We start from the raw sequence: 144,179 nt of genomic DNA, 5'->3' as shown, positions 1-144,179 counted from the left end.
AATCATGCAAATGAAAACATCATACAGCATTCCAACCGGACTCTTAACACACCAAGAGTCTAACATTCCCTTCGGCACAAGGAAACCACAAAATTAAATTAAAACTTCCTGTTTCTGCTGGTACTCTTTGACAGGTGATGACAGAACAAGCCAAAGGAATACTTATTCCCTGATTAATTACCTTATTACTCAAATACAGTGGGGGAACGACTCTGTTAAGTAGTCCCCCGATGGCTTCAACTTTTTAGTTATTAAATAAGCCGGGACTGAGCTCCCTCATTCAGCTCTGTCCCATCTCTGGAAGGGAAGTCAGTCTTTGGTCAAGATTGAGAAATGTTTCTCCATACTTAAGTAGGGGTGGGAAGGAAGATATTATATTACAGATTTGTTACAAAGGCAATCTCACAGGATCAAATTTGATGCTTGAAATAAATAGCTTCAGGTTGTTGAGGAACGACCCCAAGTCTTTGGCGATGTGAGGCAGTAACTCTACCACCACGCAACTGTGTCGCCCTGCTGTGTGGAAACAGATGTTCATACATTGGCAAAGCAGAGGGAGGGTGAACACTTGTCAGAGCAGATTGGGTCTGATCTTTGGTGTAACCCAGCCTCTGCAGTTCCTTCCGACATAATTCCACCTGAATAACTGCGTTCTGGGAATGAGTGGCTCAGCAGCTCGGAACTCCTTTCTATCTTTTTATTTTATTTGTTCCTGGCAAAATGCAATGTTTGACGCCATCCAGCATCGCACTGCATTTGCAGGATATTTGCCAATGCACTGAGCCTATCTACACCTAGATTATAGACACTAAATGCAGGAGTAACTCAGCTGGAGAGGCAGCGTCTCTGGATAGAAGGAATGGGTGACGTTTCGGGTCGAGACCCTTCTTCAAACTTATCTACAGCTCCTTGTCCTCTTCATAACTTACTCCCTTCTCTACCTCTGTGTCATCATCAACTTTAACTCCTGTATGTTTGGTATCACTAATCAATGCAGCTATATCGTTACTGCTTTTATTATTGCCATGTGTATTGAGATACAATGAACAAATTTGTTGGTTTGCTCATCAACCACCGATACACACAGCTTTGGGATGTGGGAGGAAATCAGAGCACCTGGAGGAAACCCACACATTCCCAGTGACCACATACAAATTCTACACAGACAGCAATGGAAGTCTGGATTAGATTTTGTTCTCACAGAGAGTGGTGAGTCTGTGGAATTCTCTGCCTCAGAGGGCGGTGGAGGCAGGTTCTCTGGATGCTTTCAAGAGAGAGCTACATAGGGCTCTTATAGATAGCGGAGTCAGGGGATATGGGGAGAAGGCAGGAACGGGGTACTGATTGGGGATGATCAGCCATGATCATATTGAATGGCGGTGCTGGCTCGACGGGCCGAATGGCTCCTGCACCTATTGTCTATCTAGTGGCTCCATAAACTGTGCCACCCCCTCAAGAGCATTCGTGCAATGGAGAAAATTACTGAAGGAGTAGAGAGGGGGACGGGACGATGGCAAAAAGAGGTCAGAGCAGGGCAAAGTGTTAGGGGTTCCGCATTAGGCAAGTGACAAAGGCTGGAGGTTAAAAGGAGACAAAAGGGCTTGAAATGTAAAGCTCGAGGGGTGTAGGTGGCAGGGCTGCCAACATTGGGTGAGAGTTGAGAGTGAGAAATTGAGAGGGAGCGTAGCAACCGAGGGGGGGAGGGGGTGTTCCCCCTCGCACAGTAGGCTCCGGAGACAGCACTAACCCAGTCCGCTCCTGGCTCCGGGCCGGGGTTAAAACTCCATGGGGGTGTGGACAGAGCAGGCGACGGACATAGAGCTGCCGGAGGTGAGGGTGGGAGGTGTGTGCCGTGCCTCAGGGGGGAAGGGGGAGAGGGATTGGTGCTGGGACCACCACCGTGTCTCACCTATCACACCATTTGCATGGGAGAAGCGAAACTACTTATTTTTCACCCAAAATCATCCGGCTGGTCTGTAGTTTGACAGCCCTGCTTTAAACCAATGCCCTCTAGTTCTTGAATCACATATCCTGGGAAAAAGACTATGCGTTCACCTGATATTCCCCTCGTGGTTTTTACTCACCTCTAAAACAATTTTTGCTTTATTTTGAACTTTCAGCACCCGCAGATTTTTGAGCGTGAGAAATTTTGTGATCAGCATGAGAGCATGAGAATTTTGTGAAATGCGTGAGTCTCACGCTCAAGGCGTGAGAGTTGGCAGCCCTGAGGTGGGAAGGGATGGGATAGGGAAAGAAGTGGGGACATAAAACGGATATTGAGGGGGGGGGGGGGGGCTGCATGAGAGAAGGGAGGAGGGTGACTGGGGAGGTGATAGGAACAAGTAGCTGGAGTAACTCAGCGGGACAGGCAACATCTCTGGAGAGAAGGAATGGGTGAAGTTTCGGGTCAAGACCCTTCGTCAGACAGGATAGGAACAGCAGATAGTTTAGTTCCAGTACAATTGTAACAAGGTGGGGAAGGAAGGGAGGGGCAGATTAAATAGAAAGAGGAGAGGGGGGGGGGGGGTATCACTTGAAATTAGAAAACTCAATATTCATACCGTTGGGTTGCAAGCTACCAAGAAGGACATGTGTAAGAAAGAACTGCAGATGCTGGTTTAAATCGAAAGTGCTGGAGTAACTCAGCGGGTGAGGCAGCATCTCTGGAGAGAAGGAATGGGCGACGTTTCGGGTCGAGACCCTTCTTCAGAGGAACATGAGGTCTGGTCTTGCCCAGTGTTTGACGCACTGACGGTGCACGTCAACATTTCTTCTTTAACTGCGCACAGGCTTGTCTGAAAAGCTGCATTTATTTCCACAGTCACGAGAAATAGTTGTGATGGAAGATTTTTTTTTTTAAGTGGCTGTGGGAAACAGCGTTTTTATAGAAGACTTGGGCGCAGAACCGACTGTACTTACATTGATATCTGCGTAGTTCTTTGACCTTAAATTCAATGAAGGGGTTGACTTGACCCCTCGTGTAGGGGGTTTTTGTTTAATCTTTTCTTAAAGTTTCGTAAGTAACACAACGTAACACATGTCCCGTGTGTGTGTGTGTGCTGCCCGAAGCCACCGCTCCATCCCCATCTTGCTCGCTGGTCCTCAAGGTAATTGACTCGGTAAACTCAGATCATTAGTTTGCACAACTCGTGATTCTTGTCATCTGAGCACCAACGCGCTCCAATTAAAGATCGGTGCTCACGAGCTCTCAGCCTCTCTCAGTGGCTGGAGACACAGGGCTCATTCCCCCACCCAGCCCATATTAGCTGCCTGCTAGTTGCAGCGTAGACCTGTGCAATCTGGGCTTGGCCAGTGCCTGCGGCCAGGACACACCAAAGATCTCTAGGACCTTTGGGACACACCACCTGCAGAGAGTTGGAGGAGAGTTTTTTCAGTGCGGGTTCAACGATGGGTGCAGGCAGCATCTTGGAGCACAAGAGAAGGAGAAGAAAAGTGGTCTTCCCAGCGGCGGGACTCTGCCTACTCCTATATGCAACGACCCACCTCGTTCACAAAGTCGCCTCGACCACCAGGCTGGGCAGCGCTCTGCGGACCCGCAGAGCAGCAGTAACCGGTCAGTTCCACAGCTGGGCAGCTGATAGTTTAGCCCCCAGTACAATTGTAACAAAGTTCTGGCGACGCCCAATGTTTGTATTGATAATTATGCGACTCAATTGCAATGTTATGCGCTTTCCTCCCCAATTTTACGCAGATAACTCGACAAACTGTGTGAAGTCTGCTTCGTCTGAGTTCCCCGGAGGACTGTTTACGCTGGATGAGAGGCGAGAAGGAGGAGTGATCATCCACTTTCTGGTCATTCTCTACATGCTGTTGGCCATAGACATGGTCTGTGAAGAATACTTCCTCCCCTCCCTGGAGGTGATCAGTGAACGTAAGTGTGAAGATAGACACAAACATGCTGGAGTAACTCAGCAGGACAGGCAGCGTCTCTGGAGAGAAGGAATGGGTGAAGTTTCGGGTCGACACCCTTCTTCAGACTGATGTCAGCGGAGAGGGAGATACAGAGATAAGGAAGTGTAAGGTGTGAAAATATGACCAAGGGAATAGAGATAAAGGAAAATATAGAATGGGTCATTGTTAGCTGTAATAGATAATAACAAAACAAACAGATAAAACATAGTCGGAGACAGTAAGACAGGTCGGAGAACTGGGAAGGGGGTGGGATGGAGAGAGAGGGAAAGCAAAGGGTTACTTGAAGTTAGAGAAATCGATGTTCATACCGCTAGGGTGTAAGCTGCCCAAGTGAAATATGAGGTGTTGTTCCTCCAATTTGTGCTGGGTCTCACTCTGACAATGGAGGAGGCCCAGGTCAGAGTGGGAATGGGAGGGGGAGTTAATGTGTTTAGCAACCGGGAGATCAGGTAGATGTGAATATTACCTGTAGCCCTGCATCACATGAGTACAGAAGTTGGGAGGTCCTGTTGCAGTTGTATAGGACGTAGTGAGACCGTATTTAGAGTATGGTGTTCAGTTCTGGGCACCATGTTATAGGAAATATGTCAAGTTGGTAATGGCAACCGAGAAGATTTGAGGATGTAAATCATTTTGCCATTTACGAGGATTACAATAAATGGGCAATCAATTAAAGATAAACTGCGGACGCTGGGAATCCAATATAACCCACAGATAATACTCAGCAAGATAGGCAGCATCTGTGGGGAGAGATTTCAATAGACAATAGGTGCAGGCGTAGGCCATTCGGCCCTTTGAGCCTGCACCGCCATTTAATGTGATCATGGCTGATCATCCACAATCAGTACCCCGTTCCTGCCTTCTCTCCATATCCCTTGACTCCAATATCCCTAAGACCTCTATCTCTCTCTCTTGAAACCATGTTATTAATGAGATTTAGGAGAATTGAAAGGAACTGCAAATGCTGGGGGGCTTTTCCAAAGATAGACACAAAATGCTGGAGTAATTCAGTGGGTCAGACAGCATCTCCAGAGAAAATGGACAAGTGATGTTTTGGGTATGGGCCCAAACTGATTGTAGGGATGATGGTGCTAGGTCCAAGTTAAGACCAAGACACATCAGGACAGGGAATAGATGACCTTGGGGAAAGAGGTTTCCTGATGGACCAGTTGTTGGCTAGTGACAATGTGATCCCAAAAAGGGATCCCAAACTGTGGAGCTGGTCAACTGATGTTCGGTGGGAGAGGGAAGGGAGGGGGAAAGGGAATGTTTGTGGAAGTTACCTAAAACAGATGCTTTGACCCACTGAGACCATGCAGACCGTCGATCAACCGTACACACTATTCCCATTTGCATTCACTCCCTACACTTTAGGGGCAATTTATAGAGGCCAATTAACCTACAAATCCACGCATCTTTGGGAAGTGGGTGGAAACGCACGTGGTCTCAGGAAGAACGTGCATAGTTCACGTAGACTGAACCCAAAGTCAGGATGGAACTCGGGTCTCCGGTGTTGAGGCAGCAGCTTTACCTGCTGCGCCACTGTGCCGCCCAAAATTGGCTTCCAGTGCCAAGTCAACACACCAACTCCTGGCAGGAGAGGATAGACTTGCCTGGACTAGATTTTCAAATATCAGTGGCTGGTTAAAACCAGTGCAGAAACAAAATGTCTACTAATTTCAATGAAAGGAATAGCTACAGGGAGAAAAAAATAAATCAATAAAAGACCATATTTTTTTCATTAATTGAGTTTAGTTCAATGTTTTTAATAACTTAAATGTCCCTTTTAAGTGGTTTTAATATTTGCAACTTAATTCGTTTTTTTTGTAAAGCTTTTGAATTAAGAAACATTCAGATGTCCATGACAGCCAGCTTTGCCGGCTCTCAGTTCTGTCAGCTGATTTATGGAAGGGTCTTGTTCTGACCCTGCTACAAGATGCATTACATCACCCAAGACTATGCCACCTCAACTGCATTGGCCATCTACGATAAGAATGGCATTTAACAGCAAATCTATATTTATCTTGCGGGCGCCACAGTGGTGCACCAGTGGAGTTGCTGACTTACAGCGCCAGAGACCTTGTTCGATCCTGACTATGGGTGCTGTCTGTACAGAGATTGTACGTTCTCCCCGTGACCTGCATGACAGCTATCTACTCTGTGTGCCTGGTTAAAGCAACTGGGATCAGTGGAGTAAGTCTCCCTATTGAATTTGGGCTGTTGCAGCTTAAAGTTCAGAGTTTTCCCATTGAATAGTGTGTAATTGTTGTTGTTTTTCAAAAATTATAAGCCTCTCATTGAATGGTTTCAATGAGTTTGGTTGCTTTTAAATAACTTTCAATGGTTTCTTTTAAGTAACTTTCAATAATTTAAGATTTTCACATCACTGTGTAATTGAATGCTCAACAATCTAATATTTATGACAGTGCATTCAGATCCCTTTTTCCACATTTTGTTACGTTACAGCCTAATTCTAAAATGGAATAAATTCATTTTTTTTTCTATCATCAATCTACACACAATACCACATAATAAAAAAGCAAACACAGATGTTTAGAAATTTTTGCAAAATAATTAAAATGAAATAACTGAAACATCACATTTACATAAGTATTCAGACCCTTTACTCAGTACTTGTTGAGGCACCTTTGGCAGTGATTACAGCCTCGAGTCTTCTTGGGTATGATGCTACCAGCTTGGCACACCTGTATTTGGGTAATTTCTCCCATTCTTCTCTGCAGATCCCCTCAAGCTCTGTCAGGTTGGATGGGGAGCGTCGATGCACAGCTATTTTCAGGGCCCTCCAGAGATGTTCGATTGGGTTCAAGTCTGGGCTCTGGCTGGGCAACTCAAGGACATTCACTGACTTGTCATGAAGCCTCTCCTGCATTGGCTTGGCTAAGTGCTTAGGGTTGTTGTCTTGTTGGAAGGTGAACCTCTGCCCCAGTCTGAGGTCCGGAACGCTCTGGAGCAGATTTTCATCAAGGGTCTCTCAATACTTTGCTTTGTTTATCTTTCCCTCGATCCTGGCTAGTCTCCCAGTTCCTGCCGCTGAAAAACATCCTCACAGCATGATGCCGCCACCACCATGCTTCACCGTGGGTATGGTATTGGCCAGGTGATGAGCGGTGCCTGGTTTCCTCCAGACCTGACGCTTGGCATTCAGGCCAAAGAGTTCAATCTTAATTTCATCAGACCAGAGAATCTTGTTTCTCATGGTCTGAGAGTCCTTTAGGTAAACTCCAAGTGGGCTGTCATGTGCATTTTACTGAGGAGTGGCTTCCGTCTGGCTACTCTACCATAAAGGCCCAATTGGTGGAGTGCTGCAGATATAGTTGTCCTTCTGGAAAGTTCTCCCCATCTCCACAGAGGAACTCTGGAGCTCTGTCAGGGTGAGCATCTGGGTTTGGCCAACTCCCTGACCAAGGTCCTTCTTCCCCGATTGCTCAGTTTGGCCGGGTGGTCAAATGAAGTGTCCTGCCGGTGGTTCCAAAGTTCTTCCATTTAAGAATGACGGAAGCCACTGTGCTCTTCGGGACCTGCAATGCTGCAGAAATTATTTTATACCCTTCCCCGGATCTGTGTCTCGACACAATCCTGTCTCGGAGGTCTATGGACAATTCCTTTGTTCATGGCTTGGTTTTTGCTCTGACATGCACTGTCAACTGTAGGACCTTATATAGGCAGCCGTGTGTCTTTCTAAATCGTGTACAATCAATTGAATTTACCACTGGTGGACTCTAATCAAGTTGTAGAAACATCTCGAGGATAATCAATGGAAACTGGATTAAGCTCCATTGCAAGGGGTCTGAATACTTATGTTAATGTGATATTCCAGTTATTTCTTTTTAATTACTTTGCTAACTTTTTTAAACACCTATTTTCACTTCATTCTGGGGTATTGTGTGTAGATTGATGATAAAAAATATATAATTTAATCCATTAAAAAATAAGGCTAACATAATAAGATGTGGAAAAAGTGACGGGGTCTGAATACTTTCTGAATGCACTGTATATCCTGCATATTTCTGTTTGTGGCTTCAGGGGATGGAATGCTTTATATCTTGTGAAGAAATAATTCAATGTAGTTTTTGTTCTTTGTTTTCTCAATGTTGAACTATGCGTAGCATTTTCATTTGGCTGGAATTTTCTTCTTTAGAGTATTTGTACTTGGTGTTTGAGCTCCTGAAGCAATCGTATTCCAATAAAGAAATATTTAACCGGATTTCTGATATAATTCATGTGCAGTTGTTGCAGATTCTCGAAGCTGAATTGAATTGGAAATGGCACTTCAGCTTTGATAGGAAGGGTGCATCATTTTTATTCTTGTGCAAGTGAAGCCCTTGGGGGTGACCACTTCATGAGATGCTTTAGACTTTGGAGATACAGCATGGAAACATGCCCTTCGGCCCACCGAGTCCGTGCCGACCAACGATCACCCCGTTCAACTATCCTCCAAACCCGGGACAATTTACCATTTACAGAATTAACCAACAAACCTGCACGTCTTTGGAGTGTGGGAGGAAACCAGAGCACCCAGAGGAAACCCATGCGGTCACGGAGAGAACGTGCAAAATCCATACAGACAGCCCTCCTAGTCAGGATCGAACCCGGATCTCTGGCGCTGTGAGGCAGCAACTCTACCACTGCGCCACCGTGCTGCCCTCTGATTTATTTTGTGGTGCATCAAAAACCCCCTCTGCACTGCAAAGCCAAGTTCATTAAGGGCAGAGGGTCTGCTGTGCATTATACTCATTTATTGTATCCAGTGTAACATCAATGCAGAATACGTTGAATTCTGATCATAAAATGGTATTTGTAATTGTAGGCCTTGGCCTCTCTCAGGATGTTGCCGGGGCAACGTTTATGGCAGCAGGAAGCTCTGCACCTGAATTAGTCACATCTTTTCTGGGTAAGTAAGACTAATTATCAACCACATTTTTTAATATTTGAGTTCCTGTTCGAAAGAACTAAAAATAAAGTCGTTCCAAATGTATTCATTTGCCACTTCCGTCAGTCGGGTTTTGACTTCAGTGTTAACAATAGACAATAGGTGCAGGAGTAGGCCATTCGGCCCATCGAGCCAGCACTCAATGTGATCATGGGTGATCATCCCCAATCAGTACGCCATTCCTGCCTTCTCCCCATATCACCCGACTCCGCTATCTTTAAGAGCCCTATCAAGCTCTCTCTTGAAAGTATCCAAAGAACCGGCCTCCACCGCCCTCTGAGGGAGAGAATTCCACAGACTCACAACTCTGTGGAAAAAGTGTTTTCTCATCTCCGTTCTAAATGGCTTACCCCTTATTCTTAAACTGTGACCCCTGGTTCTGGACTCCCCCAACATCGGGAACATGTTTCCTGCCTCTGTCCAAACCCTTAACGATCTTATGTTTCAATAAGATACCCTCTCATCCTTCTAAACTCCAGAGTGTATAAGCCCAGCCGCTCCATTCACTCAGCATATGACATTCCCGCCATCCTTGTAAACCTACTCTGCACTCCCTCAGTAGCAAGAATGTCCTTCCTCAAATTAGGGGACCAAAACTGCACACAATATTCCAGGTGTGGTCTCACTAGGGCCCTGTACAACTGCAGAAGGACCTCTTTGCTCCGATACAAGACGACTCGTGTTATAAAGGCCAACATGCCATTCGCTTTCTTCACTGCCTGCTGTACCTGCATGCTTACTTTCATGGACTGATGAACAGATCCCGTTGTACTTCCCCTTTTCCCAACTTGACACCATTTAGATAGTAATCTGCCTTCCTGTTTTTTATACCAAAGTGGATAACCTCACATTTATCCACATTAAACTTCATTTGCCATGCATCTGCCCACTCCCCTACCTGTCCAAGTCACCCTGCATTCTCATAGCATCCTCCTCACAGTTCACACTGCCACCCAGCTTTGTGTCATCTGCAAATTTGCTAATGTTACTTTGAATCCCTTCATCCAAATATTTGATGTATATTGTAAATAGCTGCGTTCCCAGCACCGAGCCATGCTGTACCCTAGTCACTGCCTGCCATTCTGAAAGGGACCCATTAATCCCTACTCTTTGTTTCCTGCCTGCCAACCAGTTTTTTATCCATGTGCCCTAACTTTGCCCACGAATCTCCTATGTGGGACCTTATCAAATGCTTTCTGAAAGTTCCGGTACACTACATGGCTCTCCCTTGTCCATTTTCCTAGTTACATTCCAGAAGATTAGTCAAGCATGATTTCCCCTTCATAAATCCATGCTGACACGGACCGATCCTGTTACTGCTATCCAAATGTGCGGCTATCTCATCTTTTATAATTGACTCCAGCATCTTCCCCACCACCGATGTCAGGCTATAACTCCGTTTTCTCACTCCCGCCTTTCTTAAAAAGTGAGATAACATTAGCTACCCTCCAATCCACAGGAACTGATCCTGAATTTATAGAACATTGGAAAATTATCACCAATGCATCCAAGATTTCTAGATGCACTTCCTTAAGTACCCTGGGATGCAGACCATCAGGCCCTGGGGATTTATCAGCCTTCTGTCCCATCAGTCTACCCAACACCATTTCCCGCCTAATGTGGATTTCCTTCAGTTCCTCCGTCACCCCAGATCCTCTGGCCACTACTATATCAGGAAGATTGTTTGTGTCCTCCTTAGTGAAGACGGATCCAAAGTACCTGTTCAACTCATCTGCCATTTCCTTGTTCCCCATAATAAATTCACCTTTTTCGGTCTTCAGGGGTCCAACTTTGGCCTCATCTTTTCTCCCCGTATTGTCTTTTTAGTTATCTTCTTTTGCTCTTTAAACATTACCCAATCCTCCTGCTTCCCGCTCATCTTTGCTACGTTGTTCTTCTTTTATTTTTATACTGTCCCTGACGTCCCTTGTCAGCCACGGTCGCCTCTTACTCCCCTTGGAATCTTTCTTCCTCGTTGGAATGAACTGATCCTGCATCTTCTGTATTATTCCTAGAAATACCTGCCATTGTTGTTCCACTGTCATCCCTGCTAGTGTATCTTTTCAGTCAACTTTGGCCAGCTCCTGCCTCATGGTTCCATTGTCCCCTTTATTCAACTGTAACACTGACACCTCCGATCCACCCTTCTCCTGCTCCAATTGTATATTAAACCTGACCATATTATGGTCACTACCTCCTAATGGCTCCTTAACCTCAAGTTCCTTTTATCAAATCCGGTTCATTACATAACACTAAATCCAGAATTGCCTTCTCCCTGGTAGGCTCCAATACAAGCTGCTCTAAGAATCCATCACAAAGGCATTTCACAAACCCCCTTTCTTTGGGTCCAGTACCAACCAGATTTTTCCAGTCTACCTGCATGTTGAAATCTCCCATAACAACTGCAGCATTACCTTTACTAATTGCCAATTTTAACTCCTGATTCCACTTGCACCCTATATCCAGGCTACTGTTTGGGGGCCTGTAGATAATTCCCATTAGTCTTTTTACCCTTACAATTCCTTAGTTCTACCCATACTGACTCCACATCGCCTGTTTCAATGTCAATCCTTGCAAGGGTCTGAATTTCATTCCTCACCAACAGAGCTACCCCACCCCCGCTGCCCACCTGTCTGTCTTTTTGATAGGAGGTATACCCTTGGATATTCAGTTCCCAGCCCTGGCCCTCTTGCAGCCATGTCTCTGTAATTCTCGCCAATTTCTAACTGAGCCTCAATCTTGTCCACTTTATTTCTTATACTTCGCGCATTCATATACAACACTTTGACCTCCGTATTCATGTCCCCCTCACACCGCTTGCAATTGGCCCTGACCGTACTCTTTTATCCCTTCTCGAACTTTCCTTCCCATTAATTCGAGAATTTTTTGTAATTCTTTCAGTACTCACTTCCCTTTCAACTCCATCTTTGTACTCCCAAGTTGTCAATCCCTCCCCCCCACTATTTAGTTTAAACCCACACATGTAGCCATAGCAAACCTGCCAGAACATCGGTCCCCCTCCAGTTAAGGTGTAACCCGTCCCTTTTGTACAGGTCACCCCTACCCCAGAAGAGATCCCAGTGGTCTATAAATCTAAATCCGTGCTCCCTGCACCAGCCCCTCAGCCACACATTCAGATCCCCTTTCTCCCTGTTCCTGTCCTCACTAGCAAGAGGTTCTGGAAGCAATCCAGAGATTACCACCCTAGAAGTCTTGCTTTTCAGTCTTCTCCTTAACTCACGTTGGAGAACCTCCTTCCTCTTCTTCCCGATGTCGTTTGTGACATCTTGCTCATGACATCCTGCACCCTGGCACCAGGGAGGCACATCCTCGTGTCTCGTCTGCTGCCACAGAATCACCTGTCTGCTCCTCCACAATGGAGTCACCCACCACTGTGGCTCTGCCCGATGCCGGTCGAGTCCCATCTCTAGGATTGGAGCCACCGACGTGTCGCCGCTCGCACTGGAAGCATCGTCTCCCCGACAGTTCCCAAGACGGACGTACCTGTTTTCATGAGGCACAGCCACCTGGGTCTCCTGCACTCCCCGTTTACCACCCTTTCTCTCAGTCACACACCTTTATTCTTCCCGTATCCTTGGTGTGACAACCTCACTGTAGGTCCTGTCCAGGAAACTCTAATTTTCCCGGATGGCCGAGGTCATCCAGCTGCTTCTCCAGTGCCTTCAGGAGCTGAACCTGGACGCACTTGCCACAGTTGTAGCAGCCAGAGGCTCCACCCGTGTCCCTGGGCTCCGACATACTGCAAGCATCACACTGTTTCATCTCACCCATCATGTGTTCATCGCGTCCCGTCTTCTCCAGCTTTTTGCGTAGCCTCTTCGCCGAAGGCTCTCGAGCCAAAGACTCGCACTTTACTCACAAGGCTGCTCCCTCACTGCCACTCCCCTAGAGCAGCCTTGCTTATATTGACTGATAAATTGCCTCATTTGCCAATTTACAAACCAAATTCCTCAGTTTTAAACTGTTTTTCCCTTGTGACTGACTCGCCTTTCCCGACGGTTTCAGCCAATAAGCCAATTGTTGGGGCAGAGACATGCAGATTGGGATTGTTGCGTAGTTGTAATTCGATGGGGAGGAATGAGGTGGGTGATGTTCAGCATTCAAGCAGACTGACCATTTGACCTTCTCCTGGGCATGCCCAATGAAGGCAGTTGGCAGGAGAACATGGATTGGGTTGCAGTGCAAAGTTCCAAAAGGAATGCTGGGTGGATGGTGATGTCATTTTCCAGAGCTACCATAGGAATTGCATTAGAGGAAGACAGAATGATGCCGAAATGGGTGCACTTGTGATTCACTCAATCAGAAAACCAATGTTCAACTGTATAAAGCTAAATAGAAACAGTATTGCAACATTGAGTTTCCAGCAAAATAGGTGTTAAAACCTGGGGCTCCTTCTGTAAAGGTGTCAACAATTGTTGTGGGACAAAATAAGTAAATGTCTCAAATTCATGCCACTTTTTAATGAATTACTATTTATGAACATTGTTTACAACAACCTTGAACCCTTGCATTTGGGTTGTGTGGAATTTACTTTGGGTTTTAGTTAAACTCTGCATATTAAGAGGATACCAAGTTGGACAATGTTACTGTCTGATCTCATTCTTTGTTCATAGGTGTCTTTGTGACCAAGGGAGATATTGGAATTAGTACTATAGTTGGATCTGCGGTCTTCAATTTGCTTGGTATCTGTGCTGCCTGTGGACTGTTAACCACTATGGTATGTAAGTAGACAATGTCACTGATAATGAAGAGGTGAATTTCTACTATTATCTTGTCAATAGACAATAGGTGCAGGAGTAGGCCATTTGGCCCTTCGAGCCAGCATCGCCATTCAATGTGATCATAGCTGATCATCCCCAATCAGGTCAACATATGACGATCCCTGTGTCAGTATTATCAATAATTACTTGTCTAGTGATATTAATGTAGCAAATGTGCCACGAAATTATAAGGATAATTTTCAAACAATTTGACAACATGAGGTGAGTTAAAGATCTGACATTTGGTCAGAGTTTTTGGGTTTTAAAGTTTGTACCAAAAGCAGATTGAGGTAACAAGGTTTGAGGGCACTGAGGTAGTCACTGGCATCTTGAGACTCAGTTAGGCTGTGGAGGCTAAGTCAATGGATATTTTTAAGGCAGAGATAGATTTTTGATTAGTACGGGTGTCAGGGGGAGAAGGCAGGAGAATGGGGTTAGGAGGGAGCGATAGACCAGCCATGATTGAATGGTGGAGTAGACTTGATAGGTCCAATGACCTAATTCTGCTCCTATCACTTATAACATGACCTTAAAAATAAATAAACTTGGGGATGATCGGCAGGAATCATTTATTTGCTAAAGCTGGGGATTAAATAGGAGGAGTGAGGTCATAAGGGATTAGAAATCAAAGGTAAAAATTTTAAAGTAGAATTGCCGATTTGACCAGAAGCCATTGTAGGTGAGTGAGTTTAGAGATACAGCATGGAAAGTGGCCCTTCGGCCCACCGAGTGCATGCCCATCAACAATCACCTGTACACTAGTTCAATCCTATACACCAGGGCCAATTTACAGAGACCGCTTAACCTACAAACCTGCACGTCTTTGAGATGTGAGAGGAAACCGGAGCACCCGGAGAAAACCCAGGCCAAATATCATTTTTCAAGTGTAATTTGCTATTCAGCTTCTGCATGTATTGAATAAACCCAGACCTGGAAAGGATGTGGTGGTTATTTATAATAATAGATTTGCTAAGTCTTGACAGCACTGGGCCTCTACTTGCTGGAGTTTAGGATAAGGGGATGGGGGGGGATGGGAAAACCTAATTGAAACTAAAAGAATAATGAAGGGCATAGAGTGGATGTGGAAAGGATGTTTCTACTGGTGGAGGAGTCTTGAACCAGAGGTCAAAGTCTCTAAATTAAAGGGTGCTCTTTTTAGTCAGAGTGAAACTCTGTGGAAACCCATTGCCGTGGAAACCCATTGCCACAGAAGGCTGTGGAGGCCAAGTCAGTGGATATTTAAAGTAGAGATAGACAAATTCTTGATTAGAACGGGTGTCAAGGGTGATGGGGAGGAGGCAGGGATCAGCCACGATTGAATGACAGAGTAGACTCGATGGGCTGAATGTTCTATTTCTACTCTTATAATTTGTGAACTTGTTAACTGTTACCCAGTCTCAAGGAAGAAGTCCTTCATCAGTGTGGACCTGACGTCTTAAGGATCAATAACCTTGTAACTTTGTAAACTTTTCCAGGTTTGTCGGTTGACTTGCTGGCCATTGCTCAGAGATTGTACAGCCTATGCCATCAGTGTTGCAGCATTAATTGCCATTATCTTTGATAACAAGATTTACTGGTAAGACTCTTAAATTATTAAAACATGAAATGTAATATTTCCACTTAAATCATTCAGCATGTAGTTGTAATTCTCAGCTGTATGTACAAACAGCACACAAAAATCACTAGTGTGTGTGTTTACTCAATCGACCAACTTGACCTCAGCTGCCTATATACCAGAATCCCTCTGGTGAAGCGCGCACTCGTCAGTTAGGGGTGGCACGGTAGTGTAGCGGTAGAGTTGCTGCCTCACCGCACCAGTGACCCGTGTTCTATCCTGATTCTCTCCATACGGAGTTCGTACATTCTCCTTTTGACCTTGTGGGTTTCCTCCAGGTCTTTCGGTTTCCTCCCACGTTGCAAAGACGTGCAGGTTTGTAGGTTAATTGGCTTTAAACTGTCACTAGTTTGTAGGTTAGAACTAGTGTATGGGTGAGCCTTGGTCGCCGTGGAGTCAGTGGGACGATGGGCCTGTTTCCACGCTGTATGGTTTCAAAAAAGTTCCACTTCTATTCGGCCCATTTCAGGAATTTGCTTCTCCTTTCATGCTTCTGGAAGGTTTTAATTTTGAGTACTAATACAAATGGGATCGCGTACTTTCAAGCTTCTGTATCTTCTGCCAGACCTCGCGTGTTTCACAGAGGAAGAGGACTTAACTTTCTGGTGCCTTTCCCCACAGTGGAAATTTTTGATTCTGCTGTGGGGGGACGTTTGTGTTGAAATCTATAATGTGTTGGGTCCATTTTTTTTATTTTTTAAACCTTTTTCTATGGTTTGTATGGAAACTTATTATTTATCTTATGTAAAGCACTTTGGTGTCAATGCGAGTTGACTTAAAACGTGCTATATAAATAAAACTTACTTACATTGTTGGCCAATGTAATGAAAATCGAACAACCATTGTACAAGCCAAATTAACTTCCTCATTGACTATTGCACTGTTAAATGCTCAAGTTGGTTGATGTGCCAATTTGAAGGTTGTTCATTCTGCTATTTTTTTTTTTTAAAGGTACGAGTCGGCTTCTCTATTGTTGATCTACATAGCGTATATCGTGGTTTTATACTTTGACAGTAACCTGAACGAGTACATAACAAAGAAGTTTAGCCCGTGCTGTACTTGTCTGACACAAGCAATGGAAGAAGGCAATGAACACGATGCATTAATAGACTGGCAGGGGGGAAACGGACCATTGATATATCGCCGTTCCCGATCGGACAGTGGAATCTTTCATGATGACTCCGACTATTCCCAACATTCCCTCAGTTTACACGGACTGTCGGAGATTACTGAAGGTAAAGTTGAAGTGAGCCAATTGAATGTATTGGTACTCAAACATGTCAATATTTTTACTTGGACACAAAATATTCATATAGAGATATGTGTTGGTCAATCCAACCTGTAGTGCATGATGTCAGTTTAAAACTGTCCACAAAGGAATACATCGCATTAAATATGGGTTCATATCTATTCACAATTCATGTTTAATCCCCTAGCTCCCCATCTACCCAATGATTTACCCACATATTTGCAATTTAACTACTTTTGATACCGATGCCCAAAGAGCATCAGCACCATGATTTCCAAATACAGGTGAATTATATTGAGCCCCCTGAGCCGGTTCTGCTATTTCATTCCCTTTCCGAAGAAACATCATCCGACCATAGCAATTTAGCTCAATTTCCCGACACATTTGTTGAAAGTGAGCCACCCGGGAACAATGATTTTGAAAATGTAGGAAAGTGAATTATTTCACTCCTGTTCTTAAGGAGATATTTGGGATTGAAAATTTTACTATTCCTTACACAGTCATTCAGCCTGGAAACAGGCCCCTCTGCTCAACTCGTCCATGCTAACCAAGATGCCCTTTGTCCCATTTGCCCACACATGTTGCTGAATATAATTTGCCTGTATTTGGAAATCATTTATCAATGGAAAGTCCGCACCAAAAACTGTCGCTCATGTTCTCAACAAGTACTGACGAGCCTAAATATCGGTAACATTTTGTGGTTTAGGTTTTACCGCCTTTATACACATTTGTTTTAAACTTTAAAAAATCAAGGCCTGAAATGATACAGGAGGTTAGGGAATCGACAGCAACAACGGGTTGATAATCCAGTGATATTACCATCTGATTGTATTTTTGTTGATGCAATTGAATTATTTAATTAAATTCTGCAATTAGAAATAGAAAATGCTGAAAACACTCGTGAGGTTGGGGATATGCTGTTGGGAAGGGATTAGGTCCGAGACCCTTCATTGATGTTGTCTAATCTAAGTTTGCCAGCATTTTGTTTTTATTTCAATTACTCACAACTGTAGTTATGTTTTATTTAGATAACCAAGTTTGTTTTTGTCCGCACAGATCCAGCAAGCGTGTTTGCAATGCCTGAATCGGATGTGAAGCGAGTTGTGTGGGTACTCTCTCTTCCCATCACCACACTACTCTTCATAACCACCCCGGACTGTCGGAGGCCCCAGTGGAGAAAATGGTTCCTGCTAACCTTCTTCATGTGTGCTGCATGGATATCTGGATTCACATATGTATTGGTTTGGATGGTAACCATTGTGGGTAAGAATCTGGTAACTATGCTCTGGAATTGTTTTTGTAAATGAAGTGGTAGGCCACAAAGGTTCACTTTCACTGTTTTCCATACAAAAGGCACCCAAGGCTAGACCCTACCCCCCCCCCCCCCTCACTAATCCGTTTTACTAAAACCAATTATTCTGATCTGTCTGAACTGATTCAAACTAAACAATCAGAAGGGTCCCGACCTGAAACGTCACCTATCCATTCTCCAAAGATGCTGCTTGACCCGCTGAGTTACTGCAGCACTTGTGTCTATCTTCAGTTTTACTAAAACCCACTGATATTATCAGTTGATGCAAAGTGCTAGGGTAACTCAGCAAGTTATGTCCTTTTGTGTATTAACTAGTATCTGCAGTTCTTTGTTTCTAATATTATCAGTTGTAGGTTCACCAAATGGGTCCCTGACTTTGCAATACGCAACATTGATTAATTTAGATTTTACAAAGTATTATTCATAAGGTAGTGAGTGGACCAAGAGGAGGCGTGCTCTCGTCTTCATCAATTTATCCACACTAACATTGGCAGAAGTATACTCTGCAGCACTTGTGGAGGTAAACTGCCTTCAGTGAAGATACCCTCTATCATCTTGTGTGCCACCACAGATGTGCTGAGAAATGGGCATTCACAAGGTGGTATGGTGATAGATGGTGATATCAATAGCAGCAAAAATGTACACCACCACAATTTGTGGCCCACTACTTCCCACAATCTACCATAACATGGCTTTTTGGTAATCAAGCCTGTTTCTATAAGGCAGGGGTTGGCAACCTTGTTCTGCATGGGGGCCAGGATCCATGTCTGAGCCGATGGTGGGCCACATCTATCGCCATAGAGCGACACTTAGTGTTTTTCGCATTAGTTTTCATGTTTTTCAATTAGTTTTCTGCAGTTCCCAGGTCCCTCGCGTCCCGGGGATTGGCTACAGTTCCCAGGTCGCAGGCTAGATTTTGGGTTACGGGCCAGATCCGACCCGTGGGCCATAGGTTGACGACTCCTGAAATAAGGAGTGTACAGTGACGAGCTGGGAGAACTTGCAGACAGAGCTAAAGCTGCCAGGACAAGGGGTCACAGCTTAAGGATAAGGGGGAAATCCTTTAAAACCGAGATGAGAAAAACTTTTTTCACACAGAGAGTGGTGAATCTCTGGAACTCTCTGCCACAGAGGGTAGTTGAGGCAAGTTCATTGGCTATATTTAAGAGGGAGTTAGATGTGGCCCTTGTGGCTAAAGGGATCAGAGGGTATGGAGAGAAGGCAGGTACGGGATACTGAGTTGGATGATCAGCCATGATATTGAATGGCGGTGCAGGCTCGAAGGGCCGAATGGCCTACTCCTGCACCTAATTTCTATGTTTCTATGCCACACAGGACTACATGCATGCTTTGTAGCTTGAAAACACATGCAGTGGTGAGAATTAAATGAAAATGTGAGCATGGAAGTGAGTTGCTGCAAACCTACTATATCTGTACAGACTATGAACAAGCTGAAGGCAGGCAACTACTGGAAAACCACACTCTCCTTGATGGTCAGGTCTGGCATGAGTATGTTGTGGACAAGACAGTGCAGCATTCCTGCCTCTGTTCCAATTTAACTTTTAGACAGACTAAAAATAACAAAAAGGATGAAAGGACAGACAGCCCCTTTGCATCAGCATAGGAGCACCTGAAGGCTATGTGCTCAGTCACCTGCTCCTCTCACTCTACACCCATGACTGTAGCAAGACAGTTCCAACTCCATCTTTATATTTGATGACGATACCACTGTTGTGGGGCAAATTAGATAATGATGAGTCTGAGTACAGAAGGGAGATTATCAACTGATTGAATGGTGTCAGAATAGCAACCTTACTCTCAACATCAGTAAAACAAAGGATCTGATTGTTGACTTTAGTAAAGTAAGGCTGAGGATCCACAAACCTGTCTTAATTGATGGGTTAGAGATGGAGAGACTCAACAACTTTGAGTTCCTGGGCGTTCATAGAAACATAGATACATAGAAAATAGGTGCAGGAGTAGGCCATTCGGCCCTTCGAGCCTGCATCGCCATTCAATATGATCATGGCTGATCATCCAACTCAGTATCCCGTACCTGCCTTCTCTCCATACCCTCTGATCCCCTTAGCCACAAGGGCCACATCTAACTCCCTCTTAAATATAGCCAATGAACTGGCCTTGACTACCCTCTGTGGCAGGGAGTTCCAGAGATTCACCACTCTCTGTGTGAAAAAAGTTCTTCTCATCTCGGTTTTAAAGGATTTCCCCCTTATCCTTAAGCTGTGACCCCTTGTCCTGGACTTCCCCAACATCGGGAGCAATCTTCCTGCATCTAGCCTGTCCAACCCCTTAAGAATTTTGTAAGTTTCTATAAGATCCCCTCTCAATCTCCTAAATTCTAGAGAGTATAAACCAAGTCTATCCAGTCTTTCTTCATAAGACAGTCCTGACATCCCAGGAATCAGTCTGGTGAACCTTCTCTGCACTCCCTCTATGGCAATAATGTCCTTCCTCAGATTTGGAGACCAAAACTGTACGCAACACTCCAGGTGTGGTCTCACCAAGACCCTGTACAACTGCAGTAGAACCTCCCTGCTCCTATACTCAAATCCTTTTGCTATGAAAGCTAACATACCATTCGCTTTCTTCACTGCCTGCTGCACCTGCATGCCCACTTTCAATGACTGGTGTACCATGACACCCAGGTCTCGCTGCATCTCCACTTTTCCTAGTCGGCCACCATTTAGATAATCTCCAGAGTGTAAGCAATATTGCAAATGTCATCATGGAACAAAAGTCCTGTAAACCTGCAACATGACCTCCTGACGCTCAACCACAATGCCCTTCACCACTGTACCATACCATATGCTTCCTTCACCACTGTACCTACTCATGTTGCCACTCAGGGAGCTATGGACTTGGACCCTATGATCTCTCTGTACGTCAATGCTGTTTAGAGTCTTGCAATTAACTGTGTACTTCCCCTTTACATTCTACCTATTTGACTGCATAAATTGTAAAGATGTCTTGCAGTCTCTAAAATAGCACTTTGTTACAATGTAGCAGAACCTTATGCAATCATACTATTAACAGAATGCTGTGACAGTGCAGTTCACTCTCAGACAATCTAACATTGTTTAATTCATTCAGGAGAAACTCTGGACATTCCTGAGACAGTGATGGGTCTGACATTGCTGGCAGCAGGCACCAGTATTCCAGACGCAGTGGCCAGTGTGCTTGTTACCAGAGAAGGTATGGATGTATTTTGAATGGAAAATGTGACTTCTTTTTTTTTTTACACCAACCTTATACATTTGACAGGTCCCTAGTTCTCACAACTCTCAAGCTTGCCATGTTCACTGAAATGTGTAACATTTTAAAAGTGAATAGTCTATTGGAGTATCGGTAACATCCAATAGTCAGGAAAAAACCACAGTTCCATAATGCCAGATTAATGGAGTTTTACTGTGCCGTAAAAACTAGTCACCAATGTGTAAGCAGTATTGCACTCACTGATGTCCTTCAATGAAGCACATTTAGTTGTTTTTTTTTGTTGCTTCATTCATTTTGTGACTTCAACCCCACAGCTACACAACTGATTTTTTTTACTGTCCTCTAGATGGCTTAAAAAGTCACCAACTTTAAGGTTTATGGTTGAGCAATAAATGACATCCCGCCTGTCAATTCAATACCCAGGAATGAATTAAAACAGTGCGAAAGCTTGGATGTGATGTTTGAGGTCTAATCAGTGTTGCCTGCATCATCGTCATGGACTAATGTTCTTTGTTAGTCCATGTGGCTACAGGTAACATTGCAAACCATTGTTCACTGCCTTCAGTTATCCAGTCTTTGCTGCAGATGATATGCATAAGATAGCTCAGTTACTAGCTCATTGCCACTTTCATTTCACTGCACATCTCGTATGTGTATGTGACAAATAAACTTGACTTGACTTGACTTATTCTCAAATCTCGTTTGATATAATCTACACATTGTGCAAAACATTATAATCTACACATTGTGCTAAACATTAAGACATTTTCAAAAAAAAGAGCAATTACTATAAAAATTGGTTTCCCGGGCATGGGTAAGGTGGGAACCCAGTTTACAGTCACCAAATTTAATAGTTTAACTTGCTTCAGCAAATAGGTGAAAGTACTTTAGCAGTATTCTTTCCCACCAAATACTAGTTTGCTGAATAGCCATGCATGTACAAACAATGAACTCATTAACACAGTGCAGAATTGTTCCATATATACAAAAAGTACAAATAACACAATCAGAATTCCTGAAAGCATTTTTTTAGATCTTGAATGTTTCTTGTTAAAGTATAATAGCGTAAAAATTTAAATATTCATGTGATGTCACCTTTACAACACAAAGGAAAGAAGCAATGAGAAGAGTGGAGGAAAATTAAATACAATCACAAGTCCACCTTGCAGATTTCCTCTTGGCCAGTTGGATTTATTTTTTAAAATACATACATTTGGGAATAATAAATTAAAGGTCAGCAAGTTTATCTATTTTGTTGCTTGTGTTGCTATTTTAAGAGATTCAGCAAGCTGCTGCCTACTTAATGCAACTAGGTGAAGTCTGGAATATTAAACACTGTTCTGCGGTACTTCATAGAATACTTCAATACAATACAAGCGTCTTAACTTGAAGTGTCATCTTTAAGGGCCTGTTGCACGATGCGAGTTTACCCAAGAGCTCTCCAGAGTTAAAAAAAAAAATCAACTTCGTGGTACTTCATCGCAAGTTTTTTTTAAAAAACACTGTTGAAAATAACTTCACGAGTCTCACGAACTTACCGCGTTTCCCAAGTACCTGCTGTTAGCGTTAGCGCTACGACGACGTCCACGAGCTCCGATGTACCCGCTACGTACTTACCACGAGTTTGATTTTTTTTTAAACTCTGGAGAGCTCTTGGATAAACTCGCATCGTGGGACTGGGTTAGATAGATTCTTAATTCTTACCTGAATTCTACATCAATTCCTCCCACATCCCTGATATTTAAGAGGGGAAGGGGAGGGAGTAACTCCTGGAAATCTGCAAGTTCTACAAGGATCTGGTCTTCCATTGCAAGAATGTTCACATGTCACAGAGTCATCCCAATGTTCTGTCGGCCAACTAAGAAACAATCAATGCTTAAACTTCAGAAAAATATAGTTAAGTCACTGAAAGGATGTCTGCAGTTTCGTTTTGTCAAAAGACCTTTCATATGTTCAAAATTATGGTCTTAAAATCTATCACGTAAGCACTGAAAAAATACCCGTTTCCATTCTATCCAGCATGACTTCTGATTCTCTAGTCCTTTAAAATTAATTCTTATTCAAATCTAATACCCAACTTCTTCCCTCATTCAAACCCTTCAACCCTCTCTTCCTCAAAATTCAAGTACGTTGTGCATTTCTTGCACATGCTCGTTTTCCTTTGCTGTCTCTGTCCCCCATATCCTCAACACTTTGATTAAAAACATATTAAAAGACTTACTAAACTTCTTTCTGCGAAATTACACATGTTTTGAAGTTGCAAGCGTGACACTGAGACTGGGCATGTATTACTGCAATCATTATAATGAAAACAATTTCTTCCTGCTTATCCTCAGGTAAAGGAAATATGGCTATGTCGAACATTGTGGGCTCCAATGTATTCGATCTGCTCTGTTTAGGTGCACCGTGGTTTATTAAGACAGTATTTGTTGACTTATCACCCGTAGAAGTGAACAGCAGCGGCATGACGTACACAACAGCCTCTCTCCTCCTCTCCATCATCTTCATTTTCGCAGCTATTCATATTAATGGATGGAAACTGGATAAGAAACTTGGAGTAACATGCCTGATAGCCTATTTAGTTTTTCTCGTTATTTCAGTTCTAAATGGACTCGGAATATTCGGCCACGTTCTTGCAAGGACATGCACTTAGCCGAGCTACAAATCCAGGTACAATTGTGAATGCTGTCACCCAAAACTGAAGCTTCCCAGACCTTTCCCATACACCATTAATCCTGATGGTTTTATCTGGACAAGAAATTGAGAAGAAAGTCCTGATGCAGGGTCTTGACTCAACCGTGACATACTGTTCACCTCTGCAGAAGCTGTCTGTCCCATTGAATTCCTCCAGCAGTTTGCCTTTTTTCCCCCTTTCAAGTAATTGGGTGTTGGTTTCCTGGGCCAAGACTGCTTACTGTTCCAGGATCAGGAAGAACAGATGAGAGAGAAACTTTTCTAATGTACAAGTCTCAAGAATTATATTCCGTGTTCCCTCAGCAATACAATAGGTGCTTTATTGTCACATGTGCAAAACAGTGACATTTTCTGTCACCAGATTTGGCACCATTTCCAAAATCTGGTCCACGCGCAAGCGCCTGGATTGTTCAGAGTACCGAAGTTCCTCTTCTCACCTGGCCACGCTCATGTCCTGGGGGTGTCTCCCACAGCCGATCGCGAGGGTGCAAGAGATATGACCCCGGTTCACTTTGCAACCAGCCTTGATCCTCGTGACCGTCATCGGCGGCCGCCTCCTCTTCGGTACTCCAGTCTTCGGGGAGGAGCTCCAAGGATTCCCCTCCACATGCCGTGGCCCACTGGGTCTTCCAGGGAGAGTTCCTGGCCCGCGGCAGTGGAGCCCGGTCCCCACGGTGGGCTCCACCGCGGTATGGCCACGGCTTGCCGGGATCCTCCTACCATTGCAAAATGGTAACAAAATGACACTGAAGCGTTAGGAAATTGCAGACCTAAGCCTTGGTTAAAGGAGGGTTTTGATTAGCTGAGGAGAAAAAGATTGAGGGAAGGCAAGTTTCGAGGCCTCGGGTAAAAGACATTTGCCAATGCCGGTTATTTTAAAATGAGATCAAAAATTCGCAAGAAATACATCAGCATTAGGCAGATAGGACAGTATCAAGGGAGGAGGATGGAGTCGGTTGAAAACAAAAGTTCCTAACACCGTGAAGACCTGAATTATTATTTGGCCTAAGTATCCATTTCAATAGAAACCAGGATTTAGTGATGGGAGTCGCGCAGCACAGAAAAAGGCTCATTAGCCCAACTTGTTCATGCTGACCAAAATGCCCCATCTAACTTAATCCCATTTGCCTGCATTTGGCCCATATCCCTCTACCATGTGCCTGTATTTATACCTGATGTTATTGAAACTGCCTCAACTACCTCCTCTAGCATCGCATTACATATACCTACCATCCTCTGTGCGAAAATGTTGCCCCTCAGGTTCCTATTAAATATTTCCCCAATCACCTTAAACCTATGTCCTCTGGTTCTTGATTCCAATACCCTGGGGAAAAGACTGCATTCAGCCTATCTATTCCGCTCACGATTTCCTATACCTTTCACTGATCACCTCACAGCCTCCTGCACCCAAAGAATAAAGTCCTAGCCTGCCCGATCTCTCCCAATAGCTCAGCACCATTAATCTTGGCAACGCTCTCATCTCTGTACTCTTGCCAGCTTATGTCCATCAAGAGATCTTTCTACAATCATCTGGGGGTGGTGGACTCCCCAGATCTCTGGCCGTATGTCAGATTAGATGTAAGCAAAGCTACAGGAAATATTGAGCACCAATAATCTGTGGGTTATTAGTCAATGTCTTTAATGCTGTATTTATTAAACTACAGGAAAAAAAAAAAATCTTTCTAAAAGTCAGGCATTCAATTTTTTTAACTCGACAGTTTGGATAGTTATCAAAACCACAGTATGGCTTTGCCAGCACTCGTGTTTTTCGGGGAGCTCAGGACCCATCCACTGAACTCTAGAATGCTTCACTCTACCAAAATAGGCCCTGCATGTCAGAATAAGGGAAGCTCATGACAGCAGTAGTTGCAGGTGATTGGTGTCCATCTCAAAATCAGATCCAATAGCTTTGCAAATAAGTAGGGATTCTGCAGAAGGACTTGAACAAGTTAGAAGAGTGGGCTAAGTTGTTGCAGATGGAATACAGTGGAGCAAAGTGCAGAATCATAAATTTTAGGCAGTATAAAGGCATAGACTATAAACGGGGAGGATTCAGAAATCGGAGGTGCAAAGGGACATGGGAGTGCTACCTCAATCAACAGAACTTTAATTTTAACTCTCACCAGGCTTATTGTGCATTCATTTACATTGGCTCTTTGCCCACAAAACCTCATTAAATCCTCATCCAGTTTTGGGAATCTTAATCCATTTCTCTCGGATTGCTTGTGCAAACTTACTTCAGCGCCTTTCCAGAAATCACTTTTGGCTGCACATTGCTTAACCCCCCCCCCCAAAACTCCCCCATCTCCAATGGCAAACTTACATTGAGCCAAGCGTTGACCTGATCTTAACATATGACGATGAACCAGCTTGTTGCACTTCATTCCTATGTAGCGCCTGGGAATTTTTTTTTGTTAAATGCGCTTGTTTCCACAGTTCACAGGCTATCTTTGGCCAAATGGACATTAAAAACACAAAACTATTTCAGCAACAAGTGTTTTGGTCGGAATTTGCTAACATGATATATAAATGTATTACAAAACTGCCTAGTCACCTGCAAGCTTAAAATTGCTGTATCAGTGCCGGCAAGAGCTTATTGTGCAGATAGTCAACCAATTTCATTTTCTGCTTTCTCAAAAGCTTTCGGTCAACAACGGTGAATTATGCCTCAAGCCACAAAGATAATTTAGATGGGAACTCTGTACATGAAGTTTACTTTTTTTGTGGGCAGAGCAAAATATTGAACTACTAATTTGAATTCATATCAGCTTAATATGTATGCGTTACCTCGTCCTTCTGAGTGTATGAATGCAAAATGTTTGTTATAATCAATTTAAATTGAAAGATCGTTGAGTCATTTAATTGAAACATTCTATCATATTAAAAACAAAGTAAAAGCCATTAGTACACAAGGAGTCGGTCAGGTTATTTATTCTACATTTATCCCCAAGCCTACAGCTTGAACACCCTTGGTTACGTAACATGTTTGAAACTCTATTAAAAAAAATTTTTAAAGCACTTACCCACTGTGTTCGTATTCTTCAAATACAAGCACCATTCACAGAATGAGCAGAAAATTATCCCTCAGCTTTATTGTTGGGATAATTGGTTTAATGCATTTGGCACAAGAGTTAAGAAGAATCAAAAGCGAAATTAGACCACATGCTGTGCACAAGTGATCCTGAATTCAAAATGTTAATAGAATGTTAATGTAAAAAAAAGTTAATAGGCAAGTTTATCAAGGTAAGGAAGCTTACTTTTAATTATTAATTGAAACTGTACCAATGTTTTATCCTTCATGGAACTAAGCTTGGCACTGTACTTGAGAACTAAGGCAATAGATTCAAATTGACCAATTTTTCCTGGAAGTAAACAAGCAACAGGACAAAATTAGTTTATCGATTACCAGTTCTACTTTAATTCCTAAATTACTCACTGAAGGGTTCCAAATAGTTTTGTGCGCTTAAGCAGTAAACTCTTATACCACCATTATTATATACATTTTTATTAAAAATGCACTAATCCCACCTAATTCAATCAAATGCAATTTCCCAATGTACTCATCCAGTCAATACAGGTTTAAGCACGCAACATTGACCATTGATGTGCATTGTAAATTTGCGAGATTAAGCAAAAAAATCCTTGGAATTAAATTTTCAGTGGATTTAAGTACAAAATGACTACATTCTCGTTGCGTAATACTTAAGACGTCAAAAGGTTTTGGTCAAAACCAAAGCAACTATCAACAAGGGTTTTGACACTGAAACAATGTAAACATTCAAAGTGTGTAGAAAGGAACTGCATATGCTGGTATATACTGAAGATAGACAAAGTGCTGGAGTAACTCAGCTGGTCAGGCAGCATCTCTGGAGAAAAAGAATGGGTGGCGTTTCGGGCCAAGACACTTCTTCTTACCCCTTCTGTATGAAGGCAGATCCCGACACGAAACATATCTCCTTTTTATACAGAAATGCTGCCTGACCCGCTGAGTTACTCGAGCACTTTGTGTCCATCTTCTAAAATATTAAAAGTATCTGGTATTCAGTTTGTGGAGCACCGGATTATAATCTCTGGATTTTAGGGGGAACTAATAAATATAGAGTACAGACCATTGGCACAAACAAATCCAGTTACATTTTGCAAAGATCTGAATTGAGACCTGGTGCTTCCCTACAAAGAGCCTTACATTTTGAGGGAAATGTATATAAGCCTTGCACGCAGTTCTTCAAGTGGAGATTTTCATAACAATTCTCGATTCTTTTCATTATTTTAAAAATCCAAGTAAATTTAGACAACATTTTATTGAAAAATGTATCCATTCAAACAGGTGACCAAATGTGTCAACTAAATTACTCTCTCTCTCTATATATATATATATAAAAACAGTCCGATGACAGAAATTACATCAACATACAACAGTCAATATCCAATTTGAGCTGGCAAACTTTAAAATGACATCATAGTTCACATAACATAACAGCGGTTGGAAATTACTTCAGTACAAAAAAAAACAAACAATAAAGTTAATGTCAAGTTGTATCTTCCTATACATGGCATAGTCTTCATTCACGCATTGGGATCCATGCGTACATCTATCACTCTCCCATTAATCTTTGCGCCGTTCATCAGTATGCAGGCTTTTTTTGCAACTTCTGGGGAATCAAACCGCACAATCCCACACCCCTTGGACTTGCCATTTTCCATTTTTATTTCTGCAAAAACTACTTGACCTAAACAAACAAAGAAAATTACTTTTCCATACACCCAGGTGGAACATTAGGGTAAAATAACAGGACTCGATAAACACTCACCGAATTTATCGAACCTTTCCTTTAGCTTCTGCCATGTTAAATTATAAGAAAGCTGAAAAATAACACGGTCTTGTAGTTATTATTTGAACAAAATTTAAAATGTTTTTAAAAGTTTTAGTAATAGCCAAATAGTTACCTACATTTCTTACAAAGATCTGAGAGCTTTGAAAACCACTTGAACGGTCATTTAATCCACTTCCCATTGATCCCGTGTTCACACTTCCAAATCCATGATTCATATTCATTTCAGTCCCTGCTCCCATTCCAGGTCCCATTCGATCAAGATTGGACCCCATGCAATCCATACCCATCGCCATGCCTCCAGCCATGCTATTCATAGCCGCCATTACACCTATGATTAAGAAAATATGTTAAGTAGCACATTTCAAACTTACAAAGATGGGATATCAAGTTCTTACTCGCGACCTTGGTGCAGGGATAAAATTCTTGCTGCAAATTACAAGTCTATGGGTGCAACCCACACTTCAAGCTCAAGTATGATCTTGTGTAGGAAGGAACTGCTATGCTGGTTTAAACTATAGACACAACAAGCTGGAGTAACTCAGCAGGACAGGCAGCATCTCTGGAGAGAAGGAATCGATGACATTTCATGTCGAGACCCTTCAGACTGCAAGGCAGGGGAAAGGGAAAAGAGATATATAGACGATGATGTAAATAGATAAAGAACAATGAATGAAAGAAATGCAAAAAAGTAATGATGATAAAGGAAACAGCGGTATGTTGGGTGAAAACGAGAAGTTGGTGCAATGGGTGGGGGAGGGATGGAGAGAGAAGGAATACTTGAAGTTAATTGAAGTTAGAGAAATCAATATTCATACCACTGAAGCTGCCCAAGTGAAAAATGAGATGCTGTTCCTCCAATTTGCCTGGCCTCACTGATAATGAAGGAGACCAAGGCCAGAAAGGTCAGTGCGGGAATGGGAAGGAGAATTAAAGTGCTCAGCATGGGTCATGGGCCGAGCTTTTTCATTTCATTTTGTGACCCAAATCATGTATCTACCTGTATTTATAACATTGTGTAAAAATATTATAGAAATTATACCTGATACTCGTCAAGACCAAAAATTGCACATCTTTTTTAAATATGAGAAAAACCTCAAATTTCCCGAGTAGTAATTGTCCAATCAAAGCACGTTTGACATTGAGTCGGACGCCAATTGACCAATCACGGGCTTTGTTTCATGCTAGTTAGGCAGCGACCACACTGCGTTCATGGCTGTCTCCTAATAACATCACAACAATATCAAGGTTTCAAAGGAATAAAGGTAATGCTAACCACTTGCTGATAATTGTGTTTTACAACTGATTTATCTTTGTAAAGTTATGATGTTGTGAACTGTGAAATAAAAATGATAAATCAAAACGTAGAGCTAGAGTTAGGATTAGGGCTAAGGCTAGGCATTTTCCTCTCAGTGGAAGAGGGTTGTGGTTAGGACAGGGGTCGACAACCTACGGCCCAGGGGCCAGATCCTGCCCGTAACCCGAAAACATCCAGCCCGCAGGCGTATTTTTTTTTCTGAGGACTTTCGTGATGGAACCAGCGCTATGAGGATGCTGAGGTGGCCCTGGGCCGAGCTGAGCAGCATGGGGAAGAAACATAGAAAATAGATGCAGGAGGAGGCCATTCGACCCTTCGAGCCAGCACCGCCATTCATCGTGATCATGGCTGATCATCCCCTATCAATAACCCGTACCTGCCTTCTCCCCATATCCCTTGACTCCACAAGCCCCTAGAGCTCTATCTAACTTTCTCTTAAATCCATCCAGTGACTTGACCTCCCCTGCCCTCTGTGGCAGGGAATTCCATAAATTCACAACTCTCTGGGTGAAAAAGTTTTTTCACACCTCAGTCTTAAATGACCCCGCCTTTATTCTAAACTTGTGGCCCCTGGTTCTGGACTCGCCCCACATTGGGAACATTTTTTCTGCATCTAGCTTGTCCAGTCCTTTTATAAGTTTCTATAAGATCCCCCTCATCCTTCTAAACTCCAGTGAATAGGGGGTCTTCACTTCACTCTTCACTCTCCACTGTGAGTCAGTCGGGCTGTCGGCCGGCTGGTGGGTGCTGTGAGGGGGTCAGTCGGGCCGTCGGCCAGCCGGTGTTGCAGCGAGCGTGCGGACTGATGGAGCCTGCACTACGAGGGTGTTGAAGGCGGCCCGGGCGGTGTGCAGGGCAGTGCTGCTCCCCACCATGTTGACATTAGGTATAATCGTGGCATCGGGTGGGCTGCTGCTGATGATCCAGAAGGGCATACTGGTCGAGGTGAGCGCATTGAGCAGCCACACGTACGGAGCCTGCGGCCGGGCTCCAGCTCCAGCCGTGGGCAGCTCTGGAAGGGGGACAAATTAGGGTTAGGCATTTGCCTCTGAGTGGAAGATGCCTTAGCCTTCCCCCAGCCTGGCACTACCTCAGTCCCACTATGGCCGTGACCCCCACTCTGCACACTGGCAATCAGTGGGGTTCAGTAAACTGGGGAACGCACAGGATCTGCCCTCATCCATTAATTAGGTGGGTTCAGGAGCCGGTGAAAGCCGTGACCTCTGTGGCAGCCCCGTCTTCAATGTTCCCATATACAGCTATATATTATTGAGCACAAGAGGGTGTGTTACGTTTTCTAATTAGCTTAATTAATTAGTGCGCAACTTTTTGCACTGACGAGTTACGAATTCCTTATCAATGAAGTTTTATCGAAATCTGTGCCAAATTTCAAGTAGATATCAGACATGGGTCACGAAAGTTAAAATCGAGAGCCCTTTTGGCACCTCGGCCCACGGCCTAGCAACCAGGAGATCAGGTAAGTTCAGGCGGACTGAATGAAGGTGTTCAGCGAAACGATCGCCCAGTCTACATTTGGTCTCGCTGATATATAATAGCTCACATCTTGAACAATGGATGAAGTTGGAAGAGGTGCAAGTGAACCTCCGCATAACCTGAAAGGATCGTTGGGATCCCCGGACAGAGTTGAGGGAGGAGGTATAGGGACAGGTGTTGCATCTCCTGCGGTTGTAAGGGAAGGTACCTGGGGAGGGGCTGGTTTTGGTGGGAAGGGATGAGTTAACCAGGGAGTTAAGGAGGGAACGGTCTCTGCGGAAAACTGAAAGGGGTGGAGATGGGAAGATGTGACTAGTGGTGGGATCTTGTTGGTGGTGGCGAAAATGTCGGAGGATTATGAGTTGCATGCGACGGCTGATGGGTGAAAGGTAATTACCAGCGGGTCTCTGTCTCGACTCGGGGGAGCAAGGCGGAGCGCCGAGGAGACATGAGTGAGGGCCTCATCTATGGAGAGGGGATGATCATGTCTGATGCTTCAAAGCAGTATATAGTGCTGCCTTTCAGAAAAAAATGGTGAACTCAGCTTCTGGCTAGTAGTGAGATGAGAAAGCTTTTGAAATACTGTCAGAGGGAGTTCAACTGACCAACATTACAAGAAAAAAGCCTTGTTGCCACTTGACCAGGGTTCATCTAAAAAGTGACAACCAGAGAAAATCCTCTAGCATGCTACAGTAACAATAGAAGTCTATTTGCCCCAACAGTGCTCTGGCATTTCTAATGCTGCAGTGTGTCACTTCTGCACCATTGTCAGTGGCAACATTATATTTACCCACATTGCTTTAACAGAACTGAAATAAGCTGCAAAAAAGTTAGACTTATCAGCCCAGCATGAAAATACATTACAGCTTACATTCACATTCAGGATTACTCACCACAAGATATGCAAGATATTTCAAACATTAATAACATATTTTATAGTAGAAAGGCCACTGTGCAGTGAATTCTAGCTACATCCCAATATTTTTGTCTCCATCCACATAAAAGCACACCACTGCACCCCTCCCCATGAAAACAAATCTCCATAGAAAACGCAGCTAACACTTCTTGGATATGTATCCTGGATTTAAGACTCGAGCACCAAGGTTTTTAAACATCTGTACTGGTAAGTAGTTAAACCTACTTAATGCAGAAGCCATTGGGTCCATACAAGCATTCCCCATTCCGCCGCCCATAGGTCCTCCGAAATTTCCACCCATTCCACCTCCTAAACAAAAGGAAAATAAAAATATTTGAACAGCCATTTTGAACAGCAAAATGTTACATAGTTCAAAATTCACGAACAGATTCATAATCAGGCTTGATTATTACCTCCAATCAAAAAAAGTGATTGTTATTACAATGTTAAACATTAAATCTTAAAGTTAGATTTAAAACAATAAGAACATATTTTATAGTACAAAGGCCACTGTGCAGTGAACTCTAGCAACATCGTGATATTTTTGTCTCCATCCACATAAACATAGAAACATAGAAAATAGGTGCAGGAGTAGGCCATTCGGCCCTTCGAGCCTGCACCGCCATTCAATATGATCATGGCTGATCATCCAACTCAGTATCCCGTACCTGCCTTCTCTCCATACCCTCTGATCCCCTTAGCCACAAGGGCCACATCTAACTCCCTCTTAAATATAGCCAATGAACTGGCCTCGACTACCCTCTGTGGCAGAGTTCCAGAGATTCACCACTCTCTGTGTGAAAAAAGTTCTTCTCATCTCGGTTTTAAAGGGTTTCCCCCCTTATCCTTAAGCTGTGACCCCTTGTCCTGGACTTCCCCAACATCGGGAGCAATCTTCCTGCATCTAGCCTGTCCAACCCCTTAAGAATTTTATAATTTTCTATAAGATCCCCTCTCAATCTCCTAAATTCTAGAGAGTATAAACCAAGTCTATCCAGTCTTTCTTCATAAGACAGTCCTGACATCCCAGGAATCAGTCTGGTGAACCTTCTCTGCACTCCCTCTAGGGCAATAATGTCCTTCCTCAGATTTGGAGACCAAAACTGTACGCAATACTCCAGGTGTGGTCTCACCAAGACCCTGTACAACTGCAGTAGAACCTCCCTGCTCCTATACTCAAATCCCTTTGCTATGAAAGCTAACATACCATTCGCTTTCTTCACTGCCTGCTGCACCTGCATGCCTACTTTCAATGACTGGTGTACCATGACACCCAGATCTCGCTGCATCTCCCCTTTTCCTAGTCGGCCACCATAAAAGCACACCACTGCACCCCTCCCCATGAAAACAAATCTCCATAGGAAACACAGCTAACACCTCTTGGATACGTATTCTGGATTTAAGATTCAAGCCACAAAGTTTTTAAACATCTGTACCGGTAAGTAGTTAAACCTACTTAATGCAGAAGCCATTGGGTCCATACAAGCGTTCCCCATTCCGCCACCCATGGGTCCTCCGAAATTTCCACCCATTCCACCTCCTAAACAAAAGGAAAATAAAAATAATTGACAATATACAACAATTTTGAACAGCAAAATGTTACATAGTTCAAAATTCACTTGAACAGATTTATAATCAGGCTTGATTTATATGACCAAGCAGTAAGGCAAATATTCCACTCAAAAAAAAGTGATCGTTATTACAATGTTAAATATTAAATCTAAAAACAAGGCAGCACTATGGCGCAGTTGGTAGAGTTGCTGCCTTACAGTGCCAGAGACCCGGGCTTGATCCTGATTACAGGTGCTGTCTGTACAGAGCTTGTACGTACTCCCCGTGATTGTACGGGTTTTCTACGGTTTCCCCCCCACATTCCAAAGGCGTGCAGGTTTGCATGTAAATTGTTTTCTGTAAATTGTCCCTAGTCTATAGGATAGAACTAGGTACAGGTGCTGGTCAGTGCGGACTCAGAGGGCTGAAGGGCACGTTTCCACGCTGAGTTTCTAAAACCTAAACTAAAAATAACCAAAGAAAAAGAGTATCTATATATTATTGAAACTCTCTTCTTCTCAAAGAGTGGGCAGTGGAGGCAGGTTCTCTGGATGCTTTCAAGAGAGAGCTAGATAGGGCTCTTAAAAATAGCGGAGTCAGGGGTTATGGGAGAAGGCAGGAACGGGGTACTGATTGTGGATGACCAGCCATGATCACATTGAAAGGCAGTGCTGGCTCGAAGGGCCAAATGGCCTGCTCCTGCACCTATTGGCTATTGTTTGTTATTATGTTCGACTGTCTGCGAGTGTGATCCAGAAATTATGCCAAAACGGTACAGGATAGCGCTATAATTTTTGGACAACCGTATTCGCCATTGTCCTGTGGTGTGTTTTCAACAGGTTTCGTTCTGATTGACGATATCTTTAACATTATTCACATTTTAAACTTTACAAACCCCACTTTGAGAACATTCACTTGCATCTGCACTGAGTTAGCAGCTTATGGCGTCACAATGGGATCCCGAAACTCATTTACATAAAAGATTGTCTTTTTTTTAAAAGTGGTTACAATGTTAACAAAGACAATGCAATGAGAGATTGTTATTGTTGTAAGGAGAGGGAGTGCGGAGGGGAAGAGGAGAGGGAGAGGGAGAGGATTGTTGTTTAATGTTATTTAAACATTGTGTTTAGTGGGGGAGTGGGATAGGGGGAGGTGAGGAGTGGGGGAGAAGGGAGACAGAGGGAAAGGGTTATGGAAGGAGGGAGGGAGGGGAGGAGAGGGGGGGGGGGGATGAAAAGGAGGGGGAGGAAGTGCAGCAGGATGAGGGGAAATAAGCCGCGCCTGCGCAGTTGGGGGCTATGGGTGAGTGGTGGAATATTGCGTTGAGGGAATGGGTTGCATTGAGGGAAATGATGAGTGGTGGAATATTGTGTTGGGGGAACGGGTCCCACTTGGTCCAGTTTCAGCTAAGTCTTTAAGCAAAATAATATCCTCTAAATATATTGTAACTGAATGTTGCCAAATTGTGCTAAACAGCTCCTCGATAGGAAACCTCCATCAACCATTTAATTTACATCAGCAGATGGTATGGGCAAAACATTCCACTCCAAAGGTGACCAGTGTCATGAATGTAGTGCACAACTTCTACAATCAGTGCGCACAGAGGAAAGCGAGAGGGAAATATAATCTGATTTTCAGTATTTAAGAGGCTTGAAAACAAATACATTTAAAACAATCAGCTCAATCATTTTTATTTTAAGACGGAATAATTCTGCATGGATGATTGTCAATGCTAGCAAATGGAAACATTACGATGAATGTTCAGCTTAGGCATAACTATGTTTATTTTGCACCAAATTCATCCAAATCATGCTGTGAAAACAGGAATAGTACAGGTCATTTTGAAATGGCTGTGTTGTGTATTATGATAATTGGTTCCTATCATAATGAGTATTAAACCAAAATGTCAGCATCTAGATGAGTTGCATGCGACGGCTGATTGGGTGAAAGGTAATTACTAGGGGGTCTCTGTCTCGACTCGGAGGAGCACCGAGGAGACGTGAGTGATGGCCTCATCTAAATTGGGAGAGGGACCTTGACTGATCCTTCAAAGCAGTATAGAGTGCTGCTTTCAGAAAGAAATGGTGAACTCAGCTTCTGCCTAGTAGCAAGATGAGAAAGCTTTTGAAATATTGTAAGATTTCATCTTACATGGTTCATCTTAAAGTGGCAACCAGAGAAAATCCTCTAGCATGCTACAGTAACAATAGAAGTCTATTTGCTCCAACTGTGCTCTGGTATTTCCAATGCTGCAGTGTGTCACTTCTGCACCATTGTCAGTGGCAACATTATATTTACCCACACTGCTTTAACAGAACTGAAATAAACTGCGAAAAAGTTAGACTTATCAGCCCAGCATGAAAACACATTACAGCTTACATTCATATTCAGGATTACTCACCACATAGAGGTAAGATTTCTATGCAAGATATTTCAAACATTAAGAACATATTTTATAGTAGAAAGGCCACTTTGCAGTGAACTCTAGCAACATCGTAATATTTTTGGCTCCATCCACATAAAAGCACACCACTGCACCCCTCCCCATGAAAACAAACCTCCATAGGAAACGCGGCTAACACTTCTTGGATATTTATCCTGGATTTAAGATTCGAGCCCCAAAGCTTTTAAACATCTGAACTGGTAAGTAGTTAAACCTACTTAATGCAGAAGCCATTATGTCCATACAAGTGTTCCCCATTCCGCCGCCCATGGGTCCTCCGAAATTTCCACCCATTCCACCTCCTAAACAAAAGGAAAAGAAAAATAATTGACAATATACAACCATTTTGAACAGCAAAATGTTATATAGTTCAAAATTGACGAACAGATTTATACTCAGGCTTGATTTATGACTAAGCAGCAAGGCAAATATTCAATTACCTCCACTCAAAAAAAAGTGATCGTTATTACAATGCTAAATATTAAATCTTAAATCTAAAAACTGTAGGGCAGCATAATGGCACAGAGTTGGTAGAGTTGCTGCCTTACAGCGCCAGAGACCCGGGTGCTGTCTGTACAGTTTGTACGTACTCCCCGTGATTGCATGGGTTTTCTACGGTTTCCACCCACATTCCAGCAAATGGAAACATTACGATGACTGTTCAGTTTAGGCATAACTATGTTTATTTTGCACCAAAATCATCCAAATTCTGCTATGAGAAAGGAATAGTATACAGGTCATTTTGAAATGGCTGTGTTGTGTATTATGATAATTGGTTCATATCATAATGAGTATTAAACCAAAATGTCAGCATCTAGATGAGTTGCATGCGACGGCTAATTGGGTGAAAGGTAATTACTAGGGGGTCTCTGTCTCGACTCGGGGGAGCAAGGCGGAGCACCGAGGAGACGTGAGTGATGGCCTCATCTAAATTGGGAGAGGGGAAGACCTTGACTGATCCTTCAAAGCAGTATAAAGTTCTGCTTTCAGAAAGAAATGGTGAACTCAGCTTCTGCCTAGTAGCAAGATGAGAAAGCTTTTGAAATATTGTAAGATTTCATCTTACAGGGTTCATCTTAAAGTGGCAACCAGAGAAAATCCTCTAGCATGCTACAGTAACAATAGAAGTCTATTTGCTCCAACTGTGCTCTGGTATTTCCAATGCTGCAGTGTGTCACTTCTGCACCATTGTCAGTGGCAACATTATATTTACCCACACTGCTTTAACAGAACTGAAATAAACTGCGAAAAAGTTAGACTTATCAGCCCAGCATGAAAACACAGTACAGCTTACATTCATATTCAGGATTACTCACCACATAGAGGTAAGATTTCTATGCAAGATATTTCAAACATTAAGAACATATTTTATAGTAGAAAGGCCACTTTGCAGTGAACTCTAGCAACATCGTAATATTTTTGGCTCCATCCACATAAAAGCACACCACTGCACCCCTCCCCATGAAAACAAATATCCATAGGAAACGCAGCTAACACTTCTTGGATATGTATCCTGGATTTAAGATTCGAGCCCCAAAGCTTTTAAACATCTGAACTGGTAAGTAGTTAAACCTACTTAATGCAGAAGCCATTATGTCCATACAAGTGTTCCCCATTCCGCCGCCCATGGGTCCTCCGAAATTTCCACCCATTCCACCTCCTAAACAAAAGGAAAAGAAAAATAATTGACAATATACAACCATTTTGAAAAGCAAAATGTTACATAGTTCAAAATTGACGAATAGATTTATACTCAGGCTTGATTTATGACTAAGCAGCAAGGCAAATATTCAATTACCTCCACTCAAAAAAAAGTGATCGTTATTACAATGCTAAATATTAAATCGTAAATCTAAAAACTGTAGGGCAGCATAATGGCAGAGTTGGTAGAGTTGCTGCCTTACAGCGCCAGAGACCCGGGTGCTGTCTGTACAGTTTGTACATACTCCCCGTGATTGCATGGGTTTTCTACGGTTTCCACCCACATTCCAGCAAATGGAAACATTACGATGACTGTTCAGTTTAGGCATAACTATGTTTATTTTGCACCAAAATCATCCAAATTCTGCTATGAGAAAGGAATAGTATACAGGTCATTTTGAAATGGCTGTGTTGTGTATTATGATAATTGGTTCCTATCATAATGAGTATTAAACCAAAATGTCAGCATCTAGATTACTTGCATGATCAAGTGCCCCATATAAAAGTATCTAATCACAATTCATTGCCAGTTTTGAATTTTATTGTTTGGAATTTGGCCTTTTACTAGAAATTAATCAAATGAGAAAGCTTGTAAAATTGAGGAATAGGAACGAGTAAAATTATTGATTTATAAGATTTATGTCCATAGAATAAGGAAAACCCACAATTATGCTCAAAATATATACTGTTAATGTTTAGTGTAGCATCTTTATAGTTTTTTCTCGTGTTGCTGCACAGGCCACTCAACAGAAGCATTATATGCAAATAAACCAATTTTAAAAGGAACTGCACATGCTGAAATCTTGAGCAAAACACAAAGTGCCGAAGGAGCTCAGCAGGTCAGGCATCTGTGAAGGGAACGGTCAGACGACATTTCAGTGCGTAGAAGAGTCCAGCCCGAAAACTTGTTTGTCCATTCCCTCTGCAGATGCTGTGACTCGCTGAGTTCCTCCAATGTTGTGTAAAAATATGAAATGAGGTCAGAATACAAGAAAATACGAGTCCCTCATAGAGTGATACGGTGTGGAAATGGGCTCTCATGTTCCAGCTACACTAGTCCCATCTGTCCATCAGGTGTAGCCTCAACTGCACAATTGATACAGACTCCAAATGTGGCCTCAACTGCACACTGATCCATTCATGCACACTGCTCCAGATGTGGCATCACCAAACTGTACCCCGTACTATACTTACTCATTTCTAAACTCCACCCCATGTAAGTCTTTGTACCATCTGCCTTCTATCCACACTGCACCTGCCGGATAACTTGTTGCCACTTGTGCATAAGAATGGCTTAAAAAGGCTGGAAAGTTTCAAAATTTTTGAACGTGATGCTCAAGCTAGATTTTCATAAAGTTGTGTTTATTTGCGATCCAGCACTACATTTAGTTTACTTTATTTGCATGCCATCCAGTCAACGAAAAGTCTATACAAGAATATAGTCAAGCCATCCATTGTGCACAGATAAAGGATTAAATTCTAAACATTGAAGTCTAATTAAAGATAGTTCAAAGGTGAGGAATTTTTATTTCCTCACTCCTACTTCACAAAATGAGAATTTGATAAAATGATATTTTAAGTACACACTTTAGGGTCTTTCCAAGTTGCTGGAACTCTTAGTACTGCGAAAATTAAATTAGGTGGGAATGAGAAAAGGCAGGGGAATTCGCACGGCCGGAAGGCTTCCCGACGGGCCGCGCAGCTGTGGATTGGGAACGCGGCCAGAGGCCTTTATCGAAGCGCTGCGGTCTCGATGCCTCCCGGATTGCCGCGTAGAAGCCTGGGCCGTGGTTCGACCGGGGTCTCGCGGGTAGAAGCCTGGATCGGGCGAAGCGGCTGATGGAGCCCGTGGCTGGGGCCCGGGTTGGCATCATGGAGGCATGGTGGGGCGTCGACAGCCGTGAGGCCTCGACGGCGGCAGCGGTGAAGCCTCGCGATGATGGGGGCCTCGGTGGTGAGGGCTCGCGGTGGCAGTGATGCCTCGCGGGTCGACCCGTGGTCGACAAGAGCGTGGAGGAGCCCCATGAGGGGGGAGGGGATGAACAATAGAGGACCCGGTGCTGGGAGATCACCGTGAGGAAGTAGGGGAGAACAATGGATAATGTGGGGGGTCATTAGGGACCCGGTGAGGAAATATTATAATATAACTGCTCAGATAATAAAAGTAAGCAATGTCGTTATTTTTAATGTTGCAAGAGAGAGCTTAAAGCTTTCAAAAACACATGGCCCAGCAGAAACAGAGTACAAAGACCTTCACACACATAGGGCACAGGTGGTTTATCAAAACATATAAAGCGCTAATCTAAACATACATAGCCCAAACACAGAATTCACTGTTGTTAAAGAAGCCTTGTTTATTGCTCTGAAGCAATTACAAAGTTGCAAGGAATGTATCTTGTATAATCTTGGAGTGAAAAGTTGTATCTTGTATAATATTGTATTCAAAAGTAGTTTACCAGTGGGGCCCCTTTCTCAGGTCCATTTGGTCACTGGCCATTTGCTCTTTCTTTATGACACATTCCTGAGCTCTTGTATAGTATGAGGGGCTCAGGGTTTGACTGTTTATACTAAGTGCAAGACAACAAGGTTGCAAAGATAATAGATTCTGTGGTTCAGTCTTTTGTTTCATTGAATTATACTTATGTTGAGATAAGAGATAAGACATGTGTGCAAGCGAGTAAGGTCACTTGAAGAGGAAAGGTGTTAGGGTGATGGTTATATGACCTTTGTTAAGTTTGACTTCTTATGTTTAGAGAAAACTGAGAAGGCGACTTTGCTCTGTAATGCTATTAGTGAGGAGTCGTAAAGAGGCCCTCGGTTGAGATTGAACCTCCTTTTCCCCTAGAGATAACAGGAGAGGACAGGGAATGTAAACATGAAGCTGTATCTGAGCTTGGCAAGAAACACTTATCGTCAATCAAGTTGGACAATTATATGACCCCTCTGTGCTTGGAGTTGTGAGGTGTGAGATTAGAATCAATTTACAAATCTGTGCAATTTGTAAGGATAAGGCAACCGTACATATTTAATGTTTGTAATACATAGGTAATTGTATTTTAACTGTGTAATTTGTAGTGAAACCATTTGTGAAGTGTATTGTGTTTTAATTAGGATTGTAAACATTAGACCTTGTTTAGATCTGCAGTTTTAGAAATAACTTTCTTCCCGGTATGGGGAATTGTGTGATCGTTGTATTATTTGTGTCTCTTATATTTTGAGGAGCGGTCTCTGAGAATTGAACCCACTTTTCTGTGGTATCACTTTGTTGAAATTAAATGATGATAAACAAAGAAGGAAATAAACACGAGGCAAACGAGGGTTGTAAAAATAGACCAGAGGGGGGGGGGGGGGGGGGGGGGTCATGCGACTACAACTGTTATAAATCATCGGAAGGATTCAGATGATTGGTTAATAGCTTGCCGAACCCTCTGTACTGCAACTGTCTAATAACTATATAATGCCTTGATTTTGTACCGGAGAAAGAGTTCTCTTGACCTGCCCCCGGAGCTGTTGGCTCTGTGTTGGAAGGTTTAGAGAATTATCACAGCGCTGCAATAAAGAAGTATTAAATTGAAACAAGTGTTTGAGTCAAGTTTTCTTGAACTAGATTGACTTGAAAGAATCCGATTTGTCACCGGCATGCTTTATAACTTTGTCAGCGCTGTAGGTGGCTGCTATTTGTATACATTGTGTATGCAAGGAAAGAATCTCACTGTGCCACATGTGACAAAGTATTCCTATTCTTGAAAGGAGTTTGGAATAGCCAGAACTGGAGAACAACAGAACAACTTGCAAGACTCATGTCAAGTTTTTCTTCCTCTTACCCATTCCACCAAATGAATCCCCAAAACCACGATTCACACCCAGATCACTTCTTCCAAATTCTCGATCAGAACTACCACCCATAGCATTGGATGCCATTCCAGCACGATACATTTCTGGGACAAAAGTAGAAAGACAACATTCCAGATTGGCAAAGCACAGTGGATTCAAAATAAATACAAATAATTTGAAAGTTACAGGTTTGTCTCTATATTTAAATTTGGTTCACAGAACACTTGCAGTCAGACTGCAAGATAAATTGTTGAGCCAGAGAGACATCTAGTTTCTCCTGCTTTTCAAAATAATTTTCATTCAATCATATAGCTTAGCAATGAGTCCAACAGTACAATGCAGCATAAACCAGCCCACATTCATTTTTTTTAATTTGCCAGGGTCCATAACACCATTGATGACCCTCTTTCCTATCTCAAACTCTCCTCTACCACTTGGAAACCCCTTTTCAGTCTTCTGTTCTCTTGTTCTTTTCATTTCTAGCTGTCACATAACAAGCGCCTCTGAATCCTGATCAATTTCTTGCGCAATTCAAATCAAAAGCTCTAAAGCCCATGCGTTCACTTCCTTTAATTAACGCCACAGAAAGAAAAATTAGATCACCAAGGAGCCTGGTAATGTGAACAAGTTTGATATTCGTTAAATTCGGAAGATATAAAGTGATTAATCTTAACATTTCTGAATGTATCACAACAGGAAAAGGATCCATACCTCCCATACTGCTTCCCATTCCAGCCACACCACTGCCCATTCCGCCAACAGCACTCATGTTGCTGCCCATTCCTCCCATGTTTCCCATTCCTGGGGCCATATTTCCTTTGAAGTTTTCAACTGTACCCATACCTGTAATACAAATTAAAAGTCAAATTAATCAAATACCATAAAGTTTCCAAGCACTCACAAAAAGATAATTACCTGCCATTCGATCCATGTTGCCCATGCTTCCCATGGGTCCACCACCGTAGCCTCCTACATTTTTCATCACGTCCATTTCACCACTGAAACCAGTGGAACCACTTATTCCTATGGGCAGAAAAAATATGTAATGAAAGAAAACAAATATTAAAAATGTTGCATTCTTCGCACACAAAACTTACCTCCACCCATTTGGTTTATTCCCCCAGAGGCAGTTCCATCCATTCCACTTCCTAAGACAAATACAAGGTTCAAGGTCAGTTTATTGTCACATGTACCAATTAACGTACATTGAAATTTGAGTTACCATACAGCCACAGTAAGTGAAAAGCAACAAGACACACAACCACATAAAAGTTGACATAAACATCCATCACAGTGGATTCCAAATTCCTCACTGTGATGGAAGGCAATAAAATTCAATCTTCTTCCTCTTGTTCTCCCACCGTCGGCGCAGTCAAACCATCGGCAGTCCGGGCGATCAGTCCCCCCGCAGCCTACGATCGAAACCCCCTTCAGGGTGATCGAAACTCCAGCGTCGGTGCGGTTGAAACTCTCTCGGTTGAAAAACATGGAGCTACCAAATTTGCCTCTTCTTACCAGAGACCGCGGATGGAACTTCGATCCCCAGCAAAGGAATCACAAGCTCCGTGATGTTAAAGTCCCGCAGACTCCCGCGACTTGGAGCGTCAGGTCAGGAAACAAAAAAAACCCCCAAAAAAACAACAAAAAAAGAAAAATCGCATCTCCGTCAATGTAAGAGACTGGGGAAAAAAGTTTCCCCCACCCCCCCCCACATATAAAACAAACATAAGGAACACTAAGAGTTTTTAAACATACCAAAAATAACAAAAAGGACAGACTGTTGGCAAGGCAGCTACGGCAGGTGACGCCAGTCAGTGTTACCCTATCTGACCCTCTAAACCTTACTGATCCATGTACCGGTCCAAATGTCTTTTAAGTGTTATTGCACCTGCATTAACCACTTCCTCTGGCAGCTCATTAAATAACCATAGGTCAATATTTTAATTTAAATGATATTTTTGTGTCTGGCTCAAACACACAAGAACTAGACTCATACCTCCAGATGCCATGATGCCCATTGCATTGTTCATTTTTATTTCATTCACAGCAATCGGTTGGCCACTAAGTCCAAGTCCCATTCCAATGCCACCGAGTCCACCTGAGTCCAACCAAAACAGACATGAAACCACTAATCAGAGGCATTAGGCAAAGCAGCAAATTTCTTTATAACTATACTATTGTGGCTCACATCCAAACTGACGTGCTTCAAGCCTTGTATTAGACTTACTAGGCAATTGAGGAATCTGGGCCATAGAACAAAAGTCATCATGTGGAAGGGATCTGGCTTCCTTTACAAAAAGAGGAAAAAATTAATGAGGAAATGTAAACCAAGATTCTCACTCTTGGAAACTGAGTAGTAACTAGATAAAATCTTACCATTTTCACAAGCATTGGTCTGTCAAGCAAAAGCTGTCCATTAAACATAGCTATAAATAAGTTAAGAAAACTAACAGGAATAAGCAGAGCTCCAGTCTATCCCTAAGATTTCCTAGCCATTTCTGAAACACATATATATCAAAGGAATATGTCTATTACAAAAAAAAGCTGCGGGCTAAAGCAATTTAATATTGCAGAAGTGCCACTGTAAGCATCTATACCATGCCCATTAAAGCTATTATTTTCATTTTTTGGATTTGTAGCTTTAATAATGCAATTATATATGCACAAAACCCTAGATCCACAACCAATAAAACAAATATTATACACAATTTTTAACAAAGCTAAAGTTGGTATATAGGGCAGGTCACATTTGTCCGCATTTGGTCCATTTGGTCCTAAACCCTTCCTATCCATATATCTTTCCAAATGTCTTTTAAAATAAATCTTAATTGTACCTGCTTCTCTAGCTTGTTCTGGCAGCTCATACAGATACAGACTACCCACAATGAAAAGGCTGCCCCTGCCGCCCCTCTAAAAACCCTACAGACAAATCAGAGCTTATGCATGCAGCAAAGCCAGTGAAGCACTTCTGCAGCAGGTCCCGGGGTCCACACGCATTTCACATGCTTGAACACCACAATAACAATTAAAATGGTTTGTTCAATTTCAATGGTTTAAAATCTTCATAAAACACAGGTAAACCACATTCACAAGCTGCAACCATAAGGAAAAGGATACCGACAGCTTGAATGGCTTCGAGCGGCAGTTCGAATGTCACAGTCCCTAAGCCACGGCTCTTGCCATCTCTGCCTTCTTTGACATTTGCACGTTTTACCGTCCCAGCCATGGCAAATACTTCTTTCAGCTTTTTCCAACCCACTTTAAAATCAAGCTAAATAGAAACAGAATAAGAGTTCAGAGTGCAACTGACTTTCCAAAGTTTCCCCTTTTTATCTTCCAAGAAATAAAACACTTACATTAGCAACAAATACAGTTGGTAATAATCGTCCAGCCTGCAGCGCGTTGAGGACTTCGGCAGGTATGTTTGGATTGTTGATAAGATGAAGTGGCAAATTCAGAACTGATGAACTGATATCTGGCCTAGGTCCACCATGGTATGAACCACCTCCTCCACGTTGCACCGCTTTGCGAGCATGTTCTCCTTCAGCATCCTACACAAAATAAAAGCAACATTTTAAAAGATAACACTAATGCCATTTCTAACCAGCTCAGAAGTATACCAGCTCATAAATTTAATCCCTGCTGCAAACGAACATTTAGTGGTTACTTACCACGGTAATTTTGCTGTGCTTAATGCTGAACAGTAATTAGCATGATGCACTTCTAAGCAAAGGCTGCATTGATGGGAATGACAAAATGATAAATTTGTGAAAGTTTTACAAATCGGATTGCTCGTCGGGCAGAAGATACAAAAGCTTGAAAGCTGCACCAACAAACTCAGGAACAGCTTCTTCCCCTCCGTTAAGAGGCTTCTAAACGGTCCTTCCATCAGCCAGGGGACTGCCTGATTCATCTCTACCCCATTGTAGACGCTGGACCTTGTCTCTGGATCGGATGCATTATAATGCAGTGAATTATATTCTGTACTCTGTATCCTCTCCTTTGATCTACCTATTGCACATGGACCCGAATTTACAAAAGTGGAACAAAACCTTTTTGCTTGAACTTTGTACTTTCCAACTCACAGGTTGTGCAATGTGTGCCATGACCGTCTGCATCACAAGGACTACACTTCAAACCCATTTCAGTTTATTTTTATCATTGTTATTGAAATTGTATTGACATGTTTTTTACTGAAGTTCATGCAAGTTTATAAAATTAGTATGGCAGCCGAATTTCTAATTAGAAACCAAAGTTCAATTTAAAATGTTGTATTTTCCAACACACTTGTTACAAAATAATGAAAGTACTGGCAGATAGTGCCCCCCCCCCCCCCCCCCCCGCCCAACACATCAAGCTACTACCCTCGACCAAATGCATGTTTAAAGATTACTTTTCAGCTAAAGCAAAGCATCTACCATGACATTGGAATAATTTTAGTCAATGTACACACGTATTTATTGCAAATTGACACATTTAAATACATTCAATGTCTAACACAGCCCAGATTCTATCTGCAATAGGTATCCTTCCATTGCTTTCCCCTCACTTCTTTCCCAACTTTCCTCTAAATGCATCATGTTATTCATCTCAATGAAACTGCATTTCGAGATTTTATTAACAGATGATCAACATTTATTCTAGCATGTGCATTCATAATTGTTAGAACCTCCACTAAGCCATACTCCAATCTTCAGAAGAAACACCTCTGTTCACATTCTCTCCCCCCAAATCCATCACAAACACTCTGCTCTGGCAGAAACAAAATAGCTATGCATACAACTTTTAAAATAACCAGAATGCTTAAAAAACTGAACAGGTCTGATTCTTATTCCAATATTTTACCACAAACAAAGACAATCACCTGGCCCCCTTCAGTTATTCTTTAAAGGACATGTGATAAGTAGAACAGGTCATCTTAAAGTTCTTTCTGCAGAGTGTGTTCCTGATTTACAATATGTGAATGAATAAATGAATGCTGGCCACTACAAAACTGAAAAAAGTTGAATTCAAATATGATGCTTGAAATTGCTCTTAAAAGAACAACAGCCCTGGCCACGTCCCCATTTTTAACCACAGCAAACTTGATCCCATCAAAACCTCTGCTCACCATGACCTGTTCATCTACCACCTTTGTGCACATTGAATAAAGTTGGCTGCCAGATAAGCAATCACAATTTTAATATTTCGGTTCTCGGCTTCAATTCCCTCCCAGTCTTCCACCTTCAAGATGGTCAGTCCCCTTCAGCACTGCAACTCTCCACAATCTGCTCAGCTCCAATTCCAACCTTTCATGAATTTAAATGCTGTACACATTTTCAGTTGCAAAAGGCCCAAGGCATTGAAATGACTCCATACCATTCTATCTTTCATACCTCCTTTCTCAAACCTAACTTAGTTCAATTCCCTCAAGTATGTCATGTGCCTGTGAAGTACCTTTGCTTTGCAGTTAAGGATGCTGCATAAATACAAGATAGAGCAAACAAAAGCTACTCACCTGCTTTATGTTAAGCTCTCTTCCATCAAGTTCATAGTTGTTCATAACATCCAAAGCCTTTGCGACTAAATCTTCTGTTTTGAATTCCACAACACTATAGAGTTTAATCAGAAAATATTAAACAGGAAGAGACTTTCCATTGCCAAATTAAACCTCTAAAGAGAATCAAATCATGCATTATCATAATCTGTTCATCAGAAATCAAACAATGTACTGAATCAATCAACAAATACAATGCAATGCACTGTTTAGCCTGCATCATCCCTATCTACAATGAGCCATTCGCTAAAAGTCCAGTTCACACATAAAGGGTTTGACCGCAGTTACATAACTATCTCGGGTTAAGTCAGATTTATTATTATACAAGTAATATTCTGAACAATGGATGTAAATGTGCTTCTCTTTGGTTACTCCAAATGTTGATGGATTTTAAGTATATGACTAGAATGTATGAGCAAAATCACAGTTGTATTTGTTACAGGATGCCATGTATTTGTTACAGGTTGTGCAATGTAAAATGTTTTTGTATGCTGCAGCTTAGTCAAGAGATTAACTTTATATAGGCCAGACTTCCATAATACACTGAAGGGTCTCGACCCGAAACGTCACCCATTCCTTCTCTCCAGAGATGCTTCAGAGTCTCTGCTGAGTTACTCCAACATTTTGTGTCTATCTTTCCATAATACACGAGCCACATACATCCACATGCTTTTAACACTCAGGTCCATCATATTCAAAAGCAGTCTCAAGGAAATTCTTAACTCGCCAACACCACCCATTTGCCACTGAAAAATCAGTGGCTAATTTTAATGAGTCAAACTCTGAACTTTTTCCAACTAACATTCACCAGCCTTTTTCCTTCCCCAACCTCTTTTTTCTGATCTTGCCACCCATCCCTACTCCATCAGTCTGAAGAAGGATCCCAACCCGAAACATCGTCTGTCCGTTCACTCCACAGATGCTGCCTGACCCGATGAGTTCCTCCAGCACAAAATTTCAGTATCTGCAGTTTTTTGCATCCCCAACGGTATTCTACAGCACTGTTGACAAATCTATGTGATGTTATTCTGAGGTGGTGGCATATCCACCCATTAAAAGACAAGATAAAAACTATTACCAAAACCTTGAAACATGGTAACTAGAATCTAGTGAGAAACTTTGGTGGTCAAATTGAAAATTCTTAAGTGTGATGAACCCTTGGTCAGAAACAATTCTCTCCCTCTGCCAGGAAACTAGCTAAATTATACATCATGGCAGCATAGCCACTGAACAGTAAGTTACTTACCCACAACCCTTGGATCAGGTGACAAAGCAAAAGTTGGATGGGGGGGGGAAGAGAAAAAAAATGTTTTAGCACATAAGATTACAAAATGCTTCACATTGCTTTATTTTAAATCTTACTACATATAGGAAAAGGGATTCACAAAAGTAATATTTTCACATTAGAAGCTCTTGCTGCAACTACCTATATTTTATGGTTACTTTTCTGTAAATGCAATGCATTACAGCTTGCTTACACCAGTCCAATCAATTAAATATGGAAATATCCACTGAATCCTCCAGATTATACCACTCAACAAACAAAGTCCAGCATTAAGCCGAGTTGGCAATAAATACAAGAGCATCCTTGCTAACAAAAATTGAGCTATATGTGCTAAACAGCAAGTAAAATATACAATTGCTGAGGACCTTATGAACCCCCAAGCAGATTTTTTTCCCACTTACCATTGACTTTCCTTCAGCATCCTTAAAGAGTTCCACGTATATAACATCACCAACTACATGAGATATACAGAGGGGAAATACCAAAAACAATGCATTTAAAAGTCCACACACTTACTTCACTGTTGCCGCATAAACACTACAGAGGAACAACCCATTATTCACCAACAATCAACATCAGACCAGCACGCCTCCTAATAAATACAATGCACAACAATTTAAAAAAATGAAAATCAACATTTGCCCCAAAGATTTGTCACCTGCAAAGTCCAAATCAAATTCAAACAACATTTTTAGTGCATAGCAGCAAATTAAACATATTTGGCCTGTAATGATATGGTTGGTGAACAAATAACAAACATTGTTACGACCATTTAATAAACAATCCGACATTGCTAAAGTAGGTTACATTTCCTGACAATGCCAACTTTGTGGCAGTCAAAATAGACTGTTGTAAGGTGACAAAGCTTACAAGCCTCAATGTGTTAAGTCACAAATGCAGAAACACAATGCTGCAAAGAAAATGCTTATTGCACAACACACAAAAACAATAATTCAGCCATAACATGGCATAAAATCAAAATCCAAGACATTGAACTTCACAGTTAAACTGTATGTCACCTTACAACAATTGCAGAAATCAAGGTTACAGACAATGTTCTCAGCACAATTCAGTATAAGCTCATTATTGGCTCAGTAATACAGGTGTTAAAAAGAAAAACTTGGAACCAAAGTCTAACTTGATCAAAAACGTTGGGAGGAAGTAAAACAACTTCCAGTTTTCCCGTATGACATAGGCAAGAATCAGTAATTTTCTACATTTTCTCTTCCAGTTACAATTTCCTTACACCATAAAAAGCCTAGAAAACCATTTGCACAATAAGGAAATTTAACATTCAACATATATAGAAGTTACAATGCTCAACCATCAATTATAGAACTTCAATAATCAATCCAGGCCTGAACTAACCCCCAAATTATACAAGTGACTGCTATACAAGACAAATCCTTATTAGGAAGGCATTTTTGCTGATGCTTGGTCTCAGGATTTCTTACACAGCTCTGCTAATCAGTCTCAGATTGCTCTTGGTCATTCAACCACACAAAATAAGTTTGCACTGTATATATTGAAGCATTGAAAACTTAAAAACATTCTCATTCGTAATTATGTTATTTTAAAATGTATCATTGAACAGAACAATTCTTGTGTACAGCAAGCCATTAGGTATTTTTTATAACATTAGATCACCTACCTTACACATATTGACACTACATAGTTCAACACAACAATAAATTAAAACTGTTATTCTGCAAGGGGGAATACCAGAAACACTGTCCCTTAAGAGCTTTATGCCATGCTTTCATAAGGTGCTCAGCCAATGCCTGCACACATTTTATCAACACGTTTGCTTTTGTAGGTTGGGGCATAAATACAAATAATGGGATGTTAAGTTGCAACTTTAGAAAATGCTGGTTAGACTGCACTTGGTAGTACTGTATGCAGTTTTGGTCACTTTACTACAGGAAAAATACAGCTGTGCTGGAAAGTCTGCAGAAGAGATTTATCAAGATGTTGCCTGGTTTTGGGGACTTAGAGAACAGATTGTGTACACCAAGTTTGTTTTTCCTGAAGTGATGGAGGTTGAGCAATGACCTAAAGGCCTAGGGCAAAGAGCAGGATACAATCATAATGCAGGCGAATATATTTAGGCAAAAAAAGTTGGCATTGCTGCTGACAAAAAGGATGAATGAAAATAAATTTGCAAGGGATGCCATAGTCAATAAAAAATGCTTTGCAATGACTTATAAAAATACATTATGAAAACCAATAAAATGAATCCCAATGACAGTATTGTTAAATGAAAAAAAACATTTTTTCATGGTTATTTACAGTACACTTGAAAACAAAACTGATGTTTCATGGACAGAAATTTGAAGGAAATAAGCAAGCATTAAAGGGATGGAAAATCCCAAGATTATATGGTTTCTATACTAGGATTTTAAAGGAAGGTAACCAAACATTGAATGAGCCTTAACTGTAATCTCAGAGTGTTCTTGATATGGAGATATGAAAGTTAGACATGCTAATAAAATCCTTTCAAAATTGGAAAAATATGAAAAGGAATTACATGGATAGCAGCTAGTTTTGTTATTTTGAATAGAACTTTGCTACTATCCTTTCTACAAGACAGTCAGCGGTTGCTGATGGAACCATACGAGAACCAATTAAATTGAGTAAGGTTCACAGGCAGAAGATAGGAAAGAGCAGCTACTAAACCAAACTGATGAAATAGAAAGTCACAACATTTTCCTTTGACAAAAAATATTAGAAACTATGAAAGTTGAAATAATAAATCACTAAGATCGTAGAGCTCCTGTTCTCTGGATGCTCTCTGTTCTCCTGTTCTTCCCACATTCCAAAGACGTACAGGTTTGTATGTTAATTGGCTTCTGCAAATTGTTCCTGGTGTGTAGGATAGAACTAATGTACAGGTGATCACTGGTCGGGGCGGGCTCTGTGTGCTGAATGGCCAGTTTCCACGCTGCATCTCTAAACTAAAGATCTTTCGCTCCCAAGATCTCCAGCCACCTGCCCTCAGACCATTACATTTCTACAAGAATGGCATCAGAAGTGGTCAGCACAGAGAACATCGGTACCAGTTGATTGGCATGGCATTCTGCACCATAGAGGATGTTCAGCGCAAACTCAGACTCAGCAGGCAGACTTCCCAGCCGGAGAGCTGGGAATTTTCAGGTTTGTGCTGCCCTAACAATTCCATGACATGTACCCATGAACATTATAAATGTTCAGCAAATGGTCAACAGTGGTTAACAAATGTGAGCACCAGAACAGGCCATTCTGCCTTTACTCCACTTACTTTTTTTTCACTTTTCACCTTTTTTTTTTAAAAACACAAATTATCTTTTGCAAAGATCACCACATGAACTGGGACTGGAAGCCTTGGACATAACTTCAAATGCATTGAACACAGATTTCCAGAATAGTTTACAAAAAAGCTATCTCAACAACTGATTTTAGTGAGAAACAGCTCAGTTAGTATTTCAATCCTAGAGGTACAGTTTATGCTACAAATGCCTTATGTTGTAGTCTCCCAGGATTCAGGGGGTGGAATCGTTTTTTGAAATTTGTTTGTGCGCAAGTGTCATCATCGAAATAGCAGCGATAACTCTGTGGTTGGACTATAACAATACAATTCACAAAAGCTTCAAAGTATTTCTGCTTGTGCAGTACAGGATATTGGAACTAAAGCACATGAAGCACACACATGGAGCTCTTAAAACAGCTTCTCTCATTTCTCCCAAGTATAGGACAATTTGTATTTTATGCACGGTTGATCTTATTCTTACAAATTAAGTGCAATAAAATATTTTACTTGTTTTGAAGCCAAAGATCAGTTTTATGATAGCATAGTTGCCTCATATATTGCCATTCTATGGTCTAATTCCCGTATAGTTTCACTGCGTTTATATTGTGTATTTAGAATGTTACTTTAATTTTAACCATGCTAGCTTTTTTGTTGTTGTTTTCAATTATTAATACCCCATCAGTTAACTGAAAAAAGCTAAACCCCACAGTCCAAGAAGTTATTAACATCTGGAAAGCATGATTATTCTCCGGAGAAACTGCTCCCATTAAGTTACCTTCCTTTCGTATCAGGTCTTTAATGAACTGCCACTTTGTATCAAACGGGATGTTGTTAATGAAAACTCGGTTACGGTTATAAACCTTCTTGTCATCATTTGTCGTCTTGTCTTTTGAATATGGATGAAATCTGTTGGATTTGTCCTTCAAACTTGACGTTTCATCTTTGGAAGGTTCATCTTCTTCACTATTGTTAAAGAAAAATATACTGTCAAACAAAATACTCAAATGTTCTCAAAAAGCACACCTGTCCAAACATAACCAACTTACAACATGAAGGTTTAAATAGGAATTAATGGTGGAAACAACATTTTACAAAGTTAAACTTTGCTCAAAAATGTTCAATACATGGATGGATTTTCCCACATGGCTTATTTATAATTGTCATCTACTATCAGTGAACAATGAAGATACCCTTAAACCAACAAAATGGCCAAGTTAATTGTTTCCACAGATGCTATTGACCTGTTGAGACAACTTATCTCCTTCATTAAATATCGCCTTGCAAACAATTTTCCATTTCTTCCCTTTCCCCTGCCATGTGCCTTGGGTTGTACCCACCTGCTTATCATCTTCCTTGGACCAGAAGAGGGTCACATTACAGTCTGAACAATTTAGACTTCTTCCCTCGGAATAAAGAGTTAACAGGAACTGTATAATTTATTTATTATGAGAAATAAGTAACTTGCACACGTCTAACTTGAATGTAATACTAGTTGGCAATGTACCCTTCCCAACAGATGTGCTGTGTATCCAGCAGTAAAAAGAACCCAAGAGATTGAGCAGTGCAAGACCTTCATTGTGAATGGCAGGGCCCCAGGGGATGTTGCAGAGCAGAGGGATCATAGAGTAAGAAGTACATAGTTCCCTGAAAATTGTGTCAAAAGTAGATAGAGTGGTTAAGAAGGTATTCGCTACATGGGTAAATGCAGTCTTGTATCTAGAGTGGGGAATCAAGAACCAGAGGTCATTGCTTTAAGGCAAGAGTGATAAGTTGTAATACAAACCCAAAGGGCAACTTTCTAACTTAAAATTGTGAGTACAAGGAATGAGCTGCAAGAGGAGGTAGTTGAGGAACATACTATAACAACATTTAAAAGGTTTTTGGACAGGTGTATGGATAGAAAAGGGTTAGAGGGATATGGACCAAATGCAAACAAGCGTAGATGGTCAGCATGGACATGTTGGGATGAAGGGCCTGTATCAGTATCCTATGACCCCATGAGATACTGACTGTGCAACAGAAAGGGTGGTTGCACTATTACAATACAGAACATTTAAGGTTTAATTTAATGATACAGCGTGGAAACAGGCCCTTCGGCCCACCGAGTATGCATCGACCAGCGATCCCCACACTGCAAGCAGTTCTTGAATAATTAGCAAAGATCAAGTAACCAAAATAATGCCCGTTGATAGAAGCTCCAATCATAGAAAAAGTTAACCCTGCAAAAAAGTTGTTGAACATATCAGAAAATTGAAAACTTTTGTAAAGAGCTAAAATACAAAGGTTCTTTCAAAGGTTCTTTATTTGTCACATGCACCAATTGGTGTAGTGAAATGCGGATTGCCATTACAAATACAAAAAGGGAAAATCAGATTAAAATCTTCATACATAAAAGTTACGGAAAAAGTTGTAAGGAAAATGACAACTAAAAACAGTATTCAGATTCGATAATTTAATGTTAATGCACAGGAACAGCTAAGTTTATGTTAATGACTGCTTACATTTGCTTATTTCCAATCCCCTTTTGAATTAATAACTTAATTTTCACAAATAGTTATGGACTATCCAAAATAAGTCTGAAAGAGAATTACAAATTCCAACCCATTGTCGAACAAAAAATGAGTAAATGTAGATAAATGTACACGAGTTAATTCAACGTACCCTCGCAGTTTAAAAATGTTTACAATAAGGAAACAGAATCAAAATGAACTCAAATACAATGAAAAAAAAATAACATAAACGAACAGTGGGAAAATGTTAACATAGAAAATAGGTGCAGGAGTAGGCCATTCGGCCCTTCGAGACTGCACCGCCATTCAATATGATCATGGCTGATCATCCAACTCAGTATCCTGTACCTGCCTTCTCTCCATACCCCCAGATCCCTTTAGCCACAAGGGCCACATCTAACTCCCTCTTAAATATAGCCAACGAACTGGCCTCAACTACCTTCTGCGGCAGAGAATTCCAGAGATTCACCACTCTCTGTGTGAAAAATGTTTTCCTCATCTCGGTCCTAAAAGATTTCCCCCTTATCCTTAAACTGTGACCCCTTGTTCTGGACTTCCCCAACATCGGAAACAATCTTCCTGCATCTAGCCTGTCCAACCCCTTAAGAATTTTGTAAGTTTCTATAAGATCCCCCCTCAATCTTCTAAATTCTAGCGAGTACAAACCGAGTCTATCCAGTCTTTCTTCATATGAAAGTCCTAACATCCCAGGAATCAGTCTGGTGAACCTTCTCTGTACTCCCTCTATGGCAAGAATGTCTTTCCTCAGATTAGGAGACCAAAACTGTACGCAATACTCCAGGTGTGGTCTCACCAAGACCCTGTACAACTGCAGTAGAACCTCCCTGCTCCTATACTCAAATCCTTTTGCTATGAATGCTAATATACCATTCGCCTTCTTCACTGCCTGCTGCACCTGCATGCCTACTTTTAATGACCGGTGTACCATGACACCCAGGTCTCGTTGCATCTCCCCCTTTCCTAATCGACCACCATTCATATAATAAATCGGCCACCATTCTCCTACAATTGTGAATGATTTAAACGCAAAAACGTTACCCAGCACAAGTGGACAACTTTATCATCTATTTAATCACATAAGAACTGCAATTTGTTTTAGCGTTCCACATAAATCTAATATACCGATAAAATAATAATAACAAAGATTTAAAAATAAACATTTGGATCCTGGCTGAGGGATGTTTGATCCCATAATTAGCGTTTAGTGTCCCGTAATTAATCAACGTTTAAGAGCCTAAATCCAAGTTTCAGAGCCCACTTTCACACACAGTTTCAGTTTACTCCCAAGAGAATGAATACATTTTATAGGTATAACCAAATACAGTTTGCAGCTGCGGAGTGAAGGGGAGAAAGGGAACCGGCCGGGTGAGGGGTGGGGGGAGCTCGGCAGGGCCCAGGAGCCTGAACCACAGGCCGCGCTCTTCACTTCGCCCCCGATATAACCGCGGCCGGCAACACCTGAGCACTGAGTCGCGGTGGGCATTACGTTTTGTCGGGTTCCTGCTTCTCCGCGGGCTCGGGACCGTCTCCGGTCCGGGTTTCCTGCGGCTCCTCTAGCGTCACCTCCTCCTTCTCCATCGCGGTCTGAGCGGAGCCGCGGCCCGACAACCCCCCCCCTTCCCCCCCCCCCCCCTGCACGTGACGAGGGCGGGGCATGTGACCAGGGCTCCCTGTGTGGGTATGACGCACGTGACTGAGGTGATGGGCACGTAATCTCGTGGAGGCCACTCCCGCACTATAGGCACCTTTTCCCAAAAATCCTATAGCTCGCTATAGGATCTTTGCCTTTTCCTGTGATCATGTGTATCGTAAGAGGAGTTTTTGGAATTGAGGAGCATACTTAAGAAATAAATCAGAAGAGTAAAATGGAGGCAGGGGATACCCCTGGCAAATAATAATAAGGAAAATCCAAAGAGCTTAGTTTCATTTGTACATTTTCCCCCACATCCCAAAGATGTGCTAGTAGGTTAAATGGTTATTGTAAATTAACTTCATTGTTGGTAAGTAGAAAAGAAGAGTTTCAAGAGAATAAACTGGGGGCGTACATGGAAATATGGAGAGGGAATATAACTGATGGGAATTTTAATCCACTGGGTGTGGTGATTGGCCAAATTGCCTCCTTTGTTGTAAAATGTCCAAAACAGTGTGATTTGCATCATCAGGTGTAAAATCTAAAGACTCTTTGTTACTTTTTAACAATATTTAATTTTAACAAATTAATTTAAATTTTAACTTTCAAATTACATGAAGGTTTTACAGTCTATCTCACTGGAGGCTGGGCCCTGCCAGGACTTTTCAGTGTCAAGGCCTGCAGCTACAGTTCAGGATGCTTTAGATTAGCAGATAGATACTCTGCATCCTGGCCACGTCATCTAAAGATATGTCAAACACAGGCAAGGATTGCAGGAACTTCCCCAGCAAGAATGGCTCAATAATCCCTTACATTAAGTGTTCATGGCAAAATCATCCCCCATTTTGAAATAGTATTCAATCAACAACTGTGCGCGTACAATATCTCTCACACAATATAGTGTGGGAGATATTCAGGGACAGTTGTTCACAAACAACCTCTAGATCAAAGGTTCCCAACCTGGGGTAAATTTATTCCCAGGGGGTAAATTTGTTGATTCTGGATTTGTACATATTTTTTCTCATTGACTGACTGTGCTTGGTTCTGGTATACCGGTATCTGTTCATCTGTTCATAGTTAAGTGAAATAACATTGTTATGTGCTATTATTGCCAGGGGCAAAGGGGATGAGAAAGGTTGGGAACCACTGCTCCAGGTTATGGTACTGGAAGTTGCTGTGATTACCAATGAGGCTCTCTCTGCGGGGATCTGGGACATGGGTTAACCAGTAAACACCATGTTATCTCCTCCACAAGACTGAAAAATTATTAACAATACATGCAGAGTCCAGATTAGAATATTGTCAATGCCAAATCACGTACATAAAGAAAAACAGAGGAAAAAAATTGTATTGTGATAAAAGTGCCATATCATTTTTTTTTCAACTTTTAATGCTGGAGTCAATTATAAAAGATGAAATAGCGGCACATTTGGATAGCAGTAACAGGATCAGTCCGAGTCCGCATGGATTTACTAAGGGGAAATCATGCTTGACTAATCTGCTGGAATTTTTTGAGGATGTAACTAGGAAAATGGACAAGGGAGAGCCAGTAAATGTATTGTACATGGACTATCAGAAAGCATTTGATAAGGTCCCACATAGGAGATTAGTGGGCAAAATTAGGGCACATGGTATTGGGGGTAGAGTGCTGCCATGGACAGAAAATTGGTTGGCAGACAGGAAACAAAGAGTAGGAATTAACGGGTCCCTTTCAGAATGGCAGGCAGTGATTAGTGGGGTACCGCAAGGCTCGGTGCTGGGACCGCAGCTATTTACGATATACATCAATGATTTAGATGAAGGGATTCAAAGTAACATTAGCAATTTTGCAGATGACACAAAGCTGGGTGGCAGCATGAACTGTGAGGATGATGCTATGAGAATGCAGGGTGACTTGGACAGGTTGGGTGAGTGGGCAGATGCAGTTTAATGTGGATAAATGTGAGGTTATCCACTTTGGTAGCAAAAACAGGAAGGCAGATTACTATCTAAATGGTGTCAAGTTGGGAAAAGGGGAAGTACAAGGGGATCTGGGGGTCCTTGTTCATCAATCAATGAAAGTAAGCATGTAGGTACAGCAAGCAGTGATGAAAGTGAATGGCATGTTGGCCTTTATAACAAGAGTGGAGTATTGGAGCAAAGAGGTCCTTCTGCAGTTGTGTAGGGCCCTAGTGAGACCACACCTGGTGTATTGTGTGCAGTTTTGGTCCCCTAATTTGAGGAAGGACATTCTTGCTATTGAGGGAGTGCAGCGTAGGTTTACAAGGTTAATTCCTGGGATGGCGGGACTGTCATATGCTGAGAGAATGGAGTAGCTGGGCTTGTATACTCTGGCGTTTAGAAGGATGAGAGGGAATCTTATTGAAACATATGATTATTAAGGGTTTGGACATGCTAGAGGCAGGAAACATGTTCCCGATGTTGGAGGAGTCCAGAACCAGGGGCCACAGTTTAAGAATAAGGGGTAAGCCATTTAGAACGGAGACGAGGAAACACTTTTCCTCACAGAGTCTGTGGAATTCTCTGCCTCAGAAGGCGGTGGAGGCCAGTTTTTTGGATACTTTCAAGAGAGAACTAGATAGGGCTCTTAAAAATAACGAAGTCAGGGGATATGGGGAGAAGACAGGAATGGGGTACTGATTGGGGATGATCAGCCATGATCACATTGAATGGCGGTGCTGGCTCGAATGGCCCACCCCTGCACCTATTGTGTATTGTCTATTGTCTTAAAATCTCAAGTATTTACAACCTGACGAATCCAGGCATGGAATGCTATAATTATTTGGCAGCAGTCCAATTGAGAGTCTAAACTATAGAGTTTGGACAACCTGGAATGTTATTGCTTGGAGTGCAGGGGTAGGGGATAATCTTATGGAGACGTTTAAAACCACGAGGGGAATTGATAGGGTGAATGCACCCTATCATGTTCCACCTGCATGCTTTTGGCTCATATCACTTAAAATCTCTCCCATCCATATACCTTTCCAGATGTTTTTTTTTAAACATTGTGATAGTATCTGCCTCAACTACCTCCTCCGGCAGCTCGTTCCATATACCTACCCCATTCTGTGTGAAAAAGTTGCTCCTCAGGTTCTCGCTCAACTTAAACCTATGTCCTCTGGGTTCTAGGTTTCGTCATTGATAAGAAAGACACTTGGATCAGTCACATAATGCCATGGCTACAAAAGTAGATCAAACATCAGATTTTCCATGAGATACGAAGAGTTCCTTCGAGGAACTGGCTACCCGAGCCTGAAGCTGAGTGGATGTAAACGTCAGGCCAGGTCCCCATAGCATTCGGGTTTAAACATGGTGGCCGCTATGGTTTGATTCAGTGTCGCTGATTCAGTGGCAGTTTCATATCCAGCATAAAGTTCTTTATACAGGAGGATTATTGTCCAGATATCCATTTCAAGCCTGTCTTTGCGTCAGCAACAGAGTGCAAACTCATCAAGGGATAGGATACTCTGCCTTTAGCCTCATGTGTGGCGTAATGTCACACATAGGGAATGGCATCAACCTATGGTGAGTGGCTATGGCTTGAAGTACCTTTACTCATCTCTCACTGTCAGCTCCCTCACTCCGATTCCTTCATCCTTCATTCCTCCCTCCCTCCCTCCCTCACCGTGTCGGCCGGAAGGACTAGCCGCGGCGCTTCCGGCTGTGACCGTGCGTCAGCGTCGCCGATCCGGCGTCGTCCGCGCTCCCGCAGCTCCCGTGTCCGTGTCCGTGTCGGGCCCGCGCCCTCAGCTCCCGTGTCCGTGTCCGTGTCCGTGTCCGTGTCGGGCCCGCGCCCTCAGCTCCCGTGTCCGTGTCCGTGTCCGTGTCCGTGTCGGGCCCGCGCCCTCAGCTCCCGTGTCCGTGTCGGGCCCGCGCCCCGGTCCCGTCCCCTCAGCTCCGGCCTCCGTGTCGCCACCAGCCCGCCACCGCCACCGCCACACCAGCTCCTCATCCAGGAGTCATCGCCGTGGAGCTGACCCGTACCCGGCCTGTTGTTGACGGCCCTCGGCCCCGAGGAGAAGAGAGCCTCGGCCCGGACGTAGGAGAAAAGCCCCTCGCCGGTGGGAGGAGCGCCGGCCCCAAGGGGGAGGCCCCGGACACCAATGTCCTGCATTGTGGTGATGTGTTCCTGCTCGTCGGCTGCTCGGCTCCTGCGCTCGTCCGCAGCCGCCTCGGGTCTGGGTAAGATCACACTGGGATTCCAGCGCACACAGGCCGTCGGGACCACAACATCAGGGGGGAGGGGGGGGACACCTGCTAATCGCACGAGTGTTGACGATATCGATCCCGGGTTGTGCCCAAAGTTTCCGATTCAGATTCCACTTAATTTACACTGACAGTCCCACACAATGTCCAACGGAGTGTCAGATGGGCCCTTATCTTCTCTGTCGGGTGGACGTGGAAAATCTCACATTGCAAGTAGATCAGCCCTCATTCAGTGCTCAAAACTGACGCGCTTATCGTTTAATTCACGTTTGTTACGTGTAATTTGGCCGCAGCAATTTCTTCATTTTAATAATTACTGCGTCCAAAGTTCCTTAATTATTTGAAAAACATTCTAAGATACCTTGATAAGATACCTTGAGTATAAATGTAAGTCTCTTTATCACTTTATACTGCTTTCACTGAAGACTGTTGTTTTGCAGGGTGAGCTCTCGGTTTTTTTTTTAAGGGAACAATGCAATTACATAGTGTATTATTGTGTCACGTATATGATGCAGTGCCGAATAGGTACAGTGCCCTCCATAGTGTTTGGGACAAAGACCAATCATTTATTTATTTGCCTCTGTACTCCACAATTTGAGATTTGTAATAGGAAAAAAAAATCACATGCGGTTAAAGTGCACTTTGTCCGATTTTAATAAATGTCTTTTTTTAATACATTTTGGTTTCACAATGTAGAAATTACAACAGTGTTTACAATAAATTTTGAAATCTGCCTTTTCATTGAAAATGGAAATGGGTATGTGGATGTCTAAGGTTATACTAATACCAACATTCATAACTTTAGAACAGATAGATTAATAAAGTCACCAAGCACAGCAACGGTTCTTCGGCTCACCATGTCGACCTTTGCCCATCTGCGTTAAGCGGTTGCCTTCATTACAATTGTATCCATCTAAGTTTTGCCTAAGGAAGTGTTGGTTTCAATATCACTTAAACATAGTAAATGTATCTGATTTAACCACCTCCTCCGACAGCGCATTCCAGATACCAACCACTCTGTAAAATCTTACCCCTTGATCCCCTTTAATCTCCTACCTCTCACCTTAAAACAATGTTTTGGATACTTTTACCATGGGAAATAATATTTTGATTATCTACCCTACCTATGCCTCTCATAATTTGTTTATACTTGTATCAGGAAACCTCTTGGTTCTCCAGTCAAGGGAGTGGAATATCCTCTACACCCTTTTCAAAGCAATCAGATCACTCCTATAGTGTGGCGACCAGAACTGCACACCATACTCCATTGGAGTATGGCCTAACCAATGTGTTGTAAAGTCGTATAATTCATCCTCCTTAGCCACCTTTGTTGCCTCTTTCAGCAATTATGGATTTGGCACTAGGTCACTCTGTTCATCAACATATCTCGGTGCCCTACTGTTTAATGATTTTCTCCCACCCCGATTTGACTTTCCAAAATTCACCACTTTTTGTCGGGATTCAATTCCATGTGCCAAAACTTTGCCCAACTTTCTATCTAATCTGATAACCTTCCTTGCTATGCACAGCACCACCAACTTTTGTGTCATTTACAAACTTACCTACCATCCTTCCTATATTCATGTCGAAGTCATTAATATAAGTCATTAATACAAACGTTAAAGGTTGCACCACTGATCCTGACGATACATCACTAATTGAGGATTTCCAATCAGAAACACATCCTTCCACTGCGCTCCTTTGCCTCCTATCATCAAGCTGATTTTAGATTGAATTAGCCAGCTTGCCCTGTGTCCCATGTGCCTTAACCTTTTGGACCAGCCTAGTATGCAGCACCTTTCCAAATGCCTCACTAAACCAAGACACAAGCTCATACAGACAAAACATAGAAACATAGGTGCAGGAGAAGGCCATTCGGCCCTTCGAGCCTGCACCGCCATTCACTATGATCATGGCCATAATAAGGCAAACATAGCAGTTTGCCTTATTATGGCCAGACAATTCTTCAATATTTCCCATTGGGACGCAGTAGTTAAGGTACTGCAAGGTGAATCTTCCGTGTAGCAAGACAAACTTAATAGGTTGACAACCTCTCCTTTCTCCACCCCTCCCCTCCCCCTTTTCTCCTTCATAAGTCTGAAAAAGAGCCCAGACCCAAAGCGCCACTTATCCATGATCCCCCAGGGATGCCTTCAGATCCACCGAGTTACTACAGCACTTTGTTTATCACCATCTGCAGTCCCTTGTTTCTACAATATTCTCATTGTGTCTTCTACGGTTGGGGCACCTTTCCTAGATATATTTTCAGATTTGCATTAGCTTTCCACCATGTGCAGTTAAAGTCCAGCTCATCAACTGTTTCACAAGGATTGCTTAATTTTGTAGAATTTTTGATTTTGGTGGGGTACAGAAGATCAAGATACACTAACAGTAAAGGTTTTAGTGCAATACAGGTCTACCACCAATTTTCCAGCAGCCTTGGTTCCAGAGCCTTGCTGTAATATCTGTATTGTCAGACCAACCGAGGTCACGGCCTGAGGGGCCGAGAAACCAACCCATAAAGTCGGCCACAGAAGTCAGCTATGGAAACGAATCTGCCGGCTCCGGCCAAGCCAGAGTTCCAGAACCCTGACTGCAGCCGGGAAATGTGACCCACCAATCGGTCGTGGAAGTCCCGATGAGGTTGAGATCAGCCGCCTCACCGGGACTAGGCGCCACATTTTAGAGGGAACTTCCAGGGGGGATTTCGAGTGCGCTCTTGTAATTTTGTTCGGATTAAAGGAGGCGCCGAACGAATCAGATGACGGAAAATCGGTGGTGGACCTATAATTACTGTGCCATTTGCAGGGCTAGCTGCCCATTTTTTATCTGTTCATCTGATGGTGCTAACCACATGACCAGTTGAGTGAGGGGGAAAATAAAATGGAATTAGGAAACATAATTTATGCAGCTGCAAAATGAAACCTTTCTATTTCAGGATTTGCGTCCATGCGGTTCCATTTCCCATTCTTGGGAAACTTGAATGGCTTTGAAACACAGGGTGGAAGAAAAGTTTTTAAGAGAGCATTTCATGAGACAGCTACTGTGCTTGCTTCAAAAGATGGAGGTAAAGATACATCTGGAGATAGCAACAAGGTACGATTCTAGGTGACTAAGAAACCTGAATGTCTTGAGATTCAAATGCCTTGCTGCTCAGTATAAAGTTCCAATCTCTCAAAACGCTGCTGTTAGTGACCTAACTTGCACCATGTCCAGCTCACCAATTACCATGTTATACTGACCTAAATTGGCTACCAGAGATACAACTCTTTGATTTTAGAATCCTTGCACTTTAAAATTCATCTATTGTTTTCTCCCTTCATATCTCTAAAATCACCCCAGGTTTATAACCATTTGAGATATATGATCTCCTCTAATTCTAACTCTGAATTTAGTTACTTCACCACTTGTAGCAATGCTTCAAGCTGTCAAGGCTCAACACTTTCTAAACATCACTGTCCCTTTAAGATGTTCCTTAAAACCTACCTCTTTAACAAAGGTTTTGGCCCTACTACTTAATATCTCCACTCCAGTAGCGCTGATATTTTTTTTACTCTATTAATAGTGCTATGTCAACAAATATTCTTAGTACTGTTTTGTAGAATTATAACGACAGTGTTTGTATAAAGTAGCATTTTCATGTGAACTTTATACCTGGGCTTTACTATAGTGCTGTTTATTTACATATATAAAATTTATGATCTTTACCCAAAGTTTCTAAATGGGGAGATGGATATTTAATGTAGACTTTCCAATCCCTAATATTGAACCTGACACATTACAGAAGTCTGTCAGTGACGGGGGCAGCAGGCGATCTTCTGGTTCAGGCAGTTCAGGAAAAGGTGGAAACCAGCTGCGCTGCCCAAAGTGTGGAGACCCATGCACTCACGTGGAGACCTTTGTTTGTAAGTAATACGTTCGCCTCACTTTATCTTTAGATACTTTTCTACCACTTTATTTGGAAAGATCCCTCAATGGCTTGCTCTGTTGCTTGGGTGTGGACAGGAATTTCTCACCACCACCACTACCAATGCATCTGTTTCCATTGCTGCTAAATGTTCTTAATTCCACAAATATTTTTCATGTTTCCTTCAATAGACAATAGGTGCAGGAGTAGGCCATTTGGCCCTTCGAGCTAGCACCGCCATTCAATGTGATCATGGCTGATCATCCCCAATCAGTACCCCGTTCCTGCCTTCCCATATCCCCTGACTCCGCTATCTTTAAGAGCCCTATCTAGCTCTCTTGAAACTTCTGTTTTTAAATAATTCTCTTCTCTTTCAAGATCAATGCCACTACAAGGCATAGATCCATACAAAGTCAAATCCAGCATTTACATTTTGTCTTCCTTTCTATTTCAAAATCTTAATTCATCATCTTTAATGGTACATCCATGCTCATCCATCTCATAGATCTTGCTTCAGTCCTGTCACGTTTTTGTCTTTCCTGGTGCACTGCAAAATTCCAAGATGGTCATTAAGAACTGTTCTTGTGATCTATTCCTTTCACAGTGGTATGTATATTCCTCCTTGTGAACTTTTTCATTGCTTGTCCTTGGTTTTCCAGTTCAATGCTTTAGATTTACTTTTATCTCGCTGAACTGCGCCAGTACAGCTACAGTAACCACTTCTCTTCCCACACATCACATCAGGAGGTTCTCAAAGTTCCAGGAGTAGAAAACGACTGGAGGAACTCAGTGGGTCAGGCAGCATCTGTAGAGGAAATGAGTCGTTTACATTTTCCCTACCTCGGGACTGAAAGATGGGAGATGATTGTAAACTCGGTTGTCATCTTCTAAAAGAGAGGATCAAATATTTCTACATTATTTTAAAGTTAGAAAGCTGAATTTAGCCAATACTTCAAATCTGAATTTGTAGTGGTTAGGAACACCTTCAACCGAAGGCTTGGAGTAAATTATTTCCCCCGTATTAACATTTCTGTTCATCTGAAACGGAAAAAGGCCATAAATAGTTTGTAAAACACTTTGACGGGGGGTGGGGGGGGAGTCACTAATACAGCTTCTGTTCAGGGTGCGTTCTACAACATGGAAACCGAGGCTGATTGGAGAACAGAGTGATTACACAGTAATTAGTTGGATTGGATTTTCTTGCACTTCATGAACAGGGTATATCTGTGAGACGTTCCACATTGTCAATTCAATGCATGTGATTGTTCTTGAGCAGCTCGGGTGGAGGTGTGACTAGCTCTGGAGCACTAGTGTTCAGTACAATGGATGGGATGTAATCTCATAATCATAATCATAAATTTTATTAGCCAAGTAAGTTTTGCAACATACAAAGAATTTGATTTGCCATAGTCATACCAAAAATAGCAACAAGACACACAAATACATAAAATTTAACATAAACATCCACCACAGCGGCTCCACCACATTCCTCACTGTGATGGAAGGCAATAAAGTCTTATATTTTTCCTCATTTTCTCCTTCGGTCGGGGCAGTTGAACCATCTGCAGTTGGGGCAATCGAAGCTCTCGCAGCCGACAATCGAAGCTCCCGAGATCGGGGCGGTTGAAGCTCCCGCGGTTGGAGCTCCCGAAGTTGGTCCCTAACCAAGGGACCGCGAGCTCCACGATGTTAGGTCCGCAGGCGCTTGCGGTTGGAGCTCCGAGGTCGATCCCCAGCAAGAGGCCGCCAGCTCCTTGATGTTAGACTGCTCAAGAACAATCACAATGAATGCTTAGCTCGCTTACCCGTTGTTCAGCATATACGCTGTCCTGTGTTCACTACTTTGGCACCTCATTTTCAGAGTAAGATTGGTGCTGGTTCTGACACTTTCCACTGCTCACAATACTCAAAATGTGGCTGACCAGTGCCAGAGTTTATCCTATTTTTATAAAAGATGAAATATGTTTTTAATTATTTGAGATGTAAAACACTGCCGTTCATGTGGTGGAGTTATTAATTGCACAGTATTGCCCTATTAGTTTTGTGATATAACTGAAAAGGAGGGAATTTGCATCGTGTTAGGAGGATACATCTTAACCTGCACTGTTGCATCACAGTTATTGGCAAAGGAGGGATTTATACCTGTATGAGTCTGCTTATGATATTGTTCCTGCCATGTCACTTCTTCAACTGAAAAGCAACTTGCCATCATAAAGCGGACAGGCATTTGTTAACATTGATGATCTGCCAGTTTGGAGAATTAGCTGTGAAAATATTGAAATAATAATTGTTTAGCTTGTTCTACATCTACCAAGATTCAGCATGTATTATTGGTACACTGATTGAAGCTAACCATCAAAGTTGAAGTGAGGAACCATGTTTTAGGAAGTCTTATTATTTTATCCTCAGCTTCAACTCGCTTTGTGAAATGTGAAAAATGCCACCATTTTTTTGTGGTGCTGTCTGAAGCTGACTCCAAGAAGAGCTTAAATAAGGAACCAGAATCAGCAGCTGAAGCTGTGAAACTCGCTTTTCAACAGAAACCACCTCCACCTCCTAAAAAGGTAAATGTACCCATGTACCCTTGTATAATTCTTCAGAGCAGGTTGGAAATTGCTCCCTGGCTTCTGCCAGCATTATATAAGTGCTAGGCAGTATTTTTTGTAATTTTTGAATTGATGAATTATATAAATACTAACTTTAAAATAGATTAGATTTTAAAATAGATTAGATTAGCTGATTCTTCAAATGGTTTATATGTATAAATCTTATGACGTATTTGTTACTTGTGACATTGAATTTACTTGCATTTGCCAAGAATGATTATTTATTCATGTTCAGTGCATCCCTTATTCAATTACATAATTGAGTTTTCTTCAGTTCTAGTATTATGTGGGTACTTGTGTATTATAATCCCTGCTTGTATGATTGCTTTGCAGTGAATCCAAATGTTCAAAAGTCTGATTGCCGTTGAAGTATCCTCACCAAAGTCTTATTCTAATTTTGTTTCAGATATACAGTTATCTCGACAAATATGTAGTTGGTCAGTCCTATGCTAAGAAAGTGCTTTCGGTCGCTGTGTACAACCATTACAAGCGCATTCACAACAATATTCCAACTACCTTGAGGCAGCAAACAGAAGTGGAGAAACAGGCCTCCCTGACGCCTCGTGGTTAGTATGTACCATCTCTCTCATCGGGATGATAATGTTCATAGTACATAGCCTGAATTGAACTGGAGTTGGTGCTGGTATCACTAATTTATTTATATTTTTCAATTACTGGTGTTCAAAAGTAATATTTGCAGATTGATTAATATTCCGATTTGAGAGTTGTAATTTATCCTATTGATGAATGGTGAACAAAATAGACACTACTACCCTGCTGTGCTCCATTTATTAAAAAAGGCCAGTGATTCTAGAGAATGGGTGCAAGCAAGCTAATTGTCCAAACAAATTGAAAATCAGGATAGAATAATTTAAATTGTAAATGTTGAGAAGCATGCAATCAGTCCATATACCCCACTGCCAATAAACCCTGTATGGCAGAAGACAATTTAAAATAGAATCATTTGTAATTCTTGATCGTAATCAACAATTTCTTATTTGCATTCTTGTCTTTGCATAAACGTGACCTGTAAATTACAGGATGCTTGCTTCATTGATTTTTGCACATTGAAAAAGATGATTCATCTTCATATACATGATTCAAGGTGAAACATGGAGTGACTGATTTATGCAGATTTATGTCTCAACCTCTTGCGAATGTCTTAATTTATTTTCTGCATATTTGTGTCAGTTTAGGTTTGTAATCAATCAATGTCAGCAGAGGTGGGTGGAATTGATGGGCACGAGAGAGAGAATGGGTTACTGGGGAATAGATGAGGGAATGGGATTGCTCTGATAATTGGCATAGTCTAGATGGACCAAATTAGCCTCCTGTGACATAAGAAAATATGAGATAATGTCATGAATGCTGTTCTTGCGAACTTCCTTGCGGACTGCACTCCCCGTCATTATTCTATGCTGGAATGTTCTAAAACTCTGAAGTTATTCTTCTGTTCTTGACATTAGAGTAGCACTGTAAGCTAAAGACGTGTGATGTTCAAGCTGATTATGACTTGGGTATTAAAAATTCATCTGAAGACATTTCTTATCAGCATTGCACACATTGTGAATAAGGTCACGTTGTGTGTTATGACAGCTGGATCCACAACTATTGCGGAAAGTGAAAGCTCTGCAAAGTAGATCCCTGGCTTCCTCATCTGTGAGAAAGCCAATCATATACATTCACAAACTGCTATATGTTGTTTCAACGAATCAATTTTATGCATCAATTTCCAGAATAAACCACAGTGATCAGTTAGTTAATCAAAGCTTCAGTTATAACGACTAATCCATTATCCTGACTTTGATGGACAGTAAACAATTATCCAAGTTTTTGAACAAACATCATTCTCCAGGTAGTTTCCACTTACATAAACAAACTGGGAAATTTAAAAGTCTGATTATTCTTGGAAAAATCATTGTGCACAGTTGCTGGATTTGCATCTTCCCATGAGCTGCAACTGCTGGTTGTTTTGTAGCTCCGTCAGATATTAATAAGACCCTTTATGGAAATACAATTAAACGAATTCTAGCATTGAATCAAATGAGGCGTTATTTGCAGTGGGCTACAAGCTTGGTCAGGCATAGGTTTTGAGGGTTGTCCTGAAGGAGGTCGCATAATATTGCATCACTGATTTTTGTGATGTTGCCGATGTTTAGTTTAATTTATTTGTCGTGTGCTAACCAGTCAGCGGAAATACACTACATGATTACAATCAAGCCATTCACGGTGAAGAGTTAGGAATAGAGATTTAAAAGAGTGGAGCGATTAGAAACATAGAAAAATATAGCCCAAAAAAAGTGCAGGAGTAGGCCATTCGGCCCTTCGAGCCAGCACCACCATTCAATATGATCCTGGCTACTCATCTAAAATCAGTACCCCGTTCCTGCTTTTTCCCCATATCCCTTGATTCCTTTAGCCCTAAGAGCTAAATCTAACTCTCTTGAAAACATCCAGTGAATTAGCCTTCACTGCCTTCTGTGGCAGAGAATTCCACAGATTCACAACTCTCTGGGTGAAGAAGTTTTTCCTCATCTCAGTCCTAAATGGCCTACCCCTTATTCTTAAACTGTGATCTCTGGTTCTGGACTCCCCCAACATCGGGAACATTCTTCCTGCATCTAGCCTGTCCAATCCTTTTTTAAATAAGATTGTAATGTATGCTTGCAGATCTACTTCTGTGACTGGCACAGAAAGAGCAGCCTGGGTTGGGCGCCATCTTGAAGTGCTGTGCGATCAGAAGCTCATCCTGGGTCATGCCCAGATTGTGAGCTCTATGATTCTGTTTCAGCCAGATGTTTTGCAGGGAGATGTGGCTGATAGATGAATCATTTTGCTGATCAGGACGGGCTGGATGGTTTCATTGTTCATAATATTTTTTTGCTGGAACAAATTTATATTCATTTTGTTTGACACATCTGCAGAAAGCAAAATTCTAGCAGGGGCATAATTCTTCTGACTTTATTTTAGAACAATCAGTCTGTAAATTGACATTCAAAGGATCGAGAATTTAATGGCAACAATTAATTGTGTAATATTCCGTTAACCTGATTTCAAAATTTGTTGTTGCTTGCCAACTTTCTGCCTGTATTTATATTTGTTTTTATGCTTGCTCTTTCACAAGAAGAATGTCATTAAACCATCAAGGTTAAATGAATAGTTGTTAATTTTGTTTATGTTGCGCGATAATAAGGTTTTTTTATTTTGTGTTCTGCAAATTAATTTGGTGTTATGCAGAACCTGGCAGGGAGGTGAGGCTAAGGGAAAGAGGGAAGAAGAAAAAGTTTTCAAAAATTGTACTTCATATATCTTGAAAAAAAGAATTATATAGGAGTTTTTGAAGTTATGAATTTTTGAAACTTTTCAAATGACATTTATTTTCATGCTGTGTAAAATGGACGAATCTGTATTAAAAATGTTATCCTTTGTCATTTGAAAATAGGAGGGCAAAATATGTTATTTGGTATTTATGAAGCAATCCTCTGAAAGTGGTCATGTCCCCACTTCCTCAACCAGCTCCCCTCAGAATATGGGCCTCAATGGCATTTATTACCCTGGTCTACTGCCCTTGAGCTGGTGAACACCATGCGCTTTAAAGTGCTACAATCTTTGTGATGAAGCTTCCTGTGCTGTTGGGTGGGAGTTATGGAGTTCACTCCAGGAATGTATGTAGAAAAATTGTGATATGTCGTCACATTGGTGTATGAAGAAGAGTGGGATGGAAAGGGGCAGCAGAGATTGATCAACACCAACACATACCAGCTATACGTCTACTTTGTCTGTCAAATCGGTAAAGGTCAAAAATGAAAGATGGATTAACTATCCAACATTTCCTTATTTGTTTGAGCAAGCCCAAATTAAAAGCTACGTGTGCATTTGACTTTTGCACATGATGGTGATGCAGCCCAGCCTCAGGAAGCAAGTTACCTTTCGTATGATTGTATAGTGACTCCATCAGAGACTTAAAGAGACTCTGCATTTAGTGTGAAGAAGATGTGAATCTAAGGTTGCAGTGGGAACAAATGTTTACTTCATTGATTGGAGCTGTAGATCTAACGTAGAGAATACCAACCATGCATGAACGAGCAATGGTTTGCATTTGCAAGGTGCTGCTTTGTGAAATAATCCAGCTGATTTGTAGACTGTAGGTGGGATGGAAAGATCTGAGGTAAACTACATTTTTGATATTGGGAGTGGGTTGAGAGGGGGGAAGTCTATCCTACGCCATTGAACGGAGAAGTATAATTGTTTACTTTCCTCATCTGGCACTTGGAGGTAACTGCAGCAGGGTTAAAGGAAACAAATTCACATCTCTGTGGGAAATGGAAATGTTAACAGTTCATGTATGAATAATAATAATAATAATGGATGGGATTTATATAGCGCCTTTCTAATACTCAAGGCGCTTTACATCGCATTATTCATTCACTCCTCAGTCACACTCGGGGGTGGTAAGCTACTTCTGTAGCCACAGCTGCCCTGGGGCAGACTGACGGAAGCGTGGCTGCCAATCTGCGCCTACGGCCCCTCCGACCACCACCAATCACTCACACACATTCACACACAGGCAAAGGTGGGTGAAGTGTCTTGCCCAAGGACACAACGACAGTATGCACTCCAAGCGGGATTCGATCCGGCTACCTTCCGGTTGCCAGCCGAACACTTAGCCCATTGTGCCATCCGTCGTCCCAATGTAAAAGATAAACAGTAGAATGATGCAATCAAGAGAGAACAGGGTGTGGAATCGCAGGGTAAGGCTGTTTAGCCGTTTGTGTCTATTCTAACTATAATGCATTTTTACATTGAATAAATTCAGGGGTTTTTTATTGTGCAACACTGGCTCACAAAAAGTACTCAGTTTTATTTAATAATGTCATCAGTCTTGTCTTCAACCTGCTGTCGATATTTGAATCCAAATGGCAATCATTTCAAGTTGTTTTCCCAAAAGGCATGATTATCTGTATATATAGTGAAGTAATTAGTAGATTAATTAGAATAAATAGGAACTGTAGCCTAGTTCCAAGTGGGAAAATTATTTCCTGTTTAAGATATTGGCTGATACTACAAAGTGGTTAGTGATTCTCCACCACTCTCATTGGAGAGTCTGTTGCTCACAGATTGGATCGCTATTTAGTAATATTGGGTCTAACTCCATAACTCTGAACGTGGCAACACAAGTAGATAGAGTGGTAAAGCAGACATATGGTATGCTAGCTTTCCTAGGTCAGGGCATTGAGCACGAGTCAGAAAGTCATGATGCAGGTTTGTAGGACTTTGGTTAGGCCACATTTGGAGTATTGCATGCAGTTCCTGTCGCTCATTACAGGAAGGACATGGAGGCTTTGAAAATGGTGCAAAGGAGGTTTACCAAAATGATTAGTGGGTATTAGCCTGGATTAGTGAGTATTAGCTACAGAGAGAGGTCGGACAGGCTTGGATTTTTTTCTCTGGAACTCCAGAGATTGCGTGGAGACCTGATAGAAGTATATAAAATTATGAAAGGCATGGACTTGGTAGACGGTCAGAACCTTTTTCCCAGGATTGAAAAATCTAATACAAAGGGGCAGAGGTTTAAGGTGAGAGAAAGAAAGTTTAAAGGAGATGTGCAGGGCAAATTTATAACACAGTGGGTAGTGAGTGCAAGGAACATGCTGCCAGAGGAGGTGTGTGAGGCAGATATGATCGTGGCATTTAAGAGACGTTTAGCATGTGGATATGGAGGGATATGGATTATGTGCAGGCAGATAAGAGTTTGTCTTGGAATCGTATTCAGCATAGATATTGTGGGCTGAAGGGCCTGTTGTGCTGTACTATTATATCAAAAGAGGTCCAACTAAATACTGACGGTGTTTCATTGGTGACGGGGAGTAGGGTGGGGGTATATGCAGTGAGAAAGGTCTTCATTTTTACAGTTGACATGAACATTAAAGTGTATGTCACTGATACACCTATAGACCATCTGCACTGCACTGGTGGTTTTTGTTATGATGTCTAATAGTTTTCAAGTTGGGGTCTAGTTACCTAAAGTGATTGAAGTGCATGTTTGTGCTGGGCTTTTTCATTATCTGAGCATACATTTCTGTTTGAAGAAATCAAACAGAGTGTGTCAGAAAACTATGCCATGAAGATAGGAAAGCAATTTGTATAAAACATTGAATTAATGACAAACAGATCTGTTTAACACTATTCTATTTGTAAGGTAATAAAAAACAGTTTGGTGAGTAACTAGATAAAAAATATATTTTAAATGGGTATTGCAAATTTTTCAGGTTCTATATTTAAATATTTTTTTAAATGATCTGTCAGGAAGTAATGATGCTACCTGGAATGTAAAACATTTCAAGAAAATCCATAATGTATTTAATTTGTATTTCGCTAAACATTGAATAAATTATCAAAGCATTCACAAGGAATAGTTGTGCTAAATGATTACCAACAGTTTACATCCCATTTACAACAATTATCAGCAGTTATTGAATACAATCCAAAGGTTCCACGTCAAAAAATGGTATTTTGTTTTAGCGGCAAAATACATTTAAGGTGTTAATTATTGCTATGCACTGAAAAATATTAACTAAATTAATATTTATAATTTCACTGCAAAGCGTAATTGTTTTCCGAATGAATTTAAACTGATACTAAACATTTTCAATATTTGATTTAAAAAGTATGCTGTAATCACTGTTTTTGATATTTAATTGAGATCTATTAATTCCAACTGCCAACCGCTGCAAGTGTTGGTTAAGTTGAAAGTAAATTGTCTTAATTCTAGCAAGAACACGAGCTGAAATTTTGTATGTTATTTTTTAACTTTTTGTTTTAATAAAGTTCAAATGTTTACATGCATTGCCAATTGTGAACATTCAGACTTTAGTGTCTGCCTGCCTTATTGTTGACCAGTCATTCACCCGGAACATTGCCCTTTGTGTACAGAATGTTTCTGAAGCAAAGTTCCCAGAATCATGTGCATTGTGCAAAGGGTGAGCGAATGAATCATTGTGGCTTATGATCCCAGCAACCATCTGTATTTATTTTGAATATATATACGATGGTACAAAATCCTTTACTACATGCTGATCAAACAAATAGATTGAAAAGTTAACTTTAAAAGTGTGTTTATCTGCTGGAGAGAGAAGATTGGGAGCATTCTGCATCTAGGTGAACAATTTACCTTACTTGCAGGTGATCCCTGGGGCTTGTTTCTCTGTGTAGCCTGGGAAGACTGATCAGTCTGGGAGAAGGAACCCCAACAAACCACATGGCTTCTATTTGTAGATATAGAAACCCTTGTATGTCCAGCAGGTGTGGCAGAGGATGGCACTATTTTAGGACCTAAGCTCTACCATTACTTGAACAATATAGAATATAATTATGTCTTTTTCTGAATTGTAAACAGCTCTATTTAGTCATTCAAAATTCTGTTTGCTTAACTTATCTCTGCTATGTTGTGATTTGGCATGCTTCAAGCTCTGTGTACTCATTTCAACTTCAGCTGTGACATGTACAGCTACTTGTGTCTAACTTCCAGTGTGAACTGTCTTGCATCTATCTGTTCTTTCAACTACTGAGTGGCATGTTTAGATTATTACTTTTGGGGATCCTCTAACTCCTCATATTCCTCATTTTTGTTATTTAAAAAAAATGGAATTTCTAAGTATAGAAATAAAAGACAAATACATTATAAAGAAAAACTCAACGACCCTTTTATTTTAATGTACCTAAATTCCAATTGCACTTTTTTGAAGAACTTATTGTAAATGATTTAGTTAAGGAACTATACATTAGCGTGATCTATTATAATCAAGTTAGAGAATTAGAAACTTTCTTGGATTATTTTACATCCATTCATGAGGAATAGAAGGTAGGCATGCAGTTGGTGCAAGTTGTTTTGGAAGAAAAATTATATGTTGCCCTTTATTAGAGGAGGCACGGTACAAAAGGAGGCAAGTCTGACAGGTAATTTGATGGCCTTCTTAAGACCAATACGCAAAGATTCTTCTCAGTACTTAAAAAGAAGTGGGTGCACGCCTTTGAATCGGTACAATTTCTTCCTGTGAATAAAAGTTTACTAAGGTTGACCTTTATTCTCTTAAACTTTGAATCTTACTGTCTTGCGATGAAGGTATAAGACTTTATCGAAGTGCTGCATCAAATATTATTGTAGATTAAAAAAGCCCTTGATATAGCAGGTAACAGGTGTTGACTGAGAGTGAGCAGCCAGGAGGAAACACAGTAGGCATCATTTATTGCCTCGCAAGATGTAACGAGTAATATGTTGCTGGGTTTGGTGCTAGAGCCTCAACTATCAAAGGTATGATTGCTAAATATGTTCATGACACAAGAGTAAGATTGTGAAGAGGAAATAAGGAGTCTATATATACAGTGAATAGGTAAATGAATAGGTGAATATTTGGGAAATAGCATATAATGTGGGAAAATGGGAGGTTGTTTATTCATTGGATTTGAGTGCCCTCATGCATGTTCGTAAGATTACATGTATAGCAAGTTATTTGGAAAGGTAACAACGTTATTGTTGCTCAGTGACTTGAATACAAAAGGAAGAGGGTTCTTCGGTTGTACAGTATAAGCTTTGATGAGGCTGCATCTGGAGTATGCAGTACTGTATTAATTTATTTAAAGACTGAGGTTATTGAGTTGGAAGCAGTTGAGGTAAGGTTTTGTTGAGATGGACAGCTGGGATGGTGGGTTGCCTTCCAAGTACCGGTAAAACAGACTCGGGTTTTATCCAATGGAGCTTAGAAGGCACGATATGACTTGATTGAATTATGAGATCCTGAGGGGGTCTTGACCGGGTGGATTTGGAGAGGATGTTTGTGATTCTCTTGTGAGAGAATTTAGAATGAGGGATCACTACATAATAATAAAGGTGAGACGTTAAGCCAAGTTTTTCCTCAGTGTGATGAGTATTTGGAATTCTTCTCCAAAGGGTGTTGGAAAACGTGTCTCTGAATATTTTTAAAGCAGAAACTGATAGTTTCTGATAAGCAAGTGGATGAAAGTCTATTGAAGCTTGATGGGATAGCGGAACAGAAGCTACAGTCAGATAAATTATGACCCTGTTGAATGACAGAGCAGAGTTGAGGAACTGATTCTGCTGCCAATTCATAAGTTTGCCTGAACCCATGATCCCGAGAAGGACAGATTCTGGGTTGTGTCCTCTGGATGGCGAAGCTGGAACTGTGATGCTTTAAATGAGATTGAAGGGTTGGCTACCTACGAATTAAATTAGGAGAAATGTATTTAAAGATAGATACAAAATGCTGGAGTAGCTCAGCAGGACAGGGAGCATCTCCGGAGAAAAGGAATGGGTGACGTTTCGAGTCGAGACCCTTCTTGGGAGCCGAGTCCGAAGAAGGGCCTTGACCTGAAACGTCACCCCTTTCTTCTCTCCAGAGACGCTGCCTCTTGAGTTACTCCAGCATTTTGGTTTATCTTTGGTGTAAACCACCGTCTGCAGCTCCTTCCTGCACAGAAATTTTGTTATGCAGCTGGTTATAAATCTTTGGATCCTCGGTCACTGAGAATGTTTAAAGCTAAGATGATAGATTTCTGGAAATCGGAAGATGTGGGGATTAGGCAGCAGAATTGTCAAAGCATAGAATGAGTAACAACTTTGTTGAATGATGGGATGGGCCAGAAGAATATTATGGCCAAGTCTTACTGCTTCATTGCTCATGAAGTACAATGTTAATTGATGTCTATTATATGCTGAGTGATTGCAGCAATTGAATTTGAGTTGTGTCTTGGTTTTATTAAGATCATTTTTGCCCCTCTCAAAATTGTAATGGAAATCATCGTACTTACCGATTCAAAAATCAGTTTTGTGTTGGTCTCAACTTGTATGCATTATTTTAACCATGTTTCCATTGCAGAGTTGTTGGTTAAAGCCTTAAAATCTGTTCTGTATGTTAACTGCATCAGGTCTGTAATCTTGTAAAAGCAGCAATATGCCACAAATATCTTTACTGAATGTGCAGACTGAACGCTCATTAATGCCTGTTGCTTCCTTTAGATAGTTCGCTCTTTGATATTATTTCTAACCTTTCTCTAGAGTTAGAAATCCGAAGACGAGAGGATGAGTACAGATTTACAAGTAAGTTGACTCCATCTTCTCACCTGTGCCCCTCTTTTGGTTTTTCTTTTTTATTTGAAAACAGTCTGCTTTTCAACTGAATTGTGTATCCAGCCACAAAGATAGCCATTGGTGATCTAAAAATGGACACAGGTGATAATCTAGAATAAGGAGAATAACAAATATAAAACGGGGCCTTCTCTTCTATTTCTACTTTCCACTTTTTCTTTTTTATTTTTTTTTATTTTTTATATACACACTTCACGTTTTTCTACTCTCTACCATCTATTTTTCCACTTTTTCCCCTTTCTATTGTTTTCTTTTTCTTGTCTTGCTTCCTTCCTTCTCATAACATAAAACTAGAGGTTGTACATAGAATGGATTACGGTATGACATAGTTGGCACCTAAAATTAGGTTCCACTGTACTGTTTTGTACTGTATTAACTTCTAATAAAATAAACAAATAAAAAAATAAAAATAAAAAAAAAAACACAAAAAAAAACAAACAAACAAAAAAACAAAACAAATATAAAACGTAATCAAAAGACTTGCACATTATTAAGCAAAATGAAGTAAATACAGACGGTTTCTGAAACTAAGTGCAACATTATGATCAGGAGCCTCTTGAAATTCATCATTGTTTGGCAAAATTCATTCACGTTTTCTGTATTCCGTAGCTGCCTCTTCCTTCTTTTAGGGGTCATTTGTCATGTTCTTTTTGGAGTCGTAATTGTCCATAAACGTTGTGACTTTAGACTTTACTTTCAAAATACAGTGTGGAAACAGGCCCTTCGGCCCTCCGAGTCCATGCCAAACAGCAATCACCCCATACACGAGCACTATCCAGCACACTAGGGACAATTTACAGAAGCCAATTAACCTACAAACCTGTACGTCTTTAGAGTGTGGGAGGAAACTGCAGCACCTGGAGAAAACGTAAGTGGTCACAGGGAGAATGTACAAACTCATACAGACAGCACCTGTAGTCAAGATCGAACCCGGGTCTCTGGCGCTGTAAGGCAGCAACTCTATCGTTGAGCTGAGCCGTCCTATACCATGAATTGGAAGATTTGTTTGAGAAAAGTTGGCTTATTTTTCCCATGATACACAAAAACATTTGATAACTGTCTCTCAAATTGTTCATTGTGGTAAACCCCACCAAAAGGTTAATAGGCAAACATATAATTTCATTATACTATAATGTTATGCAGTAAATTGATCAATAGTGTCGTTTGTGGCAGCCCACAAGAAGAATGATTAATACGCCTGCCTTTAGACAATATAAATTTTACCACTTTGATTCTTACAAAAAATTTTAGCTTTCCAACTCTGGTGTTCGTTCATTTATTCATTCATTGCGACCATTATTTGAATGACAATTTAAAATCTTTCTTTGCAATTCCACAGATCTGGAGCATTGTATGTTTTGTGCATCTATGTACTTGTGTGTAGATGCACCGTTTGAAATGTAATCTGCATTATTGTGCCATGCTTTTTAATCATTATAACGGCAACTGCATCTTTTGAAACTAGCAAGATTTGAAGAGCTGTGGCAGTGTTGTCTTTTGATAATAACCACCCGGGTGCATGTATTGTACAAATTCAAGGCAGGCACGGTCATGTTTACATTTATTTGTTCCTCCCTACCTAGGACTTAATTGGTCTGCTCAGTAAAGATGGCCATGGGAGTTTGCATATCATGGAAAATAGGACCAGGCATTAAAGGCAGCAAGACATGACCTTCTGCGAATAAAGCCATGCTGACTGATCCTAGCCATGCAGGACAGGATTTACTTGCATGTCTCTTCCAAATGCAAGTAAATCCTATCCTGACAAATCCTCTACAACAGCTTCCCTTGTTTTGATTATTTTACTTCCCTTCTTAAACAACAAAAAATAACATTAGCTACTCTTTAGTCCACCAGAACTTCACCTTGGTTAGAGAGGATACAAAATTATTTTTAAAAACCCCTGCAATTTCTTTTAATAACCTGGAATAGATCCCACAAAAGATTAGGGACATGTTAATGTTGTGGTGAAACTTCAGGAAGTGCACGGAGCTCATTTTGAACTTAAGGTGTGCAGGTTATTTTTTAAATCTCAATAGGCCATGCATTACAAAAGCTGTAGTCATCAAGCTAACGGTAGATCATCAAGTTGGTCATAATTTTCTATATCAAGAAGGAGATGCAGGTTTACAAACAAATAATAGGTGCTGGAGTAACATGTCAGGCAGCATATCTGGAGGACATGGATAAGTGACGTTTCGGGTTGGGACTCTTCTTCAGACTGATCAAAATCAAAGAGTACATGCAGCTATAAAACCCTTATTTTGTGCCTACAATAGCACCACATAGGAGTTGACATCTAAGCCAATGTCTGTTATGCCTGTTTCAGTTTTCAATTTAGTTCAGATGAATATAAGTCTGCACAGCGTACCAGCTTCTTCCACTTTCTGCCAGTCAGCGTTGCCACCCTGTGTCCAAGGGAGCAGTGTCACTGAAGTGCAAGTGAGATGTTGAGTGGATTGCTGAATCAGGATTCCTGAATTATTGCAGCCTCTGGGAAATCTAACACCCAGAGCCATTTCTCTCTTACTTTCTCTCACTGACTGCCAGAGTGAAATTGATAAGTTACTTTCATTGGAAAGTTGTGACAGCCTCTAACTGTTTGATAGATGTGTCGACTATTTTGCTTTAAATCCAAGTGATTTTATCACTAACATGTGTTCAAAATATTTTCATCCTTTATTTGTACTAATAGACAGGTTGAGTATATTACAATGTCTAAAAAAATAACTTGTTTGGGAACATGCACATAATGCTTGAGAACAGGGATGAGACACATACCATCTGGTGGAGTTATATTGTCAAGCAAATATAGATTTTGAAACAAATGTGTTATTTGTCCTCTATCAATCTTATTATATTTTCTGAACTTACTGCTGACTTCTCTCTTTTCGGTTTGTAAATAATTAACCCAGCATTCATTCTAAGCACTTGGGATCTGGGTATATTTGAAATATGAACTGGTCTATTTAAAGGCTGAGCCTCTTAAATGGACAGTCATTTATTATCCGATTTACTGGTGAGAGCAACTGACATAATTCAGCTCAAGTTTATTTATGATGATTCTTTAAAATCTACCCATTACTTGCAGATGATTTTTTATTTGCCAAGTGTACAGTATGTTGTACTTGTGATTTCTCTTGCTCTCGTCCATCTCCCTCCCGTTCCCAGCCTTTTTTACCTTTCCAGTGATTGCTTACAAGGCACATCATTCTACTTTCTCCTTCTGCAAATGCAAGTTGTTGGCGATGCAATAAATAGAATTGCTCGTTCATCTTTAGAAAGGTGACCCATTTTTGTATCTGCGTTCCGAATTCTGCTTCTGACTCGCTATTTAGAGAGTCACTTTGGCTTTGCTGTGAATAACTATCAGCTTGTGTTGACGTGTAAGAGAGGTATTGTGAATTGTACCTCTCATCTTGTTGTAATGGCTCCACAATGCTGGCAAGTATATGGAAAATCTACTTTCCAGTGCTGGAGTGAGCTATCTTTACTCCATGCTTTAATGGTCTGTACAACTATTAATGAGCTGTCTTGTATTGCTTCAGTCTTTCTGGTGAAGCTATTCTGCAGGTAGATAGAATTCCAGGCCTTTGATCCATCATGGATGATGGCATCATGTTGTATTTTCTTGATCGCTTTAGTTTGACAAAAGGGAACTTGCAGGAAATGAAAGTTCCAATGGGGCTGCTACTATTCAAATTCATTGGGTTGGGATGTGGTGTGACAAAGTCTTTGCATGTTCAGCAACGATTGTACACACTGCAGCTGCAGTGGTGGAGAGCGAATATATCTAGGGAGGCGAATGGAATGCCAACGACAAAACAGATTTTAGCTGGAGCTTCTTGGGTGTTGTTTGAGATGCCCCTCGTCCAGAGAGTTGAACTGTATTCCACCGCACTCCTCACTTGCCTTGAGTATCACCAGAGAAGAGTTTCAGGGATTGTACTGAGAATGTACATGCAAGCAAGTTCACACACGTACTCGTACTCCAGTGCTGACAAACAGTAGAATTCTAAGACATTAATTAAAAATAAGATGTTGCTTGAGAGTGGTTTTGTTACCAGTGTTAATTAGGTGCTTATATTGCTAAAAAGAGTCAGTTCAGTCTTGGGGTGAATTAGAGTGATTTAGGGTGGGACTGAGGCAAGCAGCTACCTGTTTAAATCTGCTCATCATTGAAGGCTTGCACTTGTAGCTATGCCAACCAGAATTTTAACTTGCACCATGTACAAATGAAAGGAAGGAACAAGGCTTTGGTGTAAATAACTGAAGGAAATGATGGTATATTAGAGATAAGAATTAACTATAGTACTTCATCTGACTCAAAAACTGAAGGCGAATGAAATACCAACTTGAGTTTCTTGAAAAGATAAAGAAGATAGGGTAGGAAGAAATAACATTATTTGAACGTTCACCAAATTAGTTTGCATATATATCAGTGATCCTGCCTCATTGTATTTGAGTATTTCATGATCACTAGTCTTCAATTTTCATCCATATGTGCACATTTCCAGCAAGAAATGTAGACATTTTAACTGGTTCAATTTCCCCATGTTCGAAAGAGAATTTCCTTTGTACCTCTAGAGGCCAAACAATACTCCAGCTGAGTTGTGCATATGACAATATAATTATAACTCTTGCACATGGTAACTGCACTATTTTACATTTAAATCAGTTTGTTATGGATCTGTGTACAGATATTTAAATCTCAGTTCTAGCAATCTTTATTTTGATTTCAGTTTCAATATTTGATGTTTTCTTAACTCAAAAGCATGAAGTGTGGTGTTATTTACTCTTAGTAATAAAGTTCACTCCATGGGACTGGGGCGTGAACATTATTCATCAATAGTAGATCATCTTTTATCTGTGGCATCTTTAATGTGTGTGTATTATACCTGACATCAATGCTGGTAAGAGAAATCAGTCTTTCCTTTCCCATCACTTATCGATTAATCTTTTTCCACCATACCCACACTCACCCCCAAAAATCCATTCCCATTAAATTGTCATTTTATTTATTTTTGGACCAAACCATTAGTAATGTTTCTTTATGTATGTAATCAAAGGATACTGTGAAAACCTAATATAACCTTAACAAAGTAGTAACATTATGTTTCATTGTGGGCTGAAGGGCCTGTATTTGTGCTGCACTGTTATATTTGTTTATTAGTAGTATATAGGCCCCTATCAATTTGTGAGACCTAGCTTGGATTACAATTTTGAAACCACACTCTTGTAAATTTTCTTTACAATCTGTCTTATTTCATGCATAATTACTATTTTGTGCCACAGAGCTATTAGGATCTGTGTTGCATATTAAATGCTTGATGTAAATAACATGCTTTTTTTAACATTCATTGCATTGGCAGCCAGTTACAAGTACAAAATAAGGTCATAATGAATAGGAGTAGAATTAGTCCATTCGGCCGATCAAGTCTACTCCGCCATTCAATCATGGCTGATCTGTCTCTCTCTCCTAACCCCATTCTCCTGTCTTCTCCCCATAACCTCTGATACCTGTATTAATCAAGACTCTATCTATCTCTGCGTTAAAAATATCCACTGACGGCCTCTGCAGCCTTCTGTGGCAAACTATTCCACAGATTCACCGCCCTTTGACTAAAGAAGTTTTTCCTCATCTCCTTCCTAAAAGAACATCCTTTAATTCTGAGGCTATGACCTCTAGTTCTTGACTCCCCCACAAATGGAAGCATCCTCTCCACATTCTTTATACAGTGTATACAGCCTATATACGGTGTATTTGAATCACCCCAGTGCAGGAAATGTTTGGAGGTATTTGCAAATGTTTTTATTCTGAAGGCTTGCTTTTCTTCCCTGCAGAGCTACTGCAAATAGCAGGTATCAATCCACACGGTAATGCCCTGGGAGCCTCCATGCAGCAACAGGCGAGTCAGTCAGTTCCCCAGGAGAAGCGAGGGGGCGAGGTGCTTGATTCGGCTCATGATGATATAAAGCTGGAGAAGAGCAATATTCTATTGCTTGGTCCCACAGGATCAGGTCAGTTTTTAAAAAGTGGCTTTATGATACTGCTGTGAGCATTATTATGCCCATACTCTGCAATCCTTTTTTTTTAAAGCAAATATTATGAAAATTATACCAGATTTGAGTTCTTAAAGACAAAGTCAACGCTGAGACTCTGAAGAAAGGAACACACTTGCTGGAAGTATTGATTCTGCAGACGACTAATTCAATGTTGCTGTTTGCTTGTTTACGTTAAGTTTTACATGATGTATTTTCATTGCCATCTTCTGTGAATGGAATCATCAAAGATAATTAATCGATATGCAAAATAATCTAAAACCAAAACAGAAAAATGTAGAAATTGAGTGAGCCACGCAGCATTCCAATCAATGAATCTCCTCTGTCAATGTGTAGCAAATTATTGTTGAAAAATCATTGTCCTTTTATATAAATATTTTCTATGCCAAGATGATTTATTAGTTGTGCATTTTCTTTGTACACAATATATTAACTGCATCTACAGATTTGTTTGATTTGCAATGTGCCACATTGATTTTATTTGTAGAATGAAAATTTAGTTTAGTTTGGAGATACAGCATGGAAACAGGCCCTTTGGCTCACCAAGTCCATGCCAACCAGCAATTACCCATACACTAGTTCTATCCTACACACTAGGGATCATTTTCAGAAGCCATTAACCTGCAAAGTTGCATGTCTTTGGAATAACTGGAGCAACTGTAGAAAACCCACGCCATCACAGGGAGAACGTACAATCTCCATAGAGACAGCACCCAAGGACAGGATCGAACCCGGGTCTCTGGTGCTGTAAGGCAACAACTCTATCGCTGCACTTTGACCGATATGCAAATTATTCAGATTTTTTTTTCTTAATTTTTTTTTTTAGGCAAAACCTTATTGGCCCAGACTCTTGCTCGATGCCTGGAGGTTCCCTTTGCCATTTGCGACTGCACTACCCTCACGCAAGCTGGATACGTGGGTGAAGATATTGAATCAGTCGTTGCTAAGCTCTTGCAGGATGCCAATTATAATGTGGACAAAGCACAGCAAGGTGAGTTTAGTTGGCCATTAACTTGACCTATAATAAATGTAGAAGCCTCAATTATAGAATTCATCGTCTTCACAATGTTGCCTTGACCATCTTTAATTTTGTATTCAGATATTCAACTTATCTAACCAAAACAACTCTTAATAATTCTCACAGCATGCGCTGCAGTCTTTGCCAGATACTTCATTCATTAAATTAGTCATGATTACTGTTTACAGCCCTCATCCTTTTTCACAGATCATGAAAGGATGTTTCATTGTTTATTAGACATACTAAACTCAATGGCCCAGATTTGGCATTCAGCACAAAGCAGAAATGTACATGCTGTGCTCTGAGACAGCTGCACACATGCATCCTTCGGTCACTGTGGTGGGAATTTATCCCCTTCTAATGTACATTGCTGTTAAACGTTAGTTCTAGGGAGTCCCATGCACCTCTTGCAATGATGCCATTAGACTGGATGTCAATTGTAAAGAAGTCATTGGGGAAGGGACATCAAAGATTAACCTTTTAAAAATACAAATGGAAATAGTTACATTTGTTGTTTTGAGATGATTATGTGAGAATTACTTTTAAAATTATTCATAGAGCTAGAGGTTGCTCACAGTCGTTTTTAGTGGTGTGTTGAACTATAATTCTATGCAAGAAGGAACTGCAGATGCTGGTTTAAACCGAAGATAGACACAAAAAGCTGGAGTAACTCAACGAGACAGACAGCATCTCTGGAGAGAAGGAATGGGTGACGTTTCAGGTCGAGGCCCTTCTTGTGCATCTTTAGAAAATATTTACTCATGGATAGTAATATTTTCAGAATATTTTCTTGTTAGAATAGTTCATAGATGCTTGAAGTTCTATGCTGGGATCATTGAAATAACTTTCTGTGTTTAACTGGTAGTGTGCGTGCCCGTAGAAGCAGCTGCCACTTTCATGCTCTAATGATCGCAAACACTAACAGTTTAACATCATTACAACGGCAAAATCCTAGCTAGGGCATTGATACTGATAATACAAGTTTTTGTCTTTTGTGTTGATTTACCATGAAGAATATTATGTTCAGAAATACATGCGACTTAAAAATCACGAGAGGTTACCCTAATTTCAACAAAGTCAAAGACAATACTCGCTGTGGTCTTTGTGTTTTATCTGAGCAATTGCTTGAACTGTCAGCCTGTACATGATTGTTCATTAAAATGTGACTTTAAAATTGATTCTCATTGACTATTAATGAAGACCAAAAAATTGCAGACGTTTAAAGTCCAAAGTAAAAAGAGAAAATACTCTTTTAAAGTTGGGCAGGTCAAGCAATATCTGTGGAAAGAGAAACAGAGTTATTGTTTCAGGTTGAAGAACCTGGTCGTTGACCTGAAACGTTAACTCTCTTCTCAATTCTGCAGGTGCTGCGTGACCTTCCAACCATTTCTATTATTTCAGATACTTGGCCTCTGTGGGGTTTTGCTTTTCAATTAAACGCACTTCTCTGCTTGCTGATATGCAGTTTCACTTGAAATCACTATTCAATGAGGATCTGGGATATCCTCCTGGTTGTACTTTACTTATTCCACAGCCATCAGCAAAAAAAGTATATGCAATTTGGTTTGTGTCTTCATGAAATGTGTTTGTTTGCAGGAATAGTATTCTTGGACGAAGTAGATAAGATTGGCAGTGTTCCAGGGATCCATCAATTACGTGACGTGGGCGGTGAAGGTGTTCAACAGGTCAGCGATAAGGAATTTAAATTAAATAGGTTCATGAAGAAATGCTTTTGGATAACCAGTGTTCAGCGTACTCATGGAAAAAATTGTTGAGGTTTTGGGCTTAATTATTCTCCGCAGAACCAATAGAAATATGCGACCCTATGGGCATTGATTAAAATAGAGAGAAATTATGTTATGGCCTATAGAGGAATTTAGGTTTCATCAAGCAAAAGCTTTAACTAAATAGTTTGAGCTGTACATGCAAATTAGGAATAGGTCATTTAGCCCATCTAACCTGTCCTGTTGTTCAATAAAAGCAACTGCATTTATCTCCAATCGTTATTGTTTATCAGCCATGATCACAATGAATGACGGTGCTGGCTCGAAGGGCCCAATGGCCTCCTCCTGCACCTATTTTCTTTCTCCAGTGCTTCACCCTTGTTGCTTATCAAGAATCTATCTATACCATTAAGATACTCAAAATACTGCTTCTAACGGCCTATGAGGGAGAGAATTTGACGAAACAAAAAATGGCCTAATTTGCTTTAAATGAGCATCCTTATAGATAAAAAGTAACCCGCTACTTCTAAATCCTCCCAAAAGATGAAACATTTTCTCCCATCCTGTCAACGTGCCTCGAGACCTTGTATGTTTCAATCAAATCTTCCACTCATCTAAATTCTAGTGGATACAAATTTATCTTTATTCATCTTTTTCATCGCAAAACAACCGAACCATTCTATGTTTTCTCAACAAACGTTTTCTGAAAAATGTCCAATACAATCACATTCTTACTTGATTGAGATCAACAGTGTACATGGTACTCCAGATGTGGTCTCGCTTATGCCCTTAAGTAACTAAAACACAACCTCTCTTTTGTATTCTTTCCCTCTTGCAACAAACCACATCATTCCATTAGCTTTCCTAAATACTTGCAGTAAGACCATATGTAACTATGTAAGACCGGTTCTCTGGTTACTTTCAAGAGAGAGCTAGATAGGGCTCTTAAAGATAGTGGAGCCGGGGATACGGGGAGAAGGCAGGAACGGGGTACTGATTGTGGATGATCAGCCATGATCACATTGAATGGCGGTGCTGGCTCGAAGGGCCGAATGGCCTCCTCCTGCACCTATTGTCTATTGTCTATTTTAATAATTTTGCACTTGGACACCAGGACCCTTTGTAAGTTTTTCAGAGTGTTTAAAAAGGAAATTGGTAAAAACAACGTTTGACAGCACTGGGCCTCTACTCGCTGGAGTTTAGAAGGTTGAGGGGGGGGGACCACATTGAAACTTACAAAATAATGAAAGGCATAGATAGAGTGGATGTGGAGAGGATGTTTCCACTGTTGGGAGAGTCTAGGATCAGAGGTCATAGCCTCAGAATTAAAGGGTGCTCTTTTAGAAAGGAGGTGAGGAGGAACTTCTTTATTCAGAGGGTAGTTAATCTGTGGAACACATTGCCATAGAGGGCTGTGGCGGCCAAGTCAGTGGATATTTTTAAGGCAGAGATAGACAAATTCTTCATTAGAACAGGTGTCAAGGGTTATGGGGAGAAGGCAGGAAAATGGGATTATGAGGCAGAGATCAACCATGATTGAATGGTGGAGTAGGCCCGATGGGCTGAATGGCCCAATTCTACTCCTATCACTTGTGAACTGTTTGATAAATAACATTTATTTCAGCCAACTTGATTAATCTCTTAAACTTAATATATTGGAGCTCTCAACTGAGTTAATAGATTTTATTGGTTAAGTCAAAGACACCGATTAAAACAGCTGAACAGATCATAAGAGCACAAATCTTTCAGTCAGATATCTATAATAGGCAAGTAGGTTGTGCATGGTTAGTTTAGTCCTCACTAATGGTTTTCCTCTGGTTCTGCCTGCCTTTTTTCTGGTAGTGTGTCCATTAGAAATGTTTAGCGTCTCGCTGTTCCAAGTCTGAAACAAGAAATATGCGTGACTACTGGGCATGATTATGTCACGGAAAAGAAGTATTGTATTCTATTAACTAAATTAGCACACATAATTATATATTTATTGACAGTGAGAAGGTTTTTATTCTATTGGTGCTTGATAGCAAACAGTATATTCTCATGCCATTCTTTTTTTTTAACACTTCAGCTTTGTGCACTTTCAGGCAATTGGAGAAGAGCTTCTTGATTGTGGTGCACAGATAAGCAATCTGATTAAAAGTAGGAATGGTTTGTCTCCCATAATGTGATTAAGTTATGAACTACCAGATATTAGAATTAAATAGGGGAAAGGATATGTGGGTGACTTATAAAGGACTTTGATTATCCTAGGCTATCCAGAGCCGAAACAAATATATCTGACTTGAATAAGATTAGTTTTCAAAACATCATTCTTGGTATATTGCATATTTGGTAAGAAAGAATCCATTCAGATTTAGTCTAAACAGTGAATTAGAATAAGAGACCTGAACTTAAAATAGCAACAATTACTTCATTACCAAGAAATACATTAAAAACAGAGATAGGAAAAGATAAGCTCAAGGTGTTAAGACTTGAAATCATTTCAGCGGAATGAAACTGGCACCTTGTGTACCATGGTATGTTAAGGGAAGTTGCATGGTAATGCTGTGCAGTACAATGTATCTGTGGTAAGGTACAATGTAAATGGTGTATTTCACGTTAATTATTGGTGAAAGTGCATCAAACTCTGAAATCATGGTTAAATAGAAAGCCAGGGGAATAGATGGTTTATTTTGAAAAGCGTAAAATAAGTTAGGCATCAAATATAGAAGAAAATTATAATTTTAATGTGGTAGCAAAAGATTGAGTAGGTTTTTTTTAAGGCACCACAGGGAAATGGGAAGCTCTACCATAGGCTTATGAATAATAAAAGTGATATTAAAATGGACACAGTGTTCCATCTTGTTTTTTTTAAAAAAGATATGAACCTGATCATTACAACACTGCCATTTTAACTTTAGATGTTACGAGTTGCCAGAAGAGGTAGTTGAGATACTATAATATCATAAAAAGACATGGTATGGTATGTACTTTATGTGTCATATACACAGAGGTACAGTGAAATTGTGGATTATGCGTATGGACAGGTACGTGGATAGGAGAGGTTTGGAGGGATGTGGGCCAAACACAGGTGAGTGGGACTAGCGTATATGGGACATCTTGGTCGCCATGGGCAAGTTTGGCCATGGGCATGTTTCCATGCTGTATGACTCTATGACTAAATTATTTGAGATAATAATGCAGGAGTAAATTAACAATAATTTGGATCAGCGTGGATCATTAACGAGAAGCTAATGCCTAGTTCTTAAAGGCAAATTGTATTTGACTAACGATTGAATTTTTATGGTGAAAGAAGAATGAGATTGATTAGCTAATGATTTTAAGAAAGCTTTTGATAAGTACCACATATTAGGCCAAGGGAAAAAGGGAAGTGGCAACATGAATACAGAATTTGCAAAGTGAATGAAATTAGTTGTGGTGAATTACTATTTCTTTGATTAGGGAACTGTACCTTGACATTTCCCATGGCTGATTACAAGGACAATGCTGCTTTTCATTGGAATTGTAAGTATAGACAACATTTTCAGGTGACAAGTGGGCAATGAGGCAGACATTCAAAAGGATGTATACATGCAGTGGTACAGGTAAACATCGCACATGTAAAATTCTGTGCAACAAAAGCCTGTCCATGCAGAGGTTGGTGGAAGATTGCTCTTTGAAAGAGTGATTGAAGACTCGTGGCCCCAGGATCTCCTGTGTTGTAATGTGACGGTTTCCTTTTGTCCACGGTTTAGGGACTACTGAAGCTACTTGAAGGGACAATTGTAAATGTTCCAGAAAAAAATTCCAGAAAGTTACGCGGAGAAACAGTCCAGGTGGATACAACTAATATTTTATTTGTGGCGTCTGGTGCTTTCAACGGCCTAGATCGGATAATCAGCAGGAGAAAGAACGAAAAGGTAATGTTTCTGGGGGTGTTCTTCACGTACCTCAGCTTAAAATATATATTATATATATATATATATATATATATATATATATATATATATATATATATATATATATATATATATATATATATATATATATATATATATATATATATATATATATATATATATATATATATATATATATATGTAATGCTGACTTTCTTGTCATACATTCTGTTCATTGCATTCCCTTAGAAGCGTTAATGTTTTACCACTACTTTTTTTTACTTGTCCAAATTCTGCCTGGAATTTACAGTTTCTTCCAAGTGGCCATTTCTGTGCGATTATGGACAACTAACAGCAGGAGCTAGCTTGTTTTTAGCTTTATCGCAGCCAAACCCAACTGTGACCTTGTTGAATAACCTCCATGTGCATTTGTAACTCACTGATAGTGAATGCTGACTTATGATTAAAAGCCTTAAATGAATGCAACTTGCTGACAAGGTCAGAAAGCATTTTAACAAAGATACTTCTATAAAAATCAGTCCTTTTACAGGTGCATGTGGAAAAGCCACATCACAGTCGAAAGTCTTCACTATTTCGAGTTTCATTGTACCTCAATTGGTACACGTGACAATAAACTGATCTTTGAACCCATTGAACCTTATTTTAAGCATATCTGTGCTAAGAATTCTTATGATTTACAAAATTAGCAATTATGCTTTTTTGGATTTTCTAATTTAGAAATTGTATCCATTAATCAGTTTTTGCATCTCCCCCGCTCTCTCTTCCCCCCCCCCCCCCCCCCCCCCCCCCCCCCCCTTCCTCTGTCTCTCTCTCTCTCATGCTCTCTCTCCCTGCAGTACCTTGGATTTGGAATGGCCTCAAATCTTGGGAAAGGAAGACGGGCAGCAGCAGCTGCTGATTTAGAAAACACAAGTGGTGACAACAATACTGTCCAGGAACTGGAAGAAAAGGACAGACTACTTCGCCATGTCGAAGCCCGAGACCTGATAGAATTTGGAATGATACCGGAATTTGTCGGACGTCTGCCTGTGATCGTCCCACTACACAGTCTGAACGAGGAAACGTTGGTGCGGATTTTAACAGAACCTCGAAATGCTGTCATCCCACAGTACCAGGCTCTGTTCAGTATGGATAAGGTGTGAACTACCTACCGCTCTTCTCATTCTCTGACCAGGGAAGAGGGGATTTAGTTTGAGATAATTATTTTAATAAACATTAGTATTTTCCATGTATATAGATATTTGAATAGAATATAAACTGTGAGAGGGAAATATCATAAAATCTCTTGTCCCATCAAAATATCTTTTGTTTAGGTCCATTTATGTAACTTTAATTTTTGCATAGCTATATTTCTATGAATGATGGTAGACAAAAGTGCTGGAGAAACTCAGCGGGTGCGGCAGCATTTATGGAGCGAAGGAAATAGGCAACGTTTCGGGCCAAAACCCTTCTTCAGACTGATTTCTATGAAGGATTGTCCTTCAAATCCAAACTATTTCCCTCAAAGTTCTCTTTGTTGGGAAAGCAAGTGTGGAATCTATTTCCAAAACCACTTAATAAAGTTGCACACAATTGATATTTGAATTTTAGCTACTGCGTTATCCCATTTTGGTTAAGCTGCGGACCTTGGGTGATAGTGTTCAAAAGGGAACTGCAGATGCTGGAATATCGAAGGTACACAAAATTGCTGGGGAAACTCAGCGGGTGCAGCAGCATCTATGGAGCGAAGGAAATAGGCGACGTTTCGGGCCGAAACCCTTCTTCAGACTGATGGGGGGTGGGAGAAAGAAGGAAAAGGGGAGGAGCCCGAGGGCGGGCGGATGGGAGGGTGGGAGGAGACAGCTAGAGGGTTAAGGAAGGGGAGGAGACAGCAAGGGCTAGCAAAATTGGGAGAATTCAATGTTAATGCCATAAGGACGCAAGGTCCCCAGACGGAATATGAGGTGCTGTTCCTCCAATTTCCGCTGTTGCTCACTCTGGCAACGGAGGAGACCCAGGACAGAGAGGTCGGATTGGGAATGGGAGGGGGAGTTGAAGTGCTGAGCCACCGGGAGTTCAGGTAGGTTTTTGCGGACTGAGCGGAGGTGTTCGGCGAAACGATCGCCCAACCTACGCTTGGTCTCCCCGATGTAAATCAGCTGACATGTAGAGCAGCGGATGCAGTAGATGAGGTTGGAGGAGATACAGGTGAACCTTTGTCGCACCTGGAACGACTGCTTGGGTCCTTGAATGGAGTCGAGGGGGGAGGTGAAGGGACAGGTGTTGCATTTCTTGCGGTTGCAACGGAAAGTGCCCGGGGAGGGGGTGGTGCGGGAGGGAAGGGAAGAATTGACGAGGGGGATGCGGAGACCTTGGGTGATAGCCTGCTGAGTGAAGTGCAGTCCATCTACGCTGGTTAACAATTGCATTGTTTTGTAAGCCATGGTTTAACTGGAGAAATGGAATTCCTCAATCAGCAGAAAGTTCATTATTATGGAGTGGTACCCAAAAGGCAACTGCATAGTCAGAAAATACTGTAAAATAAATGAAAGACTTGAAACTTGAAAGTTTTTTTGAGTTCATTTAGAGCCCTGTGTGTACAATTTGAATCGAACCATTTTTCTTCGAAATCGTATGTGGAGGCAGTAATTTATAAAGTGAATATTGTCAATGTTACTGATCTGTCGACTTTTAACGATCTTTTTAGTGTGATCTTAATGTGTCTGAGGATGCTTTGAGAGCCATCGCCCGCCTTGCTCTGGAGAGGAAGACTGGTGCTCGAGGCCTGAGGTCAATCATGGTGGGTTTCTGAAGTATTTCTTTCAATTCCCGGGTGTCAGGTCTTGATGTTTGTGTGTGGTTACTATTGTGTTCATGGCTTAGTTTAATAGCAGCATGGAGGAAGGAGTAAGAAAATGTAAACTTCTAAATGGGTTGGATTGAACTGCAGATGCTAGTTAACACCGATGACAGACACAAAATGCTGGAGTTACGCAGCGGGACTGGCAGCCTCTGGAGAGAAGGAATAAATTACGTTTCGGGTGGAGACCCTTCTTCAGTCTCAACCTGAAACCTCACCCATTCCTTTTCTCCATAGATGCTGCCTGTCCTGCTGAGTTGCTCCAGCATATTTTGTCTATCTTCTAAATGGGCATCTTAGATTAGAGCATTTTGTCTTGGTCACCCAGAAGTCTATTCTGCTACTTGGCCACTGATGTTGTATTCTTTGACCTTGTTTATTCGTCCATGTGGGCGTACTTCATCTGAGGCATTTCGAAAGTACAGCACAGAAACAGGCCCTTTTAGATAAATTAAACCTATTGTATTAGCATTGTCCACTCTCTGTGTTACTTCTTCAAAACAATTAGGATAATCTAGATCAAATCTTTTGAAATCCTTGCCAATAATTCATTATTAGACTTTGTTTCAGTGTGTTCTTTTATCATCTAGAGTGGGAATACCATTACATTTCCCATCATCGGTTTATAAATTCCTCAGGTTTTATATCACTTGAGAATTGCAAGCATTGATTAGCTATTCATCAGTCTTCTAGCGCTCATTCCCACAGAATGATCAAACATGAGCCGTAATGCCTCAGCTTTCTCTTCCTCAGATTTTAAAATGTGTGACTGCCCTTCATTCGGACTGAGTGCTTTGTCATCATTGAGTTTGATAAGTTGTTTATCCCCTTTGTCAATGTTGCCATATTTCATCGATCTTCAAATCATTCTGTGCTTCATTCTCCTTTTCTATCTCTTTGATAATTATCACTGCAGAACAATGATTTAATAGTTCTTCATCTTGCTGTGCTTTCTCTCTTAATGACCTGAATCCCATCTCATCCTTTTATTTAAAAATATTTTGTTTTATGTTCCCTGATTACTTTACTAATTGTTTTCTTGGCTGCATTCCTATTCCCTGCAGATCCTCTCTTAGCCTGCTGTCCTTGTACATGGCCTGTTTCTTTGCCCTGAATTATTTCCTTATATATTTATTCATCTGGAGTTTTACAAATTCAGTTTCTTTCTTTAGTTTTCCTGCATTTGTTTGAACACAGTTTTTAAATGCTTTCCATTGTCTGTCTTACATTGTTAATATTGCTGGTGATTGGCATTAAATGTCATTGACAATCAGACAGGCCAAGAGGTAAAATGCACTGATGTCTGACCACCAGCTCATCTAGTGTTCTGCATTTAAACGCACAGGCGTGGAAGCAGGACTGAATTGTCCACAGGGACGTTCCCTACAAAACTGGCAGCAGAGGTGGTTACAGTGCAGGATCTGCAGCCCAATAAGAGAGATTTCAGATATTTGCAAATAAGGGATGCAAACGCCCCATACCTTTCAGAGTTAAAGATTGTTAATTACCAAGTATTTCTAAGTGCTGGAAATTTAGTTTTTGTGTCTGAGATAAAACTGCAACTCCTAAAATTAAGCTGCATTTTCAGGAGAAGTTGCTGCTGGAGCCAATGTTTGAAGTGCCAAATTCTGACATTGTGGCTGTAGAAGTGGACAAAGACATAGTTGATGGAAAGAAACCACCTGGATATATACGGTAAATTTTCAACAGTCATTTATATCTGGGGAGAGTGAGAGCAACAAATACCAGAATCTCCTACGTGGTCTTTGTTCTGTACTTGTGTACCCTTGATGTAAGAGTATACAAGTTGTAAGTTAGTAGGAGCATCTGCTTACATTGTGGGCCTTCATGGGTTATCCAGCGAACTAGAATTGATCATGGAGACAATCGTTGATTATCCGTGATAATAACTCAAGGTTCTCAAAAGTAGGTTGTTATTGCCTATTTAATCTTTGTTCACCTGCATATCAGTTCTGGGAAAAAAACTGGGGTCATATATTTTTAACCATTTTGCATTTTAATAATTACCAGATTATTCCCATCTGGTGAGAGAAGCCAATGAAATCCCATTCAATCCTTGGCACACCCACATACTTCCTCTGAGCAGCTTCTGCCTTGCTGGTCAAAATATTCCTTAAATTAACTCAATATATTTACACAATGTGAAAATGTATTTCATTTTGTTTCCCCTAAAGCATTAAGGCTACACTTTCCAATTCCATTCTTAAACCGCTAGCTTTTCCGTTATGATTTTTCTATTCCTGAAGCCGCTGAAATACAATTCCTGAGGTAATATGGCACCACATTTTCTTACGTAGGCTAGGGTACTGTTCGATTCCACTCTACCCCATTGAAGACATAAAACCCTGTCTAAAGAACTGATGCACTACAATGTTGAGAACTATGTGCTGCACTCTGCATCTTCCTTCCCCTTTGATCTATCTATTGTACTTGAGCTTGAACTGATTGTATATCTGATCTTTTTGCACAGCATGCAAAACAAAGCTTTTCACTCTCTGTGTTAATAATAAACCTAAACTTAAACTCCATGGGGAATTCGTGTCAGGCAAATATAATGGCCACATTTTAGAACAGAAGGCTGTAAAATATTATGTAGGACTTGCAACTAGTTTTTCTTTAGGAGTCAGAGAATGGAATGTTTCCTTCGATCTGCAGAAGGAGTAAGCTGAAGGAACAATAGTTACAGTATAACTGCAGGCTGAAATATCTTAGATGTATTATTGTAGTGACAAATCTCCATCTAAACCTTTTGCTGATGTCTTGATTCTTAGTAAGATACAGCTGTTACATGATGCTACTTTACTTTCCCATTAACTGATAATGTATCAAAAAATGTTCTGTTCTGAAAGTGTGCATCATTATTTGCTGGGACAAGGAACTGCGGATGCTGGTTTACAATAAGAAGATACAAAAAATGGTGGGGTAACTCAGTAGGCCAAGCAGCATCCTTGGAGAATACCAATTGGAGACATTTCAGGTAATAATAATAATAATAATGGATGGGATTTATATAGCGCCTTTCTAGAATACTCAAGGCGCTTTACATCGCAGGTAAGGGTCTAAAGAAGGGTCCCGACCTGAAACGTCACCTATGCTGCCTGACCCGTTAAGTTACTCCAGCACTTTGTGTCTTTTTACTCTTTGTTTGCTCTTTGTCTCCTTGCTCTGTATATTAGTTTAATATTACTAAACATTAAAGACAAGCACAGCAAAAGAAAGTCATTCTTTCACTGGACCATTTCTTTTAATTACAGACTCACATTAGCCTCTTGCTTAACGGGTAGGTGTAGCACTCTGTCAAACATTGCCTGAATTTGAAAAGTGGTGTAGCTTTAGTTTAGCAGCTCTGTGGGTCTTGAGAAACAGTTCTTTTACAATTTCAGCTCTCCTTAAAATACTATACAGTCTATCCTCATTATTACAGACCTCTTTATAACGGATTTTGGTTATAGCAGACAAAGCATTCTCAGTAATCAGACACTATTGGCTCTCCAAGAACACAGACAGCTTGTTACTCTGCGGGAGGTCATTGTAATTGATAACCAATTGCTTTGATCGACACTTATGCAATTATTAAACAATTTAACAAACAGCCTTTAGTATTTTTAGCCTGCAGTAATCAAAATACATTTTAGCTGGTAAAAAGAACTTTTGAAAACTATTTGAAAACAACTCGTTGTTTCACAGAGTGACCGTTAAATGTTTGGAGCAAATCCCTTATTCTATTATAGTGGACAATCGGCAATAACAGACACCATTCACCCCCGATATTCTGTTATACTGAGGGTTATCTGTATAGAAAAATGTGACTTTTTTTTTTGAGCTACAAATTCCCCAAATGAACTTCTTTCAATTGAATTAATGTTTCCTCTTTTTAGAGCGGTATCGAAGGAGCCTGTTGAAGAAGAGTATGATTCTGGAGTGGAAGATGACCGATGGCATCGTCAAGTAGATGCAGCCAAGAACTAAACATAATATGGAGCAAAGTGTGCAAAGATGAGCCTCGTACAACATTGAAACTAGTTTTATTTTCATTAATTTTAAGGTGTTATTAACCTGTTGCTCTCACCAGAGAGTTACTGTTTGAAGAGAATGGTGGTTTGGAAGGGGTTAAAGGTTTCTATCCCCTCGGCATGATCTCAACAGACCTGGAAACTGATCATGTGATTGTAAAATAGCAAAACTTTGTACAGTGGACATTATGCCATCTTTGAATTTTACTGTAAGCACATTTCTAAATGTGTTTATTATATGTTACAATTTTAGCGGCTGCTTCCCTATAGTTTAGGAAAAAAATGTTCAGGAACAAACTGACTCTTGTACAATGAACAAGAACTCTGAACATCACTTTTCTTTCTCAAATGCATCTGAACGTTTCACTGTTTCTTTGTGCTAGAGGTGCTATAGTCATATTACAAAGATTTACATTAATTTAAAAAAATTAGAGATTCGTATTTGCATTCAAAGTGTAGGGATCAGATTGAGACATGAGGGACTATAGCAAAGATCAATGAAGTGAAAAATAAACAGGTTTTACTAACAGCTATTGTGAGGATTTCAGTTTCAATTCTTGATGTATAATGCTTTGGCCATGATTTTGGTTCCAATCTGCTTGTGGTGGTGTATACACAACATTGTTTTGAATATCTTTGATATTGAGCACAGTACAAATGCACAATATTTTTCTGCACTTCCTTCTGTGCTACTAGTGACCAGCAGTGGGATTGAATGTAATCCTTTAGACATTCAATTTATTGCAACACTAAAGGATATGAAGATGAATTACAGTAATTCTCTAGTTGTATAAATAAAGTGTACAAATTGAGCACTTAACAGGTTGCAGCATTTATGGCCTTGACACTTGTTTGAGCTGTTAATAAGCAGGCAAACAGACCTATTTAAATAAAGGGACTGAGGAAGAAGCAGGCAATCTGATATTAACTACTTTCATAGATGCTTGTTCATTCAGAACTGTAAGCATTTGCATCGCAGAAAATCCTAGATAACACTCATTTTTTAAATACTGAGAATTTTGGTGCAAAATATTCTAATTTTTAACTGGCTGATCCAAATTGGGCTTTGGATCACCAAACGTTAACAAAGATGATGAAAGGAATCTTCTTGCATTCATTACCTGATCTACAAGAAATATTTTCAGCTGTCCGCCAGATACCTTGGAAATAACTCTTTATGTCTGTTTCTACAGACTCAAAGTTGTTGGATGAAGGAGTACATCACCGTTGATTTGGTCCACCTCTCAATGTAGTAATGATTATTACCTGTAGTTAATGTCGGGCTCTCAAACAAGTTGAACCGCTTTGTTTTACACTGGCTAAGATTAGTGAACTGCAGAAGTCAAGTATGTGACTTTCTTAAATAAAAACAAACAAATTGAGGTTAGTCAGCCTTTACTTTCATTCGATTACTTTTGTGTCTCGTATGCTTTAGTGTGCTATTGGGCAGCGTGTTTGTCCACTTATTGGACAAGGATTTTTTTTTCTGTAACAACATTATGTACTTTACTTTGTTGTTTAGCCTGTTCATCCCACTGCCCCATTAAAAAATAACAAGAATCCTTGTAATTGCAACCTTGGTCACTATCTGCAAGGTGACGTATAATAACTTTACAATCAGAATTGTTTAAAGGGATTTTCAAACTTATTTAAAATTAATAATTTTATTTTCATAGTTCATTTTCATCGTTCCTGTTTCATGTAAATCCTTAATCACAAGATCCAAACACTTGAAAGGGATGCGAACATCTTGTGTTTGATATAACATCTAAAACATTTTGTGTTCGATATAACGCTGGATATGGATGAGCTAAGAGCGATTCCTTTCTTGTTTTTTTTAATTCTTTCTTCAGCTATATTTCGCTTTCATTGATGCCTTTATCAGTAACTAAATCTTTTCCCCATCCTCTCTCTTAATATCCTAAAGGCTCTTCATTCATTTGAGTCACTGCAGTTATCTATCTTCCTAGGGTTTCAATGTTTTGTGATTGCTTCCATTTTTTTCCATCTAGAACACAGCACAAGGAGCAAGCTTGTTGAATCTGCTCCATTATTAGCTTTTCAAACCTGTATTGGTGTATCTAACCACCTACCTTTTCTGTCCTTGTGCTAATGCCCTCCAGTGTGAACTTGGTCCTGCTGTTTATGATCCGCATATCAGATTCACAATTACTGCAAACTTTAAACGCAATGATCTACGACATCAAATGAGTGTTAGATTGTAAAATGTTCCAAGTATGAAGTGTTGCCAGGGTAAGAACATTCACAGTGAATGACAGGGCTGTGGGGAGTGTTGTAGAGCTGAGGGATCTAAGAGTGCAGGTTTGTAGTTAATTGAATGTCTCATCACCGATAGATAGGGTGATCGTGAAGGGTTTTGGTACATTGGCCTTCATCAGTCAGGATATTGAGTATATATGTTGCGATGTCATGTTACAGTTGTACAAGACTTTGGTGAGGCCACATTTGGAATATTGTGGCCAGTTTTGGTCACCCTGCAATAGGAAAGGTGTTGCATAACTGGCAAGAGTGCCGGGAAGATTTACGAAAATGTTGCTGGGACTTGACAGCCTGAGCTATAAGGAGAGGTTGGTCAGACTAGGACTTTATTCTTTGGATCACAGGAGGATGAGGGGTGATCTTATAGAGGTGTATAAGATCATGAGGGGAATAGATAGGGTAGATGCACTGTCTTTTATCCAGAGTAGGGGAATCAAGAACCAGTAGACATAGGTTAAAGATGAGAACAAAAAGATTTAGCGTGAACCTGAGGGGCAACTTTTTCGCTCAGATGGTGATGAGTATATGCAATGAGCTGTAAGAGGAGGTCGTCCCTCCTTTATTAAGCATGTGCCCCTTAATACCCTTTGGCAATAATTATTGGAAAAAGATAACAAAGCAACTAAAATTAAAGGAAAAGATCCTAAGGCAAATAACTCTCAATTGGGACAGCATAATATTCACCCTCATCGGGGTGGAGGGGCTTTTACAGAGGTTGCTTGAGATGACATAATGCCTCATCGCCCATGGAAAGTGATTAATCTCAGGAGACTCCTGGGCTGGTGCTCTATTTGTAGGAAAGAACTGCAGATGCTGGTTTAAATCGAAGGTAGACACAAAATGCTGGGGTAACTCAGCGTGACAGGCAGCATCTCTGGAGAGAAGGAATGCTTGACATTTCTGGTCGAGACCCTTCTGATACATTGTCATTGAGAAACATTGAATGGCATGGGATGCAATGGAACCAGCCATGTTCGTCGCTCTGAACAATTTAGTCCACCAGCCTAGCCATTATTTGCCAATTGCAAAGATCTGAAAACCTTTGCGTAACTCACGGACGCAGTATAACTGAACTGGTGAGAGTCCAATCCATTCTGCTAATCATCAATTGCCCGACTCGCTCTATGAGCCAGAATTTCCTGGTTGCCAATACTGTTTAGAGTACAGGTAGTTCTACTATAACGCGTGTCTCCATAACACAAATTGGATATGATGGGGATGCTGAAGTGGGGAACACTATTTACATTACACAGAACGTGTTGGTTAGAACATGATTTTGATCGGAACCACTTCAAAGTTACTTTGGACACTGACAAACAGAAAAAAAGGAAAAAAACTGTCTTGGATTTAATAAGTATAGGAGGAAAGAACTTACTTTGCAAATGGACTGTCTCCTACCTACTACCTATTTCGCTGAGGAATCAGGGTTACACACCAGGAAAACATTGTGTTTAATGAAAACCTGTAACTTGAAAAAGCGATTCTCATTAATTTCAACATAAATACAATAAAATTCAATAATTTGGCACCTCTGAATCAATCCCTTTTCTCTACCTATTGTCCTTGTGCTTGGCTTGATTGTATTTATGTAATGTCTGATAGCATGCAAAACAAAGCTTTTCACTGCACCTCAGTACATGTGACAATAATAAACGTAAACCTCAGGAGTTTGGTAATGCTAGATTAGTAGATGTTCCAGATTACTGAATGTCACTGCTATTAATCCCCAGATATATTTTTAGTTCACTTTTTACATCTTGCACACTGATCTAACAGATTTTACTGTGAACCCAGTGAGTTTACAGGGAATGAGAAATACACAAACACACCAGAACCCAGCTCTGGATATACACCTACCCTTATGCCTGAACCTTTGTATCCAGGATACAACCTCTATTGTGGCCGAATCCAGAGCACTCTGCCTTATGATCCAGTCCAATGAGTGAGCCAGGTGCCAAAATGAGTGTGCATTTAAAAGCCATGGTCCTGCGGAAGAGTGTGCTTTTCTTTGATGTTTAGAGACAGATACAAAGGAGTGGGAGACAAACAGCCTCTTACTAAAAACTGTAGATGGAACTTTCTCACTGGGATAATACATCCAGCTGACACTGGAATCCTAGTGATAGGAGCAGGATTAGACCATTCAGCCGATCAAGTCTACTCTTGCATTCAATCATGGCTGATCTATCTCTTCTTCCTAACCTCATTTTCCTGCCTTCTCCGCATGAACTCCAACACCCGTACTAATGAAGAATCTATCTCTGTCTTAATAATATCCATTGACTTGACCTTCTGTGGCAAAGAATTCCACAGATTCACCACCCTCGGACAAAATAAATTCCTCCTCCTCTCCTTGCTAAGGAACATCCTTTAATTCTGAGGCTTTGACCAGTAGTCCTAGAGTCTGCCACTGGTGTAAACATCCACTCCACATCCCCTCTAGCCAAGCCTTTCACTGTTCGGTAAGTTACAATCTTCTTTCGTGTTGCGTGCACAGCCTAAAGTTGTAGGACAACTTGTTCTATTTGATCTTCCGTTTGTGCACGTCGAGTTGATTGCATTAGTCGAACAGGGCGGACCACGTGAAGGTTGCAATCTTCCACCCCGGTAAGTTACAATGGAGTCCCACCGTCATTCTTTCATAGAAACATAGAAAATAGGTGCAGGAGTAGGCCATTCGGCCCTTCGAGCCTGCACCACCATTCAATATGATCATGGCTGATCATCCAACTCAGTATCCTGTTCCATGAATGAATGAATGTTATAAATGATGTTCAGCACAGACATCGTGGGCCGAATGGTCCCGACCCGAAACGTCACCTATCCCTTTTTCTCCACAGATGCTGCCTGACCCGCTGAGTTACTCCAGTATTTTGTGTCTTATGAAAAGTGGCGGGTGGTCTGAACATTGGTGCTGTAGTTGATGTGGGAGACTGCAGGCGGCGCTCAAGGACACACTGCGGCCTCCGTTTCCCCTGGCCGCCGCCTGGTGGCGCTGTCAGTCGGACTGGGCGGGAACGGCGACGGCGTCGATGGAGTGGGCGCCGCCATCTTACCGCGGGCCACCGGCCGCCGCCAACTTGGCCCCGCCGCGCTGCCACGGCCGCCACCCCTCATACACCGCGGGCGGGCAGGGCCAGGGCCAGGGCCAGGGCGACCCTGCCACCCGGGGGCAGCACGGCCGGGTTGGAGGCGACTGGAGGCCGGGTGTCGCGGGACGGGACAGAAGACTCGCCGGCGCCCCGGGTAGTCTCGAGCCGGCCTGGGGCCCGGGGCGCGGCCTGTACCCGGGGCCTGAGGAGCAGCAGCCGGTGGACGGCCCTGCCCGCCCGTGGGGCTACGGACCGCCGCCCGGTCTCGACCGCCCCCCCAAGCCGTGGGATCAGCCGGACTACCCCAACCTGCCAGGACTACCCCAGGAGCAGAAGGAGCTCCGGCCCCAACACTACGAATGCAGAGAGCAGCCCTGTCCCACTGGAGGCTTCCCTCGCCAGGAGGCTTCCCACCCAGCCTACCCCTACCAAGACCACTATCCCCAGCAGGGACAGCGGCATCAGCTCCCTCCTCCTCCTCACCCCTACCAGCACAAACCCCTGGACTCTCCACAGCAGCAGTATCCCTATCGAGGACATTCCCATCCCTTCCCAGAGAGAGCTGGGCCACCGCCTAACATTCAGAATGTGGCTTCTCAATCCGAAATCACTTCTTGCCAGAACCAAACTCTGCCTCAGGCTGGAGGTCCCAACTTGCCTGCTGGATATGGACCCCAAAACAATCCATTATTAAACCAGAGCCACAATAATCAGCATAACTTTTCACATCTACCAGTGGATGGACCATCGTGGAAAAATGAACATGGCATGCAGTACAAAAATGAGGAGATGGCAAAGCCTTGGTCCAACGTTGCCAATTTCCCACAAGGTTCGAAAGACATCAGTATGGAGCAACCACATAGAAATGAATCAATGGCCAATTTCTTGCCACCCGAACAATTCTCGCATGACTTCAAAAATAGCGAATTAACCAAAGAGCAAGATGAATTTTGGCTGAAGAGGTTTGTGTCAAAACGTAGATTGCAGCCTTCAGAGATTAAAAAATCCAAAACTCTGCCATTAGTTAGTGAAGTGAAAGAATCAGTGTTGAGTGTTTGTAAACTTGTGGCTGAGCTGACTGTTCTGTGCCAGCATTTGAGACAAAATGTGGAAAATGAAGATAATTGGACAAAATCTTACCAGAAAGCAATTGAGGTGAAAACTGTATTACAGGAAAAATTAAAGGCACTGACAGATAGTGAGTACATCAGTAGAGTGAAAAAGAAACTGGGGGCAATTAAGAAGAAAAGAAGAAATATTCGTAGGAAAAAGCAGGAGAGCTGCTTAGCAAATCAGGAGCACGAAGAGAGGATGGCGGAAAAGGAAGCGAAGATTGACACGTGGAGAATGAAGCGTGTTCGAGAAGTTGAAGAGAAGAAGAGGGTATTAAATCAAATCTTGATTATATTTCATGTGTAACTGTAGTTTGATATGTTCTTAGTAAATATATTATCCAAATATTTGCTGCAATACATTGTTAACTAGGGAAGCAAAACGTACACATTTATGGTAGACTATGTACATAGATTACTTGGGTTTGCAAATAGTTTGATGGAAGACTGTTCGCATATGCAAGAATTTGTTAATGTTTAGAGATACTGCGTGGAAACAGGCCCATCAGCCCACCAAGTCCACTCCAACCATCGATCGTTCTATGTTATCCCACTTTTGCATTCTACACACTAGCAGTAATTTACAGAAGCCAATTAACCTACAAGCGTGCATGTCTTTGGGATGTGGGAGGAAACCGGAGCACCCAGAGAAAACCCACAGGGTCACAGTGAGAACGTACAAACTCTGCACAGACAGCACCTGTAGTCAGGATCAAAGCTGGGTCTCTGGAGCTGTGAGGCAACAACTCTAAGCCTCGCAACTGCACTGCCCTAATGCCCCTGGTAATATTGTGTTGCGCCATGGTACTTTTTCCCCCACAGGTGAGTGAAACTAAACACCAGTCAGATCTTTGGCTACATTGGGTGTCACAGTGATGCCCAATTTCAGAAGGTGGCAATGCACAGTGTTTGCAGCGAAGGCAATGGGCCGTAATTAGAAATGCTGCAATAATTTAATGCCAATTGTTTCATAGAGATCAGTGCACTCAGTGTACCTGGGCATCTTTAATTGATGGATGGGGTACTGTTTGATGTGTGCGGGTCTGTGAGTGTGGGTGTACCTGCGGATGTGAAGAGCTATTGACAACAACAGTACTGACTTAGAAGGATGAGGGGGTATCTTATAGAAACATATAAAATTATAAAAGGACTGGACAAGCTAGATCCAGGAAAAATGTTCCCAATGTTGGGCGAGTCCAGAACCAGGGGCCACAGTCTTAGAATAAAGGGGAGGTCATTTAAGACTGAGGTGAGAAAAAACGTTTTCACCCAGAGAGTTGTGAATTTATGTAATTCCCTGCCACAGAGGGCAGCGGAGGCCAAGTCACTGGATGGATTTAAGAGAGAGTTAGATAGAGCTCTATGGGCTAGTGGAATCAAGGGATATGGGGAGAAGGCAGGCACGGGTTAGTGATAGGGGACGATCAGCCATGATCACAATGAATGGCGGTGCTGGCTCGATGGGCCGAATGGCCTCCTGCACCTATTTTCTATGTTTCCATGACTCTTTCATTTAGCTTTCAAGTTTACTCTGCAGTTCTTTGAACATTCAAAGCAACCAGATTTCATGGTATGTTTGTTTTGTAGGAACGTGAGCTAAAAGCTGCAGCCGACAGCGTCTTGTCAGAAGTGCGGAAAAAACAGGCAGATGCAAAAAGATCAGTGGATATCCTCCGAGCACTGGAGAAATTACGGAAATTAAGGAAGGAAGCTGCAGCTAGAAAAGGTGAGCAACGCGTTACACTGATAGAGTCAATTACATATGAGGTTGACTGACAAGGGATGGACAGACTTATCAAAACTGCTTGTAGAACATTTCTCATTTGCAGCATGCAAGGTCCTTTGTGTCGGCTTTTCTAACGGTCAAACTAGTGCAAGCTGATGAATTCTTTGGCACAGTGGTCATTGCCTGAACTACACAACACCCGTTCCTTTTCTGTTGATCTTTCTCACACAGTTGGAGTCCATCAAGTATAATGATAACTGTATAATGTTTACAGGGTGAAATGCAATTTCAAAGAGACCAGAATATTTTCCCCACTTGGAACTAAATTATTTGCTGTTATCATTAATATTTACCTACGTTTGGCCTTAAGAACCATCACTTCTTTAAAAACATCTTTTGGGTATGAGGAAATAGTTAGTTCCAGCAATTACACTTGACTTGCTACCAATAGGAAAGTTCAACTCTACAAAGAGATCAAGAATAGGAAAGATATATTCTGTTTTGTACACTGCAGCAATACGGTAGTCTGAATTTTATTATTGTAGCATTCGGCCTAGTTATGTGGCAATTATAACCATAGAAGCACAAGAGACTGCAGATGAGATCTGGAGCAAAAGATAAGCTGCCAGTGGAACTCAGGGGGTCAGGAAGCATCTGTGAAGGCAGTGGGATAGTTGATCTTTCGAGTCGAGACCCTCTTATCGGGACTGACCATAGAAAGAGGAGTGAACTGGAGTAAGGAGTGAACTGAACTGAAAGAGGAGGGATGAGAAAGGAGCTGGCAGGTGATAGGTGGATCCAGGTGAGATGGGGTTGATGGACAGTTTGGAGAGTGAAAGCTGGCGATAGGGACAGAGGCCAGGGTATGGTTAGTGGGAGTGGCAGTCATGGAGAGATTTGTCGCGTAGAAAGGGCTGAGGGGGAGAAAGTGTGAGAAGCAGTGAGACCACGTTGTAGCAGACTGAAATGATGAAGAATGATGTGCTCGATGCAGAGCTGGCAGTGTGAAAGATGAGGACTGGGGGAAGTTGGAGGAGGTGCAGGTGAATCATAGAAACGTTCAACACAGAGGTGATCCCTTTCAGTGTCCTCCTCATGCATGATGGCTGGCAGCTGTCTATATTCATCCCATTTGCCTTCAGTAGCCCTCTGACCCTCCACAATTTCTTTATCCAAGTAACATCTAAATGCCTTTAAGAATAATTCTGACAGATTTCAACTTGCTGTAAAACACAAATAGGGTCTGTTTTGTCACGGGGGTTCTTTGTGGACGCAGGGTTTTATACTCCCAATTTAGTTTACAAATTTTACGGAATAAATTTATAAACATCAGGATATTCTGAAGGACTGTCAGACGTTTATGCTACCGGATTCCATATGTAATGTTTTTTTCAAATTATTATAGATACAAACTCTAAACTAAGTTTCCTTCAGAGATTTTATTTCTATGTACTCAGTATGTAAGAATATAATTAATACTATTCAATGATTCATATAAAGTGTTGTTTCCGCAGGTGTTCATCCTCCTTCCTCAGCTGATGAAACATTCGAGCTTCATGTTGAAAGGCTGAGAAAATTAATTAAAATACGCAGTGATCTGTATGATGCAGAGGAAAGAGCCTTGAGAGTTATGTTGGAAGGGGAACAGGAAGAAGAAAGGAAAAGAGAAAATGAGAAAAAGTTGAAAAAAGAGAGAGATAAACTAGAAAAACAGCAACGTGAAGTTGAATGCATGTTGTTTGGAGATTCAGGTACCTGTAACAGCTGGATATTACTTGTTGTGAAAGGAAGGAGAAATTCAATTGTTGTATGTGTAACTGATGGTGTTTCTGATCATCCACCAATGATCAAAACTGGCTGCTACTCCACAACAATCAAAGGTGGCTGACCTGAAACACCTCTTTGTGGATGCTGTTCGACTTGCTGAGTACCTCAAACTTTTTTTTGCTTTGGTTTAGATTCACACCATCAGCAATGTACTTTTATGTGGATGGCTTTGAATCATAATTTTATTTAGCTCACTGGAGTTGCTCCATTAAGTGGATACAATAAAGGGAGATTTCCTTATTGTAAATCTACTTTGAGAGCAGTGCCTTTTATTGAGCCTGGTTATTTCTCCCACCCAAACATTAGTGTCACTGCTTAACCTTGGAAGGTAATGTTATCCTCGCTACAAGGAAACACCAGGTGATTTTGATATGTTTTACTTTGTGCAATAGAATTACCTCCAGACCACCCTCTACAGCCATTTTGCCAATATTATCTGCAAGCTGAACATTCCTCCCACATCCTTGTACAAATCAGGTAAGCATTAATTCATGTTCCAAATATTGGTATATTCCTCTAAAGAGTGAGGGAAAAGTGATTATTCGAACCTATGGAATATTTTCACAATTTGAAATATCTTACTGAAAGTACTTTCAAAATCATACTTTATGTTTAAACACAATATTACGTAGTACTTGTTTTGCCGACAAAATTGTACACTGGATACGTGTACAGTTCAGGTAACGCTGCTCTATATCAATCTAGTTTTTAATTTTTGAGGGTGCCTATAAGCTGTACCAGCTACCGTCACAAAGTAAGCACTGACAAAGTGTATTCGAGAAGGAAATATTCTTTGAGTGAGGACTGTATTCGTAGTTTGTAATTATGTGATGAGAAGATGCTGTAGCTTTGCATTTTTGCAAAAATTAATTAAACAGGGCCAATACTTCAAGTTGACTGGTTAACACGCAACAAAAACTTGAGCTTTTCACGGCTCAAAAGCTTTTCACTGTACCTCAATGCACGTGACAATAAACTAAACCCAACTCAAGTTGTTTGTAAAAGAAAATTGTTAGCCAATTGTTTGGAAGGATTCAAGCCATTCATCTAAAATTAAATTGGTTAAGCAGCACTGGAGCCAATGAACTGACGAAGGGTCTTCACCTTAGAACACTCACTCTTTCTCTTTCAACAGATGACGTCTAACCTGCAGAATGTTTCCAGCATTTTGTTTTTACTCCAAATTTTACGTATCTGCAATTTAAATTCAAATTTTTTTAATCTACCCCAAGTGTCTTGATTTTTAATAACCTTACTGGCATAGTTTCCCCACACCAATTCATTTAATAGCTGTCAAGGAAAACTAGCTTAGACATAAAATGCTGGAGTAACTCAGCAGATGGAGCAGCATCTATGGAGAGAAGGAATTGGCGACGTTTCGGGTCGAGATCCTTCTTCAGCTTCCTGAATTTACCAGCTTCCTTGATATTGTCCAAAGGATCTTTCTTGTAGTTCAGAGTTGGAGAATCGCACAACCTTTTTCCTGCTTTCACATGAGTTGGGCTAGTATCTGTGTTCATGATCACCATGCTGCAAGCAGTCGCTTTTTTTAATATAGCTATCCAATCTTCCTTAATTTACTTTTTTTTTAAATTGGATTTAATGTTATCCTCTCAGACCTCTGACACACTTATACAGATGCTATTTGAAGCCTGTGTGGAGAATAATGGGAACAGGCAGAATTAATTAGCCATAATTACATAATGGTGCATTTCTAAAGTGTGCAGTGACAATGCAATATTATTCTCTTCCCCACAAGGCAAGAATGGGATCGATACCTTTGCCCGGGAGACCATCCCGATGGGAGTAGTATTCCGCAAGGTTGGATCTTTCCATGTCCACCTTCATCAGACACGTGGGGAACGGCACTCAAACAGTAACGAGAGATGATCTTGTTCTCTTCAGCCTGGGCTATTTTGTTACGGAATAGTATCTGTTTTATAATAAATAAATGTGGATTTACCTTATTTAGTGCTCTGTGCCTGTTTTGATCAAAATGAAATCATAAAACTGGAGAATCCCTCCATGGCTTTGCAGGCAAAGGCAGAACAAATGTCCATAGGTGCTTTACAGCACTGCAGGCTTATGTATGTGATTCATAGTTATTACGTGATGTTACTAAATGTTGATGCCACGGAAGGAATACAGTAAATCTCAGGTAATCTGCTGTATAATCATTTGGAAATCCCAATTGTTAGGCATCTTGCTGACCAGATAATGGCACGTTTCCTCCTGACTCACTGAGGTCCAGGTTTTCTTGCACACTTTAAACATACCAGGTTCATTGGGAAATTTACAGTATTACCTGAAAATGTGAATTAAAAAATGCGTCAATCTATTAATAATAACAGACAATAATCCAAAAGATTTGTGGATCTGGCACCACCGATGCCCCTAAACATTGCAGATTATTGAGGTTTTACTGTATGTGAGAACTATAACAAGTTTATTAACCTACTAATTTGTCTCTTGTGGCAAGGCTCAAAGGAGGTTGAGACCAGAGGTAATCTTAATCTGAAATGTGGCTGAAAGTCATGAGGTGAAAAAATAAAATATCCTTCTATATTTCTTAAGTTCTCATCATTGAGAAATGAAAATGACCTCCATAAGACACGCACGTCAGCACACCTTCCTCCCAGTGGTGGCCTCCATTAGAAGCAGCATCATAATTACTGTCCCACCAGTTTTATATAGGAAGCTTCATTATAAATGTGGATAAAGGGATTGAATAGAAAATGTATTGATAGAAAGTATACACTTAACAATTAACAAATATTTCTAAGGAGGATCTCACATTCTGTCTTGTCTTTGTGCTTTAAATTTAGTCATGAACTTAAATCTAGCATTACATCTAAATAAATATGATCTCATCAAAAGTTTTAGAAAATATTCTCCTGCAAGATAGAATAATATTAATAAGAGGCCATTTCATTATTTCACAAATGTTTTTATTGTGGGGGAGAGCAGGGTTTAAAGATACAACAAGGAAGGGGCATCATGTGGAAGGCAGGGATTGAGGTTGGGATCAATTCCACTTTCTGGTTTTCGGTGTGTGGCCATGTAGTTTGCAGCGCATCATCCGATGGATGGAAAGGGCTAACAGTTAACATTCAAGGTTGAAGATCCTTCATCAGAACGAGGAGAGCAAGAAACCAAGTAAATTGCTGCGGGAGTGGAGGCAGAATGGACAGAACCTAGTTGAGTTTAAGAAGAAGGGTCTCAACCCTAAACGTCACCCACTCCTCTCCAGAGATGCTGCCTGTCCTGCTGAGTTACTCCAGTTTTTTGTGTTCATATCTGAGTTTATTATCATATGCAAAGTACGGTGAGGTACTTATGGAAATCTTGGTTACAGCAGTATCCTGGATACAGTATTTATTGCTCGCAGGTAGTGTCCACATTGTATTTTATGTCTGCGTTCGTTTTGAATGTGTGGGTTTGTTGGTTGGGGGCTTCTGGACATCTGAATTTCCCTGAGGGGATCAATAAAGTTATTATTATTAATATTATTATTACATAAACACTGACCGCACGCAATATCACAAATTATGCATAAGTAGCACCTATTCTACAAGGTAGTCAAAAGTCTACAAAAAAAACAAGACTGTAAAAGCACCATTGGACCATATTCACCTACTCCTTGCCTGTTCATTTGTTTCTAAGCTTTGTAAAAGTTTCTATTGTACCTGCTTCGACCACCTTCTCTGGCAGCACATTCTGAGCATTTGCCACGCTATGTTTTAAAAAAAACCTGCCTTGTGACTCTCCTTTAAACTTGCCCTCTCTCACCTTTAACCAAAGCCCTCTGCTCTAGTGTTTAACGTTTCCACCCTGGGACAATGTTTTATCTCCAATTATAGAAATCATTTGGGTATGAAAATAAATGATTTTTCAACTTGTAATAGCCATCATTGGGATTAGAGAGAAAAGGAGCATGAAATCTAAATCTGGATTCTGAATCATCAAACTGCTTAATTTGAGTCGTCTGAAACCTGACGTAAAATGCATCTTCAAGATCGCAATAACATGCTATGTTCAGTCAAGTGTTGGTGTTTGGAATCGGAAACCAAATTTAATTCCACCTCCAGCAGGTGGCAGTATATGCAAGGATGCAACTTGCACACTGGAAATATTTTACTGGAGCTATATTGCTTCTCAAAATAAAAGCTCGTACTTGCAAATGGATTGTTTACTTTTCAGAACGAGTTTAACTAATGGGCAGATTGACTTTATCAAGAGTGTTTAATTGTTATATGTACTAGCAACAGAATAGTGAAATAATGCATAAATATATACAATGTTAATAAGCATAATATTTGATAATCATAATAGCGTAAAGCCGAAGTCTGTAGTGCAACCAAAACAAAGTGCATAGAAGATCATGTTTGCTGAGGCTAGTGTTGTACCTTGTTCAAGAGCCTTATGGTTGCTGGAAAGAAGCAGTACTTGAACCTGGATGTCAAGGCTTTAAGACTCCTGTACCTTCTTCCCGATGGTAGCAGCGAGATGAGAGTGTGGTCAGGGTGGTGTGGGTCTTTAACATATTGGGTGCCTTGTAGATCCCTTCGACGGTGGGGAAGTCAGTACCCATGACAATGTCCAGCACTTTGAGAAGTAGGCTGGGATGCTGATGCAGATTTGTTTCATTGAAGTTGGAAATCGGGTAGGAAATATCAATGTAAAGTTGTCCATATTTTGCTACATCCTAGCACAAAACGATCTACACTGATCCATGTCAAAATGTACCATGCAGATGTCCTGCTTTTAAAGCATTGTGTTACTGCAGACTTTGTGGGATCCATTTAACGATGTCCATAAACAATGGTTAGTATCCTGTGAAGGAAAATCAACTATTTTAGCATAATTCAACAGTTCAGACTCACAGAAGCCTAAAATTCCCTTTGCCCTGGTGTTGACCTGCCTCAGCCTGTCTGCTGCTGAAACCTTAATCCGTTATGTTACTATCTTAATACACAACTATTCAAGCCCCATCGTGATTGACCACCTGTCTCTCAGTCTCCCAGTATAAGAAGGTGGTTATATAAAAGCAGCTGTTAAATTATTGAATTTACCTAAACTAATATTGGACTTCACAAAAATGATGCACAGGTTCCTCATCCATCCATTCAAGCAATGGAGATTCAGAAGATAGACACAAAAAGCTGGAGTAACTCAGCGGATCAGGCAGCATCTCTGGAGAAAAGGAATAGGTGACGTTTCGGGTTGAGACCCTTCTTCAAACTGAGAGCCGGGAAACGAGAGATATAGATGGTGATGTAGAGAAATATAGAACAAATGAATGAAAGATATGCAAAAGAGTAACGATAAAGTAAACTGACCATAGTTAGCTGTTTGCTAGGTGCGAACGAGTTCACTTCATCTAAGTGTCCTTTTATAGAACTAATCTAGATCTCCCTCCTTGTCTCCAAGTCCACTCCTTCCATTCACCGATCTCTCTTCAACTTTGTTCTCTAATGGCTCACAGATCCAGCAGCATCTCAATTTCAAACAGCTCAATCATTTGTTTTATCCCTCCATGGCTTTGCCCCTGGTTACCTCTGTAACTCCAACAACCCTTGGTTCCTCTAACTGGATCTCCAACCCCCTTCCACCATATACTTCTTAAACCTCTCCTCGAGCATTCTCCTTTTAGCTAACAATTCTGATCCATACTCTCCTCATCTGACATAATACATCCCTTTCTGAGTCAATCTTTCTCTGCCAATGCTTCTGTGAAGAGCCCTGAGGCATTTTTGTGAGCGTCACAATATGAGCACGTAACCATATAAAAGAGGCACCAGGGATGGTATTTACACAGATAATCGATGGGAACTGTGTTTCTATCCTCTTGCATGGGGACATTTTATGTTGTTCATTATCCTAAGAAGCTTTAACAGTAATCACCGACTGCCACATAAAGAATCGGATAACCATCAGCTTCCCAGCAGTAGAACTGTATCTAGTATCAGCGCTTACCTTGAAGATATTTTGAACAGCACAATTGGCTTTCAGTCCTGATTTCCAACAGTAAGCAAATGTTGACATTATTATGGGCATAACAAGATGGTAAATTATTATTTATTTGCATAACATACTTTATTTAAAATATTAATGTATCTAATGTATCCAATATATAAGAAATATAAAAATAAAACGTCTTATAAGTATTTGTGCAGGAAGGAACAGCAGATGCTGGTTTAAACTGAAGATAGACACAAAAAGCTGGAGTAAGTTAGTTGGACATGCAGCATCTCTGGAGAGAAGGAATGCATGGCGTTTCGGGTTGAGACCTTTCTTCAGACTGGTTAGGAATAAGGGAAACGATATACAGGTGATGATGTAGAGAGATAAAGAAAGATATGCAAAAAACGTTACGATGATAAAGGAAACATGTAATTGTTAGCTGTTTGTTGGATGAAAACAAGAAGCTTGTGCGACTTGGGTGGGGGAGGGTGAGAGAGAGAGGGAATGCCGGGGATACCTGAAGTTAGAGAAATCAATATTCATACCACTGCCCAAGCGAAATATGAGATTTGATGCTGTCCAGTTTTTTTAGTCCAGTGTAAATTTTGGGGGACATGAAATGCAGGACAGTAAATAAAAGAACAAAGGCTATAGGTATGATAAATGTTTAAAAGTTATTGAATTTTGCACTGTGGAATTGTTTTCCAAAGTGCTTGGTGGAATTAGGTGAATTCTAGAGGCATCTAATTCAATCATTCTGGTTAGTTATTGCCTGTTTCTGCGATGCTTTGTAATGGGCGGTGAACATGATGTTTACTTTCTGTGTGTCTTATGTAAAATACTCCGGAAAATGAGAGTCCTGGGAAAACATAATCAAAGCAATTTTATTTCGCTCCTTGAAGATACACAGTTCTCTCTCTCTGACAAGTTAATGCAAACAAGAAAATCATTCTTAAATCTTGCACTTATATTTTGGGGAAGCCCTGGATCATTAACAATGTTTCTATGGCTTTGTTTTTAGTTTGGTTTAGTTTAAAGAGCGCACAAACAGGCCTTTGGCCCACTGCGCCGACCAGTGATCCCCGTACACTAGCGCTATCCTACTGGGGAACATTTTACAATTTTTAACAAAACCAATTAACCTACAAATCTTTACATCTTTGGAGGGTGGGAGTGGTGGGAAGAGCGTTCAAACTCAGTACAGGCAGCACCCGTAATCATGATCGAACCCGGGTCTCTGGCCTGTAGGGCAACAGCTCTACCGCTGCGCCACTGTGCCACCCCCATTATGTAACAAAATACCTCTGGCTGACTATTTGTGATAATTATCTAAGAATGATGTTGGGCATATTGAACTCAATTATATTTAATAGTTTCTAAAATTCCTTCTCAACTTCTCACAAATAAAAGCCTTGTGACAGAATTGAAAAACTAAAAACGATTATGGGATTGCTGGAAATATGAACTAAAAACAGAAAACTCTGGAAATGCTGCTTTGAATGAGGAAAGAGTTTGGCGTTTCTCATTTTCTAAGATGCTGTTCAGTCCTGCAGTTTAATCAAAGTAAGTCTGTCTTGCCCTGATGGCCATGCACCTATTTGGAGAAGAAATCTCACCCAGAATTGAGCTTTTGGATCAGACAGTTCACCAATTCCACCAAAGGCTTTCAATAGGTTGCAATCTCTTGATCAATCCACCACATATCAATGGGCCAGGGCAGCATGGTGGCACAGCGGTAGAGTCGCTGCCTTACAGTGCCAGAGACCCCGGTTCAATCCTGACATTGACTGCTATCTGTATGGCGTTTGCATGTTCGCCGTGTGCCCGCGTAAGTTTTCTCCGGGTGCTCCGGTTTCTTCCCATACTCCAAAGTACAGGTTTGTAGGTTAATTGCCTTCGGTAAAATTGTAAATTGCCCCTAGTGTGTGTAGAATAGTGTTAGTGTACGCAGTGATCGGGGGTCGGTGCGGACTTGGTGGGCCGGTTTGCACTCTGTGTCTCTAAAGTCTACAGAATGATTGGGCATTAATGCCACTGTGGTGGTATTGTCCAGTATTGGAAACACTGAAAACCACTGGAGCTTTCTCTGGGGCAACGATAGAATGATCAATATAAATATTGACAGATTATTGCCAAATATATCTGAGATCTATGAGAATAAGAAAAATGTGGGGGGGGGGGGGGGGGGGGGGGGGGAATTGGCTCTAGAACCTCTTGGTGCATTAAGATCCCTGAAGCGTTTAGATATAAGTGGGAGTAGGGCTGGGGACAGGCCTGCCTGTTTGTGTGCACGTGTCAAGGTCAGGAGAGCAAGTTGAGACAGGGGTTGTTAATCACATAAAGATAAGCTGTAAGCATTAGAGTTTGTTTTTATTGTTGGCTCCGTGTACGTCTGCTCATTGGCAGGACGAATCGTTCGACTGTGTGTCTGCTGACGTGGACATTCCCCGGTCAATAGAATAATCCAGGGTGTGAGTAACTGGTTTCCAAGCGGTGCTATTTTTACACACTCAGATCCATCATAACCCCGCATCGCTGATTAATGGCTCAGGATTGCCTGGTCTGTACACTATCTGAAGACAGATATCACACTTCAAACATAGCTGGTGGTGGGTGTATGGAAGTATGAGTGCCTGAGGTAGTAGTTGAGGCAGGTACTATAACATTTAAAAGACATTTGGACAGGTATGTGGATGGGAAAGGCTTAGAGGGAAGATAGACATAAAAAGCTGGAGTAACTCAGCGGGTCAGGCAGCACCTCTGGAGAAAAGGAATAAGTGACGTTTCAGGTCGAGACCCTTCTGTGTCTGAAGAAAGGTCTCAACCCGAAACGTCACCTATTCCTTTTCTCCAGAGATGCTGCCTGACCCGCTGAGTTACTCCAGCTTTGTATGCCCATCTTTGGTGTAAACCAGCATCTGCAGTTCCTTCCTACACAAGGTTTAGAGGGATGTGGTCCGAATGCGGGAAGTTGGGACTGGTGTCGATGAGGCATCTTGGCCGACAGGCCAGTTTCCGTGCCGTACGACTCTATTGTGTAACGGTATGCTTTCTCTAAGTATTCTTCCTGTCCCACCCCTCAAGAGAGTGCTTCATAGCTAATTAAATGCTTTTAATGTGTCATGAACTTTGGAATATCGGAAACATGAAGCCCATTTATACATGGCAATATTGTAAGGGCCTGTTTCCATGCTGTAGGACTATGACTGTAATTCGTGAGGTAACAAAGGACTGCTTCTCTACAATTCTGCACAAGACCGCCCCACATTCAATCCACATTGTTGGTGTATCACTGAAGTGGTGATATCATTTGATTGACACATTGCCACATCTTCCAATGTTTTTAATATATTGTAATCTCATTGTTTCCTTCCTTTCAGAGTGCATTTGGAGTGTGACAACCATGAGTAGTTCAGAGAATGAGGTTGGCAGCAGCTCGGGTGAGTGATTTCCCAAAGCCATACACACACCAAGGCAATCATGGCCTTTCCTCTAATTAAATGAATCATCCGTACCTCCAAGCTAAACATCTGTGGGGATGGGGTCTGGACGGTTGCAGCTCGCTGGCACAGTGTTGTCTCCGTGGCAATCTTCCAATGAAAAGTAAGAGTGGCAACCATCTGCTCCATCCAGCATGCTTCACCAGTCTGACAAGATGGTGCAACAGCCAAAGCCTTTAATCTCATGGGAACGCCAAAAGAACAGATAAAATCCAAGAAAATTATGGGGCATCATCTGGAAAATTCCCCCTTGACTCCCAGTTCATTAAAATCAGCCCTGAAGGCCATACCATTCATACCTTTTAATGAAGCACTTTGACATAAACATTGTCATGATTATGGATGATTCATGTTCATTTTCATTGGGACATAACTCTGGCAGGGGCAATATTCATTGCCTGTCTCTGCATGGAGATGGTGTTGCATAGCCTTCTTGTGCTGTCTGCATTGCTGTTGTATAATAAAACTACTCTATGCCTGTGGTATATCTATGGCACAAATGCTAATTACTGTTTAAAAGTAATAGGTGACGTTTCAGGTTGAGATCCTTCTTCAGTCTTCACCCGAAACATGTTTGAAGAAGGGTCTCAACCCGAAACACCGCCTGTTCCTTTTCTCCAGAGATGCTGCCTGACCCGCTGAGTTACTCCAGCATTTTGTGTCTATCTTTGGAGTAAACCAGCATCCACACTTCCTTCCTACACTACTACTTTCTGTTTAGATGTAATGTAAATCTCTTTTTTTTTTAATCCTTAGTTTTAATGTTAGACCTTTGCATTTTAGTTCAGTTTCTCAGCTAAACACAATAAACTATTTCCAGAATAATCATAAGATCTCCTGTGCACAACATGACCTGCCAGTAAACAACTAGCAATGAAGAAACCGAAAACTAGTAAACTATGTTAATTATCTGGAACATTGGGTGTTATTCTGGTAAAAATCCAAAGTCATTGGAAAAATATCCAGTCCAAATAATCCAAATCAAAATATCCCCATGCAATGAAAACATGTCTGGTGCTCTCAACTAAAAGATTCAGGCAGTGCTTGGTTATAACCTCAATGCACATGGTAAGCATTCCCTGTGCCATTATATGCATTCCTGAGTGCAATGGAAAAAATCATGCCAATTCCAGCCAACATTATCCATGTAAATAACCAAATGACTATTCAGTAAGAACAGTTCGTTCCCCATTCACTAAAATCAACCTCTTGCTTGACAAAGCATATTGAGATGATTGGAATGTTGTCATCAGGTAATGGTGTAAGTTTGGAGTCAAAGATCCATAGAGCCCAGAAACAAGCCTTTTTCACCGACTCCCAACCTTGTATCTATCTTTAGTTTAGTTTGGTTTAGTTTAGAGAAACAGCGCGGAAACAAGCCCTTTGGGCCCACCGAGTCCATGCCGACCGGTGATCCCTGCACACTTACACTATCCCACACACACTAACAACCAGTACAAACAGTAGTTGCTGGGAATTTGAAACAAACACAGAAAATGCTGGAAATCTTGGCAAGTCAAACAGCATCTGTGGAGAAAGAAACAGTTGACGTGTCTAGTCTGCGGAAGGGTCAGTTGAATTATTGACAGTTTCCCGCTTCAAGATGCTGCCTGTCTTACTGAGTTTTTCTGGCAATTTTTGTTTGTGTTCTCAGAACCTTATTGGGCTGCCGTACTTCTAAACGGTGAGGGTGTGTGAGCAAAAACATTATCTGCTGATCATGTCTGCAGTGCAGCTAAACCTTTTCATTCACTGAATCTTATTGTTTTAGCAGGAACCTCGACTTATTTGGATGAAGTTCCTTTTAAAATTTCTCAGAAGTTCCAGATAGTTGCTTTGGAAGAACTCAGATGGAGCTCTGCACAATCGGTTCCCTGTGTGCCTGAATGCACTGAGACAACGGCACACGCGCAGGTAATAAGATGTCCTGGTGCATGAACTCTGAACGGCCTGTTTCCATGCTGTATGATTCTATCCATAGATGGGGCACCTTGGTCAGCATGGACTAGATGGGCCGAAGGGCCTGTCTCCATGCTGTATGACTTTATAACTAATTCTACTGAGCATTACATTATTAGGTAGCGTGCCTGCGAGCTGTGAAGTTTGTTTTAATAGAATGTTATTGCTGTTGAATAAGCTAATACCTTAGAAATGTCACAGCTTCCATCCAGAACCTTTCAATGTTCAGTTTGTTCTTGTGAGAAATTCTACTGCATTGAGCCAGTTCCATTTGTCTTCTTATTGAGTTGTATAATGAACTCCAAAATCAATGGAAGCCTATATTAATTTATCAGAATGCCAAGAACTGAATTTTGTCCCAATGTATCTCCAACTGACCAACTTCGAGCATTAACTGGACATGATTAGGTCCTGGCAATTTTAACCAAAAACCATTCCTCTCACGTCCTCTCTCTCACATGTCCATTATATATTTCCACGTGCAGAAATGTAGCTGCAGTTCCCTTAACGAAATCATAAAATATTGTGAAAATGCAGCAGATTCATTTTATAAATTTGTTAAATATTATACCTATCCAAACAGAAAAGTGATCTTTAGGTAGACATATTTTTTTGTCTACCTTCGATTTTTCCAGCATCTGCAGTTCTTTCTTAAACGAAGAGTGATCTTTTGTTATTTTTAGTAAAAGAATACAAGAAACAAAAGTGGAAGTAATCTCTTGTCCCTTATACCTGTTCCACCATTCAATGAAGACAGGCACAAAATGCTGGAGTAGCTCAGTGGGACAAGCAGCATCTCCCGAGAAAAGGAATCGCTGATGTTTTGGGTCGAGACCCTTCTTCTGACTGAGAGTCAGGGAATAGGGGAATGAGAGATATAGATGGTAGTCAAGACAAATGAGAGGAAGATATGCAAAAAGCAATGGTAATCAAGGGAAGGTGGAGCCCACAATGGTCCATTGTTGGCTGTGGGATAGAGAGGGGAGAAGGTTTACTGCTCAGTTTGAGGGGACTTAGGCAAGCGCAGTAATTCCTGGCCATTTCATTGGGAGTCACATCTGGTGAATTACAAAATGTATTAAGCGATAGGGGGAAAATAAATGACTAATGTAAAAACAATCCACCCTATGTTGGAGACCAGTGCCTGGTAGAGTTGTTTCTGCTGAACTCTTGCTGTTAATACAGTTCTTGCATGAAGTGACGAAATGTAGTTAGACTAGTGGGAAATCAATCTCCATGGATGTGACCAATACAGGGATCTTGATGGCATGCAGAAAGATTCAAAGGTATGGAAGCTGAAATGTAATCTGGTTCAGAGAAAGGTAATGTATATCCATGGAAGAAATTTGAGTTATGGCTATAAGATCAAAGAATGTATTTTGGCAAAAGTATAAATGATTATCAAGTATTCACAGAAAAATGCAGTCCATATCAAGCTGCTTGATGATCAAATGCACAACTGTACCCGAACATTAAACTGTTAGTGATATAAATCACTCTGGACCTTTTTAACTTTTTGGTAAAAGCTAATTTGGCATTTTAAGCAAAAGATAGCGGGAAAATCTTACGAAAGATTAGAGTTCAGAACAAAAGAGTCTTTGATTCCCCCTGTAGAGGGAGAGACTTGGACAAAGAGCAGGGTTTGAAGTGAGGGTCGTCTCCGTGTAGTTCTGGTTCACCAGCCCCTTCACCCCCGAGTGTACCTCCATGCTATTGCAAGCGCTATTTTAAATGCACTTGTTCTTGTGAGGACTCTGGGGTTATGGATTCCCTCTTGCAAGTTATTAGATTTTTGAAAAATAATCATACGGCAGCATGGAGCCGCAGCGGTAGAGTTGCTGCCTTACAGCGCCATAGACCTGGGTTTGATCCTGACCATGGGTGCTGTCTGTATGGAGTTTGTACGTTCTCCCTGCATGAGTTTTCGCTGGGATCGCTGGTTACCTCCCACACTCTAATACCTAATACTTTACTTGAGATGTAATTCTCAGTTCTATAATAATATCTGGTGATTCATATAAAAAGTCTCATGAATGTTCCACTACAATTGACTGGGGGTAAAGGGGCTATTGTGCTCTTAGCTAAAAGCTACTTTCAATGCTTAATGGACTATTAAACTGACCTATAGACTTTCTAGTAATGAATGAATGAATTACTTAATTAATTAGTTAATTGGTTGCTTAATAAGCTTATTGGCCAAGTATGTACACATACAAGAAATTTGCCTCGGTGCTCCGCTTGCAGGTAACAACACGACATACAGTAACAATTAACAATGACGCATAAAACATTAATACTAAAAGCTGAGTTGGCCTGAATCTACTGAAGAGATGTGTTGCCAACATTTGCTGTTTGAAGCAGACCTTTCATCTGGTAGCAACTATAACATGCGATTTGGTTTTGCTTACTTCCCAATGCGTTGTGTAAATAATTTAATGCTAAATCAGCTCCAGATTTAGTAATCTTTTCAAATCATTGTTTCAAGTAACATTTTTTACATTTGTACTTTGATCCATCATTCTGAGAATTGGTTTATCATTTCATTTCTACCAAGAGAAACGGCCTTCTGAAGTTTTCCAAGTCATAAAATAGATGAATAGGTTCATTTTGTAACTTTGGAACAAAGGAAATCCCACATTTTTAACCATTTCTTGGCTTGTTCTCTGGTTCACCTTCTCGCCTACTTCCTCCACATTCCCTGCCCTTCCTTTACAATGGCATATGATTCAAAGCATCAATCGGCGATGCTGTACTTGTTACAATTCCTCTAAAAAGTTAAACATCATTATTTTGTTTCCCTGCAACATGACATATGTTTATTAACCGGCACCTTTTTGGCTAATAAAAAATCAGGATATCAGTATTTCTGTTATAGCACAAAGTTCAGAAGTATTGCCAATACTTGGTTTTCTCTCTTCCAACCAGCAACTATAAAAGGATGTATTGTCATAAGATCATAGTAAGATCATAAGTGATAGGAGCAAAATAAGGCCATTCGGCCCATCAAGTCTACTCCGCCATTCAATCATGGCTGATCTATCTCTCCCTCCTAAACCCATTCTCCTGCCTTCTCTCCATAACCGCTATGACCTCTAGTCCTAGGCTCTCCCAGTCTTGTCTTGTATTTTATGGTCAATGGCTGAAGTTTTTATGGCCCATTAATTATTTAATTCAGCATTAATTCAGCTCAGTGACGGCTCTCAGTAAGCTTTTTGCAGCATCTGAGTGGGGACATTTACTAATCTGACGTCTGATCCAGTATTGAACCCCTTTATAGATGATCAATGGGGTCTTTAAATAGGTTAAGAAACAATAACGTTTTTCAACCAATTCTCATTCAGCAACACAATGTAAACATGGAAGTTAATTTGAGGAAACATCATGGACAAAGCGTAAAATAACCATTTGTAAAACTGATGGAATTAAGAGAAAGGTTCAAATATTAAATAATGCTTATTTTCTAAATTCCTCACATTAACTAATTGTGAATGAATTAGATTCCACAGCTGTACAATTACATCTTAAGGGTTAGAGAGCAGTAATTATCACCAGCTCATTAAAAATCAATGTTCTCTAAATGCACCTTCCCCAATGGTTTTTAGGCAGTACAGTGAGTATCTTGTGGGTATCTCCATGACTACACATTGATGCATGTATTTCAGTGTGGAGCATTTGTGTGTAGGAAGGAACTGCTGGTTTATGCTTAAGGTAGACACAAAATGCTGGAGTAACTCAAGGAGTCAGGCAGCAGCTCTGGAGAAAAGGATTAGGTGACATCTGAAGAAGGGTCTCGACCCGAAACGTCACCTATTTATTTTTCTCCAGAGATGCTGCCTGACCCACTGAGTTACTCCAGCACTTTGTGTCCTCCTTTGTAAACCATCTGCAGTTCCTTGTTTCTACAAGATAATCTCTGAATAACCATGAGGATATGACTGAGAGTGAAAATATGATAGATCATTGGACCTATCGCCAATTAAAAAAAGGTTATTTGGCTATTTGAGAAGTTGATTTAAAGTTCTGAACTATTGCGATTAGTTTCTGCAGGGCGATCCACAGATTCACCATGGTACTGGCAGATGATTTGTGGTACTCAGGTGATCATGAGAAGTCTTGTGGGCAAGTTAACACTACAAGATATTTCACTTATGTTTCTGGAACAAAAATATTGATGCTTTGTCGACGATTCATGTGAAACGCTGTTTTATTTTCTACAGTACGACTTTATGCTGGAAAAGAAGGTCTTGGAATGGGTGCAAAACCGATTCCTCAAGGAAGCTCCAAGGATTGTCCCATCGTGTCCACCATTCTGGCTTGCATTTCCCGATGTCGAGGGAGAAGATGAAAGAAATAATGAATTGCATCCGTTCAAATCACAAATGGAACATTTGATTCTGAGCACCAGGAGATGCAGGAGTTTCAGTGTGACAGATATTAGACATGTCTGCTCAAAGGTTGTGTACAAGTCAGACTCGGAGAGCGACGATGGTTACGCAGAGGACGATGAACTCTCGTCATCCGACGAAGGTGAGAGTCAGAAGCTTCCTTCAATACCGTTTCTCCGGAACAAGTCCCATGCCCAATCACGATTCCTAGACAGCAGGCCAGCTTCGTCGCCGGATAATCCCTACAGAAGTCGGCAGAATGAGAAATGTTTTAGTACCAGCTTCACAAGACTGCCTCACATCGCTGGACTGAGGCGCTCTCCGCTCGCCACCAACACTGATGGTGAGGAACCGTGTAGAAGGCACCCGTTGACTTGGTCACCAGTGTCCGCACCCAGAAAGCTGCCAACAAAACTTTCCCTTCAGCACCCGAACAACAGGAACGGCAAAAATAATTTTGGCCAATTTGTCATTGGAAGTCCACCGCTTTCCCCTGCCCAGTATCACGTGGATAGGTCACCTCTGAACAGAACAAGAACTCCAGTCAGGAAATACAACCCACCATTTCAAGTAAGCATTATGAGCACCTTCATCACAGATACAGAGTCGCAGCAGATCCTACAGTGGGGTCTTATCAGATCCCAGCTCTTGGGTGGAGAAGCCACTACAGTACTAATGTGTGTTTCAGTAGCCAAAACGTTTTTCAAAGTCAGAACCATACTGCTTTTAATACAGAATTAGATAATGCTTATTGCTATGAATAATCCACAAATGAAATCAGGTACACAGAAATATTGTTGCAACACTGTGTCTTCCCAGGATTTTATTGATAATCAGAAAATGGCATCTTCCCACTTACCATTCTGAGTAAAATTATCCTTGCAGGAAGAACTGGTGAAAAATAGTTATTTCAGGCGAATTGCCTTAATTAATTTCTCTGTGCATGCTTCAGGTTATTAGTGATGTACCATCCTGGTTTAGGGTCACATTCATATGGGTGAGATTCTACTTGTACACCTGACTGAAATAACAGCCCACTGGTTTTCAAAGTTTAATGCTCGAAAATGGCCCAGAAAAATGAGTCCTTGTTTGGTGAGTCTTAGCCTCTGACCTCATCTTCTTTGATGATAGCAACAGAGTATTTGGCTCATATGCAAGAGGTAGCAGAACACTAACTTTCGTAGCGATGAGAAAGCAGAACACTAACTTTCTAAACCCTAGTGAAATGTTGAAATTGATATTATCTAACAATTGTATTAATTCTGATTTATTTATTAATCCTGTCCTCAAAGACCATTCCAGGATATATTTGGTTAATACATCATTCAGTGGCCATTGTACAGCTTCGGCATTAAAGCCAATCTTCTCCTAGAGTCATAAAGTCATACATCATGGAAACTGCCACTTTGGCCCAACCTGTCCACACCGACCAAGATGCCCCATCTACACTAGTCCCACCCGCCTGTGTTTGGCCCATATCCTTCTAAACCTTTCCTATCTATCCATGTATCTGTCCAAATGTCTTTTAAAAGTTGTGATAGTACCTGCCTCAACTATCTCCTCTGGCAGCTCAGTCCATATACCTGTGTGAAAACTTGCCCCTCAGGTTCTTATTAAATCTTTCCCTTCTCACCTTATGTTCTCTGGTTCTTGATTCCCCTACTCTTGGTAAAAGGCTCTGTGCATTTACCCTATGTATTCCTCCTCATGATCTTAAACACCTCTGTAAGAACATGTTTCATCCTCCTGCGCTCCAAGGAATAAAGTCCTAACTATTATAATTATGAAATAATTGCATTCTAATATTGAATGTGAATGCATTTCTCACTCACTATTTATCCTAAAGAACAATTTAATTTGTAATTCACAATTTTGCTGAGAAGATCAGCAGAGCCCTTCTCCACACTGACGATGACATCAATTTAATTGAACCATGTAATAGTTCAGAAAACCTCATGATCTGGCCCAACCTCACTTGTCCAGCCCTCTCCAGAATTAGTCAAAGTCAAGAATCAAGACAAGTGCATAATTGTTATCTGTACCAGCAATGAAACAATTAAATTCTTACTTGCAGCAGCTTAACTGGTCTGGTCTGTTAATGCAATTACACACAGATAAATATATAACATTCAAAAATACAATGAATTAACAATTGGTTATATTAGGTAACCATAGTAGTGCAAAAACTGAAATCCGCATTTAACAAAGATTGTGAAATGTTTTGCTATGCTTATTGGATTCTAACTTGACTTCCCAATATATGGTAGACAAAAATACTGGAGAAACTCAGCGGGTGCAGCAGCATCTATGGAGCGAAGGAAATAGGCAACGTTTCGGGTCGAAACCCTTCTTCCCAATATATTGTGTTTTGTCTCTCAGCCTTTCCTGACATCTCGATATTTCATTCAGTCTTGTAGAAGAACAATTGAAAGGTCTAAAACAATCCCTATCAGTGTTGCGCTTTCAATAACCTCGCCTTTTCAACTGTGTCACTGCAGCAGTCATGTTTTTCCAGTTGTTGCCGTAGCTAGATAAACAATGAGACACTGAAAATATTTGGCTCGAGTGCAGTCGGGTGAAAATCATATTCTCCTGGACAGCTTGTAAACTGTAAACTGTGTCCTACTAAAATTTTTAGCTAAATGTAAACTTTAGGTTTGCCAAATGGAACATTAAGCTCACCGCTCTTCAAAGATGTGATGGCAATCTTAGCCCTGGAAGAGCCAAAGCCAGAGTAAATACTTCCTTATGGAACAGCAAAGAAAATAGGAACCACATAGCCTGGGGCAACTCACTCTCCTTCTGGTCAGCGATGAGAACATGCTGGGAGCGTAATCTCACCCATTCTCTGCGTGTGAATCGAGCAGACCTAAAGGACTGCCTCAACAGGGAAAATAGTACACTTGTTTAATCTCTTCCGTTCTCAGAGCGAGTAAACCTACAATTTTTCCACGAGCATTGAACCTTTCACCTCCCCCTCACCACTGGACACTTTACTAACTCAATGTTGGAGAGATTGTTGGAGCTGTGCACTTCAGTTATCATCTGAAAATGAGCAGTGCACAAAACATTGGCATTGTAGAATTAGGTCTTTCAAGAGTGTCATTTTGAAATTATCTCTCTGAGCTGTTAGTCAGGGGGAGGGGTGTGTGAGAGAGAGAGAGAGAGAGAGAGAGAGAGAGAGAGAGACAGAGGGAGAGGAAGAGAGAGAAAGAGAGTAAAAGAGAGAGGGAGAGAGAGGGTTAGATGTAACTCATGACAAATATATCTGAACCTTAAAAATCACAAAATTGAAATTATTAGTAATTTATGAATTATTTTAAACCACGTTCCATTCACTATCTTAATGCCACAATTTATTCTGTAATAATATTTGATGCGGTGACATTTATATAATTAATTGATAATTAAAATAATGAATTCCATTAAATCAATTTCAGAAATAATTCACATTTTAAACTGTGCAATGTTCTAATTGAATGGAACAATTGAATCCAAATTCAGACATCTTTTACTAATTGTCATTCTTAACACTTGATTCACAGTGAAAAATATTAGCAACAGCATCCCAAGATAACTGTGCTGATTGTTTTATAATCCAACAGCCAGTGGATGCTGAATAAGCAGCAAAACTGTCTCATTTCCATTTTAAATGATGACGTTCAAGCAAGTCAACGTGGCAAGTTGCCAAACCATCTTTGACAAGTCCTGCCTTTCCAAGTAGGAGACGGCGCAATAAATCGCAAAGATCGTTTGTCAAACAAAAATGATAACACACAATCTCCAACATAAACTCCACTATAAACTGCATCAAAGGCAAGGGTAGACAAAAATGCTGGAGAAACTCAGCGTTATTCAACATTCTTTGACTCAAAAGTGCTGTTTAACTTCGAGATGTCCGAAGAAGGGTTTCAGCCCGAAACGTTGCCTATTTCCTTTGATCCATAGATGCTGCTGCACCCGCTGAGTTTCTCCAGCATTTTTGTCTGCCTTCGATTTTCCAGCATCTGCAGTTCCTTCTTGAACATCAAAGGCAAGGACTGATTAGAAATGCCGTCCATTTCGAAACGGATATGGTGTGCATGGGAAGTCACACTTCACAAATTTGACGGGGTTATTTTTGAAGAAGCATTAGAGAAAATTGAAGAGGACAAGGTGGCAGATGTTGTTTACGTGGACGTCAGCAAGAAGTTTGACAAGGTCCCACTTGTTGTCAGTGTGTACATGGATAGGAACATTTTTGAAGGGCTATGGGCCAAAGACAGGTAAATGGAACTAGCTCAGAAAGATAACGTGGTCAGCATTGACAAGTCTGGCCGAAGGGCATCTAGGAACATCTCGAAGTTAAACAGCACTTTTGAGTCAAAGAATGTTGAATAACTTTTTGACTTACTCACCTCAGCTGATGGGGGTCAGATCTCAAGCAATGTGAGATAGATTGCGAAATCACTCCCCATCAACACTCTTTCAATTTGAGTAGACCATTCAGCCCTTCGAGCCAGTGCCACCATTCAATATGATCATGGCTGATCATCCAAAATCAGTACCCCGTTCCTGCTTTCTCCCCATAAATCCCTTGATTCCATTCGCCATGAGAGCTATACGGTATCTAACTCTCTCTTGAAAGCATCCAGTGAATTGGCCTCCACTGCCTTCTGTGGTGGAGAATTCCACAGATTCACAACTCTCTGGGTGAAAAAGTTTCTCCACATCTCAGCCCTAACTGGCCTACCACTTATTCTTACACTGTGACCCCTGGTCCTGGACTCCCCCAACATCGGGAACATTTTTCCTGCATCTAGCCTGTCCAACCACTTTACATTCTATGGTGTCCTTTTGAACAGTTTTCCAAAAAGGTGAATAATGTAGGAAAGGGGTAAACATGTTCAACATTCAGCTGGCCACAGTTAACTGTTTCCCTGGAGCAATGCGGCAAGAAACAATAATTGTAAAATTCGATGAGTTAAGCCAAACCACATGGTTAGTTTAATTTCCTTTGAGTGGAGCCCTCATTAAATTTGATAGGGTTGTAATTCTCAGCAAGAGCAGCCTGTGAGTCGGGGTACAGTGGAGGCCTTGGCCTGTGGATAAACACTTGGTTGTGTGGTTTGACAGAAGAGAGTGGGTCAGAAGCTGAAACAACAGACAGACACCAAATCCGTTCCAGGATGAGACAACAAACTGGATTGGAGGGAGTAGAGAGTGAGGAGCGCTAACTGATTGCCTACAACCTTTCACGTTTATCCAAGTGTGTATCTGTCCCTTCACAGCCCCGCAGTGCCAACTCCTGCCTCCCAGCTCCCCTGACAGCTCCTAGGCCTCTGAGTTCCCGCAAGCCTCTCCTGGACTCAACTGCAGACCTTCTCAGTCAGAGAGAACAAGACCTGATTCAACCGCTCTTGAGGCAGGGTTATCCCATCAGCAGAGTGATCTGGGCCATCCAGAACATTGGACAAGGCAGTACGCAACAGGTGGGTGATGTGACAGTTCTGGATGTGTTTCATTTTTTTGTTTAGTTTAGAGATACAGCGCGGAAACAGGCCCTTTGGCCCACCAGCGCCGACCAGCGATCCCTGCACATTAACACTATCCAACACACTAGGGACAATTTACAATCTACAGAAGCCAATTAGCCTACAGACCTGTGCATCTTTGGAGTATGGGAGGAAACTTTAGCAGCCAGAAAAATCCCACGCAGGTCAGGTGGAGAAAGTACAAACTCCATACAGACAGCACTCAAGGTCAGGATCGAACCCGGGTATCTAGCGCTGTGAGGCAGAAACTCTACCATTGCACCACAGTGCCGTCCATTTCGAAACGGATATGGTGAGACCTGTTTAACTGCTCACAACTCCATGTTGATATTTACTGTATCAAAACTTGATCGCTGTTTGGTTTTGCCATTCTTAATGTTTCGTTTATTGTCACATGTACTGAGGTACAGTGAAAAGCTTTTTAATTGCGTGCTATCCAGCCAGTGAAAAGGACATACATAAGTTCATTAGTGATAGGAGCAGAATTAGGCCATTCGGCCCATCAAGTCTACTTCGCCTTTTAATCATGGCTGATCAATCTCTCCCTCCTAACCCCATTCTCCTGCCTTCATCCCATAACCCCTGACACCCATACTAATCAAAAATCTATCTATCCCTGACTTAAAAATATCCATTGACTTGGCCTCCACAGCCTTTGGTGGCAATGAGTTCCACAGATTCACCACCTTCTGACTAAATAATTTTCTTCTCATCACCTTCCTAAACGACCATCCTTTTATTCAGAGGCTACGACCCAGACTCTCCCACTAGTGGAAACTTCCTCTCCACATCCACTCCATCCAGGGCTTTCACCACATGATTACAATCAAACCTTCCACGATGTGCCGATACAAGACAAAGGGAATAACGTTGAGTACAAGATAAGGAGGAGGAGGAGCCCTTGCTGCCTCCTCCCCTTCCTATCTCTCCCTCAGCCCTCGGGCTCCTCCTCCTCCTTTTTCCTTTCTTCTCCCCACCCCCACCTCCCATCCCCCATCAGTCTGAAGAAGGGTTTCGGTCCGAAACATTGCCTATATCCTTCGCTCCATAGATGCTGCTGCACCAGCTGAGTTTCTCCAGCATTTTTGTGTACCTTCAATTTTCCAGCATCTGCAGTTCCTTCTTAAACACAAAGTCCGATTAAAGGTAGTTCGACAGTTCAGTGGAAAGAAACAATCTAAAATTAAAAACTGAAGCACATCCAGGCAGTCCAGGTAACTTGAGCCGATTCAGAACAATAACTTCTTGACAAAGTGCATTTTGAATTTTAAACTTAAGTACTTTATGAATGTTTGCTGGCATCAAATATAATTTGTAAATGCCAACACCGCACATTGTTTGAAGAAAAATTCCAAGAACCTTATTAAAAATGCATTGAACTAATGGGCTCAATTTTCCCTTTAAAACAAGTCCTGTAGTCATAGTTTGATATTTGATAGTGGAAATATTACTGAACTTAACCAAGAAATAAACATTCAATATTCAAAGCTTTTCTTCCATCCATGTTAGTTATTAGCATGGTTGAAGGTGAATCAACAGCAGTTTTCTTTCTTAGAACCTGCTAAAATCTCAGTTTATTATCAACGTTTATTGAAATAATGTTGTGGCGCAGTGGTGCAGCGGTAGAGTTACTGCCTTACAGCGCCAGAGACCCGGGTTCAATCCTGACTGTCTGTGCGGAGTTTGTACGTTTAGAGGGTATTTAGCTACAAGGTGAGGTTGGACAAACTTGGATTGTTTTCTCTGGAAGGTGGTGACTGAGGGGAGACCGGATAGTAATTTATAAAATTATGAGAGGCAAGGATAGGGTGGACAGTTGGAACCTTGTTCCCAATGTGGAAATGTGAGACTGCAAGGCACAGCTTTAAGGTGAAAGCTGCAAAGTTGAAAGGTCGATAGACACAAAAAGCTGAGGTAACTCAGCAGGTCAGGCAGCATCCATGGAGAAAAGAAATTGATGACGTTTCGGGTCGAGACCTTTCTTCAGACCCGAAACGTCACCTATTCTTTTTCTCCAGAGATGCTGTCTGACCCGCTGAGTTACTCCAGTTTTTTTGTGTCCATCTTTGGTGTAAACCAGCATCTGCAGTTCCCTCCTCCGCAAAGTTTAAAGGAGATGAGTGAGGCAAGTGTTTAGCACAGATGGCAGTGTGTGTGTGTGGAGCACGCTGTTGGAGGTACCGACGATAGCAACTTTGTGGAAGCTTTTTGAACACAGGTAACCCCATTGCTTTGGGGTTAAATTCTGTCACGGCATGAAAACTGAAACCATTTTGCATTAAATGTGCAAATATCCAGCTCACAATCACTTCAGCTAATCACAGTAAATCTAATGAAAGAAACTGAGCAGCAAACATTTATTTTGGCTCCAGCTACTTTCCTTGTACCTTCTTAATGTCCAACTTTAGAATGATTTGAAAGTAAGGAACAAGTTCTATTGATAAGCTGTTGCCACTTCCCACACTGAATGGTTTTTTTGCATCTCGCCAGATTTTAGTGAATCTTAAAGTGCTGTTAGGACATAGAACAGTACATCAGGAACAGGCCCTAAGGCCCAAATATGATGCCTAGCTGAACTGATGTCATCTACCTGTATATGATGCATATCTCTATTCCCTGCACTTCCATGTGCCTGTCTAAAACCCTCTTAAATGCCACGATCATATCTGCCTCCACCACCACCCCAGGCAATGCATTACAGGCCCCCACCACTCTGTGAGAAAAAACCTGCCCCACACATCTCCATTAAACTTTCCCCCTCTCACCTTATAGTTACGCCCTCTAGTGTTGGACACTTCCACCCTGGGGAAAAGGTTCTGACTGTCTTCCCTATGTATGCCTCTCATAATTTTATATATACTAAAATTATATAGAATTTGAATTGTTTTTTCGTTTATATTAATTTTACGAATGAGCAGAATCCTGAAGCCTTCGAAGATGTTGTGAGGTTCCGTCAGCTGTGTGTTTCTGCTGCTGGATAATATGGGGCCCACATCAGGGGTACAGGGACTCTGCACCCAGGCTGTGATTAAACATAGGGGCCACATTGTTAGACAGTGAATCACTCAGCATCATCACATTCATTCTATTCATTATAAAATGAGTAGCTGTCAACTTGCAGTGAACTCATATTCTGTGCAGTTGCATAAGCAGTAACATTTCCCAGCTGAGTCACAGAAGATGCCGTGCATTCTTATACAATACCCAGCAATCAGTCTATGGATCGATGGGCTGAATGGCTTAATTCTGCTCCTATGGCTTGTGAACTTAAGATTACATGGGAACTTGTACTTTTTAAGAATATAGTTATGATATATTACTGCAGGATTTTGATAACTCTCAAATATAAAATCTTTAATCAAGCCCCCACTGTCGTGACTGCATTGCCATGTGATACTCACTCCTTATAAACCCTTCAATGTTTCATTGCATTCAATAATGAGATCAAAGCAGTCTGCAAGCTCACTGTATTTATGAGTGCAGATATATTTTACAAGCAGATGTTAATGTGCATATGTAACATTTGTGTGCAAATATAAATTAACCAAGAAACTGTATTTAAATTTTAATCTGAAATACTACATGTATAATTAAGTGAAGTAATTCTCAGATAATCTGGGGGTTTTTTGGTCTAAAATGAAATTAAACTAAATTATGAAATGTATTTTAATTTGAATGTTTTTAATTTCTTCCAACCATTTTCTTATAACAGTGAATGTACCAGTAGTGAACTTACATGAACTGGTTTGTGAAACGATGCTAAATGAGACTGATCCTCTGACACATTCTTTGAGACTGTTCTATTGATGTCAATGTTAATAACGTCAGTGTTCACGACTTTGTTGAGGGCTGGTTTCAGACTCGCATGAAAAGTAAGTTCAGTGGTGGTTTCTTTCTGATCCTTTCATTAATTAATTGTCCAGTGGTTTCTTTGCCAGATCCTCAAGTATCTGAGAACCCAGGACCGCCTCTGTATGGAAGGCTACAAGGAGAGACTTGTCGAAGAAGCTATGGAGATTTTTCAGAATTCTGAGGAAAAGGTTTGAGCATCCTTAATCTGCGGCGTTTTAAGAAGAATCATTCCCTACTCTCCCCATTCTGTACCAATCATTCTGAGAATGAAGCTTTTCCACACATTACCATCTAGGGATGTCTGATTTCGCTAGGAATAGCTTGCATTAGTCATAGAGTCATACCCTTCAGTCCAAGTCGTCCATGTTGACCAAGTTTGGTCATCTAAGCTAGTGCCTTTTTCACATGATGTCCCATATCCCTCTTAACCTTTCCAGTACATGTCCCAATGTCTTTTAAATGTTGTTATTGTACCTACCTCAACTACTTCCTCTGGCAAAATGTGTAGGAAGGAACTGCAGATGCTGGTTTAAACCGATGATTGACACAAAAAGCTGGAGTAACTCAGCGGGTCACGCACCTCCCTGGAGAAAAGGATTAGGTGACATTTCGGAAGGGTCTCGACCCCGAAATGATTTTTCCAGAGATGCCGAGTTGCTCCAGCTTTTTGTGTGTGCTTTCTCTGTCAGCTTGTTTCATATATCCACTATCTTTAGTGTGAAAAAGTTGCCCTCAGGTTCCTAATAAATCTTTCCCCTCTCACCTTTAACCTATGCCTCTGGTACTCGATTTCCCTACCATTGGTAAAAGAGTCTGCGCATTCACCCTATCTAATCCCCTCTTGATTTGATACAACTCTATAAGATCACCCCCCAGCGCTCTAAGGAATAAGGTCCTCACCTACCCAACCACTCCCTATAGGACAGGCCTTCTAGTTCATGCAACATAGTCGTAAATCCTCTCTGCACTCTTTCTAGATTAAATTATTAATTGAATGATAGAACTTTGAATTCAAATGGAAATTACATTTAATTACAAGGTACACCGTTAAGAGATCCAAGACTGTGTGAAAGTTCCAGAAACTTCTTAAAACTAAACAGAAAAATCTCTCTGCAGACCATACTGTTTTCATTTTAGATGATGAGATAAGCCCTCGGTTAATATTTGTCTAGATTCCATTGCCACATTTCCAAAGATGTCCAGAGCTGATTGTCTAGCTTGCGTTTGTTTCCTGCCAGACGTCAATAATTCCTTTATTCTTTCTCGCATTGTTTTTCCATGAAGGCAAAGGAATTCCTGACCCTCATGACGCAGTTCGATGAGATGGGCTTTCATCATGAAGATATTAAAGAAGTTCTTCTCATCCATAACAACCATCGAGAAAGAGCATTTGAGGAACTCGTGGCTCGTTCCCGGTAGACAACAAAGGTGTGGACTTCACATTTTTTTGGTTTGTGTATTCCACACTTGGGTGTTCTAATCCTCACCCTAACCCTGGATTTTTTTAAATGGAACATTTAAAAATCCCACTGGCCAAACTGAAATACCGACACAAATGAATTAATTTTCAATGTGTAACAATTTTGCCAGTGCTCACCTATACACAATACCTAGCAATTTGATCTCTGCCTGGCCTTTTGAACTACATAAAGCCCAGCGCAGCAAGGTGGCATAGCTGTAGAGTTGCTGCCTTACCGCGCAGACACCCAGGTTCAATCCCGATGACTACAGGTACTGTCTGTATTGAGTTTGTTCATTCTCCCCGTGACCTGCATGGGCTTTCTCCGGGAGCTCCAGTTTCCTCCCACACTCCAAAGACGTTGAGGGTTGTAGGTTAATTGGCTTGGTCAAATTGCAATATTGTCCCTAGTCTGTGTCGGATAGTGTTAATGTGCGGGGATCACTGCTCGGCACAGACTCGGCCTGTGGAGAGAAGGGCCTGTTTCCGCCTTGTATCCCTAAACTAAACTAGACTAACTGAAGAAGGGACCTGATCCCAAAGATCACCTTCTCCACCTTCTCCAGAGATGCTGCCTGACCTCCTGCACTTTGTGTAACTTTTTTGGAAACTAACATCTGCAGTTCCTTGTGTCTCCATAACGTCTAACTGAGCTGTTGTTATTACAAGAGGTTGTCCCAACGTGTGGAGGTTGGAGTTTAACCAGGACCAGAGTCAATCGTAGGTCTGTCAAACACTGGTCAGAGCAGCCCAGAGTAAGGTGCCTGCCACCATTGTACATACAAGCCCAGGTAAAGCTGTGGGAATACCAGCTGGTGAGAACTTCCAGGGAGACAGAGACAGGCTCCTGGAGCATCTGCAGTTAATGGAAGGGCAAGTCGGTAAACTTCTGAAAACTGCTTTGGGGAAAAATAATTAGACAATCCCAAATATTTTGCTGTAATACATGAGAGTGTTTGAGTTTGGCAACTGTTGTCTATGTGAATGCTGCTGCAAAGACTCTTACATCATTTGATTGTAGATTTTTTTATGGGTCAAACGCAGGCAGGTGGGACTAGTGTAGATGGGACATGTTGGTCGGTGTGTGTAAGTTGAGCTGAAGGGCCTGTTTCCACGCTGTAAGACTCTATGATTCTATGACTCTATTTGCTGAGCAGTCATCAACATTAAAGTTTGGGTCCAATTTAAAAAATGACGTGGATCTCCATGGTTTAATTTGGCACGGCATTGTTACACACAGTGTTTCTGCTGGGACTGTGATTATTCTTAGAACATGGCTCAGAATTCTTATAAAGAAAATGTTTTCTTTACACTGATGTGCTTGCATTAAACTAGGAGAAAATTGATGAGGTTAGGTTAATAATCTGTCATATCAAAAAAAAGCACCTGGTTTATAACAAGTGTCCCTGTTACATTAAAAACAGTACCTCAAATCTGCTTATTAAAAACAAAACGAGTTTGGAATAAATTGTAAACTCTGTCTGAAAGAATCCTGTTAATCTAGAACCTTATTAAAGACTTTGTTGAATTATACCATCTTGTTCAGCACTACAATCTGCCACATTATAACCTGGCACTTTTTCAACACTCACTTTTCCAACACTCAATTCATAGACACAAACTGTTTACTGGATGGGAATTTCCATTTCTGTTTGCTCCATGTTCCTGCTCTCCGTCTGTTGAAAACATTGTAAGTAACTGGAGCTCCTAAAACATTCTCAGTGACCGAGGATCCACAGTGAAAAGGTTGAGAATCCAAAGATTCATAACCAGCTGCATAACAATTTTTTTTCTGTGCAGGAGGGAACTGCAGATGCTGGTTTACACTGAAGATAAACCAAAATGCTGGAGTAACTCAGCGGGACAGGCAGCATATCTGGAGAGAAGGAACGGGTGACGTTTCGGGTCCAGACCCTTCTTCAGATTCCTAAATGTGTAATAACTAAATGTGACTTTGGCAACATTTCCTTGTGACTCATTTTCACTTTGATGTTAGTTTTGAATTACATGCCCTTTGTAAGTCATCCTCCCATCTGAAAGGAAGTGTGGTGGTTGGGGTTTAATTCTGTTATTACTGGATGATTCTAATATTATTCATTGAACTCTCCGAGCTGTGTGTGTGAGCCAGGACTCTACTTTGACAGAAGTACTCGTTATTCCCACTCTTGGACAAACCCAAACACAAAAAGAAACCATGTCTTGAAATTAGATTTCAGATATTAGCACATACTTTATGGCTGATGTATTTGTGTATAATTCCCAGGAACTTATTTAAGACATTATTCCCCATTTTAGACTTCAATTCATCCATTTTAATGGAAATATTAAAAGGTGGCTTATCCGTTCCTTCTGCATTAAAAAACCACAAACGCAAGTGTTAAAACATTTCACTTTATATGTGACATGTGATCCGTGCAATATACTATAAGTTTGATCATCATGTTATGGATTAATTTGTCTCTGCTGCTGTTGTGCTCATGTAAACATTAGTAACACATCAACTATATGTACCATGTAATCCCGTGCTACCTGCTCCATGGTCAGATAGTCGGTGACAAAACCGTCTCCCCCACCTGGTTTTCCAGGTGAGGAGGGGGCTGTGGACCCCTAGCAGGACCAAAAACAAGGCCTGTCAAAGGGCGGATGAGCTTCTAGCGAGCCAATGGCCATCCACACTTCAGTAGAAGTTGCGATCACTGTCGTACATAGCATTGTAAGGAATGATGATAAAACACACACACCAAAACCCTATACTTCCAGCGACGGAAGTCCGCAGGAACTGGAGGACAGAGATGTGTGGTGCGTCCGTCACCGTTCCCATTGGAAACCAGCACCACTGCGTCGCTAATGTTTTCAACGATGATGAATGAATGAAAATAAATGAATATAGGCTGTTCAAAGGTGTCATTCAAAGTAAAAAAATCAATGGGACATGTGGTCTGTAGCCTTACTTTGTAAATTATTGATTAAAACATGTTAATAGAAATAAAAGTCATGCATAAAAACTCTAATCTATTGTTTGTTCATATTCTAAGTTTGATCAATTGAATATTTAACTAAATTCATTTTACGAGGTTCCTTATTTTCAGCAGACAGAATTTGTAGGAAGCAATTGCAGATGCTGGTTTACACTGAAGATAGACACAAAATGCTGGAGCAACTCAGCGGGGTCAGGCAGCACCTCTGGACAAAAGGACTAGATGACGTTTCAGTTTGAGACTGTTCCACAGACCTTTGGACAGTCTTTTGGACCTTCAGTCTGCAGAAGTGTCCCGACCTGAAATGCCACCTATTCCTTCTCTCCAGAGATGCTGCCTGGCCTGCTGAGTTACTCCAGCATTTTGAGTCTATCTTATTTTTAGCAACGTGGGGTGTTGGACATAAAATGGATGGAGAGTGGAGGGGTGGGTGTGAAGACGTACAGAGTGGGCAGTCTCCAAATTTCAGGTCATTACTCAGAGAATATTACTCAGATATTAATTTAGAGAATGTAAAGTTTTAATCAAAGTGGTCAATCAATATATTCCAAACATCATGCTGAAACTGCAAAACCATTGCTTAGATAAATCAGCAGCTTAGGTAAAACTGTGCACAATTATAGTGTAGAAAAGAACTGCAGATGCTGGTTTATACTGAAGATAGACACAAAGTGCTGGAGTAAGTCAGCGGGCCAGGCAGCATGTCTGGGTGACGGTTCGGGTCTGAAGAAGGGTCCCGACCTGAAACGTCACCCATCCTTTTTCTCCAGAGATGCTGCCTGACCCGACCAGTTACTCCAGCGCTTGGTGTCTATCTTCTTGTGCACAATGAATGTCAGCATTCTTCAACCACAGCATCAAAAGAAAATCACAGAAAATTAATTTATCCTGAATTCACTGGTTTCATATTGCATTTTAAATGTGTTGTTTATTTGGATCTTTCATTGTATAGCACACAATGTACTTAATCATCTATGGGTTAAAATAGGTTCTCCATGGCATTATTGAAAACTGTACTTAGGCTGTGGGTCGAGGAGCTTTTTCGTTCATTTTCGTGACCCAGTTCACGGAACTACCTGAATTTTTAACATATTGTGTAAAAATATATAATTCATGCCTGAAACTCGTCAGGACCAAAACCTGCACATTTTTAAGAAATATGAGGAAAAACCTCAAATTTTCTGAGTAGTAATTGCCCAATCAATGCACATTTGACATTGAGGTCGCACGCAAATTGACAAATCCCGCGCTTTGTTTTATGGTCACTAGGCAGCGAGGACCCTGGGATCATGGCTGCCTCCTCATTACATCAAAACAATAGCAAGGTTTCTAGGGATAAAGGTAATGCTCACTTTGCTGTGGTGAGAGTGGTCGGTTCTGCCTGGTCTCCGGTGGGTGGTGAGAGCGGTTGGTCGGGCTGTCGGTAGGTGGTGAGAGCGGTCTGACGGAGCCGGCACTATGGGGATGCTGAAGGCGGCCCGGGCTGCGTGCAGGGCAGTGCTGCTCCTCACCATCATCACCACCAGAAGGGAATGCTGGCCGAGTTGGTTATGCTACGGGGCCACACGTAGGCAGCCCGCAGCCGGTCCCAAATGAGTTTAATTAATTAATTTCTCATTCGTTTAATTAATTAATGTGCAACTTTTGGCACTGACGAGTTATGACTTCCTTCTCAATTATATTTAATCTAAATCTGTGGAAAATTTCATGTAGTTCCGAGACATGGGTCACAAAAGTTGATTTCTAGACACATTTTTGATGCTCGGCCCACAGCCTAACTGGAAATTCAGATTTACAGTGCTTATATATCCATTATTGATGCAGTGTTCAGTCCAACTTTCCAAACTGCGGCTTCCCACTGCTGCACATTGCATTACTCTGTGCAGTGGTGAGATCTATAAATTATTTGCAGACATCTTTCTCAAACATTCAGCAGAAGGTTTTTTGGACCTTGATGTTGCCCAGTGATGAGGGAAACACAGCCCTGTTTAGAAAAACAAACCTTGAGTGTGGAGTATAAAGCTTTGAAATCCAAGCACTTCTGTTTATAGATCTCCAGTAGGGAGAGTTCAAACCCCTTGCACCGGCAGTGATGACGGCAGCTTCTCGCAGGCACTGGTTCCCACAGGATGAAAATAATCTGGGAACTTTATTACCAACTGCCTTGTTGTGCAGCAAAGGTTCAGGAATAGCTACTTCCCAATAGCCATCAGGCTATTAAACTCGTCTCGGACAAAAATCTGAACATTAATAGCCCATTATCTGTTTATTTGCACTTTATCCTTTTATTTATTTATGTGTGTATATACATTTATATAATGGGATATGGACACACTGATCTGTTCTGTGTTCGTGCCTTCTATGTTCTGGTGTGCAAAAGCAAAGCAAGAATTTCATTTTCCTATCAGGGACACATGACGATAAACTCTCTTGAATCTTGAATCTCAATCCCGCGGTAATTGGATGCAGATACGTTTACTGGTGGTGCGGTTCTGCTGCTGGGGAAAGTGCTTCAAGCCCGACTGTGCAAGATAAATAATGGCTCCGCACTGTGGCAGGCTGTGTCGTAGTTCCCTGGTGAAATCAGCTGACTCTTCCTGCTCTAAACCCGGGCCAAATGACCGGGAACTCTAACCATGCAGACGTGACCTTCAGTAACTGCAGGTAAAGTGCAATTCCATTTGATTATAATGATTGGCCTTCAGACGCTTAACTGAACAGGAGCTATAAAGAGTGTAGGAAGGAACTGTTGATGCTGGTTTTACACCAAAGATAGACACAAAAAGCTGGAGTAACTCGGCTGGTCAGGCAGCATCTCTGGAGAAAAGGAATGGGTGATATTTTTCCAGAAATGCTGCCTGACCTGCTGAGTTACTCCAGCTGTTTGTGTCTATCATGGGAGCTATAAAGAATTACATCCGAGGGTCTCCAACCCATCATACAGGCACGAGCACCTTGGAAAGATTGGTAATAAACACTTTGTGGTATTCCACAATGTTGTAATCATTCCATTCTGACACAAGAAAGCATTGAATGGGAAATCAACTCACGATGCAAACTGAGAGACAACACTGTCTGGTGTGGGGAACAATGTTGAAATGCCTCACGGGGAGACAGCGTAACAATTCAGAGATGTCTTCCAGAATATTAAGCATCCTGGGACACGTGTGTGACTCCCTGAGCCTGGACATGAGATGCTGCTTTACATAAAAAGCCACAAAGTGCTGGAGTAACTCAGCGTGTCAGGTAGCATCTCTGGAGAACGTGGATAGGTGACAGGATCCATCTTCCTGAGCTTAGTGCTTCGAATATCTTGCCATTGCTATCTCACTAAAGATTGGAAATCTCAAGGGTTGATAAGATAAGATAAGATAAGATAAGATAAGATAAGATAAGATAAGATAAGATAACCTTTATTGTCATTCAGACCGAAGTCTGAACGAAATTAAAGCAGTCATACATACAATACAATACAATAAAAAACAACAATAAACACATATTAACATCCACCACAGTGAGTCCACCCAACATCTCCTCACTGTGATGGAGGCAAAAGTCTTAGGTCTCCAGTCTCTTCCCTCCTCTTCTCCCTCTGCGCTGAGGCGATACCACCCGGGCGATGTTAAAAACTGTCCCGCGGCTCAAACACCGCGGCCCGGGGTGGTCGAAGCTGCCGCCCACCAGTCCTGCTGACACAGCCGCTGGCCCGCGGCCGAACCCCGGACTCAGGCCACCACCGCCAGAACACCGTCCAAGCCACCGGAGCACCGTTCCAGCCCCGAGCCGGATCGCTCTCACGTGAGTGCCGTTACTGTCTCAGCCTCGCGCCAGGCCGCCGCTTCTCCCTCGGGCTGGGCCGCCCCGACTGGGCGCCGCTCCTCCCTCGGGCTGGGCCACCCCGACTGGGCGCCGCTCCTCCCTCGGGCTGGGCCGCCCCGACTGGGCGCCGCTCCTCCCTCGGGCTGGGCCACCCCGACTGGGCGCCGCTCCTCCCTCGGGCTGGGCCGCCCCGACTGGGCACCGCTTCTCCCTCGGGCTGGGCCGCCCCGACCGGGCGGCGCTCCTCCCTCGGGCTGGGCCGCCCCGAGCGGGTGCCGCTCCTCCCTCGGGCTGGGCCGCCCCGACTGGGCGCCGCTCCTCCCTCGGGCTGGGAGCGCCGCACCTCCCCGAGCTCGGCCACTCCGACGGGAGCACCGTTCCTTCCTCGGGCCGGCCGTCCTCACGGGAGCGTCACAGTCCCTCACGAAAGCACTGTTCCAGCCCCGAGCCGGGCCGCCCTCACGGGAGCGAGCCCAGTGCGAGTCCTGGCGGGCTCTGCCTCCTGAGCCTCGAGGTCGCCAGCTCCGCCATTAGGCCTCAGCGCAGACGGAGGCAGAGAAGGGGAATACGACAAAAAGTCGCATTCCCCCGCAGGGAGAGACAGCAAGCCCCGTTTCAACCCCCCCCCCCCCCCAAAACAGAAACTAAAAACCAAAACTAGACTAACCAAAACGAAAATAAACAACACAAAAAAACACAAAACAAACAGGACTGCCGGAGAGCCGCTGCAGCCAGAGCCGCGCCGCCACTAGGATTATGAAACTATGTAGACTTCCATGGCTGCCAGTGTCAGAACCATACAGTATAACTTCTCAGTTTAGTTTAGTTTATTGTCACGTGTACTGTGTGCTGAGGTACAGTGAAAAGCTTTATAGGGTGTGTGCTAATCCAGTCAGCAGAAAGACTATGTGGAAGGTAATGGGTCTGTGGGTATAGATTAGTCAGCTGTTGCTGCCACTCGGTGAAGCCATGTAAAACTTGGTCTGACAACTCCTCACAACCTTTATTGGAGAAGGTGAATTGAAGGAGAAACCTGTGCAATTAAAAACATTTGATTAAAAACAAACAAGAAGGGAAATATAAATTTGAACATAGCTCTGAAAAACCACAGGTCCAAATGAATACTTTACAAAATATGACAAATGTTATTTTTAACTCCAGATATCAAAATAACTGGCCAAAATTCACCACAATAAATCGAGCAGCTATTATTGATGTTACTGGCAATTATTATAAAAGGCATACTGCATGTCGGAGTTGTTTCTTTAGATGTTTATCAAGGTGTTCCTTTATGTAACTGTTCTCATCTTAACTTGCCATCATGTTTTAAATTAGAAAGAAATGCAGCCATGGAAAGAATGATTCCACCCCGACATACACTGATTACCGGGAGCCGCTCTGTTTCACTGATGGTTTGCCACAACTCAATTTCTGCTGCTAAAAGTTACAGATCATATCAGGCTGGTGTTCCTCAGAGGAATTTGAGTGCTGAGTCCAACAGCATACACGTTATTCACTCCCAATCCGCACATCAATCCTGTGACTGGTGGTGTGCCTCGGGGGTCAGTGCTGGGCCCTTTGCTGTTTGTGGTTTTATATTGTGGAGAACATATAAGGCATGATTAGCAAGTTTGCAGATGACACAAAAGTGGGTGGCATCGTAGACAGCGAAGGTGGTTATCAAAAATTGCAACAGGATCTTAATCATTTGAGCAAGTGGGCTGAAGAATGGTTGATGGAGTTTAATACAGATAAGTGCGATGTGTTGAATTTTGGGAAGTCAAACCAGGGCAGGACCTTCATAGTGAATGGCAGGACCCTGGGGAGTGCTGTAGAGTAGTGTGATCGTGGTGTTCAGGTATATAGTTCCTTTTTATCTCTCCATCCAAATAGTTTACACAATATATAACACACTTCATGAAAGTCTGTATCTTCTTTCTATTTATTTTCTTAATTCAAAGGGAGGGTTTCATCCACTCTTTCTTATTCCAACCATAACAGCAAGAAGCACGAGGAATCTGACACATTCCAAGCCAACAGTTTATCAAACAGTTTACAAATTTGTTCACAAAGCCACACTCCTCCGGACAACTTAACTACCGGTTATTGCAAGCCTAGCTTCTTCATGTAAAATAGACTTCATGGATTTTTATAGGGATAAAGAGATAGCCAAGCTTCTATCTGTGTATATTTTTTCCTGTATTTCGACTCATCTTTTCATTGTAGGCTTCGCATTTCTCTCTGGTATCAAAGTCTCCTAAGTTGTTATTTTTTCTGGATTTGATGCAAAGCCTTTGGACATATTCCTACATCAGTCCTTACACCCATCAGCCATTTTTAACTCTATTAGCAATTTAATTGGGAATTGGGCATTGAGTGTAGGAGACAGGATCAGGTTGTAGCTTTATAGGAGTTTGGTTTGGGAGTGTGGTGCAGAAGAGGCGAGCCAGAATCTTTGTGGAGAGTACTGACTATGAGGAGAAGTTGGACAGACAGATTGGATTGTTTTCTCTGCAAAGTCAGAGGTTGCGGGGAGACCTGATAAAACTATATAACATTGTGAAAGGCATAGATAGGGTAGACAGTCAGAACCTTTGTCCCAGGGTGGAAATGTCAAAAACTAGAGGGCACAGCTTTAAGGTGAGAGGGGCAAAGGTTAAAGGAGGTTTGTGGGGCGGGTTTTTTGCACAGAGAGTTTTGGGGATTGGAACACGCTACCAGGAGTGGTGTTGAAGGCAGATGGCAGTGGCATTTAAAAGACTTTAGATAGGCACCATTAAAACTTTAGAGATACAGTGTGAAAACAGGCCCTTTGGCCCACTGAGTCCACACCGACCAGCGATCAACCCAGACATCAGCACTATCCTACACACAAGGGACAATTTCCAATTTTTGCCAAAGCCAATTAACCTACAAACTTGTATGTCTTTGGAGTGTGGGAGGAAACCGGAGCACCCAGAGAAAACCCACGTGGTCACAGGAAGAATGTACAAACTCTGTACAGGCAGCACCTGTAGTCAGGATCGAACCCTGGTCTCTGGCACTGTAAGGCAGCAACTACTGCTGTAAGGTAGCAACTCAACTGTGCCACCCGAGTGGGCAAGCAATGGAGGGATATGGATCACGTACTGGCAGAGGAGATTAGTTTATCTTGGCATCATGTCTGGCACAGACATTATGGGCTGAAGGGCCTGTTCCTGTGCTGTACTATTCTATGTTCTATTTCACTCTGAAATTCATTTGCAGCAAATGCAATGCTGAAACATAAACCAGTTATAATGGTTTAATGGAAAATGGGAAAAACCTTTCAGATACCAAGGAGTCAAGGGATATGGATAGAAAGGAAGAACAGTAGATCTGAATTGATCATCATCATATAAATGGTAGAACAGACCAAAGGGATGAATGATCTACTCCTGCACATGTGTTCCTCTGTTGTACCAAGTGCTGGAATATATCCAGCATACAATATTTCACTAAAGATAAGATTGGTGTTCCAAAAATAAAAGTAATTATATAGACAAGTTAAAACAATATTGCTTGCAAAACTGTCTTACGAGCGCAGTCAATAGAAACTTGTACCCTGATTTCCAAGTACATATTAGAGATAACACCAGCAGCAGAAACTGTGAATGGCAAGTATTTAAAGCTGTGTCCTTCAGTGATGTCCTTTTGATATGGTAATACTGGACGTCTGAGAATAACATCACGAGTAGTTTAAAAATAGTTAAAATAAATTAATTAATGGAATGGGGATATCAGCCAAAAGGGTATCAAGAAAGCATTGAGGCATTTGAACACAATTGCCGGAAAAGTGATGTATTTATAATGCTCAATGCTGGGAGCTGGAGGTTAGATCTCCTGAAAACATTGTCTGATGTGGAGTGCTGACCAAAGTAGAGGGAATGAAAATGACATTAATTCTTCTTTAGGCTTGACTTACCAGTAGCCACACATGATTTCCAGATGGCGGGTCTGTCATATGCTGAGAGAATGGAGCGGCTGGGCTTGTATACTCTGGAGTTTAGAAGGATGAGGGGTATCTTATTGAAACAGATAAGATTATTAAGGGATTGGACACACAAGAGGCAGGTAACATGTTCCCGATGTT

The 144,179-nt window shown here is 41.4% G+C and overlaps 5 protein-coding genes across 15 annotated transcripts; 4 read left to right on the top strand and 1 right to left on the bottom strand.

Annotated features, from left to right (window-relative positions):
- The first annotated feature begins 3,111 nt into the window (after nucleotides 1–3,111).
- On the top strand, nucleotides 3,112–24,457 carry slc24a5 (solute carrier family 24 member 5). Its single transcript, XM_033050382.1, has 9 exons — nucleotides 3,112–3,574; nucleotides 3,713–3,892; nucleotides 8,762–8,845; nucleotides 13,519–13,622; nucleotides 15,141–15,241; nucleotides 16,232–16,515; nucleotides 17,586–17,792; nucleotides 20,953–21,054; nucleotides 23,412–24,457. The coding sequence occupies exons 1-9, from the start codon at nucleotides 3,409–3,411 to the stop codon at nucleotides 23,726–23,728; spliced, it is 1,545 nt and encodes a 514-aa protein (XP_032906273.1). The 5' UTR covers nucleotides 3,112–3,408; the 3' UTR covers nucleotides 23,729–24,457.
- A 2,227-nt stretch (nucleotides 24,458–26,684) lies between these two features.
- On the bottom strand, nucleotides 26,685–56,142 carry LOC116991621 (myelin expression factor 2-like). 10 transcript variants are annotated; one of them, XM_033050372.1, is made up of 21 exons: nucleotides 55,983–56,142; nucleotides 52,741–52,928; nucleotides 49,081–49,133; nucleotides 48,641–48,648; nucleotides 47,356–47,449; nucleotides 45,215–45,409; nucleotides 44,976–45,129; nucleotides 44,235–44,284; nucleotides 44,086–44,146; nucleotides 43,855–43,956; nucleotides 42,956–43,006; nucleotides 42,774–42,881; nucleotides 42,570–42,701; nucleotides 41,849–41,962; nucleotides 37,900–37,983; nucleotides 36,542–36,625; nucleotides 33,786–33,869; nucleotides 32,555–32,638; nucleotides 28,721–28,932; nucleotides 28,581–28,632; nucleotides 26,685–28,499 (listed from the first exon to the last, which is right to left on the bottom strand). In XM_033050372.1, the coding sequence occupies exons 1-21, from the start codon at nucleotides 56,072–56,074 to the stop codon at nucleotides 28,336–28,338; spliced, it is 2,166 nt and encodes a 721-aa protein (XP_032906263.1). In that variant the 5' UTR covers nucleotides 56,075–56,142; the 3' UTR covers nucleotides 26,685–28,335. The 10 variants fall into 10 exon arrangements, with proteins under 10 accessions (XP_032906263.1, XP_032906264.1, XP_032906266.1 ...); XM_033050373.1 differs by having other exon boundaries at nucleotides 42,579–42,701; XM_033050375.1 differs by lacking the exon at nucleotides 32,555–32,638.
- A 3,637-nt stretch (nucleotides 56,143–59,779) lies between these two features.
- clpx (caseinolytic mitochondrial matrix peptidase chaperone subunit X) lies at nucleotides 59,780–98,141 on the top strand. Of its 2 annotated transcripts, XM_033050391.1 has the most exons (14): nucleotides 59,780–60,308; nucleotides 63,271–63,428; nucleotides 64,117–64,237; nucleotides 66,649–66,803; nucleotides 67,252–67,411; nucleotides 76,918–76,959; nucleotides 82,852–83,028; nucleotides 83,897–84,061; nucleotides 85,685–85,773; nucleotides 89,544–89,708; nucleotides 90,545–90,844; nucleotides 92,395–92,487; nucleotides 94,136–94,242; nucleotides 96,447–98,141. In XM_033050391.1, exons 1-14 carry the CDS (start codon nucleotides 60,230–60,232, stop codon nucleotides 96,535–96,537), a joined length of 1,902 nt encoding a protein of 633 aa, XP_032906282.1. In that variant the 5' UTR covers nucleotides 59,780–60,229; the 3' UTR covers nucleotides 96,538–98,141. The 2 variants fall into 2 exon arrangements, with proteins under 2 accessions (XP_032906282.1, XP_032906283.1); XM_033050392.1 differs by lacking the exon at nucleotides 76,918–76,959 and having other exon boundaries at nucleotides 59,889–60,308.
- A 3,722-nt stretch (nucleotides 98,142–101,863) lies between these two features.
- Nucleotides 101,864–108,585, top strand: pdcd7 (programmed cell death 7). Its single transcript, XM_033050064.1, has 6 exons — nucleotides 101,864–102,070; nucleotides 102,119–103,336; nucleotides 104,653–104,791; nucleotides 106,306–106,542; nucleotides 107,011–107,095; nucleotides 108,378–108,585. The coding sequence occupies exons 1-6, from the start codon at nucleotides 101,894–101,896 to the stop codon at nucleotides 108,496–108,498; spliced, it is 1,977 nt and encodes a 658-aa protein (XP_032905955.1). The 5' UTR covers nucleotides 101,864–101,893; the 3' UTR covers nucleotides 108,499–108,585.
- A 7,400-nt stretch (nucleotides 108,586–115,985) lies between these two features.
- Nucleotides 115,986–135,128, top strand: ubap1l (ubiquitin associated protein 1 like). The gene is made up of 7 exons (XM_033050106.1): nucleotides 115,986–116,022; nucleotides 117,854–117,996; nucleotides 122,259–122,996; nucleotides 127,697–127,897; nucleotides 131,899–132,000; nucleotides 133,097–133,240; nucleotides 135,072–135,128. The coding sequence occupies exons 1-6, from the start codon at nucleotides 115,986–115,988 to the stop codon at nucleotides 133,229–133,231; spliced, it is 1,356 nt and encodes a 451-aa protein (XP_032905997.1). The 3' UTR covers nucleotides 133,232–133,240; nucleotides 135,072–135,128.
- The last annotated feature ends 9,051 nt before the right edge of the window (nucleotides 135,129–144,179 follow it).

Source organism: Amblyraja radiata, chromosome 34, assembly GCF_010909765.2.
Source record: "Amblyraja radiata isolate CabotCenter1 chromosome 34, sAmbRad1.1.pri, whole genome shotgun sequence".
NCBI classification, from domain to species: domain Eukaryota; kingdom Metazoa; phylum Chordata; class Chondrichthyes; order Rajiformes; family Rajidae; genus Amblyraja; species Amblyraja radiata.
The sequence above is the reverse complement of the archived record's forward strand: the minus strand, read 5'-3'. Positions and strand labels throughout refer to the sequence as shown.

Coding starts and splice junctions, on each gene's coding strand:
- clpx (XM_033050391.1), top strand. CDS start 60,230: ATGTCCTGCATTGTGGTGATGTGTTCCTGCTCGTCGGCTGCTCGGCTC. Junction 66,804..67,251: donor CACCTCCACCTCCTAAAAAG/GTAAATGTACCC, acceptor ATTTTGTTTCAG/ATATACAGTTATCTCGACAA. Junction 90,845..92,394: donor CTCTGTTCAGTATGGATAAG/GTGTGAACTACC, acceptor CGATCTTTTTAG/TGTGATCTTAATGTGTCTGA.
- slc24a5 (XM_033050382.1), top strand. CDS start 3,409: ATGGGTGCAGGCAGCATCTTGGAGCACAAGAGAAGGAGAAGAAAAGTG. Junction 13,623..15,140: donor GTGGACTGTTAACCACTATG/GTATGTAAGTAG, acceptor AAACTTTTCCAG/GTTTGTCGGTTGACTTGCTG. Junction 17,793..20,952: donor TTGGATGGTAACCATTGTGG/GTAAGAATCTGG, acceptor TAATTCATTCAG/GAGAAACTCTGGACATTCCT.
- LOC116991621 (XM_033050372.1), bottom strand. CDS start 56,074: ATGGAGAAGGAGGAGGTGACGCTAGAGGAGCCGCAGGAAACCCGGACC. Junction 43,957..44,085: donor CCAGATTCCTCAATTGCCTA/GTAAGTCTAATA, acceptor GGTTGGACTCAG/GTGGACTCGGTGGCATTGGA. Junction 28,500..28,580: donor GGAAAGGTTCGATAAATTCG/GTGAGTGTTTAT, acceptor TTGTTTGTTTAG/GTCAAGTAGTTTTTGCAGAA.
- pdcd7 (XM_033050064.1), top strand. CDS start 101,894: ATGGAGTGGGCGCCGCCATCTTACCGCGGGCCACCGGCCGCCGCCAAC. Junction 103,337..104,652: donor AAGTTGAAGAGAAGAAGAGG/GTATTAAATCAA, acceptor TTTGTTTTGTAG/GAACGTGAGCTAAAAGCTGC. Junction 106,543..107,010: donor CATGTTGTTTGGAGATTCAG/GTACCTGTAACA, acceptor TTTGTGCAATAG/AATTACCTCCAGACCACCCT.
- ubap1l (XM_033050106.1), top strand. CDS start 115,986: ATGAGTAGTTCAGAGAATGAGGTTGGCAGCAGCTCGG. Junction 116,023..117,853: donor TGAGGTTGGCAGCAGCTCGG/GTGAGTGATTTC, acceptor TTATTGTTTTAG/CAGGAACCTCGACTTATTTG. Junction 132,001..133,096: donor TTCAGAATTCTGAGGAAAAG/GTTTGAGCATCC, acceptor TTTTCCATGAAG/GCAAAGGAATTCCTGACCCT.